The sequence below is a fragment of the Pararge aegeria genome, chromosome 10 (assembly GCF_905163445.1).
Source record: "Pararge aegeria chromosome 10, ilParAegt1.1, whole genome shotgun sequence".
Classification (NCBI taxonomy): domain Eukaryota; kingdom Metazoa; phylum Arthropoda; class Insecta; order Lepidoptera; family Nymphalidae; genus Pararge; species Pararge aegeria.
In genome coordinates this window covers 2,966,097-3,088,526 of record NC_053189.1, presented here as the reverse complement: position 1 = coordinate 3,088,526, position 122,430 = coordinate 2,966,097, and the positions used below count along the sequence as shown (strand labels likewise).

Sequence of the window (122,430 nt, the reverse complement as noted above, 5' to 3'; positions counted from 1 at the left end):
TTTGATTGTATAGATTAATTAGTTACTAGAACTACTTTGCCCATTTTTTCTCCAATATTTAGATAATATTATAAGTGCGAAATAATGTTTGTTGGTTTGTTCTTCCTTCACGCCGTAACTAAGCAACCAATAAACTTGATATTTTGCATAGAGTTCGTTTAAAGTACGAAGCGTTAGATAGACTACTTTTTTTCTCAAAAAAAAAAGTCCCCACGGGATCTGTAAAAAACTATGAGAATCGCGGACGATGAACGCGGGCAACAGCTAATAATACGTATTATAAATGCGTAAGCGTGTGCTACGCGTATGGAATGGTGAAGATTTCCGTTTAGCTCTTATTCCTTAGGAACTGAAGTTTAATCCGGGATAAAGATTAGTCTATGACACTTGCCGGTCAATGCGTTATTAAAGGACAAACCACAACCAATTTTCACATACCTTTCTATTGATCAATCATCATCTATGGCACAGAATTAAGAATAAACAGAACCCCCCCCATTCAGTCATTACATGACGTTCCGCGCACGTCTCACTTTACACCCACGAAATTTTGCTATCTCACAAATATTTCCCTTTTTACAAATCATCAAAATCATCATTTCAACCAATGGACGTCCACTGCTGGACATAGGTATTTTGTAGGGAGTTCCAAAATCCACGGTCCTGGCCGCTTGCCTCCAGCGGTTCCCAGCGAATCGCCTGATGTCATCTGTCCGCCGCGTTGGGGGCCGACCTACGCTGTGTCTACCGGTGCGGGGTCGCCATTCCAGCACCTTAAGACCCCAACGTCCATCGATGCCAGTTATGAGTTACGGATCTGAGACGTGGTCACTAACTATGGGCATCATAAGAAAGCTTAGAGTTACTCAGCGGGCGATAGAGAGAACAATGCTACGGGTATCTCTACGTGATCAAATTAGAAATGAGGAGATCCGTAGTAGAACTAGATTTACCGATGTAGCTGAGCGAGTCACGAAGCTGAAGTGGCAATGGGCAGGGCACATAGCTCGGAGAACCATTTTTCCCATTTTATAGTAAATGCACACAAAGCATTAGAAGCAAAACAATTACTGTCAACTGCTATACGTTATGAAGTGACTAACCACCTGTTTGAAAAACACTACTAAAGTGGATTGGTTTTTGATTTAATATTAGTTGTGTACACGGTTTCTGTATGTTCTTAATTCTGTGATCTAAGCGTAATGTAAAGATTTACAGACGCTACAGTTTTGAACCACTTTTAAGTTTTACCTATCCAAAGACACGGCTAGCGACAGGAGACATTTTTCTCGCTGGAAAAGGACAAAACTTTATCTTCTCCTACAGTTTTACCGACTCTCCGAGCATTGTACTGGTGGAAATAAAATCCAGTGTAATAATAAACGAAGCGGTTCAAAATTGTTAGGATTTCGGCTTCACATTCGTGGGACGAGCTCGAACTCCATGCACCTGACTTTTCTAAGTAATGTACCACTTACCAGCAGGTAGATTGCAATCAGAGGGCTAACTGGTAGTGGAATAAAAAATTAAAAAAATGTTATCTCTATAACACTGGTTCTTCTACGGATCTCCTTATTTCTGATTTGTTCACGTAGAGATATTTCGACCATAGCTAATACCACCCGCTTAGTGACTTTGAGCCTTGTTACAAGGCCGCATAGTTCGACCAATCTCTTCTCATAGCAATTACAAAACCTATCAGTTTGAATCAAATCGATACAATAACTAAATTGTGATTATATTAAAATTGTTCTTCTAAAAACCATCGTAAAATACGACATAGGAATATGAGCCTGCGCTTTTATTTTTTACGTATTCTACAAGGTTCCTAAATTTATATGCTTTTGCACTTCTTAGTGAAGTGAACATACAAGAGTAAATTAAAATGACCATTGCTACTGTACTGCGTTCACTTAAAACTTAAAAGAAATGATAAAACTTATGATAAAATTTCGAAAAAAGCGCCAAAAAATAATCTTAGTGCTGCTAGTTTAAAGAATAGGTACTATGAGGATACCAACTAAATTTTTTAATTTTCCCCACAATTTTCAAAACTATTAGCATAAATTTTCAATTTAATAGTTTATTTATTTATTTATTTAATTTCAATTTTTATTTAGTTTTTAAATAGTTTATTTTAGGTTATAGTTATGTATTAATAAAAATTATATTTTAGAGATAATCAAATAAATATTACAAATATCTTTTCTTTATTTAATAGTGAATAAAGAATTTTTTAAGGAATATTACATTTTTCTATGCCAAGCGCCGAAAGAACAATAGTAGTGTTACTAGTTGTGAAAAATCTGTGTCTACTTCTAAGTTCTACTTCTCTATCTGTGGTGTTTCATTTAAGTCAATTTGGGAAATGGGGGTACTGTCACATACTTTTAAGCCCAATTTTTTGGGTTTACTTAAATTTATAAACAACATGAACTGGTTTATTGTGTTTTTTAGTTTAATTAATCTTTCAATGTGCATTTACGAGGATCAAATTGGAAAATTCGACTGGTAATTGTAACTTTAAGGTTATAGCAGTTGTACGTTTTCACACAACTCGAACTGTAATGAATATTTGAAGAACCTTCTTTCAGGCGACAAACTTACGTAGGGCGAATAAAGTTTGCTCAGTTCGACACCGTTTCAACGGCGAAAAGAATTATTGTGGCCACCGAAGAGAACGTATTAGCTGCACTTAACTTGAAGACAGGTAAGCTCAACTTTATTTATTATTTCCGGCTGTAAATTAATATAGGACAGCAATTCATTTCTTTTCAGAAGCCTTTTCTTATCATCTCGCTAAGCGATTAAGCATTACAGTAAGATTCCCTTTTTTATGTTGCGTTTATTTAAAGTTATTTACCCTGTCACATTATTTAGATCTATTATTATCTATTTTATAATCAGGGCATCTTGTATGGCATAGATATTTTATGTCTTCACTAGCTGTTGGCTACCTTTACAATTATGGTTTGTTAAAAATTCCAATGGTGTGTTCTACTGGGATAAAAAGTATCCTAAGACCATCTATTCAACACTGCCCTCCTCAAGCTATAATGTTGTTAACCAACATTTGGCCAAATCTGATCTTAGATTTTTTTTCTCTAATCAATCTAAACCGACTTTTTCTATTTGCTGTAGTAATTGATATAGCGATTTAAACATATTTAACTATTATTGCCAGTCTAAAATGCCTTAAAGCTTAAATAAAATAAAATAAAAATGACCCCCTATATTTTAACATTAATGAGTTGAATTTGTAATGTAATCATTAATGTTACTCACTGTATTGTACATTTTATGTATAGCTAAAAGATATGTAAGTTCTTTTATATGTTATCAAATAAAAACTATTTTGGAAAATTTAAGAAACAACAATTTTTTTACAAGACATAATAAAGTTTTGAAGTCAGGCATAATAAACATGCTGTTTTTAGTGGCAACCAGTATTGGTAGATAAGTAATAGTGCTGTTAATAAATCAGTAAACATTGAGGCAGCTTGGTTTTTACAGTAGGGATGCAAAATTATGCAAAGTTCTGCTCCTAAAGAGAGTGTTGGTAACGTTAAATATTAAAATCAATATAATATACTAGTTGTTGCCACTAACAAATCCCATGGGAACCATTTCTTTTGCAGGGATAACAAACCTTTCAACTAACTATGCCAAAAATCAAGTAGATTGATTGATTAGTTAGAGTGTGAAATAAGGACTAATAATTTATAATATTAGTAAGGATTAATCAGTTTTTGTTAAATTTTTAATAGGTCAAGTTGTATGGCGCCATGTATTTGAAAGTGCATCATCGGGAAATATACAACTCCTCCATGTTGGTGAAAAAATCACTACTGTCACTGGATCCAACCCTTACTTGGTACGAGGGTGGGACTCTGCCTCAGGTACTGGTTTTTGTTGCAATTTGTATTTTAAATTTGAACTTCCACCTGCAACAAATTCAAATTCAAAATTGTTTCATTCATGTAGACCTTTCAACATTGTACCACTAATGTTAGGCGATGGTGATAAATACATTCTTCAACTAAAAACTAAAGCTAGGAGGACCCCAAATGCACCCTGGTCTAAGAAGAGCCCACAGCAAACTTAGCCAGGTTATTTTTGTTATCACCATCTCACAGTTGAATCAATATTTAGCTATGAAGTTAACAACTTCATTATTTTAAATTGTAGTGTGATGTTTTGATTTTTAATGGGCCAACATGTATTCTTTGGTGGGTTAAAACAAAAAAATATTTAAAAATGAAAACCAAATAAAATTATTTTACTTAGTCTCCTCTATTTTTAATAGAGAGGAAACCTTTCAAAATAACTGTATTTTATATAATTTCCTCAGGAGTCCTTATGTGGGAGTGGACCCTTGCCCTCCAAAATGATCAGCAAGCTGTCTACTCGGAGTGGTGGGTGCAAAATAACAAGCTAGTACACTTGCTGCCTGTAATCGGATCACATTTAGAAGTTACAATGTACAACCTACTCACTGGTAGTAATCGTGGTGCTACGTCTAAGCTACCTGCTGTTTGGAATAATGATGGGTAAGACATATTAGTTTTAGACCAAATAAAACATTTTTATTTTATAGTAATGATTGAAAGGACCAAGTAGATGGCATGACTGATGGTAAGTAGAAAACGATTGTATATAAACACTTTTCAGACAAGGAAAACATTCTGCATCACCATTTAGCCCGAAAGTAAGCGTAGCTTGTGTTATGGGTGCTAAGATGACTGATGAATATTTTTATGAATAATATACATAAATACTTAGAATAAACATATAAACAGCCAGACATTGACAAACATTCATGCTCATCACACAAACATTTTCCAGTTGTGGGAATCGAACCCACGGCCTTGGACTCAGAAAACAGGGTCGCTGCAAACTGCGCCAATCGGCCGTCAAATGCCTGTAACTACTCGTACATCAGCACTCACTCAGTTCAGACCAGAACTCAGCATTGCCACAATGCTGATTATAAACATGGTGGTAGCACTTTCCTGGACGAGCGCTGTCACAAGAAGCTTTACTACATGTAGTAGTAGTAGAATTTTTTGTGCACCTAAGATATGTAAAAACAACGACTTAGTGTAAGTTAGACTCCCACAGAGAGGAGTACCATACCAAATTCAAATTTCAAATTCAAAATTCCTTTATACTATAGTGCAATATCTACCATGGTGTAATATGAAACACTACACAATATTGGCATTATTCAGATTGAACAAAAAACATATATCTGCTACGGGAACACCCCTTCATGTTTTTAAGTTTATTTTATTTTTATTATTGGTTTTTAATCTACTATGTATTGAATTAATGTAATTGGTGTTAACTGTACTGATTGAATTAAAATAAATAAATAATAAATGAATGAGATACAGCCTGCTCCGACAGACTGATGCCTGGCAGACAGACAGCATTGGCTTTGTAATAGAATCCCGTAAGCATCCTTTGGACACAGCACTTAAAATTAACCATATTAAAATTACACACCCAATTAAAATTAACCATAATAATCGGTTTGGTGTAGGTTGTACATGAATAAAGGGCAACCGGTCGCCCTTTTAGGAAAGTGACCTCTACTGGCAATATCTCCTGAAATCAGCAGTGTATATAGTTGACCGGTTATAAAAATGGTGATGTGATTTTTATGTGTACGCTGAAATAAACAACACCAAACATGTTGACATCACATATTTCGTTGTGTTAGCTGAATGATATAACATGATGACGTCACAAAACAGTATATAACATACAGACAATATACAACATGTAACCGAATTACGAAATAATATTGAAGTATTCATAAGTATATTTCATAATCACCCTGTAAAAAAATTAAATCGAAAGAAGTATATTTATTTTTCCATACAAACGAATTTCAAACCTTTTAAGTGTTTACTTTTGACAACCCTATTGAAGATAAAAGACCGGCGCGCACATAGTACCTGCGCTTTGCAACGCGTACCTTATAAATTGACAGGAGTCTGAATTTTGTGTGTAGGCCTGTATCTGATTTCTTTTAGTAAAAACTACGGCAGTTGTTTACTCAAAAACTATTAGCTTTTCGGTTTCACAGATAAGTCTCCAAGACAGCACACAATGTACCTCTGAAGCCTGTGTAGTATTATTTTGGTTTTCATTTACACGTTGTATAACAATTTTTATTTATTTTATCATTAATTTCAGATGTGTCCTAACAGCTCCATATTACACTTGCGTATCAGGAAACATGGGGAGCCAAATTCTGCTGTCATTAGACGTCACATCCAACGTAATACAAATCATAAGCAAACCTTTATCCAACTTTATCAACCTTAAAGAGTCTATAGGTGGAAATTTGAGGCCTTTGGACAATAGTGTAGTACCAGGATTCATAGTGGACGATAAAAAGGTTTTGTTGATAAAGGAGAACAGCTTTGAAGCGGTCGGAAAGGAGTTGGTCGATGAGATGGCAAGTGCTACTGTTATTGATGGCGGGAATGAACAAGTGCTGTTGCAGACTTGGCAAGACGATGAAAAGGTATTTTTTTTTATTAACGAAGGGCTAACGCTTGACGACAATCATGCCCGTTAGAAAGCAATGTTCTAGATTAAGTTCTAGTTTAAGTATTAGTATGTATTTTTTTTTAATATGCACAACCTGCAGTATTTTATCCTTTTGTTTTCCTTATCCTAAGGTTGCCTGGAAGAGATCGCTACAAAGCGATAAGGCCGCCTTTTGTATACTTCTTCTGTCTGTGTTTTCTTTTATTCTTCTTCTGTATTTTTATTTGTGTGCAAATAAAGAGTAAAAATAAAATGTTGAGGTCTATGTTGGAGCACGCTTGCCTAGAAAAAGCCTATTCACTCTAGCCTTAAATTATACGTGGCAGGAAGCACAGTTGCCGGGAGGGCGTTCCAAATCTTAGCGGTACGTATCAGAAACGTGGATAAAAAACGTATTTAAAACCATAGCTGTATTTTATTCATTATCATCATCACATCAAACCATTACTCCTCCCACGATGAGAAGGGGCTAAGACCGTAGTCCAACACGCTAGCCCAGTGCGGACTGGTGGACACCTTTGAGAACATTATGTAGAACTCTCAGGCATGCAGGTTTCTTCACGATGTTTTCCTTCACCGTTAAAGCAAGTGATATTTTAAGTGCTTAAAACGCACATAACGAGTACATTGAGAGACAGAGAGTGTATTCAGGAGAGAGATTGCATGCCTGGGAGAGAGTTCTCCAAAATTTACTTAAAGACGTGTGGAGTCCAAACGGAATTATGAAGGATTTATGACCCTTATTTGCTTTGAGGGTTGAAAACGCCGATGTATTTTCCAGGGTTTCCAACTTACAGCATACAGTATATCCACGAATAGTGAGGTGACAGAGATCCAATGCTCGGATCCCACGACGAGCATTCCGGAAGCTGAATTCCTAGCAGTGATGTGTTCGCGCAAGGCAAAGGAACAGTACGCTTGCAGGCTTCTAGTAAATGCCGCAGATGATGCTTTACACCTGATGCAGCAAGGAGGTAGGATTGTATTTTATGCTTATAAGGGCCACCCATAAATTACGTCACACCACTTTCGTGCTTTCATGTTTTTTTGACCCCTCCCCCGTCCACAGCGGGCACATTTGCAAGACTCCCTAGTGTCCCTAGTGTGACGTCACATATTTTGCAATTTCACATTACGAAATTATTGATTTCAAACAGCAGTTCCGAAATACGTTTTGCGTATTTCTTTTATAGTGCAAAGTTCGTGTTAACTACACGTAGATTTGGAAATGTGACGTCACGAAATTAAGGCCCTCTCCCAGCTCCATCACACAATGTCACACTTCGTCGACCCTCTATCTCCTTAATGTGTGACGTAATTTAAAGATGCTCAATATACTCTTTGGGAGTAGTTATAGCTATTGGGTTCTTCGTGTGGAGCGTAAACTGCAGCGCCATGTTCTTCTAGTCTACCAAGTTCATGGTGGAAATAACACAACTGAGAAAATAACTGCTTTATTACTTTACGATTCTAACTATAGTCGTAAAAATGTAATATGCCCGTTTTGACATTTGTGCAAGACCATAGAATGTAACTTGGAACAAAACTGAAAGAAACAATAAAATAAAAATAAATTACATACAGTGTTTTAAAAAATACGCAAATTTTTTTGGGACGTTAAATAATATGAAAGAATATATTGCGAGTATTCTTTTTGCGCTTACTTTATAGTAGCATGCAATTTATAATTGTTGCGAAACGTTCCGAAAACAGTTACGTTCTCAGTCTTTTTTTTTTATACTAGAGCTGTAACCATTTTTTTACTGAATATCGAAATTAAATATTGTGTAGTTATCTTTACTGCAAAGAATAAGCTTGGTTCTCAAAATGGGTTCTAAATAATGAGTCTGAGTTGATGTATCTGACCAAGCGGCACATGACTGAAGCGTCCCCGCGCGCACTGCGCAGTTTTTCGTTCTTGTAAAGTTGACTGTGCGCCCGTTGACGCCCCCAAAATAGAAAAGCCATAGTTAACGTAATAGTAACGTTAACTATGGCTTTTCTATTTTGGACATTAATTTAAACATGGTGATTTGACTCGATTTTTGTGTTTGTTGTTATATAGTACTAACTCTGTTTCAACATGTTGAAAAGTCGACGTATAATCAACAGCCAGTCACGCGTATTGGTTGTGGAGTTAAAGGAATACTTTGAACGAACGAACACTTTACAATACATAATAATATCAACCAAGTACTGATACAAAGTTGAATTGATTTATCGTGAGTATCGAGTACAGAGTCTTATGGTTCCATAACTAGTTACGTCGCGATGACAAATGTCAAAACGGGCCTATTATATTTTTACGACTATAGACTAGCTGTCTCTCATGACTCTGTCCCTGTACAAGTCAACCTTAAACGATAGACATACGCTGTCGCGGACTTTTTTTTAGAACTTTTTAAGGGGAACAACTTTGTCGTACATAATTAAATCGAAACTTTAACTGTTCACGCAGCGTAGAAAAAAAACCCCGATTCTTCATTGGTGCTATGCTCCTATGATATCTAGCCTATAGGCTTCCTCGACAAAATTATGTTTACACAGACGTGACATCATAAATTTGAATTCGGCGTTTCCCCTGCCATGGCGGATTTCGCAGTTTTATCTATTAAAAATAAATACCAATCCATATAAAGATAAATATATGAATAAAAATACGTTTTTCATAATAAATTCATATTTTAGCGATTCTTTGTTACTGATATCATGCCTATTTTAAGCTTTTATTACAAGGCACTGTCAGTAGATGAGAGATGTTTTACTTTAACAGGTCGTTCGCTATGGACACGCGAGGAAGCCCTCGCGAACGTGGTGACAGCCGAGTTCGTTGACCTCCCCGTCTCCGATACCGAAGCGGCCATCGAGTCTGAGTTTGACCAGAAAGAAGGTGCGTATTAGAATAGAAATATATTTAAAAAAAGAACACTCGACCAAAACCTGCAGGGCTAGCAAAAGCGGGAGACAGAAATTGTATCCCCAGATTGTATCCCCGGACAAAGAATATAATTAACGTGTCCACCTGCTAAAGTACGGGAACAGTGAATATGAGAAGTTTACTTCCGTTTATTAGTATACATTTGGATATTATTTCCAAATTCCGACTTTTCTCTGGTCTGGTCTGGTAGGCTACAAAGTCTTGCCGATAAGCTATTTAGCGTTCCGGTACGGTGTCGCGTAAAACCAATTAGAGGTATGGGCTTAACATAACTGCAATACCTCTAAAAGGTTAGCCCGTTACATTCTTAGGTGCAGTATAATCCATCTTTACCCACGTTAATTGTTAAGATAACCAATTAATCATTGTAAAGTTAACATCTGAGGATGCTCCGATGTCGAAGCGAAACGTGCGTAGGGAGTACATTTCCGAAGATCTGTTTTGTGTTGAGTATAAGGATTGAAGAAATTATAAATTGCACTGAACAGATTCTCTTGCTTTTCGCCGAGTATAGCAAATTAAGCAATCCCTACAAATATTATAAATGTGAAAGTGTGGATGTTTGTTACTCAATCACACAAAAACGGCTGAACGGATTTGGATGAAATGCTACATTTTATCCCGATTCCTTAAGTAGTTCCTTAGGGAAAATTAAAAATTGTTTACCAGCCAAGCCGCAGGCAGACAGCTTTGAAATTTGGTATGCATGTAACCTATGCTATGGAACAGGACATGTACTTTCTATACCGATAAAAATTGTTAACGAGCGAAGTTTTAGACCCAATTCTGCAGTACACGCAGACGAAGTCGCGGGCAGAAGCTAGTAATTTCATAAAATATCATGGAACTCCGCAAAGTAATGTCTGCTTCTATTCAATATTTAAACATTCAGTAGAAAAAAAAATCTAACTTTTGTTGCATACAATATCTGATCACATATTATCTTGTTTTAGCTGCCAAGGTGTATAGTAAGTACAGTAGATATGGTTTTGCAGTGTGTTTTTTTAAATATGAACCAACGGGACGGTTTCCTTTCAGTAATAACTGCCATTTTTTACTTCTACTCCTTTGACTACCTTTGTGATAATATGTAACAGGGTATATGCATGTAATTTTTTAATATATGTTTATGTTCAAATAAAAAAAATCTTTATTCATGTAGACCTATCACAGGCACTTATGAAGCGTTCATACATATATGTTTACATAATTGTAAAGGGATGGTGAAAACTTCGTTCGCCAATTTAAATCTAAAGCTACGAGGGTCCAAATACGCCCTGGTTTAAGAAGATCCTACAACAAACTTAGCCAGGTTTTTTTTGTTATTACCATCTCACAGTTAATTAATATTAAGCTATGAAGTTAGAGCAATTCACACCCAAGCTTTTTTATCGTTTAAGCAATCCTTAACATTATAATAGGATTTTCCTGTTGATATTATACTTTGTTATATTTAAGTTTACTATTTTATCGCTGCCTGTGCCGTGTGGTGACGGCAGATCAGAATCTAGTTGTCACCAACCCTCCTCTTGTCCCCCGCGGGTGTCGTACGAGGCTATTAAGGGAATAAAACAGAGAACAAACCACATCGTCTTCTGTACTTCTATCAATAGCCTATAACAGTCCACTGGTGAACTAAAGGCCTCTCCCAACCCGTACCTCTCCCTATCGTGTGGTAACAGTGGATCAGAATACATACGTCACTTCCCCTACTCTTCCCGCGGGAGTCGTACGAGGCGATTAAGAGAATAAAACAGAGAACGGACAACAGCTTCTCGGTACTTCTATCAATAGCCTATAACTGTCCTCTGCTGGACAAAAGACCTCTCCCAATCCGTGTCTCTCCCAATGTCGTGTGGTGACGGTGGATCAGAATACAGTTGTCACTTCCCCTACTCTTCCCGCGGCTGTCGTACGAGGTGACTTAGGGAATAAAACAGAGAACGGAAGCGTTCTCTTTCACCAACCCAGACGGGGTGGGCATTGAGGGAGGCCTTGAATATTATCAGCTTTTAGCTATCATGTTATAGCACGTAACTAAAACTACACAGGTTCAGTATGGTCTGCGTTCTCGCGGCGTCTCCACACACAGTACACTCAACTGCAAAACCTGATCAGGAATCTGCAAGGGCAAAGCGCTCCAGAAGATTCCACCAACGCACTGGTCCGGGACTACTTTAACCTGCATAAGATCATGGTGCTTATCACTGAAGCTGGAAAGGTAATATACGTTTTTTATTTATTGGGTCTACCAGCGATTTTACATAAATAAAAATAACTTATCATATAATACATTACACAAATAATGCAAAACCATTTAAAGGTAAGCACTACATGCTAATTTCGCTTATGAACTAATCATTTTAAAAGATAATCAATAAAAACGAATAAAAAGAGCAACAACAAAAGCCGAAACAGAAATTAACGGAAAAAACTAAATAAAAGAAGTTATGATTAAAATTTTATTGATAACTATACTCCGGGGGCCTTACTACTTGTCATAACGTCGGGGTAGTTATGCAGTGTTCTGACCCGCGACAATTGACAAATATCAAACTATTCTAACTTTATGCCACGTTTATTAATGTGGTTTGTGCACCTTATCAATAAACATGGCGTGACGTCAGAATAGTTACCTAGTGTTTTGTCACGCCTCAACTCACAGCACCTTTCTAATACCAAACTATTCCAACGTTATACCACTTTTATTATTGAGGTGGTGTGTGCACCTTATTTATTAACATTGCGTAATGGCAGAACAGTTACGCAGTGTTTTGTTCCGCTTCAACTGACAGAACCTTTCAAATACCCAACTATTCCATCGTTATGCCACGCTTACTAGTCTGTGCATCTTTTTTATAAACCTGGCGTGACGTCGGAATAGTTGAGCACTGTTTTGCCAAGCTTCAACTGACAGCACCTTTTAAATGTCAGAGCGTGAAAAAACATTATTTCGACATTAATTATGATAAATAAATAAATATACTACGACAATAAACACAGCGCCATCTAGCCTCAAAGTAAGCCTAGTTTGTTTTATGGGTACTGATATAACTGATGAATAATTTTTATGAATAATATACATAAATACTTATAATAAATATAGATTGACACCCAGACACTGATGATTCATGTTCATCACAAAAATATTGTTCAGTTGTGGGAATCGAACCCACGGCCTTGGACTCAGAAAGCAGGGTCGCTGCCCACTGCGCCAGTCGGCCATCGAATGATGATGATGACGAAGCAGTCTTGAGATTTCTTTTTACGCTTGACGCAAAATAGTAAAGTGTAAACAGTCTTGACATTTCTTCTTAACCTTAACGCAAAAAGATATTTTGGGTCGGTATGTTTCTTAGCTAATTTATTAAGATTAGATAAATTAAATTTTCTGAGATTAGCGATTTTAACCAAACACTCTTCAGCTTTATAATATTAGTATAGAATATAGATTAGAAAGTCAACGGTACTAACTTATCATGCGCAATGCATGCCTCAAAGCGATATCGAAGATGTAAACTGCAATGCGCAAATGTTGTAATGTTTTTTGTAGATATTCGGTATGGACAATCTGTCTGGTGAAATCATCTGGCGGAGATACGAGCCCGGCCTCGATACTGAGGCAGTTGTGGTGTATACGAGAAGGTCGGCCAGGCATCCGCCTTATGACGCTTACGTTACTATTGTGGGCAAAAATGAGGTAAGGATATGTAGATAATGTTTAAGTTTTACTACCCTTCTTTGTGTTCTTTGGTGTGTTATATTAGTTATTTATGCAACTGTTGTATAATAACACACATCGCCATCTAGCCCTAAAGTAAGCGTAGCTTATGTTATAGGCACTAAGATGACTGGTGAATATTTTTATGAGAGAATATTTTTATACATAAATACTGACAATCATTGAAAGACACTGAAAAGACAAACATTTTCCAGTAGTGGGAATCGACTCGGAAAGCAGGGTTGCAAAATGTAAACTGCTCCAATCGGCTGAAAAACACGAGTACGGGTTAGAGGATTTAAAGCATGGGAGAAGAGAAACAATTGCATCTACTCCCATGCTTTAAATTCTCCATAAAAGATTCTGAAACAGTCAAGCTTTGTTGCCAACATGAAAACACCCGATGTCCTAAATCCAAATGGATCATATAATGTTGTACTGAATGTCATAATAACAATCCTTAGTTTATTTTTTGTTCCCTTCTGCGCAAAGGGTTTACTCAACAGACAGCAACATTCTTATGCATGGTATCTTTATGAATTTCAAAAATAAAAACAGTGTCATTAACGCGCGAAAAGGCCGTTAAAAAAAGTTATTCGAATTTCTGCCATTTTTCCTCGATATTTTAAATTTTTTTTAAACAGCATCGAGTCAATATTTTTATTTTTGTACGTAAATCATTACTTAACTTAACTTTTGTTTTATTACAGGAAACGGGAAATGGCTACGTCATAAGCCTCAACCCAATAACTGGGAACTTAGTGGGGGAGCAGACGTTGAAACTGGACGTTCGTATCCTCCAATGTACGTTGCTGCATGAACCTGACTCGGAGAAACTTCACGCCCTTGTGTTGTTAGATGAAGATGAGACCGTGCAAGTGAGTAGAAGGCAGACTGTATGTGTTAACAGTTACAAAATCGGCACACCAGAATCATCACCATCCATACTTATATTATACAACGTGTAAATGAAAACCGAAATAATACTTCACAGGCTTTAGAAGTACATTATGTACTATCTCTGAAACTTATCTGAGAAACCAAGAACCTAATAGTTATTAAGCATACCACTACAATAATTTTTACTGGAAGAAATCCGATACAGCCTTAATGCAAAATTAAAATCATGTGACTCCTGTCACTTTGTTAGGTACCTATCGCGTAGCGCGTACTATGCGCGTGTCGGTCTTTGATTTGCAAAAGGGTTGTCGTAAGTAAACACTTAGAATGTTTTGGATTCGTTCGTATGGAAAAATATGTCTTTGTCTTTGTATTTCTATTGTTTTTTTTCATAGTGGTGTACAAATAAAGAGTTAAATAATAATAAATAATAATATTATTTCGTAATTCTATTATACGTTGTATATGCAAAATTGTACCGATTTCGGAAATAATCTCCAGAGGGATATTACAGTGCACAAGTTGTGTTTTTTCTCACTCTCATAGTCCGATGGGACGGCAGCTCCGACACGACCGGAATTTGAGGTACTAAGAATTTCTGGGTAGAAAAAAAACCCAGTACTCACTGGGTCCTTGGGATCGAGCCCAGGACATCGTACACTGCAGTGGAACTTGCGTATCACTTGACAATCAAGGCAGTTTATTTCTTATTTGGTTACCCATGTTCGGCTCAGCTACTATATATATAGCCGGCGCACGTTCCCTTGGAATAACAAAAAAACTCTGTTACCTGTGTACCAGAAAAACTTATCTTGACATTTCTCATAGAAATCCTGGAGTTAGATAGAGAATACTTTTAGATCTGAAATTACGGCCGAGTGGCGCAGTGGGCAGCGACCCTGCTTTCTGAGTCGAAGGCCGTAGGTTCGATTCCCACAACTGGAGAGTGTTTGTGTGATGAACATGAATAATTTTCAGTGTCTGAGTGTTTATCTGTTATATTATAAGTATTTATGTGTATTATATTCATAAAAAAATATTCATCAGCTATCTCAGTACCCATAACTCAAGCTACGCTTACTTTGGGGCTAGATGGCGATGTGTGTATTGTCGTAGTATATTTAGTTATTTATTTATAAAAATGCTCTGGCACCTTCCGTTTTTCCCAACACCTTCTAGACTTAGTGAGTAAATCAACTTATCAGCCCTAGCTTAGGTAAGTATACTTAAAATAAAGAATATTATTTCAAGTAGTCTATGTATTTGATTATTTCGAATCGGATAATGAGTTTCTGTGTTCCGAAACGCTATGTATTTCTTTAGTTTTATCTGTAAAATAAGCCTTTATTTAAAGCTTAAAAACTTCGCAGGTATTCCCGATTTCTGCGGCGCCACTTGTTGAAAACCTATACATGTATGTGGCGGAAAAGGAGACGGGGAAAGTTCAAGGTTACGCGCTCAAATATAACGGAGTGGTAAGTAATATTAACACATTGATATAATTAAACTTGATGAACATCCTCTTCAATTGGAATACAAAGCACCTCGACGGAAAAATCATTTGCTATCATTATTTAAATCGCTACAGTTTTAAGGTACAGAAGCCAAATGGCAAACAAGATGGAGCCCAGAACTTCTCAATGGACAGTCACAGTATAAAGAAGAGATACAGTTTTATAGCGTCTATGATCTAGTGCTAAATGCCGACATCGTCTTGAAAGCGTCGCGACAGCGTATAGATAGCGCCAGTAAGGTTTTATTCTTCCATCACCTCCCTCTTACCCCTCGATTGCTGTCTACTGTCTGTCTGACACCTTCACCAGACTACCTTACACTGTTTAGTACGCTAACCACCTTGTGTCCCTTAGTATGGGACAGACTCGCTTCTACAATATTTCAGTAATCTAGTAGCAAGGTTTCAATTGGTTTTATTTGTGCAAGGTTTATTGAAAAGGGGATAGCCGAAATAATATTCTTCATAATAACGAAATACTTATTCCACTACATTTTTCACAATAATATGTTAATGTAATTGAAATTCATTAAAATTAGTTAGGGTTGTCACTTTTTGTATATGTTAATATAAACTGTAACTATACTTAAAATTATAATCATATCTCTACATCGAGTATTAGGTCTCATTTTTTATTGATGTTGCCCTAGTACCTCGTTTACAACAAGACTTTTATAGAAATTTTATTTTTAGTCAGTGGAAGCCCAACGCACCTGGTCAGTCCAGCTAGGCGGGCCCGGCCCGGCGCAGATAGTAGCAGTCGCGACGCGGTCCCGCCTGGAGCGGGTTCGGTCCCCGGGCAGGGCACTCGCCGACCGGAGCGTACTGTACAAATACTCCAACCCTAACCTCGTACTGTTTGTTGTTGAGAAACCGGATCCTACTCACAAAGGTATGCATTTTTTCGTTGTTGAACTTTTGAAGAAAAACTTCTTTTGACGTGACTATGGAGTAACTCCGATTTTTTTCTGACGGAAGTAACGCTTACGTCAGACGTCTGTGTAGTTTCCGCTATTCAAAAATATATTATTAATAATTTGGATTGGTCGTAAGTATATGTCACATACTCAACGCTTCTTGACTTATACGCCAGCTAGTAGCAAATACGATAATCAATTAGGATTATTTATTTTCAATATTTTCAAACGGATCAATTGTGAATAGCAAAGTGAATAAAAATTTCAAAATTTAAAAAAAAAAAAGTTAATTGTAATATTTTCTCTAAATATTCTAATTTAATTGGATAAACTGAACATTAACAAGTAAAGATGAGTATACTTGTTCGCAGAGGTGGTAACGGCAGTGGTATTGGACGCGGTGACTGGTGCACTGCTCGGGGCATCCTCGCATAGGAGAGCTCGCGCTTTGCCGTTGGCGGTACATGCGGACAACTGCTTCGCGTACCTTTACCGAAGCGAGAAGCATCGGCGACTGGAAATAGGTGAGACAATGAATTTAATAAAATATTTAAAAAGTACCTCATACAGCAATGCTTTTATTCCGTAAATGATTTTTTTGTGATTTTGAGCATCCCCAATGAAATCGGTTTCCTAACCATGTCTTACTTATGTTCTTAAAATTCATAAAACTATTTAATTTAAACACATTATGTACATTCGTTACATTATATTGCACGCCTCATAAGCGAAGCGTTGAGGTTGTGCTCTACTCTCGACATTGCAAAAAAAGCAGTTTTCTCGAAACTGAAATTGATTTTTTGTTATTTATATTGCACTTACAGGTTAATTTGAGTACACTAATATCAAGTCAAATAATTTGTCAGGCACATAATATACATTTCAATAACAATTTTTTTGTTTAACATAGTAAATAATAACATTAAACATAATCTTTTCTGGACGTCCGTGTATGGACGGGTGTATGTGGCATCAAAATTGGTCGAAAAAATGATCGTATCGGAATATTTTTTTTTTTAACTATCTAAAGTAACACACGACATAATTTCTTAGTTAATATGAGTGTTCAATTCACTGTCGTTAAATTTCCATGTAATTATTCTAGCTAATATTAATTGTAACTTTCAATGTGCAATCATTATGACATTCCCGTGTCTTGTTTACAAAAAATGAATAATATATAATATGAAAAAAAAAAATTGTAATGAGCATTGAAAGTTTCAGTTAAAAAAAAATCAATTTTATTGTGAAAAAAATGAGATTATGAGGCGTGCACTTTTGGATTTTCCAAATTTAATTTGATTTATTTTAAAGATTGTATTATAAATGTAACATTATGTTTTGTGCAGTAATATGTAACTTTGCGCTTATAAATAATTATTGGTTTGAATTATTTAGTAGATTCGGGCCTCACGTTTTACCTTTGCTTTATCTTCAAATATGTCTAGATAATTTAACCGCTCATTCTCATCTCTCTTTCCTTTTCTTTTCTTTTCCCTTTTCTCTTCCTTCATCTGCCTCTCCACTTTCCTCCTACTCCATTCTCACTCCCTCCCATTCTCTCCTTTTTTGTTGCTCTCTCTACCTGTCCCTCGCCTCCCACTCTCTTTAATTCCTACACCGTCATGCCATGCCTCTCATGATTGCAACTAATTGGACTCTAAATTATATAATCCTCAAATTCTGCGACGTGTCAACCAACGCTGCGAACTTTTGCACACCATCAAAAAAGTTGCATATCTAGAGATATGCAAGAGCTCCTGCAACTTATTATGATGGGAAAAGTTCCAGAACAAGAGGCGTTGGTCGCAGAAATAAGTCCTGGCTTCGTAACGTCACAGAGTGGCATGGAATCGCAGAAAGAATTATTTTGCGTCGCGAAAATATACAGGAATTTACGGAGCTCACTGCTACCCTTCGTTAGTCGGAAAGGCACCGCAAGAAAAAAAAGAAAACTCATTTAACTTACCATAATCTTAACGAAAAATAATTCAATTGTAGCCACCATGGAGCTGTACGAAGGCCAGGAGCGTTGGCTGGAGCCGGGCGTGGCGTTCAGCTCGTTCGCGTCGGACCGCGCGCCCGCCGTGGAGCGCCAGGCCTACATCCTGCCCGCCACCGCCGCCGCCGCCGCCTTCACCATCACCGAGCGCTCGCTGGCCGACCGACACGTGCTGCGTGAGTACAGCTGGCTCTGACCAGTGGCGTGCACTTCGTACAGGCACACAAGCACACCCTGCCCGCCACCGCACCTAGTGATTTTCTATGGGCGAAAAACTTATACCGAAGTGGCAATGGGCCGGGCACATAGTTCAGAGAAAGGATGGACGTTGGGTCTCAAGGTGCTGGAATGGCGGCCCCGAACTGGTAAGCGCAGCGTTGGTCGACCCCCAACGAGGTAGACAGACTACATTAAGCGCGTCGCAAGTAGCCGCTGGATCCATGCGGCACAGAACCGTGCAATTTGGAACTCCCTACAAAAGACCTATGTCCAGCAGTGGACGTCTATCGGTTGATACGATGATGATGTTAACCATAACATGCTTGTGTAAATTAATCAATTATACATTACATATACTCGACTTTAATTCAAAATTTCAAAATCAAGCACTGTTTAATTTCCAGTGGGTCTAACAACGGGGGCAGTAATAGAGATACCCTGGGCGTACCTAGAGGCGCGGCGCGGCCTCACTGGCGGCGACGAGGCCCTTCTCCCATACACCCCCGAGCTGCCGCTGCCGTCGGAGGCCTCGCTCAACTATAACCGGACGGTGGAACGCGTGCGGGGCGTGCTAACCGCGCCGGCAGGCCTCGAGTCCACCAGTCTTGTGCTAGTTACAGGCTTAGGTGAGGCCTTTAAATATTATCTTACTGTAATCGATAGCCTGTAACAGTTTTTTGCTGGACTGAAGGCCTCTACCTACTAGAAGGTTTGCCCATAATCACCACCCTGGGCAGGATTGATCCTCGTAAAAGATGGTAGTAGTAGCACAGAGTACGCTGCTACCCGCTCTCCGTTCAGTCCACTTGTTGCCTCGTGAGACTCCCGCGGGAAGCGGAGGGGTGTGGTGACGGCAGATCTTAATAGAATATCATTCGTAAATTACTGATAATTTTAATTAAGAGTTTGGAATGAATGAGCATAAATTCGATTTCTTTTTCGATACTTTTTTGCATTTTGGTTGAGTCTCCAGAACACAGCTACAGATAAAGCTAAAGTAAACAAAAGTCGTGAATCCCATTTCTGATACTTTAAATATTGAAATCTTCAAATTTTCAGATTTATTCTACACACGTGTCGCGCCCTCAAAAACGTTCGATCTCCTCAAGGACGACTTTGACTACTACCTCATTACGATAGTTCTGGGTGCTCTTATAGTGGCCACCTACAGCACAAAGTACTTCGCGTCGAGGAAAATGCTCAAACTGGCGTGGAAGTGATGCCTAAGTTGCTAGTGATGACGCAGTGACGTACCAGTTTGAACTGTGTTGCCAAGTGATAAAGTTGATAATTGCGTGTGATGTGATGTGATGTGTTTGTGATTGACGCTATTGTGAGTCGTCGGTGAGTTACCTCCACAAATATTCGTGCTTTCACATAAGTATTGTTTAAAATTTATAACCCGCACCATTAAGAATAGATTTATAAAGGAAATCAATGTTGTGCTTTCTCTTTTTTCAAAATGTACCGGTGTGCGAATGAGATTACACAAGTACTTTAAAATTGAGTAAAAAAAAGTTTTTTAATTATTACTTGAGGCAGTATGTGGAATAAACATGGTATATGTAAAAAAAAATTAGGGTTAAAATACTACATTTCACAATACAATACAAATCTCTCAAATAATTTGCCATGGTTCTATGAGCCTCATTCATCCCCGTTGAGTATCCTCATCAGGCATTAAAAAAAAGTCATTAAAATGATTGCCCTATTAAAAAAAGACTGTTAACATTGCCCTTGCCAAAAATGGACTTTAATCAAAACACAATGTGCTGGTACGAATATGTATGAAGGAACCCTGAGAATATTTTCACATTATCCAATCTGATACTTGACTCCATAAATGTGTTCGGATAACTTAGACATCCTCATCCTATCCTATTTAAAGAGGTTTATTTCATAAATTACGACATGCCTGAATATCGACTTTTGATGTCAATATTACACTGGTTAATGTGGAAATTCTGTAAGATAATATGGAACACATATGTTTTAATAGTTATTTATCTTACAAATGAAGTTAGTTGATAACAAAGATCACGCCGCTATTTCTTAATAGCGTCGCGTCTTTTTGTATCAAAGCACACGATTTCAATATATTTGTAAGTGAAAGCCTTGCGAAACTACTCCTTTACTGATTTTACTGAAGATTGAAAGGAAAAATATACTTAGAAGCTTTTGTAGGCATGTACTGCGGTTATATTTTTATTGCAGCTATAATATTTCTGTGTAAATTTTTCCTCTACTGTCAGATGCATTCTTCGTTCAGAGTAAGAAATTCTTAAGCACCATGGATAGAGTAATGCTGAAACGATTCTGCGAGATGTTATCTGCGATTTGGTTACTTCTTATCCAGCTATTGAAACAGCTTTAAAGCTATTACAACTGTGAAATAAGGCACCACTTGCAAATGTATTGAACGAATTAATATGTATAAATAATTTAGGCATTCATAGTGAAAGGTATTCTGTCTCATATTCTGCAAATATTTTGCCCATTCTAACATTGGTGCGACCCTTAAATGGCCATCTCAATAACTCACCTTTAGAAAGGCTATGTAAATCTTCCCTTATAAACTCAAAGATCGCAAGTTAAAAGCAAATATACATACATGTTACATTAATATTCATAATCAACGCACTGCCAAAGATCTACTATATTTAATGATATGTGAATTTTATTATTCTTCTCACTATAATTTATTCGGGTTAAGAAATAACCTATTGGAATGTATTTTATTGGACTTGTTAAGCAAATAAGGAGCAAAACAATATCAAATACTAGCGGTTAGCGGTTAGCTCCTTTGTCAGATCAATGCTTTTTAATCAGAATTTATGGTCAGATTTGTAGAACTTACTCGCTACAAACAAAAGTCTCATTCCTTACCCAAATAAATTACAAATTGCTAATTATATAACTCATTCACTATGGCTATTCAGTTAAAACTTAAATAGTTATCTATAAAATTGACTTTTAGGTAATTTATATATTATATATATTTATAAGTATATAAATAGGTATGTGATTGTGCATAGTGTGTTCAAATTAAACAGATAATGATGTTAACTTATTTGTAAACCAAGGCAGCCAATCAGAAAAGTATTGCTGTCAATGATTAACAGTTAGCTCATTGGCAGATTTATGATTTTTTGTCAGCTCATTTGTAAGATTTATGATTTTTTGTCAGCTCATTTGTAAGATTTATGATTTTTTGTCAGCTCATTGGTCACATTTATGATTTTTGTCAGCTCATTGGTCATATTTATGATTTTTTGTCAGCTCATTAGGCAGATTTATGATTGATGTGTCCGCTCTGGTCAATTTAGTAACAGTATAATAACAGACTAATGCCCGTTTTCACTACCGACAAGGCAATGCCTAAATAAGTAACGCCTAATCTAAGGAGATCCCTAGGCATACATCAACCGTTCCCCAATAGCTACCACCTATGAGTTGGTGAAACATATCATTTCTATAGACATAGCCTGAATCATTAGGCATTCGATCTAGGCGATGGCTAGGTTTAGCGTAAACGGACATAAAGCATTGTTGTTACCGGCATTTCTTGTTCATAATATATAAGACAGGCTTAATGGTCTGCATCCCCTTGAAAAGTATGGTACTATTTTTAGACATGTCAATTTAATTTAGAGTTTTATGTATAACAAAATTTTAAACCGTGTAAGTACCTACATAGTTTTGTATAAATTTGTGAACCTGATTGGTGGAATTTACAAATAAATTAGCATCATTGCGATTGTCTGTACAATATAGTTGTGAATTTATAGAAATGCTTGTCTAAACCCTAAGGCCCTTATTATTAAACGTTGCATAGAGTTGAAATAGTTATACAAGTACTGGTGGCAATTTTTCTGCATTCTTATGTCATTATTTGCGAAACGTTTGGTACAGGTTGATACTGACTCAACTACAGTCTGAGGGGCACTTGTCACAGTGACAGACCCTTTCAAATGCGTGACTTACCAAATGTTATGCCACGTTTATTAATCAGGCCCTAAATAAATTAATAATAGTATATTATAGTTTATTTAAATAATTATACAAGCTTTTTTGAACCGTAATGGACTTAATGAAATTTTCACTTATGGAATGTTCCTAGTAAGACACACGGTACTCTTTTTAAAAGTTATGCTGGGTCGCCATATACGTACATGCTCGTCGTTTTGAAATGAATTCAAGCGAATTCTGAAGTGTACGGTGGGTATTTTGTAGATAAATGAAAAATAATATGAACGTTCTTTTTATTATTCGGTTGGCGGTGTGGGCAGCGACCCAGCTTTCTGCGTCCGGCCGTGGGTTCAATTACCACAACTGGAAAATGTTTTTGTGATGAACATTAATGTTTTTCAGTGTCTGGGTGTTTATCTGAATATTATAAGTATTTTTATGTATTCAATTACATAATAATACCCTACCTAGCCTAGCCGTAGAAATAAAGCATATTACTGATCGGTTTTAACCCCTTATATTTTTTTCTGTCTTGCATTAAGTTCGTTAGGCATATGTGTGTGGAGACCCAGCTTAACGATGCTTGGAAAATCTTCCAATTACTCAATTCTTCTCTATTAATTTAACATCTGTGTCATTTTAAATTGCATTTCAAATAGTCAATTAAGTCGTGCTAATTTTGTTGTACATAAATCGTAAGCGGGCTGCGGGACACTTCCAAAACTTATGCCATCTTTGTCAACTAGGAGCAGTTGGAAAAGGACGGCATTACGTTCTAGCAGACTTTGAGAAGGTTATCAATTCGAAGTAAAATATCTACGCAATAGTAAACAGACAAATATTTTGATTCTGTTTATATCCTGTCGCTTTTAATATGATTTCAGTGTACAACCGAATTAGCTCTAATATAGCTATAAAATGAAAATAAACAATCTGGGAGAGCGTGATTTTTTTTGGGGATGTTAGATTAAAAGCTGAAACTTTGTTTAGGTGTTTTTCTTCTGAAACCTAAAAAAAGAAGACTTGCAATTTATGGAAAATAGATACTTTGGGTGGTTTTATGACGCTGCTAATTTAAAAGTCATCGTTGTTTTGCTTGCTTTTATTGTAACACAAGTACTGGTGTCCATTTTTCTGCATTCCTATGTCATTATTTGCGAAACGTTGGGTACAGGTTGATACTGACCAACTACACTCTGCGGGACTGTTGGTGTGCTGTTTTATAGAAAACCGTAGGGAAAAATTAAACACAGTATTAGAAAAATTCAAATTATTTGAACATAGTGCCTCTTTCCCCCTTCGTTTTTTAAATTCTACACACAAAAAACTCGATATGAATTAAAAACTGGTAGGTAAGCCGGGCACCATACTAAAATATTCAACTTTTGAAATATTTTATTGGTATTGTGTACTGCTGCTGACTAGGTTTTCTGAGATCTATACTAGAAGTATAAAAAAAAAAAAAAACTTTATTCCAAGAAAACTTAACAGAAAAACCTTACTGCGTAAAGTAACATTACACAGTGACGACCATAATATCAACTGCATGTAAGTTCAAATGAGGTGACATTACTTGGAACCCACCGAGTGCGTCATTAAGGTCTACTTTGCTTTATACCGAGGTAAGGTGCTTACAAACTATCACTTTATGACTTTTAACCTGAATAAAACACACCTTCCAAATTTTTACGCCCTCCCGGATCAAAACGTTCACTGCAATACAATACAATACAATACAATATAGGCGGAAACACACTTTTGAAACGTTGTTTTGTTTGTAGTGTAATGCTAGTTATAGAATATACTATTTATTTGATTTAACACAACGCGCGTCGCGTTTTAAAGAGTATGTTTCCACCAAAATAAACGTCAATGCCTTTATTATGCCTTAATAAGTGTTTCTAATAATAAACTGGTAAAACGATTCAGTTTGTAAGAATGGCAACTGATCATTCGTTTTAGATGAAGATTGTGAACATTTATTATTACGATGATCATAACTTTATACTATGTTGATGATTTTTATACTACAATGATCATCATAATATTGGACAAGTTGATGATTTTCATTCATTGATTTAATGACGATGATTACAGTGATCATGATATAATGATTTTAATCACGCGTTATTGGACGATTATTGTTTTTAATGGATCATAAAAGTTATAAATATGTATTACCAAGTAAAATAACATAAATAGTTAAGATTAAAGATGTTTATTGTTTAGCTAGTGCAATTTAGGTATATATCATTATTTATTGCGAAGATGGTTTGTTTATAATATTTATATCGATGTAATGACCATTCCAAAAAAGAACATCAATTAATGATAGCGAATTATAATGTAGGAACCTTGTATGTAACATTTAAAAAAATCCTATACAATTTTTTTCTGCACACGTTGAATTTAAACTAAAAAAGAGTTGTAACTGGATTCTGTTAAGGTATGCAAAAAAAACAGGTGCCTCTAAACGAGATTTTAGGGCTATTCTCTGAGTAGCATTGGTTCTCCAAGAATTTAGTGACTTTTCTATAGAAACCAATGTAGGTTTATTAGATAATATGCAGCTTCATCATAGAGTATCCGGTTTTTGTTCATACAAAATTCAAAATTCATTTATTTCAAGTAAGCCCAGTTTATAAGCACTTTTGACACGTCAAGTCAGTCTGTTAGTAGTGACTCTACCCACCACACCTTGTTATATATGTTTATGTGTATATAATAGGACTTTAAATAAGTCATTCTGTTACTTTACGGCTTCTTCGGTCGACATAGCAAACTTTAGTTTTCTTTCTCAATAGCAAACTATCGAGAAAAGCTTAAAAATTCGTAGGTGCATTAAAACTGCAACCTGTTCAGGAATTTTAAACTCATACAAACGTGGGATTATGCTGTTTACGCCTCTTTTTGCTGGGCGCATACTCGTAATACTCTTTCAGTCTCACTACACGAGTACTACTCGTGTAGTGAGAGAGTGAGTATTATGTGTCTGTAAGACGGCGGTACTCCCGAACTGATAAAGCGTCTTGAATGCAGTTTCCTTGTGTTTATAATATGTGCTACTTTTACTAATATAGGTATACTACAACTTTTGTAAGTTACAACGACGTGTACCTGCGAAGGTATAATTATAATTATTAAGGAATTTTAACTATCGTGAGTTAGATGCATTTTATTTTATTTTTATTTAAAAAAAAAATCGGCCAATCTCCGACAAAAAATATTTTAGACCCGCACCACGTGTACGCTCGAAATATCTTCATCCGCTTTTCACTGTTGCGTACACGTAAGTGATACATCCGAAGCTATGTTTATCGTTTAGGATGCATCATTTCAAACCTAAACATTTCATTGATATTTACAATCATTTGAATCAATGTTACATTACCCCTTTCGGCACTCACGAATATTTACCATGTAACTTGTGAAAGTTATAAAATTTGAGATGTTATCATTTGTTGCATTAAAATATCGTTTCTTGGTCGTTCTTATAAAAAAATATCAAATTCTGTTTTATAATTTTTGTCTTGCAGATTTTCCACCACTGGGCGAATTTGACCGATTTAAAACGAGGAGTATAAGTCTAAATTACTTTAACGTACAATTCTTATCCTTAGAGTACCTGATCATGTCGCAAATCGGAGTTAAGAGTAGGTACGGTACGATTTTAATGCATTTGTAATTCGGGGCCCTTTACACTCGGGCTAGAGAGACGTTCTGCATTAGAAAAGTTTTTCAGTTGGCGTGCACTTCTAATGTAGACTGTCTGTCGAGACCCTAGCAATGATTTTAAACTGTGGCATCAAAATAAAATGGAACTTATTCAACCAGTTCTTAAAGCTCGAATTCGCGCGAACTTAAACAACTTCGCTCTTGACGCAACGTTCAGTTAGAACAGAATTTAAAAGTTAAGCAATTTAGTAGTGTTTTCTACTTAGGTACCTACATATTATTCTTTATTGTTCTTTAAAAACAGCAGAAGTGTGTCTGAACAAAATGATAGGTCGAATGTTTCTTTATTTCTATCATTGTAGTTAAGTACTGAGTGTAATAAATACGCGAATTACACGAATTTAGTTCACCTATTCGAATAAATATTTTCTTTTGTAATAACAGATTAATCAATATTAAAATAAGTGGTTAGTTAATTCTTTCTTAAACAATAAAATATGGAACATTGTTATTTAGAAGTTAAGGTTAGGTACAGTATTAATGGCGTTTTTATTTTCACATCTACATCTTGATTACGTAATTGTTGATTACCATCCTTAATGATATTTTACATAAGTCTTTATCATAAGTTAGCTGTGTTTTTACGATAACGGATAACGACGTTTTGGATTCGATTCCAAAAATGGCTAAGTTTTAATGTATGAAAAAACAGTGCTCTACTCTAAAATCCAGAAAGCACGTTATACCCGTCTCACCGTATTGGACCAGAGCAGCATTGAGCTAAAACCCTTTCTCCAATGAGAGAACCGTATTATGACGAAGCAGACCCGGATCTTTAATTTTTCCGCAATGCACTAAATACATTTTACGTCCAGCTTTTTGTGTTTTTTTATATCTCTTAAAATAGTAGGCACCTATTTATTACTGCATTTTTTTTAGTTTGTCTTTAAGAGAAAAATTATTGCAACAAAGTTACGTAATCAACACTCAGGACTATAATTTCGTTTTATTTTATATTGTAAGTATATGGTTTATGTTTAATAATACTATATTTAAGGTATTACGTAAACATTTAAAAACATGTAATATCCCATTTTTTCACTATATAATCAAAAAAAATGCAATAAGTATAATGAATGAAATATTAATAAAACTGCATTCAGGTATTTTATACTATCGGGGTGAAAGATGTGAGGTTTGGGATAAAACGGGTTTATTGGTTCTGGTAAAGAATTTGTTTTCAATAATAAATAAAAACAGTTAACTACTGCCTATGTTTGTTTTTATTTCACTACAATCCTATTTCTTATAGCCAGTGGCGTGCATAGCCCTTGGACCCAGGATATGCACAAGGTGTTCAGCACAAACAAAGTAAAATTACAATTTAGATTTTAGATAGGTATGTCGGTTTATAATCAAATTACTTTACGAAAGTTATATTTTTGATGGATTTAATACTATCGTCTATCTACTGCTAATTGAATAAAAGTACACATACCCTGATTTACGTCACAAAATTATGACACACCATTCGGCAGCATTTTCTAAGCACACTGATGATGATAATATTTTTCCAACATACCTATCATGTTTTTAGCGTATTTATGAAAATTATTAAGATCACAATATCCTTTATCATTCCACACTTTACGTATATTGGACAATAAAACAAAAGGAAAGCAAAATAATCGATTGGTATGTACAAAGCCGCTTAGTCAAGAAAAGTTTTCGTAACATTTATTATTAAACATACGTGTTACTTTATCACCTTTTTTTGGGATATTTGTAACATTGGTACACTCCTTCCTTTGCGAATGATTTCTAATTTTACGATATAGGGATAGAAATTAAAGTTATCTCTTAAGTCCTTTTTCCAGGCACATTGAACCCAAACAAAGACCGCACGAATATGCTTTCATTATAAAATGAATGAATAAACTATAAATTAACCTTAACACATTAAACTATCACTACTCAAACTTTTATAAGTTACTGAATTTATGCACTTGAACCGTTTATTTATCACCAACGCCATACAGCTTGTTCGAAGGTAAACAATAATGGCGATTGAATATGCTAATGATAATATTGCAATCGAAATTAGTCAAAATATGTCTTTAATTTTTTGTAAGTATGGGTACGAACGCTATTTTATTTTGATATGTAAACAATAAATAGAAACCATATTTATTGTTAACTCTTTCACTTTCCAATGATTCCTGGAAAACCTAAATTATTCATTTTTCAAAATTTAGACAGCGTTTGGTTTCATAGATTATTTTCAAAACGAAAGACTAATTCGATAATATTAGTTCCTTAATTTTCTTAAAAAAATACACTAAAAGGTATTTACATTTGTGAATAATGTTTTTAATTCTAAAAAAAGAATAATGACCGTTAACAACAATAACAAACCAAGCAAATCATTTTATTCATAAAAAAATCAAACAAGTAATTGATTATTACTTCCGTAAGCAGTGCTTATAGACACCCATACTTAAAGAATTTATGAATGAAACTGTTCACACAAGACCGATGCTAATCTTGTAAGTACAAGCGCACGATTATAACATTACACGACACACACTACTAACTTGCACGCACACATCTAGCAGAACGTTTCTTTCTTTGGGCGTGCTTATTTTATTTGATATTTCTATGCAACAGAATAGAGGGCGTCATATGTCGAGTGATTCATAATAATTGATTTACCCTGCAATCGATAACATGAGATTTAAATAATAATATAGGTACTTTTAAGTGTTTTAAAAGGTAAATGTTTAGCGTTTACGGTTAAAAATTAAAATACGAAGTAGATGATTTTATTTTGTACGCTATGCGCCTCGCGCGCGCTGGTTGCGCCGATACGAGACGTCGGTACTTAACTTATATAAACGACATTTGGGACCTGTATACGAAACGTACAAAACTTGCATCAACGACACTTTGGACCTGTATACAAGATGTACTAAACTTGCATAAAAGACACTTGCGACCTGAATTGTTTATTGTTATTAGGTACATAAAACAAGTAATAACTAAAAGTAGATCTAAATATAAGTAATAACAAGTTTTGTTCTAAGCTACAACCCAAAGTATGTGAACATAACTTGGAATTAAATTAAACAAAAGTAAAGATAAAATTAAAGTTCAAACAAAAACTATTATATATATATAATTTCCCTAAAGTTATGTGGAATAGTGCTTTACAATTAGATTTTTAAAAATATTTATCCTTTTGTTTTACTTGTGACCTTTATACACGACGTATAAAACTTGCATAAACGTCACTTGTACCCTGTAGACGAGACTTACTAAACTTGCATAAACGACACTTACGACCTGTATACGAAACGTACTAAACTTGCATAAACACAGAAATGATTGTTTCAGAAACTAGTAGTCCGAGCACTGAAGAAAGGAAAATATAATAAAAAAAATGTAATCTTTATTAATTTATTCAGATTTCATGTCAACATTTACATTTTGAATGAATGGCTTAATGCTACATTTACATTAATATACAAAGAAGTATCATGTTTATTTAGACATATAATTTACATTTAAAACATAAATGGAACATCTACGTAAAAGAACACTACAGTATATTATGAGCCTTATAGTTTTAAACAAAGTATCATCAATTAAAAGGAATACTTTGTACTTTAAAAAATGCCTATATTTTATACATCTAGGCCATATCGAGGAGACTTATGTCCACTTTCACTAAACCTAGGAAACGCTTAAATCGGAGGTGAGGTGAGAGGTGTTGGGTGATGCGTAGATAAAAAAAAACGTACCACCAACTCTCAGATGATGACTAACGACGATAGGCGCTATCTAAAGTTACGACACGGATTTGGCGGTGCATAATGTTTATGGAACTCGCAAACTGACACTTGACAGTAGAAAAAACTAATTTTTTTTTTTTAATAACCTTAAAGCACACCTTGTGGCAAGAATTATAAAAAAGTTAGGTTATGGATTGGTGCAAGGTTTATTTATGTATGCCCAGGAATCTTGTTTGATAAGGCTCACTTTCCAAAAAAGATTCCTAGGCATTGCCTTGTTCGTCTTTAGTGAAAACGGGCACAAGTCACATATAAATGTACTATCGAAACTTGCGATTTCAATTCTGGATATTTTAGGGGTTTCCTCATTTCTACTCGGAGCATAGTTTTATCGCCCGTCGGGTGGCTCTGAGCTTTCTCCCGAGTCTCATAATCAGGGACTCATAATGAGGGGTTAAGCAAAGCGAATTGCGAAACTGAAATGGTAGTTTGGTGACGAAAGGTACTGTTGTCAACGCCCCACCAAAAAACATTGGTATACTCCAAAAGCCCAGACGAATTAAACGGGTTTTTGAATACAGTAAGCATAAAGCCGTAGCGTGTGGAAATCTCTACAAAAGAGCTACGTCTGGTCATTTTCATATTATGATAATCGATAATTCGGGGTAGAAGAATAATATAGTTTCATTTTCAGACTGTTAAGGCCAAAGAGAATACAAACACCAAGTAATTAAGACGCTCTGTTATATTTAGAAGCACCTACAATTACACTTATAAGAGATTATAAAACATCAACACCTTATAAAATATCATAAACACCTAAAGTAGACAAGTAAATAATATTATTGACTGAGAGCATGCGTGATTGTGGAGCGCATGCGCGCGTTTGCAATCAAACGCATAAGCGTAATTTAAAAATGATTTGAATTAGTTTATATAAGAAGTTTTACTTCTCTTTTCACTCTTTTTAGGTATTGCTTAATAAGTTATTGGGTATTTTGGTTAAGAAAATTTCAGTACCATTCCGAAGAAAATGACGTTGTCAATCCTGAAAGCACGCTTAGCAACATTAAAGGTAAAGTCCATTCGCTTAGATACAGTCGCCGTTGTGCCGTGCTGTCTTGGCCCGTGCCACATTTCGACAAAAGCGCCGCTGCTAACAAAGGACGCACTTTAGCAGAAAATAATTGAACGGACTATAGACTGTTGCCAACCTTCTTAACACATTACCCGCAAATCTTAATACTCTAATGTAATACAACCTAATTAGCATTTGGACCTTGCCGTTTTTCGATAGTACAATATTTATATATTAATTTACCATTATATTCGCTTATTGCGTTAAATTCATATCCGTAACAAGTGCTAGAAATTTTCGACCCTATTGCTATATACGAGCGAGCGGGCAATAAGACCGTTATTGCAATTTCACCTCAGCGGACTTACTTAAATACAGCAAACTTAAATTTCGCGTAATTTACTAGACCAAATGAAGCAAAAAAAAAATCTTCGATCAATAACTTGCTTAAATGCTGTCAGGCAAAGAGTCAAAATAAGTGTTCACTGACTAAAAGGAACGTACTCAACGTCCAAAAAGCATGTAATATGATCTTTTATGTAAGGGCTTAGTACTTATTTTATGTTATATTCAATATTTTATAATACTAAATTAAAAACTGATTTTTCTGCTACATATTGTTTGAGACTGCGTTATCTAGTACATCAATAAACGAAGACTTTATTGTCCACAAATAAAAAAATTGAGTTTTAAGATAACCGAAGTACCCAAGTCCCAAAGTACTTATAATACAAATCTACGTTTCTAAGTACCTACTAATAATACAAGTTGACATGGCAATCGGCGTATGAAGTAAGGAGTCGTGTGCTCTACGAAGATATCATTTCACAAAAATAGAAAATAAAGTACATTTTGTTTATAAATCATAAAAATAAATTTTTTTTGAACCAATTTTAGGTGTCGTATTAACCAATCAAAAGCGTTTGTGAACTCTTTTTATTGCTTTTGATTGGTATTGTGTGGTGCTATTGTTAGAAAAACTTTATTACTAGGAAGTAGTAGGAAGTCTCGGAATCTCGGAACGTACTTCAAACATTTTTAATTTCATTCCTCATATATTCAAAATAGTTATAAAACCATTGTTTACCTAAATACGTCTTTAAAACTTTAAACTAGATTTGAATAGGAGACACTATTGTTTACTATCAGTTTAAATATTTTGGTACACTTGTGACGTCATAGAGTCAGGTGACCCAAAGCGAGCGTTTTGGCGCCATTGTTATTTACTTGAATTTATTTAAAATACTGAAAATGAGACGAAAAAACATTGTTAGCTTTAAAATAGCATTGTGGTTCATTTTAGGCTATGAATACCTTATTCACGTTGGACTTGATGGACGTTAGGTATTATTGTTAAAATTGCCATGTCTACTTGCAGTTTCACTATACGTTAATATCAATTAAATATTAAGTATGTATTTAGAAAAAAAAATCTAATACGTACATATTTTGGTATCATTTGAATAGGCACAGTATATACACGTAGAATATAATTAATTGAATACAAGCTACCTTTGAATATTTATTTTTTACACAAAAATAACCTATATCTGTGCAGACGTAGACACTGTTGATGTCTAGAAACTAAACGGACGTTAACGAACACCGTTGTGTTGCCGTATTGGTAACTAAAACAGGCTAAGTGAGACTTGCACCCAACCGCATACAAAGGGTTCCGTGCCACATTGCAATATGAAACGATACACGAACGATTACAAAATACTATAATTATTAAGACCTAGCAAAAACAAAGTTTCAATTAAATTAAATGTAATAAATTAAAGTAAAATTTGGTCCGGTATGTTGTGACCCGAATCACTGTATGTTCCGCGATTTTTTATAGTTTTGGAGTTATGATTTTTCTTTTCGATTTCTGGAGGAATTTCAACATGACCATCTTAAAAAATTTCAAAAAAAAGCAAAATACTTTTTTAAGAGTTTTTTTTTGCAACTGGCTGACTTCTAGGCATAAAATTCAGCTTCGTAGCATTGATGAAAGTTATGAAAATGTTGGTCTAAAGTTAAAAATCTAAGTAATAATTCACGGAGCTTATCAAAATTGGGCATTCGAATACGTTACCCCATAGTTACGTTTGCACAGATTACAGAACAATAGACAAAGAGGTTTAAAAGTGACGTGTTTGAACACTTCACTTGTGCACGTAGAATATGAGCTTGATGTTGCCGTCAAAATCCTCGTTGTCGGTTTCGTAGGGGGTGCCCAGCACCGTGACCAGCGGCACGATGTTGGCGTAGGGCGGCGGGTAGTGCACCTCGTTGTTGCAGAGGTGGCGCAGGTGGAACCACGCCACGCAGTAGTTGTACGACAGCAGCTCCTTGAAGAACTTCACCGCTAGCATCTGCGGACGGTGAAGACAACTCTTGAGTGCCATGTACTAAGTACTTTGTGACCATCAATATCAGTTAACGACCCGCTACATGGCACGGATCGCCTCTCAGATGTTAGGCCCTAGTCTGTAGGCTTTCAGAACATTATGGACGACTTGGGCTTCTTATTGGACGGATATCACTGAGCGGTATGCCGAGCTGATCTTGGGCCGGCTCTCCGATGCAGTGAGCGAGAGAAACATTATTATGAAACGATACTAAAAGCAGTTGAGTCTCACCTGCTAAGGCTTGCTTTTCTGAACAGAAATCGCTGCGCGGTATCCGTGCTGTCCTCGAGCTGGCTCTCTGACGCTGTGTGTGTGTCTCACGAGTGGAATTTGTACATATAAAAGCAAAACTCTTGCTTGGTATATCTGCAGGGGTTTGAGCATTTTACTGGACAGCGACCACTGAGCGATATGCAGAGATGTCCTTGAGCTGGCTCACCAACAAAATGCACGTGGAGAAATTTGGGGAACTTGTACAAGTGAAGGCGCTATATGCAGCCGGGCTTACCTGCAGCGGCTTGGGCTGCTGAATACATACTGTTGCATGGGACCCGAGCTGTCCTTGAGCCGGCTCGCTGGCGGAGCAGGGAACTCGCGCAAGTGAAAGCGCTAAATGCAGTTTGGGCTCACCTGCAAGGTTTTGGGCTGCTGAATACATACTGTTGCATGGGACCCGAGCTGTCCTTGAGCCGGCTCGCTGGCGGAGCAGGGAACTCGCGCAAGTGAAAGCGCTAAATGCAGTTTGGGCTCACCTGCAAGGTTTTGGGCTGCTGAATACATACTGTTGCGTGGTACCCGAGCTTTTCTTTAGCCAAGTGAAGGCGCTAGATGTAGTTTGGGCTCACCTGCAGCAGCTAGGGCTGCTTGTTGGACAGGTAACGCTGCGCGATGCGCCGAACTGTCCTTGAGCCGGCTCGCTGGCGGAGCGGGAAACTCGCGCAAGTGAAAGCGCTATATGCAGTTTGGGCTCACCTGCAAGGTTTTGGGCTGTTGAATACATACTGTTGCGTGGTACTCGAGCTGTCCTTGAGCCGGCTCGCTGGCGGAGCGGGGAACTCGCGCAAGTGAAAGCGCTATATGCAGTTTGGGCTCACCTGCAAGGTTTTGGGCTGCTGAATACATACTGTTGCGTGGTACCCGAGCTGTCCTTGAGCCGGCTCGCTAGGGAAGGCGCTACACGCAGCCGGACTCACCTGCAGCGGCTTGGGCTGCTTGTTGGACAGGTAGCGCTGCGCGCACGTCATGGCCTCCATGAGGCGCTCGTCGTCCAGCGCGAGGTCGGCCAGCAGCGCGGGCAGCGCGCTCAGCACCACCAGCTGCAGCGTGTAGGCGGTGGACAGGCGGTACGCGGAGCCCGTGTCCTTGAGCTGGCTCTGCAGCGCCGTGCACGCCAGGAACTTGTACATCGGGTGCAGGACGTCCCTGCGGAGACGTGGCGCGCGTTTATGCCCGCTTACACTCAACCTAGCTAACGCTTACATCGGATGCCTAGTCATAAAATTATTTTGTATATATATAAATATATATTTTTTATACTGAAATTGCTGCACCAACCCGTTCCTTCGTTTTTTTTTCCCTAACGTCAAAGGTTGTCTGGAAGAGATCGCTTTAGTAATAAGACCGCCTTTGCACGCTCTTTTTTCTGTATTTGTGTTTAATTTATATAAAATGTGTGTGTGCAATAAAGACTTAAAACAAACAAACAAACATGAATGAATGAATGAATGAATTTGACTGCCGATTGGCGCAGTTTGCAGCGACCCTGCTTTCTGAGTCCAAGGCCGTGGGTTCGATTGCCACAACTGGAAAATGTTTGTGTGCTGAGCATGAATGTTTTTCAGTGTCTGGGTGTTTATATGTATATTATAAGTACTTACGTATATTATTCATAAAAAATATTCATCAGACATCACAGTACTCATAACGCAAGCAACGCTTACTTTGGGGCTAGATGGCGATGTGTGCGTTGCCGTAGTATATAAATAAAATATTTAAATTAAATAATATACTTTTATTGCGCATCACTAGAAGTACACCCAGTGGCGTGCATAGAGGGTATGCACAGGGTATGCAGTTGATGTAAAATGAACAAAATCTCCAGTACGAGTTATAAAAAACTTAAGGATAGGCATTGCAAGAGTTATAAAAAGCCTACCCTTAAGTTTTACTTAGACACAGATGATTTCTTAAAAACTTTGATTTAAATTTACCTGATTGTCATTATTACTTGAACCCTACCCCAAAAAAATTAAAACACACATATACGCACCCATACACTCACACACTCCCCCACCCACATACACGCACACACACTTTACACACACAACATATATGTATGAACGCTTCTTAAGTGCCTGTGAGTAAATAAATAATTTTGAATTTGAATTTCATATATTTGATTCATGTCCAAACTTAGTTAACCAGGTTCGTTACTAGTAAATTAGTCAACTGCTATCCGTAGTGATCGTCATATAGTGTAATTTTGTGTTTGAGTTAATTAATAAATATTCCCCAGCTGTGGGACACATATATGAAAAAAAAAATTATGTAGACCTAGGCATTCTTAAAACATTCATACATAGAATATGTTACCATTAATGTTAGTAATATTTACATTAATTAACTTAAAACTAAAACTAGTAGGGTACCAAACGCGCCCTGATCTAAGAAGACCCCATAACAACCTTAGACGGTTTTTTCGATCACTATCTCACAATATCAATATTTAGCGTTTTGTCCAAGCGGCCATGGTGTCCTATGGCTATGGGGCCATCCTAGTGTTCAATTAGCTATTTTTAAAAGTGTATTCACGCTATTAAAAAAAATCAAAGACCGATGATAATGACGACTGCTAAGAGCGTTGTATAAATGAAAAAACCTTACCTAACAGCACGACTCCTCAAGAAGTCCTTCGCCAGGGAAGCCAAAACCACAAACAGTTCGAAAGCCCCTTTCAGGACCGAGGGTTCAGTGGACGTAAACTTTGCCACCAAGGGTGCCCACGCTAGGTGAGCCAGTGGTAGTAGTTCATTCTCATATTCCTCCAGTATTGGTAAGCCCAAAGTCAGGGTCCTTATAGCCATTAAACTTTCTTCTCGCGTCGAACCACCAATGAAATTGACGCATCTTTTGAGTATTGCCACTGTCACTCTTATGTGTTGAGGCGTTGGTGGGGATTCTGTTAAAGTCATAATATTTACTATTAACTTATTATAATATTCAACTTATTATAATATTATAATTGCGAAAGTGTTTGTTTGGTTGTTTGTTTTTCCTTCCTTTACGCCCTAACTAAGCAGCCAAACATCTTGGTTTTAATCGTAGAGTTATTTGAAAGGGTCGAGAGTAACCATAGCCTACTTTTTATCCCAGGAAAACTAAAGGTCGAAGAACGCGGACAACAGCTAGATTATTATAATTACAAAATAACGCTTCAAATCCTAGTTACTAAACAAAAAAAATGTTCGCCACCCCTGTCCTATACGATTAGGCCCTCATTATAGTACGCAGAGTTTCGTCACACCTGACATTTGAAAGGAGCTGTCAGTTGAAGTTATGCCACTTTTATTAGTAAAGCTCTAATTATATAGCTCAGGGTTGGCGAACCTTTTTATTAAGCGCCGCTATTTGTTTATAGAAACTAAGCCTTAGTGGTTTAATATATTAAGAAATACCATTTATTTTACTTGTACTTGATCCACTGCATTACAATTAATATGATATGTATAATTGAGGCCTTAGAATGCCTAGTTATTGAGCAAAACTTTTGTAAATAACGAATTTTCTTATATATGGGTGTTGGTTTCACACAGATCATAACAAATTAGTCTTCATGAACAATATAATTTTGGACTACCAAAAAATAACGAATTTTAACCGACCGTTAGATTTATCTACATACTTTGTACAAAGTGTTCCACTCACCCGCAGCTACTGTGTCATCGTAATCCAGAATATCTTCTTCTTTTCTCTTGATATCCTCTTTATACATCTCCTCTGCTGTCATTTTGCTCTCTTTTTCATCTTCCGCGTTTAGTAACCTTAAGGGTGAAATTACATTTGTCAGCATAAATTTATATTTAGTTAGGTGGCTAGGCTCCGGCACTAATTTAATGGTCCTGAATTTTCTTTGATCTGATGGCCTCTGACCTAATTAGCGACTAAGAGTTGCCGTCAAAAAATTTAGCGTTATTTAGATACGGTGGAAAAAATAATACGATCAGAGGTATAGGTTTAATGACAGCTTGTGTCGATGGTACCGAATATACAGGTTAGATTAGGTTATTTTAGCATATAAAAAATTTCGGAACCGACAGGATTTGAACCTGCGACTCTCTGGCAATCGCAGCCTGAGCGCTTTTTCCACCATAAATGCCGAAATTAGTTTATGCCTTTGTACATCAGTCTTATAGCGACTGTAGCGTCATCTAGTAGGAAACGTTGCAGTTTCGATCTACGTTATCTAAGGTCCATATTACAATGAGACACGTTTGAAACAAGAGATGACACATTTTTTTTTCAAAATTTTATAATTTTTTCTAGTGTTTTTACCTACACTTGGAGGAATTATCAATTTTATAAATTTAATGTTGCTCTCTTTATAGGCGATGGTTTCCCATTGACCATGGTCCATCAATTATTAATTATAAAAAAAAAACACTATTACGGTTAGCATAGGTAGGAGACAAAAATCATATCCCCTGCCCAGGGATAAAATTAACGTGTCCACCTGCCAAAGTACGGAAACAGGAATAAGGGGAATTCTTTTTACCGCACCATATTTAGGTATTATTTCCACTTGTGCGCCAATCTCAAAACTCAAGTAAAAATTATGTATATTTAACTAGGCCCATAGATGGCACTTATTATGCGTACATCACATAAGAAATGTGTACATAGTAGTAAGAAAATGGAGATAACCATATTCGTAAACTTAAAACCAAAGCTATGTAGGTTTCAAAGCCCAACTAACCTAGCCGGGAGTTCATTTTTTGGTATCAGACTGGTTAGAGCAATAATTCACACCCAAGCTTTTTATCGATTTTTATTAGCTAGTGGCATGCAGGTCATATATGCATAAAAGCAATGCCTAATGTAATGTTTAATTATTGCAGCTGCCGTTCAACATTATCGTTAATAACAAAGTAAATAAGAATTCTCTAAGTCAACTAGTTTAAGCTGTGTATAGTATAGTGTATTTGTCCTGTAGTAAATTAGCCTCGGTTATACACGTTTTATAAGTATACGTAGAACTAAACTACGGTTTAACCTTGAATTTATTTGCGTCTAGGCGTGAAACATAATAATCCTTTAGACCAAAATAAGACTTTTCTATAAGCTTACGTTTAATACGAACTTTGATATGCTGTGGGTATACTGTTTTGAATACTTTTCTAGGCCTTGCCAACTGCCTTTCTATATGTGTAAACAGGAAACAATAAAATTATATTCTATTCTATTCTATTCTTGAACCTTTTAAGTGTGGAGTGGCCATCGCCATGTGGAGTGTTGAGTCAGTTATTGTTCCGATAGTTGTTTCAGCCTTAGTTACTGGTCTTCTCGCGTAAAGCTTTGACCAACATCTTAAGAAGCTTTCGCTTTATTGTTGGATCAAGAGTCGTATAAAGAAGGTCTTGAAACGGCGCGTATTGTGAAGAGGTTCCTCAGTCTGGAGCCCTGACCGCCGGTTGCTTGGGCACTCAAGAGTCCCGCAAGGAGGAGTGGATTATTTTTTTATAAATTCTTAAGTGATTTTTTCATTGTGTAAATTGATCTTAAATGAGTACTTTATTGGAATTGAATGTACGGAGACTTGATAAAGCTGTAGGAGGAGATAATATTTTATCCTTTCCCCGGGAAGGGTAATGTCCCCTGCTAGCAGGTAAGATTCAATGGCCACTTATAGTAAAAATAAAACTTACCTCGTAGCCTCTTCAGTATTTTTAATAAAGTCCATGACGTCTTTCATTATATCAATCTCCGGAGCTTGTGTTTGCTTCTGGGGCTTATTTGGCTCTATCAAGAACCATTTGCGTATGCAATTGACGAACGTCAGGAATACTTGCAGGTACGCGTATAGATGCCTCTGGTAGTATTGGTCGCAACATTGTATTAGGACCTGCAAATCGTAATACGCGTGATGACTAATTTTGAAAAACTGCCAAGTGAAACTTACAAACAACAGTACGGAGAAATCTCAGGCATACAGGTTTCCTGACACCGGCAACCGTACTTAAGACGACGGCCGATCGGTGTAGTGGCCAGCGACCTTGCTTTCTGAGTCCAAGGCTGTTGGTTCGATACCCACAACTGGAAAATGTTTGTGTGATGAATGTGAATGTTTTCCAGTGGCTGGGTGTTTTTGTGTATATTATAGGTATTTATGTGTATTATATTTATATTAGTACCCGTAACACAAGGTACGCTTACTTTGGGGCTAGATAGCGATGTGTGTTTTGCCATAATATATTTAAAAAAAAAAGACCAGAACACAGCAATACTGCCCAGCGTCAGAGCTAAGCAGCCAAGCTCTGTCGAAAAAACATGTGATCTTGTTTTCAACCAACCAGCGTTTAGAAACCTCTGAATCTTAAGTTTTAAGTTTACAAACTTAGCCGCATAATTACCATCATTTTACTACCACACAAGTGTTATCAATCAGACTTCGCCGGAACTTGCACATCCTTTCCATTCTGTACTGCGTTTTGTTTTTCCTACAACTGCTGTTTATTTAAAAGAAAAGTTTGTTTACATCCTGTAACCGGAAGCTTGCTTCGAGGAGGTTAATCTTAAAGGCAGGTCATAAATCTTTTACGGTTCAGCCCATAAAACTCAGTAACGCTCAGACGCTAGATATTCGTGGGGCAAAGACTACCGGCACCTTTAAGAAACAAGTGAAGGATCAATATTTGTCTATTTCGGTCGAGCATTGAAGGGATTTAACACTATTATGTTTTCTATCGTACACCTTTTATGTTTGAGGATATTCGTCTATGTATGTATTTATTTATGTAGTTTAGTAGTGTATTTGTATGTTTTAGTATATTTATTTATTGTACCACCTGCCACGCATCTACAGCTTTTTCTTATTACGTCTTTAGTTGACTGGAAGAGATCGCTATGAAACGTTAAGGCCGACAAATTGTACCTTCCTTCTATTTTTATTTTTGTTTTATGTCATGTGTTCAGTAAAAGTATATTCATTCATTCATTCATTCATTCATCACGTTAAAAATGAAAATAAATAAAATTGCATTAGTCTTCGACTACAAACTTACATCTTCGACGATTCCATATAGATAGTCCAGTATGTTTGACTCACTGTACTCCATCACAACTGATAGTATATGAAGCGCCGACTGTGTGTTCCACGCCTAGATGCAAAGAAATTCAAGGTTAAACCATAGTTTAGTTCTATGTATAATAAAACGTGAATAAGCGGTGAATAACCGAGACTAATTTACTAAAGGACAAGACTATACACAGCCTAAACTAGTTGTTCTAGAGAACTCTTATTTACGATAATGTTAAATAGCAGCTGCAATAAAACATTACATTAGGCAATGCTTTATGCATATATGACCTGCATGCCACTGTCTACAATCGAGAGTTATTCTGCATGTAAAACAACGTAATAAAAAAAACACATTAGGAGAATCGGACGGAATTTCAAAAAAATCTAAAATATATGTATATAAAATGTTCGTGTTACGACATTCCAATTCATATTTTTTATAACTTTAAATCAACAAATAAAACTTAAAAATTATCATATTTTAATCTGCGGTTCACTCACAACGAAATACGCGTGTTACATGCACGTGACGTCATCTGTGTGTAAGCAAACATTACTGACGGCGTTCTTTCAACGATTAATTAATTTTTATCTAAATTAAACTGGAAAAGAGTTGATACGTAAAAGACTAGTTAAATGATCCTAACAAGAGTTAATCAGAGAGGTTGCAGTCATTTCGTCTTGCCAAGCTCAAACATTTATTTGCCCAACCTTAAAAGATAGACATATGCTGTCGCGGACTTTTATTAAGAACTTTTAAAGGGGAACCACCTTGTCATACATGATTGTATCGAAACTTTAACCATTTACGTAGCGCACGCAGCGGAATCTCTCTAAAGGAATAAAAACCCGATTTTAAAACATTCTTCATTGGTACTGTGCTCCTTTTGGTCTTAGCGTAATGATATATAGCCTTTAGTCTTCCTCGATAAATGGGCTATCCAATACGGAAATAGTTTCTCAAATCGGACCGGTAGTTCCTGAGATCATCGCGAACAAGCAAACCAACAAACAAACAAGCTCTATATATTAGTATAAGTAAATAGAATACCGTAGACTCAAGAGCATACTTGCCTTCTTCAAGCGCGAAGTGACTTGACTAGTGAAGTAATCAGCGTTTTCTGCGATCAGTTCTGCGACGTTGCTGTGGTCGAAGGCAAATGCTACGTCATTTAAAGCCTTAACACCGGTTAAGTGTAGGTTCTCGTATTTACTGCCTGTAACAAAAAAAATGGGTGGTGACGGCAAAAAAAAAATAAACAAAATTCATTTATTTCAAGTAGGCCTAATATAAGCACTTTTGAAACGTCAAGTCTGTCTGTGTGTGACTCTACCACCGGTTCGGAAGGCAGATTCTACCGAGAAGAAGCCGGCAAGAAACTCAGCAGTTGCTCTTTTCCAATATTAACATTTTACATTTTAAAATTCATTTTTCTATCTTGTGAGAGATGAAAGCGGAGCCGGATGCTTCCAAGCAACCTTTTCATTAAGAAATTCATCAATTGTATAATAACCTCGCTGTAATAAATGTGTTTTAACACATTCTTTAAACTTATGCATTGGTAGGTCCAAAATTACCTTAGGAATCATATTATAAAAGCGTATACTCAATCCCACAAATGATTTCTGCACCTTTCGCAGACGATATTCAGATGTCACTAATTTATGACCATTTCTAGTAAGTTGACTGTGTATATCCACTTTTTGTTTATAAAGACTAATATGTTGTCTTACAAATAATATATTGTTATAAATATATTGTGAGGCTACAGTAAGTTTACATATTTCTTTAAATTTTTCACGGAGGGATTCAGCAGATTACACACCACCATGACACCTCTTCCCGAGGATGTCATACGAGAAGACTTTGGGAATCACTTTGGGAATCATTAGCGTTCTCTGTGCTACTACTACAATGTACTGCTATTACCAACACCAGCCCAGCGTACTGATAACACTTTGATGGTCGATTGGCGCAGTGGGCAGCGACCTAACTTTCTGAGTAGAAGGCCGTGGGTTCGATTCCCACAACCGGAAAATGTTTATGTGATTAACGCGAATGTTTTTCAGTGTCTGGGTGTTTACCTGTATTTTATAAGTATTTATGTATATTATTCATAAAATTATTTATAGGATGTTTACTCTGTATAACTGCATTATTAGATTGATAGATTTCATGAATGCCCCATCCTATAAAATAAGAAAACCTTTTTACTATATTTGTTTAGACTTAAGATTTTTTGGAAATAAACATTATTATTATTATTATTTAAAAAAAACTAAAGGACCACTTCCTATCGCAATACTGTGGTATTGTTAAAACTTTTTTTTCTTTGCTCTTTTTTGTATTGCTTTAGCTAGTTTTGTTCTTTAGTATATATTGTTAGCATTTAATATATTTTTTGTATTTAAGTATTTATTTTTTTGTAATTAATTCTAAAATGTATGTTTTTGTTCTCGGCACTGTATACGGCTAGTTTATGTCACAGCTTGATGGATCTTACAGCTTATACTCTCATGTCTCTCGTCTTAATCGTTTTTTCACTTTCTAACTGACATTCTAGTTTTTTTATTCGCTAGTTGTGGCAGTCTCTACAATATAACATTAATATGTTTTTCATTTTTTGTTTAGTTTTATAAGAATTATTGTAACCTGTTGATTATCCATTAAATATGTAAATAAATATTCATCAGTCATCTTAGTACCCATAACACAAGCTACGCTTACTTTGGGACTAGATGGCGATGTGTGTATTGTCGTAGTATATTTATTTATAACACTCCCGTTGGGACTCTTCTTAACTAGATGATGGTGATTATGAGGCTAACTAGATTCGTAAACTTAAAACTTGAACTTATGAGGATTCTAAACGCGCTCTAGTTGAAAACAAGCCCACCAGTAGTGGAAGAGCTTTTTGTGACAGAGCTCTACTGGGGAAGTACTAACGATTGCTTAGCTCTGTCGCTAGACAGCATTTCTGTCTTCCAGTCTTTTTTATTTTTAATAACTAAGACCTCTGTTTTAGTCCAGCAGTGGACTGTTATAGTAAACTATTTATGAATGAAAAAAAACAATAGATTTAATTTTATACATTTAAAATGCATATAAAAATTTTCGGAACCGACAGGATTTGAACCTGCTACTCTCTGGCAATCGCGGCCTGAGGGCTTTCTTCCTCCAAGTTCTGGTTGCAATACATAATAACAATAGATTTTCTCGCAAAATATTCCTTCAAGTTTAACAATCCAATTAAAGGCATAAACTGCTGTCAAAAACTCTGTGACCTTCAGGTCAAATGGTCCTTTCAAGCTGGAACAAATTCTTCGCCCTCGTTTATTGCGTTTTTTTTTAACAAATCCCGTGGGAACCGTCTGTTTTAATTGGATAAAAAGTTGCCTATGTTACTTCTCGTCTTTTCAGCTAACACTATGCCAAAAATCAAGTTGATTGCTTAGTAAGGCCGTAAAGGAAGGACAAACAAACAGGTGTGTTACCTGGCGTTTGTAATATCAGTAGAGATTTTAAATGGAGCCGCCATTTATGGGATAGAGATAGATAAGAAACCTTTATGCATTGCATTCGGTGGATTATAAGAAATAAATTAAGGTTGTTATGTGATTTGGACTAAAAAAAAAAAAACGATATTCGAATATTGCTAACTCACTTCGATAAGGGATGGTGTTCTTCTCCCTCGCCAGAGCCCTTGAAATGTGTACCATAGATTATTGAATATTCTCTCCAAAATGTATCCCCAAATCGTTTTATTGCTTTTTATTCTAATATTATTATCTTGAATAGGGAGGTATTAAAAGTATAGTATTCAATGAAATTAATACTGTCATCGTCGTCGGCGCCCTAAGCCCTTCGATACTCAGGAATATCTCGGGAATCCTTACTCAATGATCCCTAGTACGCTTGGGATTTATTTTGATGATTGATTAATTAACGTACATAAGAACAAATAACATGATAAATAATTATATTTATTTAATAAATAAATTGTAACAAATAAAACAAGATTCATAAAAATTAAACAGTGTAAGAATTTAAGACTCTGAATTGAGAAACTAATTTCTTATTCTTTCTTCTGTGAATGAATGAATTATAGATGAATATTTGCCTTAACCCCTTCCCATTGTGGGAGAAGACCCGTGCCGTAGTGGGCCGGTAATGGGTCGATATGATGATGATGATAAATACACTATAACTACAAGGAAAATTGTACAAGAATGCAAAAACAAAAGAGCGATAAGGCAATCTTCAACAACCAAACTATTGATGGTGATATATATTTGAGAAAACTCACCAACTCTTTCCAACAGCAGGCATAAAGTTTTCAGCAAGAAGGGCTGATAGTCTGTCTTAAGCCGTCTCGCCATCATCCCGAGGCCTTCGGTGACTAGGCAACTGAACGCCATGTTTCTCTGAGCCTCAGCTATCGTTTTGCAAGTGTTGGGCTCTATGTACCGTAGCCGAGGTTGCGCGTAACTTATGCCAGTGTATCGAGTTTCTACGGTTCCTTCGTAAAGACCTGTGTTGAGTTTATTATGAAAATTAAGCTTAATTTGCTATACTCCGCGAACAGCAGCAGAATCTGTATGGTGTAATTTATAATTACTTCAATCCGTTCAATGACGTTACTGTAATGACGTTAATGAATAATTGTTAACAATTATTCATTGTTACAATGAATAATTGTTAACAATTATTCATTGTAAAGTCAACATCTCCTGAGGATGCTCCGGTTTCGGAGCGAAACGTGCGTAGAGGGTGTATTGCCGAGGATCTGTTTGGTGTGGAGTATACGGATTGAAGTAATTATTAATTAAAACAATACAGATTCTGCTGCTGTTCGCGGAGTATAGCAAATTAAGCTTAATTTTCATAATATATTATGGATTTCCGTAAAGTAACGCCTGCTTCTATCCAATACTGTGTTGAATTTTTTTCAGATTGCATGATATGTTTATGAATCAAATTTCACCTGATTGCCTCAGAAGGAAAAATTAAAAACACCAAACCACGTACATACACCCGCTGTGTATTTTGGTGTTTTTAATTCATTCTCCCGTCCCTAAATATTCAGATAAATATTTCCTTAAAGTTAATTATTGAACCCCAATGTAAGTATTGATAAAAAAGTCACTTCCCTATTTTGCAACCATAATGCATGCATTGTGGCTTCCAGCAGGCTAACACATTCAGCACGGTTAGCATGGGCAGGAGACAATTATATCCCCGGGGAAAGGATATAAGTAGATCTTCTCCCACAGTTTTATCAACTCACAGAGCATTGGCGCACAAGCGGAAATAATATCCATATAACATATGTTAAGTGTATTAATAAACGGGGGCAAACTTCTCCCGTTCCATGTTCCAGTGATTTAGCAGGTGGGCACGTTCATTATATCCCCTGTCAGGAGATATAATTGGGGGATATAATTTTTGTTTCCTGCCTGTGCTAGCCTTGCAGGGGACAAAAAATATATCCCCTGACAAGGGATATAACTACCATGTCTACCTGGTGAAATACGGGAACAGAAAATAGAAGAACTTTACCCCCCTTTCCCTCGACGAGAAAACTGTCTCCTGCCCAGGCTATCCGTGCAGAGTTATTTAAAACGAGCTGTGATAGTGGTTGGACTTTGGCTTCATTTTCCGGGGGCCGAGGTCGTCTCCCAGCCTTATACTTTTCTAAGTTATGTGCGTTTTAATCAATTAAAATATCACATAATTCAACGGTGAAGGAAAACATCGTGAGGCAACCTGCATGCCTGAGAGTTCTCGTCAGAGTTTGCGTGATGAGCTACGTCTAAAACCCTTCTCATTGTGGAAGGAGACCCGTGCCCTGTACTGGGCCGGTAATGGGTTGACATGATAATGAGGATGATTTTTTAGAAGCCGCTTCCATAATTTCTAAGCCTTCTTTTAACGTGTCTTTGTGGCCATTATTTGCATTATTTTTTTCAATTATTATTAAAAATGTCGGAAGGGAGACTACAGGTCGTGTGCAGCTACCAAATTTATTGTAATGTGAGATATATATTTACTTAAATAAGGAATTGGAAGAAAACGCTATTGGGTATCGGGAAATTTTCAAGAAAAAAAAGAACGCAACCCAATGCGAGCAAATGTGCTTGCGTAATTGAGGCTCGCGCAAGAAATGCTACCGGCGTGTAACGCCTTCTGAGAGTACGTACTACGTATAATAGAGTTAACCAATTTGAGGAAGAATCAATCTAGATAATATTTACCTGGCACGCTATCCTTGCTCCAGGCGCGAGGGTTGTACACAGACGTGTCCAGAGTGTCGACTTTGGTGACAGGGGTTTCGCCGCTGGCAACCTCGAGAGGCAAGTACCAGATGTCTTCCTCTATGTATTTACTTATTATCCTCTTTGCCAGGCTAGGTGATGAATTTGGCGCTGAAAGTACAGATGATTTCATTTAAAAACATATTCCCATATTATTTACTGTGGAGTATTTACATTGGAGTAGTTACGCAGTATTCTTAAACTTTGGTTGATATACAACGTTTAATCGAAAACCGAAATAATGCTTCAAGGGCTTCGGAGGTACATTATAATTTTTACTAAAATAAATCAGATTCAGCCCTAACGCCAAAGGTGAGTCCTGTCACTTTATTAGGTATCGCGTCGCGTAGCGTAGGTACTATACACGTGTAAGGTTAGGGTTATCATAAGTAAGCATGAGAATGTTTTGAATTAGTTTGTTTTGAAAAATAAATATGCTTCATTTGATTTCAAATTTTCACACGGTGATTCCTTATGAAATATACTTATGCATCCTTCAAAAGTTTTTCGTGATTCCGTAACACGTTTATATATTTGACACCCTATACAAGATATACCTTTAAAATTACAGAGTAGTAATAAGTGAGTGTTGATCCGGAACAGTCGTATCAATAAAAGCCAAGTTCCCTTCAAGGTCACATAGTTCAGTCTCAGAGATCTTCGAAATGTGTAAGCCAAAAAAATGGTACAGGATTAAACGGTACCTGAGCCAACCCAGTTGATGATATACACTAGCTCACAGCTCCGCTTCTCGTGGAACAACTCCATCAGCCTGTCGAGGAACAGTTCCGCGCATTCCGCAGCGCCCAGCTTCTGGCAAACCTCTTGCAGCCTCTTCTCAGACTGATTCGTGTCCAGATGTCGAAGGCGACACCAGGGTGTATCGGTTGAAGGTTTTGAAGTCACATCTAAGGAAGACAATAGAATCTGTTGACATCTCACTTGTGTGGAAATTGAAAGTATCTGTTATGAGATCCATGAGATTGAAAGAAAAAGTGTTCCCCCCCGGCTATTAAAAGAAAATAATATATTAATCATCATCAATAATACATTCTGTTACTTCTCAAACTTATGCCCGTTTTCACTAACAACGAACGAGGCAATGCCCTAAATAAGTAACGCCTAATCTAAGGAGATTCCTAGGCATACGTCAACCGTTTACCAATAGTTATCACCTAAGAGTCGGCGAAGCGTTTTTGTTCCATAGACATTGCCTAAATTATTTGGTTCGGTTTTGTGAAAATGGGCAAAAAAGTTCTATGAATGAGAAAATCGGTTAACGCTCATTGTGCGTCGCCATGCCAAGTCAACCCGACCCGCAATTAGATATTTGAGATAAAAACAAGTTACAAGCATGTGTCAAAAGTATTGGTAACCCTGTGTTCTACTTACAACTCGATGGCATTACGATAAGGTTGATATTTTATCGTATGGAGGTAGCGCATAATGCTTGCTCGTTAAGTGTAGATTTCTACCAGTTAACTTCTACTACCTACTTTAACTTGGCAGGGACTAATTAGGTGGTAGGCTACCTCTGCCAGAATGCCGGGTGAGCAACGCCAGGTCTGTCTGCAGGTCTGCAGCTGTCAGTAATGCGTCACAGAGCCGATCGAACCCGTCGCTGGCACTCAGCGCGCTTGTTAGACGTTGCGGGCGACTGTCGTCGCACAGTATCTTCAAATATCCGTACAGGAGAGTTAGGACGGACAATTTTCGACTTGAATCTGTAAAAAATGTGGGATTAAGACAATTAAAGCTAGTATGTACGCACTAAACTGGTTTTACTCATTTTTATTATACACTGCCGTGTACGCCATTACGAAAATACGCATACGCTGTTTAATCTAGCTTGTGGTAGCCCGGTTGGAAAATCTGTCATTCCTTCCAGTTTAGGTTCCGTTCCTTTGATAACAATCATCTATTAGAGCCTAAACATTTGTTGAATGTCATACTCTCTGTGTTATGCAATCCTGCGTTGCAGAGCGTAGTTCCTTTCAGAGATTAAACTACAAATTAGCTTAGTGATTAACTTATTTATTATATTATCAAGAAAATAAAACAAACATTTGACTATTAAATAAATAAATATACTAGGATAATAAACACATCGCCATCTAGCCCCAAAGTAAGAGTAGCTTGTGTTATGGGTACTAAGATAGCTAATGAATATTTTTTAATGAATTTAATACACATAAATACTTATAATATACAGATCACCCGACACTGAAAAACATTCATGTTCATCACACAAACATTTCAGCAGGGTCGCTGCCCGCTGGCCAATCGGCTGTCAATTATTATTATGTATTGCGATTGTGTCAGTGTGTGTATATGCAAGGGTAATTGCGTTTGTGTGTACGTACATGTGGGCGCTCGGGCGTGTGTAATTGATATGAGTTTGCATGCGTGCGTGCGTGTTATTTACTTAGAAGTTTCAAAATGCACTAAAGATAAAAAATTCTAACTTTCATTACGTACGTAGTTATTAAATTTTCTGTACCTACTAAGTCTTTGTCTGCATAAAACAACACACCGCAAAAATTCTAACAAAAATCCAGCCGGATAAGATCGATTTATTGTTAGAGTACAGTAAATGCATGCATATATTTGAGTACCGCAATAACATACCAATGTTAATTAATATCCTTGGCAAGCAATTAAGCGTAGTGAAGAAGTTTTCGCACAAACTGTCGATGGCTTGGATCTTTCTCTCTTTGGAAGCGCTGGCGAAGTGACTCTCCACACCTTTCGAGCAGTAATCGGATACCTCCTTGTATGGATCGGTTGAGAGTGTGATTAGAACGTCCAAGGTCATTGCTAATGATGGCTCCATTGTTCTAATGGAATAAGATAAAAATAAATATAAATCAATTTTCCCAGTAGAGTTAAGGCTGCACTTTGCATCCCATTTCTTTCTTAATTTAGTTTAGGTGTACAAATAAAGATAATACGTAAATATACTTGTCCGGACATGGTCTATGTCTCGGTTGGCTAAAGGTGACATATATCTCTGTACTTTTATGATCACGCAAATCGTAAATAGCCATCGACCTTGAACGAAAACATTATCATAGTTTTCTTTAGTTTACGCGTCAAGTGGGAAAACTCCCGTGTCACTTCAGAAGTGGGAAATTGTGTTTACGTTTTCCCACTTCTGATGGTTTATAGGTAAGAAATAGAAGCTTCTATGAGTAATCATCTCGTTCGTCGTTAGAAAGACAGATTAAGTGGGAATAAAAGTTCACTTACGCACTACACTCAGAGAGTATCCTATAGCAAAGTACGGCAAGCTCCAACCGCACTTTATAATTTTCATGCGTGACTAATGGAATTAAGTACTTTACGACGTACGAAAGTTTGTCACTCGCCATTGCGTACCATTGCGGTGAGCGTTTCGGTTTAGCTTCTACCCCTAGAATATAATAAAGCTCGTTATAATACACATAATAAAATAAAGAGAAAAAACACTCATGTGTGTACGCTGGTAAGAAGATAAACTTCTTTAGCTTTAATCACAAATGAATTTTAGGAATATAAATAGGCTAAACAATACACAGCATAAAATAATACGAATTGAAACCAAAATTAAATAGAAAAATTGCATCTGGCACGGGATTCTTATCCCAAAAAATACCTCTGATCTGATGCTCATAACGCGATAAAAGAAGTATACATTTAAAAAGGTATTTAATCTAAGATAGGGAGTAAATATGCGTTGATATAACTGCAAGTGATCTCTTCTGGAACAGTAAAGAATTGAGTTGAGAGCTGAAAAGTTGCGTAAAGAGATTTAAAACTAAAGGTTGTTGGTGCACAAACTAAAAGTTGCATTAACAATTACCTCACCTATAATTACAAATACTAAATATTAATGATAAACTAAGTAATATAATATATTTTTCTACTGTTCAGTTGATTGTAAGGTATGTTAATTGATTTATTTGGTTTCGTTGGTTTGCTATACATAGACATCATTTAATGCCCCGAAACATTTTGCTCCTGTGTAACGATTAGACCTGACTTTAGGAAAAAGCTACAATTGATTTCTAGGAATTGCTCTAACTAAACCAAAAATAATTACCCATTGGGAATTATTCGGTTTGCTATTAGACCACTCACAACCTTAATCCTTATTCTAGGCACGACAAAAGGTAAGTCTTAAAATACTATTGTATTAAAATTATACCGTCCTATATGTGGGAAGCAAGCTCCCAGGACGCATTTGAAACTCTCGCAGTATTTCTTTACTTTAAACGATTCATAGGCGCTTTTTATGGCTCCTTAAGTTTTAAGATCCGCAGACTGTATATTGTTAAGTGGCCGTTTAGTAGTAAAGATTGCAGTCAAAATCGGTCTACAAAAATAATGAAACGGGTTTTTAAATTATTTTATCAGAATTTAAAACATTTTATTATTATTTTTAAAACCGAAAATGAGAAAAAATATATTCATGTAATCGTTTGACATTATTCCATAGAAAAAATTAGAGCTTCTCGTCGAATCACGTAAAGTTTTGGTCGGTGTATGCCCGACTTGCAAGACCAGCTAGCGGCAAGTCGGGCATACACCGAAACTCAGTCTGGAACATAATAACTTGACGATTTACGGCAGTAAAAATTTTAAAAGTTTAATTTAACAACGTAAATACAAGATCCAAAGCAATACGCAAAAATGTGCACGTAAGCCAATAACAATAAGAAGCCTACGGCAAATAAAATATCATGCGTGAATATGCAAATTAACAAAACGAAAGGCATATAAAAATCCATTACAATTTATTAAAACAGCGCTTTCTAAAGGACGATAGTATGTTAATGATGATAGTGTAAAAAATTTGTTTCATGTTATATTTATTATGGCCAATCTTTGTATGTAAACCCAACTAATTGGAAATTGTCTACACGCACGCCTTTATCTCCTTTATTTTTATAACGCCCTAGTATCATTATCTATTTATCCTGGTTAGTTCTATTTTTTTTGTATTCCACTACAAGTTACCCCTTGAATTCAATCTCACTAAGTGATGACGCAGTCTAAGATGGTAGCGGGCATGTTAGGGTATGGCAGTTATATTAAACTCTATATACTTCTACGTGGGAATTTATACGCGGCATAGTACCTTAAAGCTTAAAGCTTGGCTTGAGGAAACTTTGAGGATTTAATGGACATCCATTGCTGGATTATTTTTTCCGGGGTTACGAACTAGTGGAGCTTAGTCTCCTGAGGCTACCCAACGCTGTGCATTCTGGCAAGTGTTTCCGTTCTAACACCTTGGGATCCACATATTAATAAATTCTTGAGAATGCGAGCTTTGCCGTTTTATCAGGTTCTACTACAGATCACCCCAATTCTAATCGCGCAGAGTTACTACGAGCCTTCTATCGATCACCCGGTGTTCAGTCTCTAAGCTTTTTTATAATTCTGGCAGCCAAAAGTAAGCGACCACGTTTAACTAATATGTCATCACTAGAAAAAGAGCTCAGAACCGGTATTAATTTACCGGTAAACTTTGGTTAATAGGATACATTTATGCTTTGTTTTTCGGTTTCCGGTAGAATGATCGGCCAAGATAAAGAACCAAGACTTTAATTAACTCATAGTTTTTTCAAAACGTGATGCTTTACTTTCGGTAAACCGGTTAGTATCTGTCGATTTATCAAAATAGAATTAGAAAAGGTTTCTCCTCTGAATCGGTTGAATAATAATAATAATATAATAACAGAAATTGAAGGGCGGCAAATAAGGAAGTTTCAGTTTACCCACAGAAAACATTTTCCTTCTAAAAAGTTGGTTATTCTTATAGATTTATCCCATTAACAAATAAAAAAAAAAGGTTTGACTGTTGTGTTTGCCTATAAATGTGTCCTAAGTGTTTATACTAACATCGAAGAAGACATATTTAACATAATTTTCGTTCACAACATTTAATACATCCATGCTACGTAAATTATATAACAACTACATACGTCATTCCCTCCTTTACCTGTCAAAATGGAATCACATTTCTCCTGAAACCTACTTCCTACATCTTTAACACAACTTTTCCTTTTAACGTTCTTAGGTCTAGTAACACTTCCTCTCGGTTTGAGCATACCGATAAACTTTGTGTTCTTTCGCTTAGTACGCAAATACTCGGCTAGCGAACGATTATCTTTGCTGCGGAGATTTGGGTTAAGATTTGCATCTCGTATGCTTTCTGAAATCGAAAACCACAACAAAAATCCAAATGACCAAGAGGAACAATTTCAGTACTAATTATAGATATTTCTACATTAATCAACTTAAATCATTTGGCTGTCAAGTTTCCAGCCTGCCAATCCTAAATCATTACTGCAAACGTGCACATGTGTGTCAGCAATATTGTCATGTGAAATTTGGCTTATTTACACAATTATAAACCATCAACACAACAGATTAGGTACGGTTAAAGTTTTTATACAATTAAGTAGATTTTAAGAATAACAACACATTTACAATTAAAAATTCATTAATTTCCTGTGCTCATCAAGTTTTGTCTAAAACTTGTAATCAGAAGAATCTACGATGTCTTCAGACCTTTTTTTTTCTTATGATTATATAAACGTGAAATTCAAAGCTCGTTAAAAAAATCTTTTTTGAATACGTCTTGATTTTAGATCTAGTCGCTAGGTCATACATACATAATGTTAAGAATATCGTCTTCAGTTTAGATGATTTATTAATTTATAATAACGTTTGGACATTTGGGTGTGGTTGTTTTAGTTCACGCTTGACGGCGTAAGAGCTTTCGATGGGCATATGGCTCAAATTTCGGATTATTTATTGCGGCGAAATATTTAATACCTAATCTGGCCAGAAACTATAAGATTCAGCATCCCGAACAAATGTCAATTATATTTATATTTTTATACAAAAAAAAAATGTATGAAAATGTAAATACACTTTTGCGGATTCTAAGAAACTATTTTGTCATGGTTTATAACTTTCTTAAATAATTCGCAAAGGGTTGATATTTTCATAATTGCATTTTATTTAAGAAAAATGGAATGAAAATGGATTGCAATAATTAGCATTATTTTTTGGTATATTCAAGAAGACTGCGGCCCGACCATTGTTTGAATTTGCTTCTTTTAGCTATAGCAGCGCTCATGCGCGATGCATTCGATTTTGACACCAGTAATTTATAATTTAGAAACAGTTTTTAGTTCGTTGATTGTTTTATATCTTGAGATAAAATAGACACATCACTAGGATTCAAAACATTAGTAATAATATAAAACACCACTTTTTAACAATATTCGAATAAAATTTATGACACCCGTAGCCAATCCTTTTGAAATTTTTCATTTACAAGATATTAGATAACAGTTACTACCAACCATATATTTTTTCGTAGGGATCTTATTATTTATATCTTAAAGCTCTGAATTTGTCAATGGACAACAACTAGTTAGTGCAATAGTTTAATAAAAGTGTTTTTTTCACTATTACGTTACTATAACACTGTACACATATTCAGTATATTTAGGTGGCTTGCCAATTCACGTACTATTAAATAAGTGTACGGTCAATGACGCTTTAAACACGGTCGAATTAACTGTACACCTCGCGATAATGCGTACCCCTCTCGATTCCCCTCCCATAAGCCAGCTAGTGAAGGAAAAGTACGTAAATTATTACAGACAAAAGCAGCTGTCTACTACTGTCATAATATTAATTATATTAATTTAAATAAGTTCAATTTACACAAAAAACTAATTATTTTAAATTATTGATAACTTATAAATAAAATTATTTATATGAATTCATATTAAAATTTTGCATGTTGATGTAACAGCAGAATTATTCAATCTGAAAACGTAAAAGTCTAACCCGTTTTTAGCAAAATAAATATATAAATATAATTTAATAAATAATAACATAAATTTGTATATACACATATACCTGCGATGAAGAGGCCTACGCTTGGGTGATCAAATTAGGAATGAGAAGATCGTTAGAAGAACCAGAGTTACCGACACAGCTCAACGAGTTGCCTAACTAAAGTAGCAATGGTCACGTAGCTGGAAGGAATTATACAACGTGTAAATGAAAACCGAAATAATACTTCACAGGCTTCAGAGGTACATTATATAATCTCTGATACTTTTCTGTGTAACCGAAAACTTAATAGTTTTTGAGTAAACCACTGCCATAGTTTTTACTAAAAGAAATCAGATACAGCCCTAACATCCAATGCAAAATTAAAATCAAGTGACTTGCATTTTATTAGGTAGGCGTCACGTAGCTTAATCACTATGCACGTGTCGGTCTTTTATCTTCAATAGGGTTGTCATAAGTTAGTACTTAGAATGTTTTGAATCAGTTATTTAGTAATTCAGTTACACGTATACTTTGGGACCCCAAGGTGCTGGAGTGGCGACTCCCTTCTCCTCCTTTGGAAAACGTAGACCGCCCACAAGGTGATCAGAAGACGAAAGAGTAGCAGGAAGTCTGTCACTTGCGGCACAATACCGAGGAATATACCTAGGTTACCTATGTTCAGCAATAGATGGCCATTGTTTAATTGAATATATATATTCTGATCATTAGTTTATATGATATAGTATGTCATATGTTAGTATATAATGTATCTATACCATAAAAAGCTTTTCGGAGTTATGTGCGTTATAAGCAATTAAATATCACTTGCTAAGTGAAAGAAAACACATCGTAAAGAAAACCTGAATGCATGAGAGTTCTCTAAAATATGTTTAAGGGCGTGTTAAATCTACCGTAGTCCGTAGAACTGCGTGGTGCACTACGGCCTTAACCCTTCTAATTCTGAGAGACCCGAGTCATGGGCCAGTCATATGTTGATAATGGTGAGCAAGATACTATAGCCTTAGAAATATTCGTAATCTTTTAATAATAAAGTAATGTTATTGTATCACCATTTTCTAGTAATAGGTACGTTAAAATGTTACTTTTCATAGTTTTCTGGAACTTCACCTAATCATTAAAACTACGTGTAAAAGTTAGCTTAAAATAAACTTTAACTAATGCTAATCAAAAAGAAATATTACAACTAACCTTCGGATATTTCGCAGATTGGTAAGATTTGATTTGATTTTTTTTAATCAATCCTTACTTAATACTACGAATGCGTATGTTTGTTTGTTTGTCCTTTCTCCACGCCCTAAGCAACCGAACAACGTGAATTTTGGCATAAAGTTAGTTGAAAAGACAGAGAGTAACATTGGCTACTTTACTTATCCCAGAAAAACGAACGGGATTTGTAAAACCCTTAATAAGTGTGGACGAAGGGCGCTGGCAACAGCTTCCAAGCAGATACTTTTATTGTAATAATGAATTAAATATTGTAAGTAAGTGTTTTACATATCTTATGTCTTTAAACGGGCAATTCTTGTATACATATAATTGGAATCTCGGAATCGGCTCCAAAGATTTTCATAAAATTTAGTATACAGGGGGTTTCGGGGCGATAAATCGATCTAGCTAGGATTCATTTTTAGAAAATGTAATTTTATTCGTGTTTTATCGGTAAATATATATCTTATATGTATTTGGAATCTCGGAATCGGCTCCAACGATTTTCATGAAATTTAGTATAGCCCCTGGGTTTCAAGGGCGATAAATCGATCTAACTAGGATTCATTTATATAGGAATCGCGGGCAAAAACTGCAAAAAAAAATTCCTTTTTGAGAGATTCTGATGCGTGCGATGCGTGAACGGCAGGTAAACGTTACGCCAAACGTGTAAGTATATCGGAATTGTCGGAACTGTTGTTTCTTTAAAGTTCTATAAAACAGTCCGCGACAAAATATGAATATTTTTTTAAGTCGCGGACGAAGTCGAGCTGGTCCGCTAGTTAAAGTAAGAATATGTAAATATTTAGATATACGAAAACACTTCACATCATTCAGTAAGAAAATACATAAAGTTTATTTTATGATTGTAAAGCACCTAGCCCCCCATGGCTTTATAATTTCTAGTATTTACGTAAGTACTACAGTGTAAAAATATAAAGAAAATTATGAGCACCATAATTTTAAAATGATTAAATTTATATCATTTTGGATTAATAACGTCTGTAGATAATTTTTTTGTTGGTAAATATTCCATAAATATAATTTGGTTATAGTATAAATACACATATATAATTTAATGTCAGTTTACGATATACATATATATTTAATTTTTAATTTACAGGACTAGCACAATACGTTCTACTTTTAAATATTGTTGTATTTTTCTTTGTCTCTTCGTATCTCAACTGTTAAGAATGAGATTTATTTAGAAATACGTTATTCTTTATCACTCACTGTGATATGTTATCATTTTATCCATCATTAGTCTTAGCCTACAAATGTCCCACTGCAGGCAAAGGACTCCTCTCTAATAGGAGTTAATTCCAACACACTTCTCAATTACAGTTTGGTGGGCTTTAACGATGAATATCAAATGTTAGTGATTAAAACGGAACCTGGTGTTGCATTTGCTATTTAAACTGTTCTTGTATTAAAAAACATAAAATCGAATTATTAAGGCAAACAGTGAGAATAAGTTTTAAAAAGGCCAGTAAGCTCCTAAACATTAACTTTTTTTTTCCAATGAAATAACGTCATGGCATATAGGTGCCCAGTTAATTCGACCGTGTATACTTATTCAAGACAACATCTACTAATTTATATAATAAAATGCTCTAAGATCATTTACCCTTTGTGCTTACATCATTGTCCACTTCGCCCTTTTGTGAAACCATATTGAGAAAGTCTGTTGCGGTGACATTGTCTTTGGTGGGCAGGTTTTTGTTGTGCATTATTATACATATAATGCGATGGGTCGAACTCAAGGCTGCCTGGAATTTAAAGCTTGATTTTAGTAATTCAGGGATTGTGTTGGCATCCTCTTTGACGTGAATGCCGCAGATAACCCAAGCTGTATGTGTAATGTTTATTTTTAATTATTCAATTATGGCGCCAATTTGGTAGCTTATATTTCTTCGCTTAGATAATACTTATTTCGACTGTAATGTTTTGAGATATAAAAAGTGTTTATAATATTTTTCTCTGTGGCAGAATTTTAAAGTTACGTTGTAAGAAGGCGACTAGTGAAAACGCAGCACAAATAGCAGCGTCCTCTTTGCTACTTCTACCATCTGCGATCACCCACCCGTCTGCCCAGCATGGTGATTACTGTAAACCCCGTTGGGAGACGTCTTTAGTCCAAGTGGATTGTTTTAGGCTATTGATGATGATGATGAAAGTGTCAATATTGTATTAGTCTATGGTATTTGTCATTATTGTGTTCCATGGAGACTGTAGACTGGAGTTGGTATATTTGTAACATGAATGGTATAATCTGCGACATGACCGCGTGTCCTATGCAAGATTGGTGTATGGTGGAATAAAAGAACGATGGCTTCAGATTATTGAGAGCGTGCAATGACCAGATTCGATTTCAGAACTTTGAAAATGACATGTTGTACTCTTCTCTGTACAAGGGGTGCAGAGCAACCAACATACCATTTTCCACTTCTGTTTTGCGATTTTAAGTTGCATAAATAAAATCAAACATAACCAAGATAATCAGTTTCTACTATAGCTACATATTCATACATGTTTTGAGAAAAAAAAAGTGTTTATACTATTTTTCTTTCCACAACCACATCCTCTGGTTGTCTAAGCTCATCATTACCACCCACCATTTCTTGCAAGTATAAATGTTAAAGAACCTAACTAGACCTAAAATCAGTCATGTCTTAAGGGATCCTGTTGGATTATGTTACATATAATCACAAAAACTAAACTTATTTATAAAAAAAACCGTTTAATAAAATCATAAATTTACAAAAAATATTATTAGCAAGAAACAGAACAAGGCAATTCTCAATTGTAAACTACTTGGACAAGACGTTTTACCTTTCTTTTACAATTATTTACATATATACCCATCTGGGGAGACAAGTGATCAAATCAATAATTTTTTAAATTCTTCCACACCTATTTCCATAGCAATTGCATATCCCGGATTGACTAGCCAGGAATCTCTAAGTGGGGGTTAATTATATTATATTATAATACAAATAGTAATAACTTACCGCAATAACCGCGTGCCCTGGGTTATCGGGGCATGTCGCTACGTCCTGTAAGGCTGCTAGCACTCCGGGTAAAATACCGGCCATCATGTTTAATACTGCTTCCTCCAGAATGGGGTCAGCTATGTAATTGTTACTGTCTGTGATCTGCGGATGGATCATCATGAGCACATCTAGGCAGTTCAATGCTGCTAATCTGGAAAAGTAATGAACAAGTAAATTAGTATTACTTAAAAAAACTGACATGTTTATAGTAGTTTATATCTTACAGCATTAAATGATGCATTTCTCTCTTTTACAGTTAATTGCGTCAGACTCTGGAATTCCTTCGCTTCCGACAGACAAAATGCTTCAGACTTTCACAAGTCATTTGTCGAAAACTAATTTTTTATCTATTTACATAGATAAAAAATTATAGTTTGTAGTATATTATGGAAATATGGATACAACGTGTAACAGAATTACGAAATAATGTTGAAGGATGCATAGGAATATTTCGTATGGAATTATTCTTTAAAAATATTAAATCAAAGCGAAATTATTTTTTAAAAAAAAAACGAGTTCAAAACAATCAAAGTGTTATTAAAAAAACTTATAAACTAATAATATATTGAAGACAAAAGACTGACACGCACATAGTACCTACGCTACTCGACGTGTACCGAATAAAGTGACAGGATTCACATGATTTTCATTTTGCATGTGATGCTAGGGCTAGGTAATTTCTTTTAGTAAAAACTATGGCAGTGGTTTACTCAAAAACTATTAGGTTTTCGGTTTCACAGATAACTCTCAGAGACAGCACATAATGTACCTACCTCTAAAGCCTGTGAATTTCGGTTTTCATTTACACGTTGAATACTCATGTGTAATATAAATAAAGGGTTGCAATGCTTAGTTTCGTGTTATGTTAATATTAAGGTGACGTTAATTGACATCATTTACTTGGATTATAGTTAATAAGGCATGAATGATAACATTGATGGTCCTCTGCTGTGGAAACTAGTCAAGCCTCTATCCAATTCAGTTACAAAATAAAGTTATTTAAGCTTTTAAATGTTACTTCTACAGTATATTGTTAGAAAGGCAACCTTGTGACAAAGATCCAAAATCTGAAGCTTCTTTGTTGTACTGCAATCCACAGAATCAAATGCATTTATGAACATACCTTAACGTCCTTAGTTTCTCAAGCTTAGCCAAATGTACCGAAACAAATATTGACTGTGCCAACAGAGAGAGCTGGGATTCCAATATCCTGATCCTGGTAGCCTGATCTATATTGAGCATGAGGGTTGTAAGGCATTGCACCACAGACAGTTTGAGCTCCTCTGGTACCTCAGAAACTGCAAATAAAAGAAATCACTATATGATAAAAATAGTTCCATCTCTTGCCACACAGAAAAGGTAGTCAAAAGTACTTTTAGACCCCTTGATTTAGTTTTGTTTAGAGATTTGTATACTGCCTATGTAATGAAACTTCACACATATATATATATAGCATTATTAGAGTAGGACATAGGATATGTTTCATCTCGAAATAGAATCAGGAAAATGTTCCTCCTGTTACCTACGCAAGGCTTGCAGCAAAACAGATTGTGGCAAAATTTCACAAAGTGATAGCTTGCATCATATTACATACAACAGACAGTTTTGGACCAACCAAGTGCGGAAACGGCCCAGGAACAGACAGAAGAGCTTGCATACTCAGGGACATAGGATACTTGTTATCCCAGGAAAACTGACAGTTCCAACAGGCTACAGCTACACATAACTTATGAATTAATAACTTACTTATGACAAGCTTGCTTTTGTTAAATACAACTTTGACCAGCAAGCCCAAAATCTTCATGCATATCTGGAAGTTGCAAACTTTCACCCGCGTCAGCACTTCCTTCATTGGCTCCAGTATGCGTATTTGCAAGTCATACTTTGTTCTGCAATACAAAAAGATATTAATCTCAGTTGCAATGGTCATATCAATAAACATCAAGCATAATTTAATTATGTTAATACATATAAATCTCTTGTCACGATGTTTGTCCGCGATGGACTCCTAAACTACTTAACCGATTTTAAATTATATTGGCACACCGTGAGCAGTCTGTTCCAAATTAAGAGATAGGATAGTTTAGATTTTTAATTATAGTCGCAATTTTATTTTATTGCAAATTATTTTTCTATAATTAATTGACAGTCACATGTTATATATATATAATACTACTATACTAATTTAAGGCTTAGCGATACTGAATGCTTTAAAAACAAAATCAAACGCAGACGTAGTCGCTGGCAACAGCTAGTATCTATATAAATAATGATTATAGTACATCATGAACTCTTGCAAAGTAATACCTACATCTACCCAATAAGGTAATTATCATACAGAAAGTGTCTAGTTACAGATAATAGCCATCTGGTATAGCCAAAATAAATCAAAATAATCAGTAATCCCCACTTACACTTATTATCCCCACATTTGTAATTTTATCCAAAAATTTAAATTAAGTAATAACTAAAACAAAAACAACACTTCTTTATACAATGCTGTGTACACTGTCTACTGTACAAGTAGTAACCTCATGCAATCTTGCCATCTTTAATCATAAATCTGTTTCTTTCATTAAATCTCTGCATAGTTGTACTTGTAACACTCAAACACAAACACAAATGTAAAACATAATTTTTCATAATTTAACTCAACACTAGGCATATTCATTTACACTGTATTCTTTTATATTATATGTAAATTGTGTTTTAGGAAAATATTGTAGAAGGTAAGTCTGTCACATCTATTGGCTGCATTTATACATGCATGTGGCTAGTTTTATTCATATTGGTTGTTGTTCCTATATTTATGTTATGTCAGGATCTGTTTTGTGTGTTAAATAAATTTAAAAAAAAAACTTATAATTATTACTGCAGATTTGACTTTGGTATTCTATCAAAATTATGATCAAGAATAACTATCCATTTGATGGGGTGAAGAACTTTGTAAATCATTTCGTAATATGCTATATTGTACTGTAGATAACAAAGGGGTTTGAATATTTAAGTAAAGAGCCTGGCTTACAAAATAATGATTACATATTTAATCTTGTTATAATCAATATCTGCTTTTCATCCATCATAATATTATATAAGAGACAAAATCTCTTTAAGTGTTGGTTATCCAGACAGATATTTTTTCAGTTTTAATATTAGTATTCTGTGAATAAACTTAAACATGTATGCAATGAAGTGTAGCTATTGTTAGTGATGATAGCTTAGTGATTAGTGCTTCTGTGTCACCTTCAGGAGACCTAGTTTGATCCCTGACACAGACTTCTAACTTTTCTGAGTAATGTGTAAGTTAAGCAATTAAAATATCAATTTCTCTAACTGTGGAGGAAAACATTGTGGAAAAACCTGCATGCCTGAAAGTTTTCTATACCTAGTGTTCACAAAGACATGTGTTGTCAACCAATGTACACTTGGCCAGCGTGTAGTGGCGTATGGAAAAAGCCCATCTCATTTTGGGAAAGGACCTGTGCCCTATAGTGGACCTGTCAAAAGTTGACAATGATGATCATAATGATAATAGGTAATTATGGTTGTTAGAGATTGATATTGCATCACACCACACCTACTTGAACTTATAGTGACTAACTACTGCATAATGTTTGTTACATGCCCTGTTGGTCTAGTGGTTAGGATAAAATTCAAAATTCAAAAATGTTTTATACATGTAGACCTTATCACAGGCACTTATGAAGCGTTCATACAATTAACATCTTACACTACTGTTAGTGATGGTGATAACTGCATTCCTTAACATAAAACTAAAGCTAGGAGGGTTCCAAACCGCCCTGGTCTAAGAATAGCCCACAAAAAACTTAGCCAGATTTTGTTTTTTAATATCACCATCTCACGGTCTAGTTAATGATGAGCTATGAAGTTAAAAATATGAGTTGATAATAAAGTACAGATCACAAGGTCCTGGGATGGAATTCCGAATGCCAATTATTGTTAGGTATTGGGATTTTTGTTAAGGAATTATGGGTACCAGTTGTAATAGAATAGAATAGAAAAACTTGGCACTGGAAATTGGCACTGTGAACCACTGGACGTTACCGAATATGTTAAGCCATCTGTCCTGTATCTCTAAACTTATGATAAAAGCCTTCCCAAACTGCATTGGAACATTGATTATTAAAACTAGTTTAAAATATAATCATCAGGACAGACGGCAGTATGGGGTAGCTTTGGAAAACTCCTATTTTTTTACTCCAAACTGTGAATTCATAAACAGAAAAACCCAATACCTATTTTTTATTGGCCAATCCAAGAATAAAAACCCAGAGCCACATGATCCATAGTAAAACTTGCTACTACAAGTTAAAGATAGAAAACGACAATATTGGAGGTGAAAAAATCAAATCAAATCCAAACAATTGAAAAATCAATAAATTTTACACACCTATTTTCCTCACACTGCAGGTGATGTATGAAGGGTAATAACAAGTATTGCTGTAATTCTTGCAACATATCCAGCTTCAAATCATCCACTACCGCACTAAACATAGTTATATGCTCAGCAGAGGGGTCCTGGATTACCAGTTCGCACAGTGGTTTTATTCGATAAAATGTTTCCCTTGTAACAGGGTTCATGTTCATTATCGTTAACATGGTGTTATGGCACTACAGTTCAACCAGCTGAACATTATTTTATCTTAAGTCTGGAACCCATACTGAAATTGAAGTGAAGCGACTACCCATCGACTTTTTATTAAAATAATATAATATTACAAAGTTCACAACCAATTTTCATCACTGAAATAGAAACACTATCACTTTTACTGAGCTTTTTCTTCAATCTAATTTTATAGGTCTGTTCACAATTTGAAAGTGTTAAAAAGTTATAATTGTAATTTGTAATTCGGCTTGACTTCTTGATTTTTGATTTTTAGTCAACATTAGGGTTGTAGTGTTTGCTACATCACGAACTTGACAAATTAATCGAACTTAAACCTGGAGGTTGGGTAGATTATATCCATCGATTGCATAATCGACTTTGAAAAATAATAAAGCGGCAGGTTTCCTCATGCTTCAGACTCAAGCAGCTTACTTAACTAAATATTTCGATAAAGTTACTTTTCTATACTGTACTTGTCCTAGACACCACATACAAACATTGAAAACTTAGATGAATTTTTTTTAGGTAAAACAGTACGATAGAATTATATCACATGCAACACGATTTCGGTGTCGTGAACTTAAAAATTGAATAAATTGAATATTTGTTTTGGCCTGCAGTCCTAATATCAAGCAGATGTTGCATTTAGTTAACGGCGATGATATACCTACATACGGTAGGGCTAACAATTAATACGGCTTCATCTTAAAGCTTGTTTTTAAAATGCCGCGTGAAGGGGCTGGGTGTAAAATTCGGCCTACTTTATTAAATTATTAAGCGAAAAGTCAGGCTCCAGCAGCTATCCTTTTCTGGCATTGTTTTAAGTAACTCTGTTTTCTGGTACTTATCTTAATTATTTCTTCTTGTACATAATACTCTGTCTGTCATGTTTGGGCTTAAAAATGTATCAGTCTGTGGTCAGTTATAAATGTCATTCAAGTCTATTACCGAGTAGCTACAATACATACTATAAAATTGATTATTTACTTTTAACTACTGCATTAAGTAACAATTGAATTAAACTCAAGCAATGTTTTAGTAAACTGCTTCTTTATTTGGAGCGTCAAGATGTTCACGTTCGGGAGGCAGCGGGTCTTACATAAGTGTCTCAAGATTTTGAGGTTAACAATCGTAGATTTCAGTAGTCTTCCCGATATAAAGAAATTGAATCTGGTGAGAACAGTCGAAAAGTCCATCGATAACAACACGAGTATATTCATCGAAAGTCCCATTCATGTAAAAGTGCAGCCAATTGATGTAAACGATTTGAAGGCGCACAACAAATTGACTATGACATTATACAGTCAAGGTAAAGACACTAATGATTTCCAATTAAAGCAAACATCCAAACGTCTGGAATTACTCAACAAAAACACATCGCCAGACCGTAATGACGTATGTTTAATACAGGTCCCTTATAAGTTAAAAGTTCAAGTCACAACATCGGACGAGGCCTCAGTGCATTTAAGTAATCTAGAAGCAGAGGAATTCGTCATAAAAACTCAGAAGGGGGCTGTCAATGTTGGTAATTTGAAGGCAGATAATATCAAAGTGGAAACAGCTTCGGGCGATGTAGAAACAGTGGGAAGGCTCCAGGCAACTAACATTGAACTTAAAACAGGCCTGAATGGAGGTATTAAGTGCAATAACATAATGGCAATAAACTTTAATGTTGTCTCACACGGTGGACATATTACTGTCAAGTCCTGCTATAGTGACAAATCTCATTTCACAACATTAATGGGAAATATTAAATTGGATCACATGCATCGGTCTGTCAAAATTGATGTCATACAGAAAGGTCATCTACGTATGACAGGATTCACCGGTAACTTGGAAGCTTCACTCAAAAGTGGTGATGTCTTTATGCATGCTTCACAGTTGACCGACAAAAGCAGTATTTTTATTCATGAAAAGGGGACAGTGGAATTACTTATGCCTAATATAGTACAGAATTTGCCAACAATTAACTTGATTGCAGAAAAAATTAAAGTTGAGGAGAGTATATTGAAACTTGGGAGGTTTATGGATGATTCTACTTCAAAAAGGTTTCGTTATGAAAAGGACCCACAGCATGAGCTGAATGTAGTTTGCAAGAATGGCTCAATTGATATCAAAGAAACAGACTTACCTTTTTTTGTCTAAATAGTTTGATAAATTGAGTCAATTGGGAATTTAGATGCTTGTTACCTCAATGTACATCCCTTTTTAGAGAGCAAAACGCTACACTAGAAATATATGTGCCAGCACAGTGGAGTTGTTGGAGGAGCATAAAACTGATAACTCTAGTAGTTTGAAAGCAAATGCCTCTAATCATGGATAACCAGAAGATGAGAAAGTTACTGTGCCATCAACCTTAACACTACAATCAAGCTTATAGGTATTTGAGGTTATTTTGGGAAAGGTTATAATAATAGATCCTATAGGAGTGAACCAATTCAGCCACATGATAGTTTAAGTCCATTTGGTCGTACTTGTCTTATAATTCAAATAATCATTTTGTTACTTTTTAGTGTAAAGTTTAAAAAATAATAAAAACCTAGAGAAAATCTCTTAAGTATTTCATGTATTTTTTAACACTTTTATTTCCAAATTTTAAAAGTAATGTACACAAATAGTATTGTATTTATTATAAGACAGGTAAGAAAAAGAGGAGTATAGACATGTGCCTTTTTTTTTTTTTTTTTTTTTTTTTTTATACAGAGAAAATGCCTGACGCATACCACTCCATTGGGGAAACGGAGTAGTTATGTGGGACTTGCACCCACTAAAAACTCTGTGTGTCCCTCGATAGCCCTATAAGTGAGAGCACGGGGTTCACTTGCGTATTCACCGCACTCTCGCCAAGGTTTTGACCCCCCAGTGCGTGGCGGGTCCTATCATCACTAGCCTGATCGCTGCCAAATCCTCCAGAGAGGCGTACACTACACGGCACGCCTCCTTCTTAGGCCTGTCATTATTTGGGTGGCAAACTTCCCCTTTAATTCGCCACCCGCGCGCCTACAACTCATGGAGGCCGGAGGTCATTGGTTGCTCTCCGGCGCCCGGTTCGTCTCCTGCGAGAGGGGAGTGTTGATGTTCTTTCTCTGTCTCGCTCCGCCGCCTCCTTTGCGGACATCACCTCCTCGCAAAAAGAGGCAGCAATAGACATGTGCCTGCTCAATTACCTATTATATTACCCTGGCATGTAAAAACACTTAACTTCACATCTGGTAGTGGTAATTTTCTTCATTATTTTATAATAATTAAATATTGCATTCTTATATACATTTGAACTATGTATTTAAATTATGTCAAACTCTAAATCATAGTGGTATGTGTAATACTAGAATACTATTCAAATATTCAAGACAAAAGTCTCAGAAACTTTTGTTATACTAAAATATTTTGATGTAACTTTATTAATTAAAATGGCATTTATAACTTTACAATAAATTATTATATTTTAATGTAAATTAATCAAATATGTGTATATACAAGTTACACATTTATCTAAAATAGTTTGATGTATCCACTACTTTGGATTATTTTGCTGTCTGATAAACTTTAGTGCAAGTCAATTATGTGTATTGCAATTAAAAAGAAAGACAAAATCAGTAGGTTTGTTGGCCTTAACTAGCAGCAATGTAATGTTCTCAATGTTCTCTGATTGGCTGACTGGTGGTGTACTTCATAAACAGTTTCAAATATCTAATATGGTGAGAGACTACAATATTATTGTCAAGTGGTGTTAGGCCTAGGGCATGGTAACCGGTTTAAATTTCGAATCGTTTCTGGTCATTTACTCAGTTTTTTTTACCGATTTAAATGGAGAAACCGTTTTTAATATAATTTTGCTTAATTCACTAATTTAACTAGTTTACAGAGGTGTATCAATCTTTTAAATCATTGCATGTGTTAATTAATGCTTTTTACATTGAGTTAATTGAATATTATAAAATCACTTCAGTTCCTTAAAAATTGTTCTATCAGAAACTGGCAACAAACAATGATATTTAAACTGGTTGATTAACAAAATTTTACAGGTAAATTGAGCCTCCATTACAAACTACATACAATTTATGAAAATCTAAAGCATAATATTTTTTTGCAAGAAATTGTCTTTCTTAGAACTGCCAAAACTAGGCTATTGCAGCTATGTTTATTTAAATATTGTATTATATACTTATGTTTAAATAATTTTACTATTTTAAGCTCTATAGTTCCTTATATAATTTAATGTGTTTATATTTCTTACATTTTCAACAAACAAAATTGATTTTGTATGTCCTATTGATGTGTCTTCCAAGAATCGAAACCTAAAAACCATTTTTAAATTTAATTGAAAATATCAATGTCTACAAATATTGTACAACATGCCACCTCACTCATGGTAGAGTGTGGTGGAATGTTTTACAATATTCGTGCTTGACAAGTAAGTTTTTTGAGCTTACCTATCAAACTTTTAGTAGTAGAAGAGCTTTTTTCAAATATCTTGTCTGGGAATTTTATTTCTGCCGTCAAGGTCAGGCAGCATTGCTGTGTTCCGGTCAGAAGGGCTCGCGGCTCATCTTCGGAACGATCCAGTTTCCCAGCATTCTAAATAGATGGCACTCTTTTCATTCCGTACAAATTGTACTTTACTTTCACGCTTGGTAGTCGAATTGGTAGAAATCTCACACTAGGCATTCGGTCCAAATTCGTCATAAAATTACGCCATAATTAACCATAACATCAGCTGTGTTTACATTGAAGCACGGCGGGGGCCTGCGCCAGTTTCCTAACTCCTTAGTGGTACTGAGAATCTCTTACTAATCCAAAATGCTAGTGGTGTAATACCAATACTTAAAGAGTCCCAAAAAAATTTAAATCCAATTTGAAAATCCTTTTAAATTCGCATCTTCAGAACTAAAGTGACCTAATACATGTATTTTTATTTTAGGTCTAACGGTCTAATCTGTTATAATAATTCGTAGCTTCGACTACTATTTTTAAATGGTGTGATATTAATTTTTTAAGGTACTATTTTAATGTTTTCAAAAATATTTCAAGTTTCCATACACTTTGAGGAAATTTCTAGTAATTTCAAAAATGTAACCTTTTATAAGTTTCGATTAATTGTAATAGGTTGTTATCGTAGGTAATTGACATATTTTTGGTGTAAGGCAAACAACTAGAAGAATAAAAATGATGTATAATAGTAAGTAGACTAATTAAATTTAAATTATATTTTCGATAAAATGAAAACTCATTGCCAATTTAATTTAGTTGTGAGTTACCTACGCTATGTAGGTACTCGTATGTTGAAGTAGTTTGCTTCAATATGTACACCTAGTCTTGTACTCGTCTTCACAAAAATGATATAATGTGTTTGAAGATAAATAGAAAAGTATTAATTAATATTGTTAATAGAATTACTATTTTTAATGTTACAAAATATTCGTGTAATTTGCATTTAGTAAACATTTAATATTCCTATGATACTTAGTTTTCCAAGCTAAAATATCTTGTAGAATGAGGTTATGACTCAATAATTTCTTATGGAGTAGTTACTTACTGGTCAAATGTTTAAAATGCCTAATTCCTTTATTTAGAATGTTTTGGATAATTTTAAAGCTATTATGAATGTTCGAAGAACTTATTTTCTTTTTGTGCATAGTTTATTTTTTGATATTTTCATTTATTAGTCGTTATCTATCCATATTAATTTCTCCATACACGTTAACTAAAATCCTAAAAACTTCGTGTTTTGATCAATTACCTCAGTGTTCTGCAAAATGAATTTTTCATTTTATATAACACTCAACATGAATTAAATGTTAAATTGGATTGGAGTTTAAATTTAAAGGATGCATGTAAAAGCACTTACCAAATATAATTTTGACTTCGAAACTTGCATTACAATAAGAAATACAAATAAAAATCATATATAGATATATATGTATTTATGTTTTATCTGTTTAGAACCACGCCAAGAAAGTACCTCTTGATGGAAGAATGGTCTCTTTTATTTTAATAAACAATTAAATGAATGTAATTGTAACCAAATATAGAATATTTCAGAAGTTCCGAACAGCCGGCACCTAGTCACGTCTATGGACGTTTAAAATTAAATGAATACAATGGTATTGACTGTATAATTTACTTATTTTTTTTTAAGTCTACGGTCACTGGTTTATATATAAACGCAGAATGGTACCAATTCTTATGTACCTAATACTTTTAAACTGCGCGAAATCTCAGTCGCATGGAAATAGTAAATACAACTAGTGATGGTAACTAATGCTATTTTTCGTTATTTTAAACTTCTAATTTTTTCAGTCTATATTACTATTGCTATTCCTATGCTATTTGCTAAATACATAAAACACATATGCGACATACTGCTGCACTAGTTAACTTGGGGAATGATTAATAATTGCATTCACATTTCGTATAACTTACAAACATAAAATGGTAAAAATAATATGCTATCGGAAGCTAAGAACACGATTGCTAATATATAGTCAATCCATCACTAGATATAACTACTCCTATGCGACTTTTTGATGTTTCATATCTTTGAAGTAAATTTTCAAAACTTCTAATCAAGCCATGGTTCTATTTCAGAACATTATCAATGGCTTTTGAATGAGTTCAGTTGAAGCTTTTTGTGTTAAGAATTGTTTACGGCCTTAAAGGTTGGTTAACCTATTAGGTGATATTGTTATCGTTTATGATATTCCTAAATATGATGATTGTTATTATATAATGTGAAAATCATATTACTCCATGCGTTGAAATAAAATAAACAGTTTTTGAATTTGAATTTTTCCGTTATTGAAAAACCTTAACTATAACCCCTGAGCTCTTAGAAAACCGCCTTTAGTGACTTATTATTGCTAACTAAAAATATACGTGTAATTGAAATTTAGTTTTTTTTAGTTATGTCACTTCGCCTATAAATCAGCATTACCTTTTCTTCTATTTTTCTACTTAACATTCTACAGTATCTTTAAACAATAAAATAGTTTCATAAAACAGTTCTTGAATGCACTCTACTGTTTACAGGAGGGAAATTATTTACAGATACATGATATCACTAATAAGAATTTCACGTTTGGAACCCTAAGCATTTAGTAATGTTAAAGCTGACTAAGTAATTACTCGCCATAATACACGTATTATTGGTGTATTTTTTTTACTTTAAACCCAGTTAATTGGGTGCAAAGATGATTTGAAGAGTACGCGCGGGCGACAGAGATAAGGCCGGTTTATATGCCGGGGAAAGATGCGCGCGCGTCAGTACGCCGAACGATGCCGGCCTGCGCGCCTGAGTACCGCCTGTTGCGCTCCGCCACTGAGCTGGCGCTCGCGCCGCGCGCTAAACGCTGCTCCCACCAGCCGCCCTTCACCGCGCTGCGTCGATCCTTCTCCTCTACCTTCTCGCTCATCCCCGAAGAGCGAGCAGTGCCGCCCGAGTACACGCCGCCGCTGCAGCGACTTCTGCAGATCGCTACCTGGCTCCCCCGCCAGTGCCTGCGACCCGCCTTCGCGCTCTTCAGCCTCATCGCACACCCCGCATGGAAACAAATACTGGTAGTCCTGCCCACGCTATGGATCGCTGCGACACTATTCATTTTCTGGAAGTGTGTACAGTGTCCAATCGGATTTCTGAAGATGATCGGAAGCGCAATCTCCAGGAGCACTGACAAACGACGCACGGTCCTCATCAGCGGAGGCAGCTCCGTTCAAGCGTTGCACTTAGCTCGAAACTTTCACTCTGCCGGTGCCAGAGTGATCGCTTTCGAGATTGAGGGGCAATTCGCCTTGTTGAAATATTCTGCTGCTGTGAACAAGTTCTATACAGTTCCTCGACCGAATCCAGCGGATCCATTAGCCTACGCCCGGGCTTTAAAAGAAATTGCAGAAAGGGAGTCTGCGGTGTTCTACATTCCAGTAAGCTCGACGACGCCAGCGTATTATGACGCATTAGCAAAACCTCATTTAGAAGTGCTCGGATGCCAATGTTTTGTGCCATGTGCTCGTGATGTCGTCACGTTAGATGACCCGTTGGAGTTGATGCGCGTGTGCCGAGTCGCCGGATTACCTACACCCCAGTTCTGGGTGGTGACCAGTGAGGAGGACGTTCGAGCTTGGTACGAAAGCGGGGCATCTAAGGAAGGGTACCGTCACTTTATTGCCAGCGCGGGGGCGCGTGGTGCCAGGGATCGTCTACGGTTTGTTATGCCTGAAGACAGAACACACTTCAGATTTCCGAGAGAGATAAGCGCAGAGAAACCGTGGGTGATCGTGAGGGAGCCTAAGGGAGAAAAGATGGTAACTTGTACGACATTGAAAGAATCGCGTGCAGTGAATAATGTGACCTGTCGTGTTGATCCTACGAGGAAAGGCTTGGTGCCGCAAAGAGACGAGGAAGCGGATATTTGGGTGCAAAGATTTATTTCCTGCCTCACACCGTCGCGGCCTATGACGGGGCATATATCGTTCAGATTAGTGCGCGAGGAAAGCACGACGAACGGGCATGTTAGCCGAATGATAGCGATAGGAGCGCGTGTTGGTGTGTCGTTACCGTATTTGTGCCAAGGGTCGAAACGATGCGGCCATACTGCGACCGTTGGGAAGTTACTGAACACGGTGCTCGATACACGTGAAGCGCTATTTGCTTACTGGGATCCTCTGCCCTACTGTGCCTATTACCAGTCTCGATTGCCTGAGGACAGGAGGCCGCCCCCGCCGGAGCCTTGTAAGACTCCTCCAAACGTGCCCCTCTGAGCCTCTGCGGCTGATATGCAGAAGGCATATAGTGGCTAAGATGATTATTTATTTAGACGCTCGAGTACCTGAAGAGTGCGTGGAAGTTTTCTGATGCTGTCCTCGGAGTCACGCTCTCTACCCGTTCTCTCTCTCGGACGAATATAGTGAAGGTCGTGGGGTCGGAGGACGATATAAGTTGTATCTACTAAGTAGGCATTACATGAGTACATCCAGATGAATGATATTATATTAAAGACTCTTTATTAATTTTATGGATTAATATTAAGTGGTCTAGGATTTTATTTTTAAGAAAGAAAATATTATGGTAATAAATAATTTATTCCAGTTATAAATTGTGGTATTATTTCTGCATCAATATCATGTTTTTCAACTTGTCTTATTATATAAATAATCCTTTCATTACTTTTTGACTTGTTACTTATGTTACTTAAAATGAACACATTGTTTACAATAAGGACAAGTAATAAAAATGGGCTGTGCATATTTTCACCTATATAATCCAATTTAATGAGCATTAAATAGGTGTTACTTACTCTGATCGAAATATTAATTAGTAGCCACTAGGAACCACTGTACATTTTTGGTTGCTGGAAGAAATCTTTCGTCCATAAGTTATAAGTACTTGCGTTAATATGTGTTCCTGAAGGTCCTAAAAAAAAAAAAAATACTAATTTATTTGCATTAGTGCTTGCAAGGCAGGGTAAATAATAGAGCAAAATATAACAATACAGAGCTACGCGGAGGCGTAGAACTTTCCTGAAGTTTAATTCAATGCAATATGTATCATGCACTGGTTATATGCATATTTATCAATTAAGTCGTGTAGGGTGTCAAGAGTTCAAAACAATATGCAGTGAGTTCCGTACCTAACTCATTATCTTGCAAAATGCGTCTTGATTCAAGTTGTGTTATGTATTCGCAAAATGGGTCCCTGAGTGTAAACTGATTTCTACAAAAGTTTGTAAACTACAGACGACGATAGTTTATTTTTAAGTGAAATTGGTGACCATTCACCGATTTCACTTAAAAATAAACTATTGTCGTTTGCTTGCATTGTGGTGCATAGAGGGTATGCAGATGATATAAACTGAAGGAACTTTTATAACTCTTACAATGTCTTACCTTAAGCTTTTTAGAACTCGTACTGGGGATTTGTACTGATCTATGCACGCCACTAGGGGCATGCCAGAGCCTATAGACGGATTTTGTTAATTTTACAAAGTAGTCAAACGGTGCTATTAAATAAACCTGCCTACTTATTATAAGCACATGGCGTCTCGCAACTGAATTTGAGTAAGTAGTAGAGCTTTTTGTAGCAGGGCTCGTCTGGGAAAGGAACCTACTACCGTCAAGCTCACTTCTGCCGCCAAGCAGCATTGTTGCATGCTGTGTTCCGATCGAAAAGGACTGGTTGCCGGAGTAATTACAGGCACATAAGGCAATCTGCGCCTCTGGTTATAGACGATTGGTTTCCACTTACCATCAGGTGACCCATCTGCTTTGTCCGTTGATAATTACTACAAACCAATGAATGAATGATGATGAAGATAGGTTCTTCAAGCCACTTCTGATAGTTGAGTCGCTCTCTAATTCTTCTATTGGTATCCTCATTACACCAACGTTATACCATATTTATTAATAAAAATTCGTTTAAGTTTATGTTTAGGTACACGGTAATAAACCTAATTTAGTTTAATCGGATAAGTACATTTACTTAGGTACTTAAGTATATTTAGATATGTTTTCTAAACGCCAGAAACAAACTTGCAGTGATACTCACTATGTATTTGTGCATCGTGCGTGATAAGGCCGGAATAGGGTTGCCAGATGTCTATATTATTTGGTTTCTCCCATTTTTCAGGGTATATTTAAATATCTAGGGGGGACTATTGTTTTTATTATTTTTATTAAAGTTATGGTACGCATATGTATAGCGTATATTAGTCAATAGCGGAATGTTTCCAATTACATAGTCCACAAATCTCAATACTAAACTAAATTCACCGATCTGTAGTATAAATATATAGGGTAAAGATTTTTCATTTTATAATAACTGTCTGATTTGACACTGTAGGTATGCCACATCAACATCGACCCATTGCCTATTGCAGGTCGCCTTTGAGACCACGATGGAGAACTTGTAGGCCTACTGGTTTCGTTTTCGTTCACCGTTCACTTAAATTAAAAACACTCATAGCTACAAAAACTTAGCGTCAGCGCAGCCACCACACATACATACTTTATCGTCATATTAACCTAAGACGTCCACTGCAAAAATAGTGCTGTCCTTTTCTACAGGTAACTTTGTGAAAATGATAGCATTACATTTAGACGTGTAAATTTCATTTAGAGGTTTGTGTATAACAGCATTGCCACCAGTGTCTCATAAATTAGAGAGCATTGCGAACGTACCATGTCAAGTCTTCGAGTTAGTCACATAGATGGCACTTTTGTTGTGTTGATTATATACAAAATGTGTACATAGCAGTGAGTAGTGATGGCGATAACTACATTCGTAAACTTAAAACTAAAGCAACGGGTTCCAAACGCGCCCTGGTCTAAAAAGAAGCCCACAAGTGTTCTTTTTGTTATCACCATCTCACATTGTCATTTGAAAATATTTAAGAAGCAACCTGGTTAGAGCAATTGTTCACACACAAGCTTTTTATCGTGTACGTAATCCTTTATACTATAATAGGATTTTTCTATAAACTTTCGTTTAATACAAACTTTGAACTTTTTTAGAGACATCCCCAATATTTATTGTAAAATTGTATAGAATTTCCTTTAACTTAACTTAACTACCTTATCTTACTTACCTTCACTTTATGATTGAATCAATGTTTGGGAAGGCACTGGCCCCTAAGATACGGGATTTCCTAGTTTAGGGGTCAGGATTCCAAAGATTTATTGTACTGAGTTTTTCTAATAAATATTTTCTATTTCTATTTCTATTATATTTAAATGAATTGCTTATTTTGTGTAGTCTAGTGTTCTGTTAGTAACTAGTGACTCTACCACTGGTTCGGAAAACAGACGCAGCAGCGGCTGTTTTACCCAAGTTCCCAAGAGTACTAGGAGAATAGACGTATTGGAGTAGACGTCCAGCAAGATCACGACCCTTAACCAAGAAGTGGTAGATGGCAACCCTAGGTCTGAAACGTTGTTATGAATTCCACTGCACTTGGCGCGATAATGGCTATCGCCGCCCGGGTCAGACGGCCGGGCAAAGATCGCACCTTGCTGATCGCACTGTGGAAAAATAGATGACCGTTGAGAGAAGTAGACGCCGTTAAGCTACCAGACAGTGACCGCGGCTCCAATCTGTGTCTACGAAATAAGATTCGCCGATAATACAGCATTGAGAGTTTACAAGGGCGTCGCTAGCCGAAGGCTCATCAGGGTCAATCGTCAAGATGAAAATAGCAGCGCGGAAATAGCATTTAGCTATATATATTTTAATCTCTTAACCAGTAACCTAATAACGAAAGAACGAAATAAAGAAACAACGAAAAACACACCGAATTACGCGTGATGTACTGAAACAGTAGGTTTTAGAGTGGTTACTAAAACAAATAACCAATGCGCCTTCTACCCGAATTACCTTGGTTGGTTATACATACTATGATTATCACCAGTTATCGATGATATCCGGGACCGGTGGTTTAACGTGCACTCTTCGTTGACACCACCTTTTTTCGGCAGAACCATAACTCGGTACTGAAAATTCTTTAACACAATACCTAAACATTTTCGGTCCGGCGCGGCCCGGGATACGGTCTCAGGACCGCGTGATCCGTAGTTGAACATGTTTCCCTAGACCAACTCGGCAGTTGACAGATCTATAGTATGAATAATATAGTAGGCTTGTTTCTTTTTATGTCATCGGCCTGCTTACGCCACTGCGTCAAATTAATTTTTACTTGTTAATGTTAATACCCGGGACCGGTGGCTAAACGTGCTATTTCTAGGTTTACACGGCCATTTTCCGACACAGCCTAACATTGATTATTTTAATTACAATGGGAATTTCTTGAAAGAATGTACTTTTACTTTCGTACAATTGTATTTCTTATTGATTTGTGTATGGTATACAATAAAGTGTATTTTGTTTTGATTCCTATAACACATTTAATATAATACATCTGTTATAGCGAGGTTCCTATAAAATTGGTGCATTTCTCAATTAGGTAAGGTAGGTAGCTTTTTTTTGATTCTACTACAAGTTAGCCCTTGACTGCAATCTCACCTGGTGGTAAGTGATGTTGCAGTCTAAAATGGTATTGGGCTAACTGTTTAGGAACTATAGTAGTCATACCCCTGATAGGTTTCTACGCGACACCGCACCGGAACAGTAAATCGCTTAGATGCACGTCTTTGTCTGTAGGTGGTAACTAGCCACGGCCAAAACCTCCCACCAGACCAGACCAGAGAGAGAGAGAAAATTCAGAAATTATAAATTCCCACACTGCCCCCAGTGGCGTGCACTTCATACACACACACAACACTACATACCCAAATTATTTTATATACCTAACCCGTATTAGAGGGCAATTTTTCCATTTAATGCCATGTACCTGCTTTATTCATAACCTGGTCACAAACCCTGTGCACGCACTGACTGCCCCTACCGGGAATCGAACCAAGAACCTCCATCAACCTCCACAGCGCTCACCGCTGCGCCAGAGAGGTCGTCATAAGTGCTTATAAAGTAGGCCTACTTAAAATATACGAGGTTTTTTAAACTAAGTATCTAAGTAGGTAATTAAAGCTTTAATGTCTTCATATAACTATAATTTTATATAAATATAGTTAGTTAAAAACTGGTTGTTTGGTGTCGTGATCGGGGGCCATAACCCGTGTGCGTGCGCGATACGTGAGCGGCGGGCGAGATGCGAGCTTCAAAGTTGATAGGGGAGAACTAGGGTGACCAAGTAGAGCTATTATGTTTAGTATCTATATTTATTTTCGTAACTTTTTCTTTATTGATTAAAAAGTTAGAGTGTTCGATATCGAATCAGGACGTCCAGGTTTCGAATAACTGTTCGGACTAAAAATTGTTAGGTTTTCAGTTATTCTTTAAAGGTAATCAAAACAAAATACACTTTATTGTAAACCATACACAAACAACTAAAAAATAAGATTGTAAGAGAGTAAAAGTACAATAGGCGGTATTCTTTCAAGAAATTCCCAGTGGAATTAAAATAATCACCGTTTTCTGACAGGGCCTGGGAGAGCATAAAAATTTTGTATTATTCTTATTGTTTGAGATACTTTCATAATTTATTCCAGTCGGTATTTTTTTATATTTGACTACATATTTGTGCATCTGATATTTTACGCATATTCATAACGCAAAATAATCATAACCTACCCTCTATTATGTATTCATTAATTCATCAGATCCTTTCAGATTTCTCTGAGATTATTATTAAGTCACCAGTGGAGGCATCTTCAGCAAATTTACGTCAACTTCGTGTGTGACATCCAACGTGATGTCCCACAACTCCACAGTCCATACAACTAGGGGACATATCACCAAATTTTCCAACATTTCCAATTATTATGGTAAAGTCGGCTACGTACCATGTTTTTCATTAAAATGTATTATTTATCATTAAAATCGGTTGAAACTGTATAAAACGTGGTCGCTCTACCACGTCAATATACGCTTTGAATGATTTGCATTAGAATATTTTGTATGGCGGTATAGCTTGGTTGCAACTTTCGCCGAAGTGGCCCAGTTCTTTATAGATCGAAAGCATTCATATTTGATTGTCCTCTGATACAATAAAAGCAAACATTTTCTTTGTGTCTATCTACTGGCAATAATAATTATTATAATAGAGCTAGCAAGAAGCACAAAATGTCGTGTCTGCTCATAGCCGTTGAGGAATCCTCGTCGGAAGCCAGCTGTGAGTTCAGCAGCCATTTTATGGTGGTACTTAAAATGGATTATCTCCATTAAATTATTACAGAATTCATATACTTATTTATACTTTGGATGAAAATAATGTATATTTTATAGAATCGAAAGAACACAGAAATAAGAGAAGAAGACTATATTATAGTCTTCTTAAGAATACATCGTAACTCAATAATTATAAAAACTGCTAAGTAAGTAGGTATTTTCTTGTGCTAGGATTCTGGTTAAATAACGACTTAGGTAAACCAGAATCTAATCATTCTTCATCGCAACAATGTAAAAACAATAAGTTCAGTAAATATACAAAATCGCTTAAATTTCTCTTTATATTTTAATAAAGGAATGAAATTACTTTAAATATAGGAAGGTAACAGTTTTGTTTCGTCGTAAAAGTGAAACGCGGAGCGCATAAAATGGCATGAAGCCCGTTTGTCCTCGACTTAAATTTATTATCTTACCCTCGTCTTTGGCTCAAATGGATTAACATTGCGGATAAAATGGCTTATTTCATGCACTTGTGATGATTATGTACATATATATCTGCTTATTGTTTTTCTTTGTAATGTATTTTGTACTTTACTTTACTTCATCATCATTATCATAACATCAATCCATTACCGGCCCACAACAGAGCACGGGCTCCTCCCATACTGAGAGTAAGTTATAAAGCCCGTAGCTTTACCACGCTGGCCCAGTGCGGATTGGTGGAGTCCACACACCTTTGGGAACATTATGTAGATGACTCAGGCCTGCAGGTTTCCTTCACCGTTGAAGCAAGTGATATTTTAATTACTTAAAAAGCACATAACTTAGAAAAGTTAGAGGTGCATGCCAGGATTCGAACTCGGCCCCGAAAGTGAAGTCGAGGTCTTACACAATAAGCTATTACAGCTTGCTGCGTACTTTTTGACGTTTACTTACGATTCCAAAAATACTTTTTACTTTCTTTTCATGGAAGTTGGAAGTCTAGATTAATTCATGAAGTAAGGTTGGAACCTACATAATTTAGAGCTTCCCCTAGTTACCGAATGGAAAAAACTAGGACCTTTTAATATACCTGACGTTCTTGTTTTGGTGCTTCTACTCTATCTGTATCTCTATCTCATCTTTCTATACGTACAAAATGAAGTCGCTTTCAGCGGCCAGATGGTCGACTTTATCCGCTCACTCCTCTTGAAAACCATGCAACGGATTTTGATGCGGTTTTCACTATCGTCTAGATAATTTTTCAGAGCTAAGCTAAGTTATAAAGCTGAAGTAAATTTTCTATAAATAGTAAAAAAATACATATCTTTAGCAAAGTAAGAATTGACGAATCAAGCAAATGGCCCACTCGATGGTTACTGAAAAATCATCGCCTATAAACAGAGCAAGACTTTTGTAGGTGTTATTCCTCATGTGCCTGTAATAACACTAGCACCCACGTCCTTCAGACCGGAACACAGCATTGCAACAATGCCGACGGCCGACTGGCGCAGTGGGCAGCGACCCTGCTTTCTGAGTCCAAGGCCGTGGGTTCGATTCCCACAACTGGAAAATGTTTGTGTGATGAGCATAAGTGTTTTTCAGTGTCTGGGTGTTTATATGTATTTTCTAAGTATTTATGTATTTATAATTCATAAAAATATTCATCAGTCATCTTAGTACCCATAACACAAGCTACGCTTACTTTGGGGCTAGGTGGCGATGTGTGTATTGTCGTAGTAGGTATATTTATTTAATGCTGCTTGGCTGCAGAAATAAGCATGGACTGATAGACTAGTCACAAAAAGCTCTTCTACTACCAAAACTCTTCTCATTCTGAGAGGAAATCCGTGCTTTGTAGTGGACATGTAATGATGATGATGACTACAAAAATGTATTTTGCAGCCAAGTCACTGAATTTTTTCGAGACGACCCCGGTGGTTGGTTGGTTGGTTGGTCGTTGGTTGGCTGGGGCGACTCGATGTATAAGCAACAGGAGTCGTGTTGCGCTATGCATGTGTCCCTACAACCACATTCAACATTTACGTAAATCATAACACACACAAGTTAATTCAGTGTTAAATCCTAACTAATATAATAAATGCTAGAATGTGTTTTTTTTCCTTGTAACTTTAAATTTGGCTGCTAGCCAATCAACTTGATTTTTGGTATAGAGTTAGGTAAAAAGACGCAAAGTAACAGAGGCTACTTTTTGTTCCAGGAAAACAAACGGTTCGCACAGGATTTGTAAAAAAAAAAAGTGTGTTTATTTATGTACACGCGTTGGAAGTTATACTTAGTTCGTTGTTGGCGTAACAAGATAAAATATTTTCAAAAATTTTATCTTGTTACGCCTTATCTTTAGCTTTACTTCTAGCGTTTGTAGAAAAAACGACAAAAAACAAAAAGATATTTAATCCTTTGAAAGTTTTATTATAACGCATTCTAGTTAAATAAAGTTTATTTAAATATCGCAAATAAATACATATCGTGAATACAGTTGTCAGTTCTCACGCAAACATACGTCCTTACTTTTGCTTTGTTGGTATTTTTTTTGAAAAACTAAAATTTTGACTGTAGCTAACTTCAGGGTGTATGTTCTTTGTGACGGTGTGCGCGCGCATCGTAAAGATTTACTCTCATCATTTTTCCCTAACACGCCAAAAGAAGTAAAACTTCAAAAACAGTGCAGGCAACAGCTAGTGTGAATCCAAAAAACCAGGACTGTCTATTCAATAAAAAAAACTCACTATCAATCCACGGTTCCTAATTGTCAATTAAGAAAAATTGATAAGTGAATAAAGCGTGACTTACTTGTGTTAGATGATACTTGTAATTTAAATTAACGTGATTGCCCCTTATCAACGGCTGCTTAATTAATAAGTGCAAGAGTCAGGCAAAGACTAACCTACTCAGATTGTTACGTAATACATTAATAAGGTGCCATGTTAAGCCAGGTTAGTAACATTGCTTGGAAAACGCAAAAATTCAAAGCAACCGTAATCACCCAAACTAACTTGAATTTTACTACTGCTAGTTACTTTAGTGGTTAACAATTACATTAGTTTTACGAGGTCCGGGATTCTATGAAATAGGGCCGAAATTAAATCCCTACTTAATATTGTAAATGTCAATGTAAGTTTGTTTGTTTCGCTTTCGCGCAAAAACTACTAAGCCGATCATCATGAAACATTGTACATATGTTTTTCAAGGTATTAGAATTACCTAATATAGGATGATTTTTATCCCGAAATTAAGCTCAGTTCTTTTGGGAGAGGGGACGTAAGTGTTTGACGATTTTAAACCATAACGCCGTCAAATGATAACCGATTTAAATAATAACTTTTATACTTTTACGGTTATAATGTCTGTTTAATTTTGCCCAAATTTCGTGTATATCTGATGAATGTGTTTGGAGATAGAGGACACAACTCCTCAGCGGACGGTTAGGTTAGTATTAGGTTAGTAAATTCATATTAGGTCAGTGACTATTACAATAAAAAAATATTTACCTGCCCGTTGTCAGAAAATTCATCGTGTCCACCCTTGTGCCTTAGCATGTTAAGCTCAAGTTTCAAGCGTTAACGATCATTATGATCGTTAACGCCACCAACTCGCATTGGAGAAACGTGGTGTGTCTATGCTCTAAAATGTTCTCTAACATGAGGGAGTGGGCTTGTGCTCAACTAGGCTGAGGATGATGAGGGTGACGATGGCTACGTTTGTTTAATCGGTTAAAGTGAAACACCGATTCTTATATGATTTCGGTCAGTTAACAGAAATTAACAGTTTTACTTAAACAAGATCTACCTAAAACTAAATAAAATATACAGCAACGTATAACGGCTAAGACACGGCGGCCATTTTGAAAATCGTGGCCAAATGAAAGAAATGGGAATTTAAAATAGGTAATGTTTGTGACTTCGTTATTTTACTAGAAATATCTTCTCCTCGCAAATAATTGGGACGTTAGACGAAATAATTCCAATTTACTTAAACTCATTCAAAATTGACGTCTTTAATAAGTAACGTGTCCGGTTCTATAAATAAACAGGCCACGTGAACATCAGTGCACCAGAAATAATTATACCAGCCAACATCATAGGTAGAACTTTCTAGGAGAAGACATAGTTAACGCGCTAAAACATGCCGAAAGGCGAGCCTCGGTTACTCTTAGACCATGGCACGTTTGGAACCCTCGTAGCTTTAGGTTTAAGTAGGCGAATGAAGTTATCTCGATCCCCTTGCGATTAAACATATATGTATGAACGCTTCATAAGTGCCTGTGATCGGACTATATGAATAAAGAAATTTTAAATTTGAATTTGAATTCTATGATTCGGCACGTACTACACCAATGTACACTGCATCTCAATGTCACACTTATCAATGTACATCATGTACATTGGTGCATCGCAATTAGGAGGATTTAGAAAACTAGGGCACTAGGGTATAAAATAAACACTATGCCATTTGAAACGTACTGTTAAATACATTATACATCATACACATACAAAAACGTAACATCAATATTTATGTATTTTGATTACAGATCATTGACTGTTAGCAACTATTAATACAATATGGTACCGAATTATTCAGGTACTTATGCCGAGTTTGACATATTTGCAGATTTTTATGAGAAGATGATTTTTTTATTTTACTACAAGTTAGCCCTTGATTGCAATCGGTACATTAGTTATATGTGCGTAATGAATTGTTTATAAAAATAAATTCGTAGTTGAGACTCTTTAAACGGTGTTCATTCTGAGCCATTATTTTATTGGACCCAGTGGTCTGTAACATTGGCGGAGGGCAACGTATAGCTTCTCTCCATAAGCGGAAGGGGCAGTATCACTTTCCGCTTATCAGCGAGTGTGTTCCACGCATTTGGCGGTCAGGCGTCTGCCTCGTGTCTGCCAAAGTCTACATTTGTTCATCAGTCAGGCCATTCCCGCATTAGGCCAGTTCCGGCTCGATAAGCTATACCCATTGCTCATAAATTACGTAGTATTTGAGTGTCAGTAGGTATATCTATTTGTCATACTTAATTACTGATGATAAATTTATTTCGGCAAACTTAATTAACCTTTGACCCTTGAAAAAATTACCACAATTTTAAATTTACGCCGTCTTTAGTGAATTATATTAATGCCTTTAGGTTTATCCCCGTGTTCCAAGACGCAGATACGTGTAAGTAACGATTGAAGAATTTTTGAAGAACGAAAGAAGATTGAAGATCTTTCATCATCATCCATTCATCATCATACATCCATCCAAACCATTACCGGCCAACTAAAGGGTACGGGTCTCCCCTCAGAATATGAGCAGAGTTATTAATAATCAGCGTATGATACTTATTGTATTCTTGGATAGTTTTTGCTGATTGAGTTTGTTGATGGCCTGACTTTTTTTTTTTAACTGATAATAATAGACTAGTGCTTGACCCCAATCTCACCTGATGGAAAGTGTACATGTGGCCTAAGATGGGACGCGCTTGCCTAGAAGATGCCTATTCACTCTTGTTTTACAGATACCCGGGTTAAAGGAATTAAGAAACACAGAACTCGGAAGGGTGTTCCAAACCCCAGCCATGCGTATAAGAAAGGAAGATGCAAATCGCTTCGTGCGAGTTTTTGGGATATTAAGAACACAGGGATGAAAACCCGCCCGGCGCCTTGCAGTGCGATAGTAGAATGGTGAGGAGGGGAGGAGACTCGCGAATCAAAACCAGGAACTTATGATCTGTAGGTCAACAAACTAGCTGTAAGAATATCGAGTCTAGCATCAATTTATTAAAGGCTGTTTGTCTTATAGGCCATAGAGGTAGATACCTCACCAACGCTGCCCCAACGTGTGGGTCGCCCGTCTAGACATAGTTCCGGATCGTAATATTTCCGTGCACAAATACGTGTACAATACTGAAACTAAGTATATCAGTACAATCCAGGATGTCAACTGATAAAAGTCCAGACAGTTTCATAACAGATGTGCGGGTTTGAGTGAGCGAACTAATTTCTGACTGATACCTGTTCAACCCGCCGTATTTACCATTATAATGCTCTGTAGCCTTAGGTAAGTTTTCATGTAAACTAACGTCGCACGCGTTAGCGTAAATCTGAAATTGACATTTGAAAGATTTTTGTTTCTCCTGTTGAATTGAAGTTACATTACACTAGGATTTACAAATTTATGTTCTTTTCATAATTTTGAAGAACTTCAACTACAGATATATAATTCTTATTTTAGGGACGTCATTGTAAAATGTAATTTAAAAGATAATAAGTAAGCTCTGTACAGACTTACCCCTTACATGAGTGTACTAGAAAGGCAGCCAGAGAGGAGTGGCGACGAAAAAGTATTCAAGCGATCCAAAACAATTAAGTGACGACCACGACCGCTCTGACAAGAGCGAACCGACTAAAAACAAGAAGAATACAGACTTACGAGTAATTTACCTTCGCCACAATAAGCATTTTTAGCATAAGACAGATTTAATTGCATTTTTGGCCCTTTGGACTGGGCCTGTTGTATACTTTAACTATCTTGCCAGTTTTGAAACAAATATGTGAGTAACTAAAACGGTTTAAAGACGTAGTGTTTCCTTATTTACATTAACACTATAGTTATCAGTGGTTAATTAATACGAATCGAAGAAATCAAAGTTCAATTTAGAAGAATATAATGGTTGGTATTTTCTAATTCGTAATAAAAACAAGTAGAAAACAATATAACTTGCCTTCTCATCCGAAATAAGGACTTTAAACGCTTACGGTATATTTTAGGAATGTTATTGCTTTAACCTTCAAGGGTTGTGTAAATTCAAATTTTCGACGAAATTCCGTAATTGCGCTGTCCCGCCATTTTTAAATTAGGGAGGAATTTTTTTGCCGAATAACTCAGTAATTTTGTTTTCGCGTCGAACCCTATATAGATTATTCTAATAACCAACCAGTCATTGTTTAAGTAGGTACAATTATTATCACATTGAGCGATAATAATGAGGTTTCACTAACATGTGATAATCATGAATCTAAGTCGAATTGGGGCAGCGTAGGACCTTCTCTACCAAGCGAGTAAGTCCTGCATCCAGTCATCATCATCATCGTACCAACCCATACACGCCCACTGAAGGACCTTCATAGAGACTCATCTTTCGTAGGGACTTCCAAATTGTCGACGCGCTTGATGTCGTCTGACCTCGTAGCGGCTCCACTGCGGGTTCAGCATTCCAGCACCTTGGGACCTCAACGTTCATACGTTCTCTGAGATATACGCCCCGCCTATTGATATTGCCACTTCAGCTTCGCGACACGTTGAGCTTATTTCGATAAACTGTGTCCAGTAGTGGAACATTATTAGGGTAATGAAGATAACTAAACATTTCACTTTATTTATTAATTCATAATCAACAGCGATAGAAAAAATATTATTATTTATTTGTAGTTCTGTTGCAATTTGTAGCCAGTATTTCAAAAGCGCTGAGTTCGATGCGTTAACGCATTGTTTACTACCATAAATATCATAATCTTAATTTAGGTGCGCTAAGGTATATTGTACAAACCTGTGATTTAAGATAATACCTAAATTACCCTTCACAATATTACTATTATTATATTACCTTTAGCTGTAAGGTTGGCGTTATTTATTTAATGTTATTTAACTAAATAGGGTAAGCCCAATTATACTAATTAAATTAATTGATTGCAACACTATATGAAATGATATAAATTGTAATGCTTGACTAATTACATTATTGTTATTAAACTAATGTCCGACGTAAAATAACTGTGAACGGAGTGCACTGGTTGGAAGATTTAAATAGAAGCCCTAAATTTGAAATTAGTGACATGAGTCTCCCTAAGTAAACAACGTTCAAATAGGTTCAAACATTGTTTTTTTAGAGAACCAAAATATATTGTTATCACTGATACAGTGGTTTTTGTATCTGTCCATCGTCCAAGGCTGTGCAGTGTAGGTCAGACGAGCTGTAGACGCAGATTAAATTCCTTATCGCCACTAATGTTCACAAACAATACGGGAACGCAGTTTAGTAGCTGTGCCACAGAAACAGTCAACCGCAAGTGGTGTGATTGTAGTTATCTAATTGATTAGAACATGCTTTATTGATACATATAGTGTTTCGTATTTGTATAATATTTTTTTTGCATAGGCTGACGATTAAATGCCCTTACCTGGTTATATTTTTTAGAGTAATAATTGTCGTACTCAGCGTATGGCCAGCCAGAGTTTGAACAGAGCAACACTTCGGAGGTCGTGCGTGGAACTCGCCTTTTGTACATGACCTTATGCGTAGGTGTTAAGCCTCATGTTTCTGTAGTTAGCCAGGCAACTATTCCTGAATCCAGGCCTGAATGCTGCTTGGCGGCAGAAATAAGCATGGCGGTACTTACCCCGGACGAGCTCTGTCACAAAATGCTCTACTACTATTAAATATTATGTATTTTGTAGGGATCCCAAGATCTAGTGCCGTCCGTTTATTTGCGACACGTTCGATGCCGGCAGTCCCTTTAGTTGATAACGTTACTTGGGAGTATATCTACGCTATGTATTCCGTTTTGGAAAGACACAATAATGTGTAAAGATATAGCCTTTACACATATGATAAAATGACACAAAAACGATCTTAAAGAGACGAGCAAATGAAGAAAAGCGCGGGCGGGCAATGCAACGCGGTGAGTCTTAATATAGTGGACAACAGAAATAGAAATAGAAAATATTTATTAGAAATCCTGTGTTGTGTGGAATCCTGACACCTAAACTAGGAAATCCCGTATCTTAGGGGCCAGGACAATATTTAGATGATTTAAATTTGTATGGAAAAAAAAGAAACTTGTCAAAAGTTAGTTAGCTAGTTAAAGTACCTTCTCTTTCGTTTAGGTTGCTTAAAAAGTGGCCTACGTGGCCAGAGTATCACCAGTCAGAGCATCGCTCACCGGATGAAAGTACGATAGTCAATATCCATATACTCGTATATATATATTGTATACCAGTACAATAAACTACATTTCCAGATACGCTTTGATAAATTAATCAACATTATTAGATAAGGTATGCACATACGAAGTTTACAGCTTAAAATAATTAAAAAATTGAGTTAGTTGAGAGACTATTGTACAGTATATTGGACAGGAGTTGAGGAAAGGTGCGAAATGTAAGCTGTTATATCAACTGATAGACGTCCACTGCTGGACAGAGGTATTTTGTAGGGAGCTCCAAATTCCTGTCGATCTCTGATGTGGTATTATAAGCTGGGGAGGTCCTAGATTTGATCTCTGACAGGTTCAATATGGGATTTAATAATTTTAGTTGTTTTTCTGGTCCGGTCCGTTGGAAGGCATTCGTTAGTTTCCACTCTATCGACGAAAATGAGCCGCAAGCGTTCTGCCATACCCCTCAAAATTAAGCCAGTTCCCATTTTAGACTGCATCATCTTCAGTCAGGTTTAAATTAACATTTAAATTAACATTACTTACTGCTGGAAGAATATAAATAAAAGCTTAAATAAACTTATAATCGTTTCATTCCTTACCCTGTCTGTTACTCTACTTTAAGCCTTTTTACAATAGGCTCCGAAACATTCCATATTATTGACTTTATTGAGGAAATTTTTCGGTAGGCTCATTAGTGGTACCTAGATGGACGGCCGATTGGCGCAGTGGGCCAGGGACCTTGCTTTTTAAGGCCGAAGCTGAGGGTTCGACAACTGGTCAATGTTTGAGTGATGAACATTAATGTTTTTCAGTGGCTGGGTGTTTATCTGTATATTATAAGTTAAATACCTATAATATATGTTATTCATTAGTTATCTTATATACACAACACAAGCTACGCTTTTTTTTGGACAAGATGGCGATGTATGTATTGTCGTAGTATATTTTTTATTATTATTTATTTATAGATATACCAATTAACTTTTAACTTTAAAACATAGATCATTAGGATCATTTTAACATTTATTTAGATTCGTCTTTAGGTTAACGAAACAAATTCCAGGGGTGGTCCGGTCTAGAATCAAGGAAACCATATTTAACCACCCTATAATAGGTATTTAAAATATCCAAATAATGGAGTTAGTTGCAAGGGGTGCATTTTGTAATATAAATTACCTTCATATTCACAAACATGATTTTAAAGGAACCTAAAAGTTTGGTTTGCACAGTGTTAGTTCAACCAATTAAATTATATTTAGGGCACAAATAACAATAGATTTAACCATTAACATACACAGGTAACACAGGCACTATATAACCTGAAAATGTATACCTATAGATAAAAAAAATTACAAATAAAAACCGACTTTGTGATAAAACTAAAAAGCAAGAAATAAATATATCTATCTTGGCACCGACTTAAAAATGTTGTAAAAAATATACAACCTAAATAAGTTCTATAATCTTGAAGGCAGACTCTACAGAAAAGAAGCCAGTAAGAAACTCAGGAGGCGCTCTTTTCCAACGATAAAATAAAGAATGTTTTTTATACCGGGATATCTCTTTCTTTTAGGAAAAACCAAAATTAACAAAAAAAACATATGTTTTTTAAATGGACAGCTAGTCTGATTAGGTACCTTACTAGGTTACCTACACTAATAAATGTATTGTTATTTATCTATAACTGTTGTCTCGCGTAGAGATGTGTCAGGTTCGAACCGCCCGCTCGTGGAAAGTTCTTGGGTCAATGCATCGCCGTGGATGCTACCAGACGGGCGAAGTCCAAGCGGACAGACGACGCGACCCACATCTCACTCTTGTAGTGTAGTGATATCTCTTTCTTTTATAAAAAACCAAAATTAACAAAAAAAACATATGTTTTTTAAATGGACAGCTAATCTGATTAGGTACATTACTAGGTTACCTACACTAATAAATGTATTGTTATTTATCTATAACTGTTGTCTCGCGTAGAGATGTGTCAGGTTCGAACCGCCCGCTCGTGGAAAGTTCTTGGGTCAATGCATCGCCGTGGATGCTAACAGACGGGCGAAGTCCAAGCGGACAGACGACGCGACCCACATCTCACTCTTGTAGTGTAGTGATATATAGTGATTACCACAATATATCACTACAAGAGCTAACTACTAACAAATACTTTTTTATAACAAATCAGTGACATTGTACTTCGGACTTGGACCTCAGTCTCGGGGAACGAGTTTGATCATCAGTAAGCACCTCTAAGTTTTCGTAGTAACGTTAAAGTACAACATCGTATGGAAACCTTGTTTACCGAGAGTTCTCCACAATATTCTCAAAGGCCATTTTTACCAAGCCGCGCTTCTTTTCCGAACTGATGATCCGATCGTGATTTTGTTTTCTAACAAAATCACGATCAGTTAAATTAGTCGGGACTGTTTTAGCTACGTTTAATTAAAATCGGTCCAAGAGGTCGCAGTTAGAGCTACAGTTATACCACAGATTCATTTGACATACGAGTATACATTATATTAATAATCTGTGAAAATTAGATGAGTGGTTTGGATGAATGAATGAACAGATCTAGATGATAATAATCTCACAGGTAGTTCATAGTTTGAAGTAGTACATAGGCTAGATATTATTTTATCCGGAAAAAATGTTTCAGAATAAAAAACTATGTAGGAATTTGTAAAAAATGTTGATAAATCTGGTCTGGAATTTGGGCATTTGGATAAATTCAGAAGTATTCACAAACAGCAGATATACCTATATAGAAATTTATATAGACTAGTTTTAGTTTGCGTCTTCTTTTGTGTGGTCTGCTAAATTGTGTTCAAAGAGAAATCAGAAAATGGGAGTGTCATAAAAAAAAAATCATCCGTAGTACTCAAAAATGTAGATATAGTTCATCAACGTCAGTTTCGTTTATAGATATATTCGGCTAAAAGTGTTTGTATCATCACAAGGTACTATGCCTATTCAAAGATCTGCTACGACGTAGCAACCGGTGTAGCAGCATGGTAGCTACGTGAAGCTGCAGGTTAAAAGGGCTGTGTCTACAAAAACATTTTTTTTTGGATTAAAGTTTATGAGGATATTCGTTTCATTTGCTACTATTTTTAAGCACACTCTATGAGAATACTCTACGTTTATGCCAATATTATTTTAAATATAAATGTGTCTATATTGATAGTTGACATTTCACATGTAGTAAAGATCTTGAATGTTCTTCGGGGTTCTGTTTTCCCCGTCGTTGTATATTAAAGATACTGTTCAACGTGAACATGTGCTCTACTATATAGGCTGAATTTACGTACATCAGTAGTGTATGGGCTCGTTTTTTTTTTTAATTCTTTATTTATTCGGGACTTTTCTTAACAATAAGAATGTCAGCCCCATCGTTCCCTTTACGAAAGTTAATACTTCCTACTTCTCTTATCTTAGCTTAAAATCTAATAGCATTCTGGCTACCTCTGAATAAGGTGCCGCCAGGATAATTAAAGATTACTAATAAAGATTAAAGGCTCGATTTAAAATCATCTACTAGAAGTATCATATCGTTTACTATGTTTAATTAACCTACTCATTAGAATGAAATGGAGCTAAATAGTTATCTGCAAACATTGACCTGTCGACCCAAGTATATAGGGAAATTTTTTTACGGGCGTAACAATTTTTAAAAGAAAAACAAAAAACATAAATTGTACCGTTTTTATACTAAATCATTATTTATACCTTGAAGAACGTAAAATATTCTATATTAATTATAATTAATCAATAAGAACTGATAAACGGTGTACAGATGGCCTCTGATGTCTGGAAACTGACTGTTCAGCGAATTCATTGAACCCAATAAAATATTTGCTTATACTAGGTCGGTAGCCACCTAAGCAACAGCTACAATATTATAATCAAGACCACTAAGATGTAATACCTATAGATATTTAGTAAGGACTAGCTTTTGCCCGCGACTTCATCTGTGTGGACTTCAGAATTGTTTCTAAAGCTACGTTTGTTAAAAAATTTTAATCCTACCACCGGAACTATTTGAGAGAATGGTGTAGAAAGTAGGTGCATGCCCTTTTCAATAGCATAGGTGACATGCATACTAAATTTCAAAGCTGTCTGCACGCGGCTCAGCTCGTAATCAATTTTCAATTTTCCCTCGGGGCCTACTTAAGGAATCGGGATCAAAGGTAGCTTATGTTCTAAATTTGTAGCTTATGTTTTAAATTTCATCCCAATCCGTTCAGCCGTTATTGCGTGATTGAGTAACAAACATCCACACTTTTTCGTTTATAATATAAGTAGGAAGTAGGATGTTTTCATTTCCTTTTTGTTAAAGAAACGCTTATTCTACGAGATTTATATGTATATGTGAATTGTATGACTCTTTAAAAATCAATCTAACAGTATTTTATTAAAAAAGTAAGTAGAACAACTTAGATTGAATAGTCTAGGCTGAGTTTTTATGCTCCACCGCGACTGTATTTAACAAACAAATAAATAAAAAAGTATACTACGACAGTACACACATCGCTTTCTAGCTCCAAAGTAAGCGTAGCTTGTGTTATGGGCATTAAGATAGCCGATGAATATTTTTATGAATAGTGTATTAACACATAAATACGTATAATACTTATACAGATAAACACCCAGCCACTGAAAAACATTCATGTTCATCACACAAGCATTTTTCCACTTGTGGGAATCGAACCAACGGTCTTGGATGCGGAAAGCAGGGTCACTGTCAAAGAAGAAAGCTAGCAAGAAACGTCGGTTTTAAAAAATTACCGCAAAACCGTGTTTAGATAATCAAAAAATTTAAACTGCTGTAAGCATTATAAATTTTTTCATATATAAAAAAATACAAAACAATAAATTATTAGATTTTGATAAAAGAAACAAAAATGCATATCAAGAATTATATAGGTAAGTAGGTACATTTATGCATTATGCTCGCCTACTTCTTTATCAACACACTGACCTACTAAAAGAAAGTAGATTATGATTAATCCAAGGTACAAAGGTATTTGTTGAACGACAACAATAATAGCGTTTAACAAAATGCATGAATGTACCATTTCATACTACGTATTAAAAACTATTTGTATAGTACATGGTGAAGTTAATTAGGTTACTGACTTGCAGTTTCACGGAACTAAATACTTTAATACCTTCAGTGTAGCTTAAAAAATTGTGGAACTCACACCTACGCCTCATCAATACAAACTTTCTCGACGTAAATTTTACCTGTTTATTATGAGATAGTTTTGAAAAAAATATGGAACTTTATTCCATATTTTTTATTCCGTTCATTAAAAATTAGTTTATAGGCTTTTGTAGCCATAAAGAGTTTTTGAAGTGTTCATGTATTTTTTAACTATTTTAAAACCCATTAAAAGTCCGTAAATTTTACTGAAAAATTCGAAGGTAACAAAGCAAAAGTATAAAGTATGTTAAGTAGCTGAAAACTTTAAAATGTCCCAAAGTGTTAACTCTATAAATTCACCAAGATCTAGAGCACCGATAGATGAAAATGGCGTTATGTTGTGGAACCTTTTGACTGGCTACAGTTACGAAATTTATCAACAAAATATCGCAGATGTAAACGGCAAAGATATAAATGTAATAAAAGCTGAAACAAAAGATAAATCAACAAGCACAAAAAATAAAGAAAGTGAATTCCGGTTGACGAACACCAATCGTAAATTAAAACGCGAAAAATATTCAAAAGACATAATACTTAGGAAATGGAGGGAAAGGCAGTTGAAAGCTAAGTATGAATTGGCAAGGAAGGCCATTATTAATTCGATAAAGGAAAAATTTGGTAATGCCGGAACTTATCACAACATTAACAAATCGGAGTCTTGTGGTTATGGTGGTAGAGTCGCTAGTCATGGAGATGTCCCAGCGATTGTAATAACTAATGCGGATGTCGAAGACACATCAAATTCGAATGTAAATCGTGGTGTTGCCTGCCAAACAGATTTGGACTTTAAACATGAAAATGGTAGGGTTGAAGACGGTTTTATGAAGAGGGTTGGTGGAAGTCACGCAAATAGGCTTCAGATGGGGCCAGGTGGTGAGCTGGCACAGTGGAGGCTCGCTGCTCACGGCAGTAGGGCGGGCGCGGCGGGCGGACTACGCGGGTTTTTGGACGAAATGCCGGTAAGTTAATTTTCAGGACTATTTCTTAATTGTAAACTGCGTTTAGTAAATCCAGGACTACGGACACTTTATGCTCAGATTCAGAATATTTTATGAACCATTGTGTAATGAATTTTATGTAAATATTGTTAGTTGGCGGAATATTGAATGACACGTTTCCCAATTCTGTTGAAACGTTTGGTTACATTAAAATTACAACACTGATCTTTAAACCAAAATATAATGTACTACTAAGAATTCATACTAGCGAAATTTTGACTCCACTATTATAATGCCAAAAAGCACGTTCAATCATAGTTTTGGTTTATAGGGTAATTTATATTGACTTCATAACAGCTTTAAATTCGATATTAAAGTTTCGCTATAAGGCTACCAAAACACACCTACATACGTAGTACATACTTATGTGTAATGACGAATACCTGTATCCATGCAAACACTTAAAACGTTACGGAATGTGCTTATAATATGGTTATACCATAACTTTTCCAATGCGTAGAATAATTTGATTATTTTCATTGATATCAGATAGATAGTCATCAGGTTTTAATTTTAGAATCTGATCAAGTCTTCCAAAAATGGAGGACATAAATCCTCAATGCCAATAGCACATTACTTGCAATCGCTATAATAGTACACAAATGCTTAACAGGTACAGTTTACGTATTGGAAATATATCGCAGTTGCTGCAGTTATGTTCTTTTAGAACCATAGATAGGTACTCTTGGTATCGTGTCTGACTTTTCGATTTTAAACGTTATTTTCGTATATTTGATAAACTCAGAACTTTTTACAAAATAAATATACATAAACCTACTTGTTTAATAGTTTTTAGCTGTAAAATAGTTCTGTATGTAATTAAAGAAACTACCAGTTTTAGGTTAAAATATGATTAGAAAAACGGAATTGCGGAATAGATCTATCTCTAGATCTAAGTGATTTTTAATTGCTTAAAACGCACTTTACTTCGAAATGATAGAGGTGCGTGCTGGGGATCAAACTCGGACCCCTGGCGAGTGAAGCGGAAGTCCTAACCTAATTTACTCGTAAACTATCTAATAGTTATCAACTATATATATCTAACACTTAACATGAGATTTTTAACAAAATGTGAATGAGATCGCGGACGAACCGATATCTTCTAGAAGTACATATAATAAAATCTCAGATTAGCTGCGTCTTTACATTAAAGATTTTTGCAAAATATAACTGAGAGACGTAACAAATAATAAATAGAATGCACAAATGCCAGTTTTTTAACTATTGTCTGTTTGCCTGTATATCTGTGTGTCTGTATGTCTGTTGGTTTGTACGAGCATCACGCAAAAACTACTGAACGTATTTGATTGCAATTTGGTAATGTTCAAAATTAATTCAATTTTATTTCAAGTAGGCACAGTTTATAAGCACTTTTGAAACGTGAAGTCAATCTGTTTGTAGTGCCTAGACTACCGGTTCGGAAGGCAGATTCCACCAAGAAGAGCCGGCAAGAAACTCAGCACATTGCTCATTTTCTACATCATTTTACAGTTCACAATCTTTTCACTAAATTTTCTATCTTGTGTGAGATAGGAGCCTGCTTCCAAGCAGCCTTGTCGTTAAGGAAGGCTTATAAAATATACTTTACATCCCTAAAAACAATCGGGTTCGTTTGCGATTTCACTCCATAACTCCACCATTCCTTAACCGATCTTAATAATATTACTTTAACAGAGAAACTTTTATTATTAGTTTTTTTTTAGCCAAATTAAGATTCATGTCTGGAACTCTCAGTCCGAATCTATGTTTTGAAGGCTATACTTATTGAGGAAAATGTGGTCTTTATAGCACTACACTGCGATCTGTCGTTGTCGCGGGTGGAATCGCAGGGCAAAACTAGTTTTGCAATATGAATAATAGAAGGATGCCGTATTTTAATTTTAAAACTCGCCGCTATCGCTATTATCTACATTTCGGCAATCCTACCGAATAAGTTAGCAGACGGCAATCTATATCGCGTCTAATCATGTCATAAAGTTGCGAAGTTATTACGTTGTCAGAACTTCCACCCGTCTATGTGCAAAAGGGGTTTCGTCGATGAACTTTTGAACGGAATAGAAATGTCTATCAAAACACTTTACGTTTGGTAAATCGCAAATATTACCTAAAGTACAATCGCAAATATTAACGATTCTTAAATAAAGTTCAACGGGTACGGTTGTCGGTATTTCGACCCAGTTGCATGGATCGTGGTCACGACGGGAACTGTATTTAAGAAATGTTGATTAACCACGAAAATCTTAGTTTAAAATTGCAAAGAATCGTTTAAATAGTGTATTTATCTTATTGCTTATATCTTATTTAAAACGCGCATAACTCCATAAGGTTAGAGGCGTGTGCCGGGGATTGAACTCTGTCCTCCGAAAGAAAAACGGATGTCTTACCGCTAGGCTTACACCGCTCATACATAGTAAGAGCAACATAAATATAGCAACTAATTGGACATGAGAATTGAATAACTCATGAGCAATTAATCGACCAAGATAACGTGTAGTCGGAACAAACGTATGTACCTACAGAAAAGAGAAAAGATAATGTTAAAACAATTGTTTCCTAATAAATTCTGTAAGTGTACTTATCTGACAGGAAGTTTACTGTTTCTGAATATATATTATATCTTTTAAAAAGAAATTAAGAGAATATCTTTTCCAACAACAAAATATTTGAACAAGGGTGCCTAAGTGTGTTTATTATTTTTATTTTTATTTTTTATTATTATTATTAATTCTAGTGTGTGTATATCCAAATAAAGTTTTTCTATTTAATAATATTTATATATTTTTTGAATATATACACAACGTAGGAACGGAATTACGAAATATTGTTGACGGGTGCATATGTATATTTCCTAATCATCCTGTAAATATATAAAATCAAAAGAAGCATATTTATTTTTCCATACAAAATAATTCAAAACATTCCAAGTGTTTACTTATGACAACCCTATTGATGATAAAAGACCGACACTGTAGTAAGACGGTGGTAGAATCACTACAAACAGACAGACTTGACGTTTCAAAAGTGCTTATATTAGGCCTACTTGAAATAAATGAATTTTGAATTTGAATTTGAATTTGACACGCGCATAGTACCTACGCTACCCAACACGTACCTAATAAAGTGACAGGAGTCACTTGATTTTAATTTTGCATGTGATGTTAGGGCTGTATCTGATTTCTTACATTAAGCACGCCGGTTATTAGAAAACTTTTAGTTTTTTTGTTTCACAAATAAGTCTATTTCGGGTATCTAATAAGTACTATTTCGGTTTTAGCTTTTCGGTTTTACAAATAAGTCTATTTCGGGTATCTAATAAGTACCATTTCGGTTTTCATTTACACTTTGTTATAATAATAGGTACGTCTATTAAAACAAAAACCCTTTCTTAATTATTTATTCGAATTTTCCTTCTTTGTCGAAACACACTTTACACAAAAAATTCAAGAAAAAATTGTTTACATAATAAGACAAGCTAGCAACAAAATCGAAAGACAACGCCCACAAAATACTAGCAAGGGGTAGATATAATTATCTCGGGGCACGCATGCTTTACCCTGCTGGTCACATAAGTACCTATAGGCTACATTCATTTAACTTTTTTGCATATTGAAATGCATATGATTGACGGCCGACTGGCGCAGTTGGCAGCGACCTTGCTTTCTGAGTCCAAGGCCGTGGGTTCGATTCCCACAACTGGAAAATGTTTGTGTGATGAGCATAAGTGTTTTTCAGTGTCTGGGTGTTTATATGTATTTTCTAAGTATTTATGTATATATAATTCATAAAAATATTCATCAGTCATCTTAGTACCCATAACACAAGCTACGCTTACTTTGGGGCTAGATGGCGGTGTGTGTATTGTCGTAGTATATTTATTTATTTATTTATTTATTATTTATATGATAACAACGAATTATACGTATTTAATACCTAATGTATTAAAATTGCTAAAACAATTTATAATTTCACATAAAGATAAGACTCAGTATCTTGGCAGTGAAAGTAAAAAACACAATTATCTTTTATCAAGCAGGTAGATCGCAATGAAAGCCACAAAAACTCGTTCGATTTAGATTAGATTAAACAGGTACCTAACTTACTATTTGAGGAGTTGCTATGTGCTACTGTTTTACACTCGAAATAGGTACTTATCATAAAAAGTTTGTGTTTATCATCCATGCAAAAGTGAGTAGGGTCTTTCGTAAAAAAATACATGCAGGGCTGAAGAGATTGTTTTTATATTTGTGCTAATTTCAGGAAGAGCAACGTAAGGAGTGATAGCCTAGTCGGCTTTAATTTTCCTTATAGAGGGAACGAGTTCATTCTTCGGCATCCTAACTTTTCTGAGTTAAGTGCGTTTTAAGCAATTAGATTCAAAAATATGAAGTAGGTTTGCTTAGTTAGGACGTGAAAGAAGATAAAACAAACAAGCCAACTTTTAAATTTTTAATATTAGTCAGAGTTATACTTTAACTCTATCCCATTGGTACTTTGCATGTTTCCAAAAGTATTTTTATTCTCTTTTTTTTCTTTATAGAAAGGCCAAAAATCACGACAATCCGTAGCTCTGCTGACGAATTCGAATCAATATTAAAAGTAAGAATTGAATCCTTAAAAAGAATTACCCCTTTATCTGCGCAGTACAATATAAACATAATGTAATTATTATTGTTATATATAAACAAATGAAACCTATAATAGATGTCCGGCGAGACAATCTCAGTCCAAAGTCCGCCAGCGTCTCAAATGGCGAGCCTATCTGTTTTGCGATATGATGAAATAAATCATCGTTGTTAAGTATACACATACATAAGTCAACAATAATACATAATTTAAGTAATAAAAAACAATTAAAAAAGTTATAATAGGTCACTTCTGTGGGATGCAACTTGTGTTGATACCCTAGCTGCATCACACATCCAGGCCACTTCGTCAATGGTAGGTGCGGCTGCTACCAGTGCCGAGCAGGCCAAGAGGCGTAAATATGAAAACCTGGATAGCAGCTTCATTTTTGTGCCTTTTGGAGTAGAGACTTTGGGACCGTGGGGTCCGGAAGCAAGAGCCCTTTTCAAAGAATTATCGAAAAGGGTTATCGCGTCTACCGGTGATCCTAGAGCGGGCAGTTACCTTGGCCAACGAATTAGTTTGGCCATCCAAAGGGGCAATGCTGCCAGCATCTTAGGAACTGTGCCTCGCTGCGGTGGTTTCGAGGACGTTTTAGATTTTATTTAGTTTTTAAATAGTTTATTTTAGGTTATATTTATAATTTTATTTCAAACTGTTCTAAATAAATAAATACTTCTAAAGCGTGTTAAATAAAGTTAATAAGTAATAAAAAACAAATAAATAACATTTTCGTCGAAAATACTTTCATTTGATGTTCTTATTCAAGCTCATTAACTCCCAAATTGATTCTTCCGTGTTACTCTCGCTCATTACTATAAATACTCGCGTTAATACCAGATTAAAATATTTTAAAACCCTTTGTCCTAAGTGTCTACAAGAACAATACTTCCTTTTACAATCCCATCGTTCGCATGTGCCGCCTTTATAATGATTTAGTATCAAGTAGTCGTAATATTGACATTTTTAACGAAAGGATAAATATTTTTAAAAATCAAATTATTAAGCACTATTTAACATAATCTTTAGGGAAATCATATATATATTATTTTATAGTTGTTTCTTTTTTGTTTCAAATTTAATTTTATCTTTACTTTTTGTTTAATTTAATTCCAAGTTGTGTACACATACTTTGGGTTGTAGCTTAGAACAAAACTTGTTATTACTTATATTTGGATCTAATTTTAGTTATTACCTGTTTTGTGTACCTAATAACAATAAACAATAATGATTCCGGCATTGGTTACTAGTAGTAGAGCTTTTAGTGACACAGCTTCTTGTCCGGGGAAGTATTTATTTATTTATTTTATTTATACACTTTATTTGTACACCACAAATAGGAAAAAAAAACAATGGACACAACAAAAATAAACTTAAAAAGTGGGATACAAAGGGCGGCCTTATCGCTTAGTAGCGATCTCTTCCAGGCAACCTTAGGATTAGGAAAACCAAGGGAAACCGGAAGTACTACCGCCATGCAAATTTCTGCCGCCCAGCAGCATTGTAGGCTCTTCATGCCTTAAGGCCGTGGTTGCTGATGTAATTACAGGCACATTAGGCTTCACTCTAACGCCTTAGGTAAATAAATATACTACGACAATACAAACAACGCCACCTAGCCCCAAAGTAAGCGTAGCTTGTGAATGAATGAATGAATGAATACACTTTTATTGTACACCAAAGAAAAAAAAAAGTAGTTACAAAGATATAAATACATATCAAGAGAGTACAATTTGGTGGCCTTATCGCTACATAGCGATATCTAGTGTTATGGGTACTATGATAACTGATGAATATTTTTGGGAAAATAAAACATAATATACAGATAAACAACCAGACACTGAAAAACATTCATTTTCAGTTTTGGGAATCGAATCCACAGCCTTGGACTCAGAATGTAGGGTCGCTGCCCACTGCGCCAAGCGTCCGTCGGTGGATAGCACTTTGTAGATCGTATAACTTGCGAAGTGTTCCTCTGTTCACAGTCTATAATTCTTAAATTACCATGAGGCCGGTCATCGGCTTGGCCCGTCAATTATAACTATTATACAAAACACACGAACCGGCCTACGAAGGATATGATCTATACAGAGTAACTTTCTATATATCACTTGGCACTAACTTAAAGATGCTGTAGAAAATATTTATTTCTTGCTTCTCAGTTGTATAAAACAAAGAACCGGCCATCGGTTATTTTTTTGTCTTGGAAAGACAAGGTTTAAAAAAAATTCCGTGTTGATTCCGGCCCACTGTACTGTGTGTATTTCGTAGCTTGGAACCTAATCGCCTTCCAACCCCTCCTTTTGATATTAACTTCCATATAACGAGGGTTCGAAGCAGGATGTACCAATCGTTTAGCAATAAATGGCCTTGGTATGAGATCTTACGCTGCCACGACGGTTCTAGCCAACTCGATTCTCAACTTCATTCTGGATTCAGATACCTTAGCCGGCCAACCTTAGTCAAACCTAAGAGTAGTTAATTGTCATTTATATATAAGATGATGAGCAGTGGCGTGCATAGAGGGTATGGTCAGGGTATGCAGATGATATAAAATGAAGAAAATCTCCAGTACGAGTTATAAAAAACTTAAGGATAGGCATTGTAAGAGTTATAAAAAGCCCACCCTTAAGTATTTATAACTCGTACTGGGGATTTTCTTCATTTTATATCATCTGCATACCCTGTGCATACTCTCTATGCACGCCACTGATGATGAGGCTATAACGACGAAAAACAAATCCGGGTCAAACATAAGCGACATCAGTCACGTATACAAACCACAAACATACGTTCACGGTCATAGATAAATAGCATAATTGAGCTACGATAACGGTAATTATTATTTCGCCTTTTATTTCTATTTTGTTCCACATACTAGCCACATTTGTTCTGGTCCGACACGGATACTCTATCTACCCTATAACCTCAAATCATTATATCAACTGATTACCGGCCCAATACAGGGCACGGGTCTCCTCCCACAATGAGAAGGGGTTAAGGGCGTAATGCCGTAGTTCACCACGCTGGCCAAGTGCGGATTGGTGGACTCCTAGAACATTATGAAAAACTCTTTAGGAATGCCGGTTTCCTCGCGATTTCCACACGGCACAGATCTTTATAAATCAACCTTTTGTAGTGAGGTACTTATGATAGCTAAGTCGATAACTTGAAACTAAAGCTCCGAGGGTACTTACGAACCCAGATCTAGGAAGCCGACAGCAAATTTGGCCGTGTATTATTTCTGTTATTACCATCTCACAGTGTGAATGACAGTTATAATTTCTTATCTAGCAATGACAAACCGATGCAATTCTTTCCATTTTAGTGTGGTGATTATGATAATTAAGTAAATAAGTTATGCTTTGAGGGTTCTACACGCGCCCAGGTCTAGCAATACCATAACAAACTCAGCCGGGTATTATTGTCGCTAGCACCGTCTCACAGTGTGAGAATCATAATAATTTTCATGCTAAATAGCTTTAAGGAAAGCGAAGCTTTTTTATCGTCAAGTGAAGCTTTTGAGAGATAATTTTATTGTACAGTATACTTTGTTGTAAACATATATAGAGCATTGCCCTAAAGTTATCAATGGAATATTTTCTAACATGTTCCTTATCTGAACATTAACGCGTAATAAATATTTAGATACAACGTCACTTTACAACGAAATTCTATAAAAAGCAGTCTATCATTTCGATTTGATTTATTTTAAGGTAATTTTATCAGTAAAATGTATATACGTGAAACATGACACATAAACAAAAGGTATATATAAACAATCGACTTACGATCGTAAACTATATATATACCAATAGAAGAAATGGTCATTAACTATGACTGCATATCGTTTCCGAAAGTTATAAAAGTCAGTACATTGTGGACATGGCCTAAACCCTTCTCAGTGGAGGAGGGGAGGAGACCCGTGCCCTGTAGAGGGACGGTAGTGTTGATATAATGATGATGATGAATATAGAAAAGTTAATTTTTTTAATAATATTCATCACTGGCAACACCCACTGTAACAAAAATTGTAGACGAAACGATGTCACGAAGCGCCTTATTCAACTATTAACTTTTGAAATAAGAACATACATAATCCTCATTGTGTCCAAAAACAGTGAAAATGCCCCGGGCACGTCTCACTTTACACCCGCGGAATGGTGCTAGCTCACAACAACACTTTTTCCCATTTTCCCATTTCACAGCGAACGCTTAGAAAATTAGAGGTAAAATAATTACTGTCATCGGCTAAATAGTATGAAGTGACTAACCCTTTGTTCGAGAAACCATTCTAAATCGGAGTGGTTTTTGATGCTTCAACATTATTGTACGCCTAAGCGAAGCGTTGAGGTGATGCTCTACTTTCGAAACTAAAAGTAACTGTATTTTCTCACATTGCACTTATAGGATAATATTATCATATATATATCAAGAAAAAAACATTCGTTTAGACGTATTTGATATTTAAAAAAAAAAAATTGTTTAAAGGACGTCCGGATGTCTGTCCCGTATGGATCTGGCACTCTCACGACCGTAAAAATTAACGTAACAAAGTTTTTTTTTAAAAGCTTCATAATCGCAGCGCACTGTTTGCTATTGAAAATCTTTGGGTAATTCGTAGTAGTTTAATTACAATTAATAAAAAACTTATAAATATTTGATTAGTCTTTAGTGTGTCTCTTATGAAAATTGGGTTCGTTCACAATGCTTGCGAGCTATTGTGTTGCTTTACGTCGAGAATGGCGCGAAATGTTGTAAGTATTTTTTATTCCATCTGTCATTGGCTGATAGTAGATGATAATAATAATAATAAAGAAAAAGATGACTTGGAGCGCCCGCTGCGATTAAAAGTTTTAGGTACTTTTTTTAGTGGAAAATGCGTGCACTCTTAGATTTGCAATTTTTATTATTATATTAATATAGTCTTACCTAAATTACCCACTAACACCGTGACAGCAAGTAAACAAGCGTAATCTTCGAGTGATAACATTTAATATTGTTTATTTAGCTTATTATATATTGCCGTGGCTAATTAGTGAGAAGCCGTCAATTACCTACCTACCATCGCCGCCACGTGCTGGAAGCGTGGTCTAATGTAGAGGCATATTAAAGTAGTCAATAAGTTTATTAATAAATACATCATAATTAAAGTAATAATAGATTATTTGTTTATTAATGATATGCGTCTCTAGTTTGATTCGCAAATAATCGAACGCGCGCCTGTAATTTTTTTTCACGCGCGTTTTGTGAGTTTTTTTTTGACAAATCTACAGAAATCTTGGCATTGCGACTAAAAAAATATTGACTCCTTGAAATGGTGCAGGGCCTGCAATTAAGAAGTCTGTACTCGTACAGATAAAACCGTTATTATAACTGGGTAAAGAACATGGCGAATAGCGGTGATAGCTCAGTGGGTAGGACTTCGAAGCACCTGTAACTTTTGATAAACTACTAAAGACACCGGAAGGTATCTTTGCATCGTTCGAGTCCATGTAGATCTGTCGTGTATTTGTAAAATCAATTTAATAAAATATCTGGCAAATATGAATTTATAGTTATCAAAAGTTTGGTTATTTACCCACTTTATAAAATTACTGTAACACTTTTCTAAGTTATGTGCGTTTTAAGCAATTTAAATATCAATTGCAATTCCTTTTTCATTTAATGAGAATCAATATGCCTATTATAAAGCACTCACTCACGTGTAATTTTTTTTATATTTTCTTAAAACTTGATAATTCTCCGATGAATATACCTAATATACTTATTAAGATTACTGACGGCCGATTGGCGGACTCCACACACCTTTAAGAACATTATGTAGAACTCTCAGGCATGCAGGTTTACTCACGACGTATTCCTTCACCTTCACCAGCATGTGATATTTTAATTACTTAAAACGCACATAACTTAGAAAAGTTAGAGGTGCAAGCTGGGATCCGTACTCGGCCACCCGAAAGTGAAATCGAGCCTACCCAATGCGCTACCACTGCTTCGCGCGCATTAATGAATAATATCTATACATAAATTCTTATAATATCCAGATAAGCACCCAGACACTGGATTTTTTATTTTTTTATTTATTAGGTTTACTTACAAACACTTACACTAATACAACCGTTTTTAAAATTTTAACTATTCTATTCAAGTGTAATGTTTTCTTAAAAGTAAACACAGCATATGAAAATATACAATAACACCATAACATGAAAAGAAAAGGTATCGTGAATATAATAACAAAATATCTCACACACTAAAAAATAAATCAAGGTAACAGCAAATAAGGGTCAATTGGTCCATGATTAAAATATCTTATCTCTGAACTTATACAACGAGTCAGAGTAAATATCAACTCCAGTGCTAATGTGGTTTAGGGTCTTACATAATCTTGGAACAGGGGAATTGGCACCAAGAACAGTTCTACGCAACGGAGGACAGAGTGGAGTTATAGGTTTACGGGGATAATTAACAGGTACCCTAAATCCAAAACTGGATAGTATTTGAGGACAGTCAATTTTAACGTTTAGAATCTTATAAACAAACTGCAGGTCTAGAAGTTCCATGCGTTTTTCTAAGGAGTGTATTTTAAAGTATGCTAGCCTTTCCTTGTATGAAAATTGTCTGTCACCGTTTCCAATACTTGCAGTCAAATGCCACAAGAAACCTCTTTTGGATACGTTCTATTCTTAATATGTGCGTTGCGTAATGCGGCCGCCATACCACACAACAATATTTTATAACACTTCTTACCAAACTGTTATAAAGAAGCTTTTTGGTTTTAATATTAAAAAAAAAAATTCATGTTCATCACACAAACATTTGATTCAGAAAGCAGGGTCGCTGCCTTCTGCGCAAATCGGCCGTCAAAACACCCTCCTGCCTGTGTTTCTGTCTAGTATAACTGGACTATCTGAAGATATGAAATGCCTATGGTGAAATGCCTATTCACTCTTGCCTTTCAAGGCAAGAGGGAATAGGACCTAGGGAATAGGACATTTCACCGACGGCGTGGCGCACTGGCCAGTGACCCTTTGTGGACCCCAGTGCTTACTTTGTCCAAAGCTGTGGGTTCGATTTCCACAACTGGAAAGATGTTCGTGTATTTATGCATATTATTTATAAAAAAATATTCATCAGATATCCATATCCTAGTACCCATAACACAAGCTACGAATACTTGCTAGATGGCGTTGTGTCTATTGCCGTAATATATTTATATCTTTATTTATTTTCTTGGCAAGCGTGCTCCAACCTAGATCTCATCAATGCTTTCTAAAAGGCATGATTGCCGCCAAGCTCTGACCTATCGTTAGTATAAAAATAAAAATAACCTACCTACTTAATACTTACATATAACTAGTTAGAGTTTATATAGGTTTGGAAGTTATATTTAGTGTACCTACATTCCGTCTATAAATCTCCGTTTAATGTTGTGCGTGCCTCGTAAAAATCAAATTGATCGGAATATAGCGAAACCATTATGAAAGCGATGCCATTTTTTGTTCGGTTTTCAAATTGAACATTAGGACGGTATGTTAATGGGACCAATCAAAATGTTTTTTTTTTTAAAGAAAAACAGAAACCAGAGGATGAATATTGCGGCCTCAAATTCTAGTCAAGTCACTAATGTTACCGAAGCCCACCAAACCATATTGGAGTGGCGTGGCATGCTTAATACACTCCTCCATAAGAGTGCATGTTTCAATAAGTAAAACATACGTAATTTTTGGTATACGAAGATGTCTTCCAAGAATTGAGATAGGTATATAAATTTAGAAAATCTTTAATTAAAAGAAACTCTTTAATAGTTTGTAACAGTCCTTCTTTCTCTACTTTTTAACAGAAAATTTTAGCTAAATGAGCATTCAAAGTAAAAGTCAATAATAACATTTCTTAATTCAAATAGGCACATAGGTTGCACCTTTGATGCGTGCATAACCTAATATGTACACTGTAGTGAGGTGATGGCGATAACTAAATTAGACAAGGGTGTAGCCGGTTAGCTCTTTATTATCAGCATCTCACATTTTCATTGAGGTTTAACTATTTAAAAGCAACCTTGCTCGAGCAATATTTTACAACCACGCTTTTTTATCATTTAGGTAATCCTTTAGCTTACGTTTAATACACACTTTGAACTTTTCTAGAGACATATCCAAGATATCTATATTAGATATATGTATATTATAAGAACTTATGTATATTATTCATAAAAATATACATCAGTCATCTCAGTGCCCATAACACAAACTACGCTGACTTTGGGGCTAGATGTCAATGTGTGTATTGTCGTATTATATTTATTTTATTTATTTATTATTCTATATAGGTAAGGTGTTTGCTGTAAGTTGGTGAAAGTTAGATTACCTTACACCACTTTATACAAGCCAGCATGTAGCTCAAGTATCGTCATTTCCTTGTGACAATCCGGGTGACTAATGTTTCATACATTCGTAAAAAGAAAATAATTGCGGTAAGATGAAATTATTATTTTTATTATAGTAGTGGTGATAACCTAGTGGTCTTACTGAAAGATCCCGGGGCTCCCTTGCAAACATTTAGGAATTAATAACCTCTTTATTTTCTCTGGTCTGGTATGGAAGGCTTTGCAAGGTTAGTTACCCTATGGATATTGTTAGGTGCACAAAATAAACAGGTAGGTTTCAGGGGGAAATGCTGCTAGGACACCAGTTAAACCTGTGTCTCAAACATCCCTAGGAAATAGGGTGGAAATGTCCTTACATAGGACAGATCACCCGTCTGGCAATGGCAGGCATCCCCTCAATAAATAAAAGATGTGTTGCCATTAGATTTTGCGTTACGGTCAGATACGATTAAACCCGATTCGGGGGTATATCGGTTTAAAATAACTGCCAAACCTACCACTAACATGTTAGCCCTCTACCATTTTAGACTGTATCATACCTTACCACCCGATGAGATTGCAGTCAAGGGTCAACTTGTAGTGGAATTAAAAAAAACATGATATTGTCTTTTAGCCATTTCCAACTTATAGAGAAGAGTTTAATTATTTAACGTTAGCGGTAGGTACCTAACTACTGTTAGCTTTGCAAAATTAATTTGAAATTTTAGGAATTCGACGATAATTCGTTCTTAATTCTGTGACTCGAATCTCTTCCTGAGAGATTCAGCAACCAGTCAACGATTAACCTCTGTATTCAGGTTGTAAATTTGATGATGGCAATCGCGCCCAATCAAATAAATATCATTATGTCTCTGTCACTACTTTTTTTCTTTGGTGTACAATACAAGTGTGTTCATTCATTCATTATTAAAAATCTTTAAGGTTAATTAATGTTTGTTGATGTGGCGGAAGCCGCCTATCTTGAATATATAAATATAGCAATTCGCTGTCATTTTTGGATTTCATGATTGAATACCTACTTAGTTTATAATTTAACTGCGCTAGTAACATTTGGTTCAGTTAAATTAAATGATATTAGGATGATGTGTATTATGCATTATTAAATACACAACAATTTATGTTTAAAATGTGTTTTGAGAGAAGGTGATTCAATTAATATATTAACTGAATAACTTCAGTTTTTATAAATTGTTATATAATGGCCAATAAAAGTTGATACAGTTAACTATAAACCCCTAATATCTCCTTCTTCTGATGTATCTTGACTGTCTAGTGTTTACACTACAAATGAGGGCGGATGTCATTGAACAAGTACTTATATTAATTTGCTAAAGTACCTACAACTTAAGTCAATGTAGCTATTTACGTAAATACCTACGTGGTACTAGATACAAAATAAACAAACTTAAGCAAATGTAACCTATCACTACAGACACTACGTTACTAGTAAAGTAATCGAGAGAACTATTAACAAGCCAATTGAATAATCGAGATCGGCGGTAAGCACCAGTTGGCACAATCGATACAGACGACTCCGATTTTTTATAACTTAGCTACGTGGAATTCGCCAAACCAAAAAAATTTAGGGAACTTTAGACCTTATTCGGAGGGCACAACGCATATGAATTTTAAGGGTGTCACAGTTAGGGTATGCCTGGCTCGGTCGCCGAACAAAGATGGCGCCTCTGACACGTGACATAAAACGTTCTTTATGGGCGGGAAGTTTGCGAGGCAGGATGGGACATGCGAGACCGACATGAACCGCGGAAATACGGTTTTAACGAACAATTTCTATTCATGACAGTTTTATGTTGAGTATTTCGGCATGAGGAAATAGGAATTAGGATTGTTGTATCGAATTCGCCTGCATTTAATTTAGCAGCGGTACATTATTATCCACCTTCAGCGGCTTACTGCGAAGTGGCGAAATGTTTTGCTTTCGTTTCTGTATTTGTTATTGTAAATACGGCAATTATTTTTAAGTGATTAAAGATAATGACTTTTTAAAACAGTGTTATTAAGTTATTTGTTTGCTTTTTTGTTATCCATGCTTATTACGAAGCATAATATATGCGAGAGTATGTTTGTTGGTTGTGCCGTCTGAGGTGGTGGAGACAGCAGATCAGAATACAGTTGTCACCACCCCACCTCTTCCCGCGGGTGTCGTACGAGGCGACTAAGGGAATATAACGGAGAACGGGCAGCAGCGTCCGTGCTACTACTATCATGTAATGCGATCACTAACCCGCCTGCTTAGCGAAAAGGGTTTTCCGATATGGGAGAGCCCTTTAGCCCAGCAGTGGGCTGTTATAGGCTATTGATGGAAAGATGGTTTGTTGGTTTGTCGTGGTCCCGGTTTGTTGGCAGGAGCGTTACGTACATGTACTACAAAGTAGCACAGAAAGTGCACGTTTCTTAAAGAACTTAATATTATCTAAAGGGAATTTCCTTATTTACTTTTTAATGTCAAAACTAATTAGGGTATATCTGGTACAGAGCCGATTCTGTTGAAAACAAATCATTCATTTTAACTAAATTGACAAGTAGTCAAAGTGCTGTCCTTTTCTATCGCAAACGCTGTGAAAAGGACTGCACTACTTTAAACCTATCAATTAAATTTAACTTAAGAAATTTTTTGTGCAACAGAATTGGCACCAGTGTCGACCATTATTCTTGAGAAAATTTCTTAATCTCTAGATGAAGTCGTGGGCTACAGCTGTATGGATTTTTATATAATTTTATGATATCTTAATTTCATTGTCAAAAGTTCAATGGACGACTTAAAGCCCAATATTTTGGAATGACTCTTTGTCAAAAGTATTGTGCCATATTAACTTTCACTGATTGTTTGGGTAATTCTGATTCTGTCAGCAACCGCGTGATAAACAGATTATACTTATTATCATCATCATCTCAACCAATTGACGTCCACTGCTGGACATAGGTATTTTGTAGGGAGTTCCACAATGCACGGTCCTGGGCCGCTTGCCTCCAACGGCTCCCAGCTACTCGCCTGATGTCATCTGTCCACCTCGTTTGGGGCCGACCTACGCTGCGTTTACCGGTGCGGGGACGCCATTCCAGCACCTTAAGACCCCAACGTCCATCGGTTCTCCGAGCTATGTGCCCCGCCCATTGCCACTTCAGCTTCGCAACTCGCTGAGCTATGTCGGTAACTCTAGTTCTTCTACGGATCTCCTCATTTCTGATTTTATCACGTAGAGATACTCCTAACATAGCTCTCTCCATCGCCCGCTGAGTGACTCTGAGCCTTCTTATGAGGCCCATAGTTAGCGAACATGTCTCTGATCCGTAAGTCATCACTGGCAACACGCACTGTTCGAAGACTTTAGTCTTCAGGAACTGGGGGATTTATTATACTTTCTATTATTATAAATGTGTGAAAATACTTATTATACTTTCTATTCGATCGACTTATCGACTTATTGCATGATCGACTTATTGCCATACTACATAATATAGGCCTAGATGGGAAGGACATACGTATCATCCAGAATCTGTATTGGAATCAACGAGCTAAAGTTCGGGTTGGTAATGAAGAGACTAAGGATGTCGAAATTAAGAGAGGAGTTCGGCAGGGATGTATTTTGTCACCTACGCTATTTAATTTGTACTCTGAAACAATAATTGCAGAAGCTATCGAAGGCCTAGACTGCGGAGTCAAAATAAATGGGCGGAACATAAATAATATAAGATACGCCGATGATACAGTCCTAATAGCATCGTCTTTGGAAGATATTCAGAGAATTGTCACCCGAGTTAATATGTGTAGTGAGAACGCTGGTCTTAGGATGAACATCTCGAAGACCAAGTTCATGGTCATATCTAAAAATAAAGTTGATAACATTTACATCACGGTAGCAGGCCAAAAAGTTGAGAGAGTGCGAAATTATAAATATTTAGGTACGTGGCTTAATGATACCTGGAGCAGTGATCAGGAAATTAGGTCTCGGATTGAAATAGCTAGAAGTACCTTTACCAAGATGAAAAAAGTACTCTGCAACCGCAGATTTAAGATCCCTTTGCGCATTCGACTCCTGCATTGTTACATCTGGCCCATACTGCTATATGGATGCGAGGCTTGGACTATTAAAGAAGACCTCAGGAAACGCATAGAAGCATTTGAGATGTGGACATTCAGACGTATGTTAGCCATTAGTTGGACTCTCAAAGTATCCAATGAGGAAGTTCTGCGACGCGTCAACCAACGGCGTGAACTTTTGCACACCATCAAGATCAGAAAAGTTGCATATCTGGGGCACGTGCTAAGGCACGAGAGATATGAGCTCCTTCAACTTATTATGATGGGAAAGGTTGCAGGAAGAAGAGGCGTTGGTCGCAGAAAAAAGTCCTGGCTTCGTAATATCAGAGAGTGGACTGGAATCGCGAGTGCAGCAGAATTATTTCGCCTCGCGAAAGATAGACAAGAATTTACGAAGCTGACTGCCAACCTTCGCTAGTCGGAGAGGCACCGTAAGAAGAAGATACTTTCTATTATTATAAATGTGTGTTTGTTTGTCTTTCTTTCACGTCTATCTTCCTGATTTTAAAATAAGTTGAATGGACGGAAAGTAACATGGGCTACTCTTTATACCAGGCGGTTCCAAAGGGATTTGTAAAAAAACCGTAATAAACGCAGACGAAGAACGTGCCATTTTTTATTAAGCGCTAGATTTCCATGGACTTATTGCAGTATCTAATAAGTAGTTATCTGATTTTTTATGTAATAAAATAGACCTAGATGTTATAACATTTAATGATAAAACCAAAAAGGTTACGAATGCACTGCCTTTTTTTTGTAATGTATTTAGTTTGTCTATTATAAAAGATAACGAAGTTTTTTTTTTTTCTTTTTCTTTTTTTTTTTTTTCGGATTGTGTGTAGCTGATTAACCCTAATGATTTTAACAGCGTAACGCGGGCTTGTTGGCGAGCCTCGGAATGGGGCTCTGCCAGGAAGAGTTTGAACCCTAGGGCTCGAAGAAGCGAAGGGATCGTCGGCCTGAGGGCGCCTCATGTGAGGCCGAACCTCGGCTCAGGCGACGATTGGAGGGAAAGGGTTACGGACGGTGATTAATCCGCACGCTTCCGAGAACGTGGTGCGAGCCCACGTCCGGTTGACGTTAGAAGTCGGGGACCTCGTCTTCGCCGGCGAAGACGCTGTTCATAGGTTGATTGTGTGTTCTGATAGGGAGCATTGTCAGTAGTAATCTGATCGTCAGGGTCGTGAAGGATATTTTTTGGCCTCCTCTTGTTGAGAGTGGCGCTAAGGTTGGGTGAGTAAAAAGAAGCCGCAACTATGAGAGGGTTGGGATGTCGGATAGACTTCTCAAAGTAGATTTTCGAGAGTTTTTTAAAGTATTGAGCAATAGTGGGGAGTTTGAGATCTCTATGGAGATCGACGTTGCGTACGAACCAGGGGTACCCAGTAGCGTTGCGCATGAAGCGGTTTTGGAGAGTCTGGAATCTCTTATATGCGGAGGGAGGGCGAAACACGAAGGCGACGCTCGCATATGACATGATGGGGCGGACACAGGTTTTATAGAGTGTCACTTTATGACGAAGTGACAACTACTACCCAAGTACTTGGCTGTCTTTTGCCACGGTATAGGACGGTTGAATAAGTTAAGGTCCCTTTTGTCCCTGAGGTCAGGGCGGGCTCGTCCAGTGAAAAGCACTGCTGTGCTTTTATCCGGATTCACCTCTATCCTCCATTGGCGAAACCAAGCGCCTAAGCAGATAACGAAGTAGGAGTGGTACCCTGTTCTTATTTTAAAAACTTAAAACCGCGGGGCGGAAATGTAGTGTTTTTCACCATTCGTTTGTAGTTTGCAAAATAGGCGTCCCTTATCTAAGAACGGCTATTTTCGGAACGTGATTACCGAAAAATACTTAGCTACACTAATTACACTAATGGTGTTTATAAAATCTAATTGGTTGTTTATTAAAATATATCAGCTAGTTGCGGTAGGTCGGAAGTACGGGACAAAGTTAGTAAACAGATATTTACGTGCGTGCTCTAAGGGAGGTCGCCCACATCTACTTTTTATAGTGGGCATTTGATTTGGTGGTCACATTTGGTGCATTTATAACGACTTTTTGTAGCGATTCAATTGTGCGAATTGAATCACTGTTTTTTGTCTTTTTGCGCATTTGTAACGCGTGTTCTAAGGGTATTAGCCCATAGTGACGTTTTGTCGCAATTCAGTAGTGTTTGTAGTAACTCAATTCGTTTCGTTAACGCGAATCAATGATTTCGGCCGTTTGGCGCATTTATAACGCGCGATTTTATCGATACAATCAGCATCATATCTGCAGCCTATTAATATACCACTGCTGCAGGCCTCGTCTGTCATAGGGACACAGGGACAGGTTATACTTAGATCTGATACGGACTGCTTAAGTTTGGAACGCTCTTCCGGCTTCCGTGTTTCCCGATTCATACAACTTGAATGCCTTCAAGGCAAGAGTGAATAGGCGTTTTCTAGGCAATCGCGCCCCAATTTAAACCGCATCATTGCATTACATCAGGCATGATAGTTGTCAAGCGCAAGTCTATCTAGTATAGATCTAGACTATCGGTAGTAAAAAAAAAAAAACATTTCCTTGGACAGTCGTTGTGAGCAGCTAGAAATGTCGCCCACAGCGCAAGGCACACAATCGCGCAGCAGGGCAGCTTGCACGGGTTGGACGTGTCGGGCGCGTCGTCCGGTATTGCCTGGCCCCGCTTCTGCGCCGACATTGCGCGGATGAGTGTCAGGAATGCCTGCGGGGTCATGTGGAGAACGTATTAATACGACATACATAACAGTATGGTCGTATCATGTAAAATGAGCTCTGAGAATAAACCTGCGCAGTAGACAGCCTTCAAACTTCCGCTCACGCTTTACTGTAATCTGGATTCAGTAACAGCGCTAATCAATTGTAGACAACGACAATTAATCGCTGCCGCGGCGTTTTCGTCTCCGGGTAGAATCTATCTCTCTTTTATATTTGTATGGAATCCACAGAGCGCCATCTGCTCACTATAATAGGAAACAGTATGTAGGAAATCCCACAATAGGCATAGGCACTTAGGTTGGAAGTACACTGCCACCACGATTCGCCCATGCAGTAGTCCTGGATAAAGGAACTTCAAGGCCACGGGAGTTCTGGCTTCCAACATTTGGTCCCGGAAAGACGGTGCCTTGATGCGGCTCAAGCAATAGAGCAATTGGGGAACCTCCCAAATATTCATATCTCAAATCCATTTATCCAAATTTCTCCTTCCTAAGAATTCGGGTATCTACCTTTCTGGAGATTTCCCCATTGTAAAAAAAAATTGGTAGAAAATCTCGCACAAGGCACTTTGGTAACCGATCTAAGTTTTTCGAAAGAAGTTGTGAAATTGGGACATAACATCACGGCAATGCGTTCCCTAATTTCTTTTTCGTAAACGCTCCCTCATCATTTTAATAATTCGGCTGTTCTATCATTGTATCGCAAATGATATACTGTTTATACTGCGACCCAGTTCGTTTGTTTCCCGTGAGCCGTCACGCAACGCTGGGATACAAGTCAACAGTATTAGTGCAAATTTGGGCGAACTAATTCAAAAGTTCGCCGGTTGGAAATGCGGGCTTTGTATGAGCAATCTTGCTAATCTATGCAATCAGTTTTAGCTCTACGGATTTTGGAGTTGTGCTTTTATTAAGCACAATTCCTAAATCTGTCTATATTATATACCTATATATAAAAAAGGATATTAGTAAGGTATGATCGAATGAATGAATGAATTATTATACTTTTATTGCTCACCACAAAAAGTACATAAAAAAAAGAAAAGTATAACAAAACAACGTATACGATTTTGCGGCATTATCGCTTCACAGCGATTTCTTCCAGGCAACCAATGAGGATGATAAAAAACAGGTACAGAAAATAGTTAGGTGGTGCACAGATGTCCATAATATAAATATTTCATTACTTAAATATATACATAATATATAAAATATATAAAAAACAATATTTGCAAAAATAAATAAATAAGCAACTACAATTATATATATAATATATCTTTATATATATATTTCTTGTGTGCGTGTGTATGTCACTGAACTTTTACTAGATGGCTGGACCGATTTGAATGAATTTTTCGGTATGGGTTTGGGTGGCACCCTGGATGGTTTAGATTCACAAATCAGCCCGACAGATGGCGCTGGGATCCGCTAGTAAAAATTATATTTACTTAAAAATAATATAATAGATTAAATATGAAACGAAATAAATAAAATAAATAATTATCCTCAAATAAAAATAATAAAAAATTAAAAAAAGAGAAGAAGGGAGCAGTGAACTATTCCGGGTCATCAGTTGGTTGAGACAAAAATTGATCTTTCACAAGTTTTTTAAAGATTTTATTAAGATAATAAATCAAAGCTTCTTTTAAAAGTTATCTGTTCTGTAAAACACTATTATGAGTTGTGACCTTATTGGCTTATATATTCCAATAAATATGGCGTCACACTGATCGAGTAGGTAAACAAATTAGCAGGCCTCTCTTATAGACATTTGTGTCGTTTGCCATCGGATATGAGATAGGAGGGAGAGCAAGTCTTGCCTGAGAGGAGGGAGAGATATAGAGTTTTAGTATTAGTAGAGAGACAAAGCTTGTCGCATACTTGTTACTTCCGCCAAGCAGCTTGGCTGTGTGAGGATGTGGTTTTCCCGGTACAGGCACTTTATTAGGCTTAGCATCTACGCCTAAGGTTGATAGATACAGTGTGGCACTTTGTAGCGCGTGATCCTAGCTTGCAATGCTAAAGGTTTATACCTTTACTTCACATCCTTAGTTGGACCATCTGCTAGGTCCGACTAACGATAAAAAAAAGTTTTATTTAGACACAGAATTAAGAACGTACAGAACCCATTCAGTCATTATTTCATGCAGTGCATTGTGTCCAAACACAGTAAAAACGTAAACGTAAGTTATTTTTAAGTGTGAAATTAGAAGTGCGTCCCCACGCACTTCTAACTTCACACTCGCAGGATGTTGCTAGCGGACATACTTTTCCCATTTTCCCCATTTTGTGGTAAACGTTATTCTTAACGTTAGAGGTAAAATAATTAATGTTAACTGCTAAATTAAATGGAGTGACTAACCACCTGTTCGAGAAACACTACTAAAGTGGAGTGGTTTTCGATGCTTTAATATTAGTCGTGTAGGTACATGGTTTCTGTGTGTTCTTAATTCTGTGAAATTTAAGTTAATTATGTGTTCTAAGGTAATCTTATCAATTAATGGTATATATACTTATAACTTTACTATAATAATATTCAACCTCGTAACTGTTAACAGCTAAAATGATTTTTAAGCTACAACCGAGATCTATTATTTTCTATAATAAGTTATTTCGCTTATAATATCACATTATTAATAATTGTAATTAATACCAAAGATAAGATTGGACACTGTCAATGACCGCGAGAAGATTTTTAAGCAGGCTCGTGTTTACACGGAATCTGATTTGATAAGAAAAATATTATATGATACTGGAATCTTTTCTAGAAATTATTTTAAATAATAAGTTACAAATCTGTCGTAAATTCTTAATTTTACTGCGATTCCTAACATCATGTTCTTTTTTTTTTGTAATTTTCGATGATATAAATAAAATATTAACCCATTGTCGCCTACTACAGGGTAGGGTTTAGGCCGTCCACCACGCTGGCCTATTACTGATTGGTGGAGTTCACACTCCTTTGAAAACATTATGGAGAACTCTCAGGCATGCAGGTTTGCTCACGATGAGTGAATACATTCTATTGTACACCATAAAGAAAATTCACAGGGAAAGTTCTTTTTTCGGATGGTCACTAGCCGATAACCACCTGAGGGGTTGCTACGGCGTCACCGGGGGAGTGGGGCGAGCGCGAGAGATGAGAAGAGTCCCAGGGCTCGACGACATCGGGGGGAGACAGAGATATATACACAATAGCACAATAAAGTAGAACGTACCATTTGGATGCATTATCGCTATATAGCGATCTCTTCCAGCAACCAAAGGCATACGAGAAAATTTTATAGGAAATTGGTAGGTGGTACAACATGAGTAAAATACTATGATTTTAACTAAACAAATAAAATAAACATAGAACATAGTACGTTGTTTTCCTTCACCGTTAAAGAAAGTGATATTTAATTGCTCGAAACGTTAATAACATTAAAAAGTAAGAAGTGAGTGCCGGGATTCGAATTCGTCTTCCCGAAAGAGCCTTGGATTTTAAAACTACCTACAGAAGACCTATGCCCATCATAGACGTCAATGGGTTGAAGAGGTGATGATATTTTTCTTTTATTTCCACTACACGTTAGCACTTGACTGCAATATCATTGGTATTTAGTGATATTGCAGTCTAAGATGGTGGCGTGAGATGTTATTTTTTTGTAATCTGCAAGGTGGTTCCACCTAATAGAGAAGAGCTGATGACCTAACGAACAGCAGTCTTTACCTTCAATTCGTAAAATAAATATTTCATTACACAGTTTCTATGTAGTCTTCTTTGCTACAGTCGCTATGTAGCGATAACGCTGCCAAAAGTTTATTCATTCATTCGTATACTACTAAAAAGTCAATATTGCACCTTTTTAATCATTATTTTACCACTAAAAGTTAGCATTTGACTGCAATCTCACATGGTGGTAAGTGATGTTGCAATCTAGCGGGCAAACCTGTTAATCCCCCTAATCGGTTTCTACGCGACATCGTACCAGAACGCTATCGGTGGTAAAGCTCCACGGTCAGAACCTTCCACCAAACGAGTGACCAGAAATTTATAATATTCCGAACTGCCACCGGGGGTCGATCTCTCACTTAAAACCACAGCACTCACCACACGTCAAAGAGATCGTCAAAGCTCCCCAAAATAGACATATGTCCAGTGGCATATATAGAGGATATGAACAGGGTATGTAGATGATGTAAAACGAAGAAAATCTCCAGTACGAGTTATAAAAACTTACGGGTAGGCTTTTTATAATTTTTAAAATGCCTATCCTTATGTTTTTTTATAACTCGGACTGGAGATTTTGTGCGTTTTAGGTATATCATCTGTCCGCTTTATGCATACCCTGTGCACATCCTGTATGCACGCCACTTATGATGATAATATAGATCCAGCTAGCTGTAGCCCGCTTTCTTACTCCATGTTTATTACGTTTTTTTCAACAAATCCCGTGGGAGCCTTTTGTTTTCTTGGAATAAAAAGTAGCATATCTTACAACGACCTTTACACTAATTCCATGCCAAAAATCAGATTGACTGGGTGCTTAGTTAAGGCGTAAAGGAAGAACAAAAAATTCCAATTTCGCATTCAAAATATTAGTAAGGATTCATACGCAAATTTCGCAAATCGCAAATGCGAGCTCTTCACAATAACATTGCGTATGTCGTCAATACGCACTATCGACGCGTGAGTTCGATGGCCGATACGCGATCCGTGTGATAACTGCAAGTCTGATAGCGTTATAAGGCGCCAGCTTACGGAGTCTAGGATAATGAAGGCTAGCTAAATTGTTACGTGATATGATGCACATATGCGGTTATAAGTCGCTTTGTTATGACGTGAACGAAGGGCGATATTTTATTCAACAAGAAAATATTTATCTTTCATGGTGTGGATATTGAAACTAAATATTCGCAGCAGAAGAGCAGAGACACGGCTACTCAGCTCTTTTGATAGGATACAAGTTAATCAGGACTTATGTTAAGGAAGATCAGTGCAACGTATGCATTGATCTTCCTTGGGCCATCAAGATGTTAAGAACAGTTTCATGAACATGTGCAGAATAAGTACATGGCCCAAAGTCATATGCAGATAAACTTTAAACTATGTACTTTATTTTTTTTTAATTTTATCGTTCCTACCCTATCTATACTTATAATAAAACTGTAACTGGAAGATTTCTGTACATTTAATATATTTTGAAAATTTTAACCGGGCGGTTATAATCGATACTGAGTCCAAAACAGATTTTTATTTAATTTTTGTCTGTCTGTCTGTCTGTCTGTCCGGGCATCACGTGAAAACTACTGAACAGTATATAATTATGTATAGTAATTGAAATAAAATTTGGCACAGTGGTAGCTGGCATTTCGGGTCAACGTATAGGATACTTTTTATCCCGATAAACAATAAGTTTTCACCGGGAAAAGGGATGAAAATTTTTATTAATTTTACTTCATAGTTCCGTTAAATTTGAACCGATTTTAATAATTCTTTTTTTGTTTGAAAGTGTATACTATTAAGCATGTATTGTCTAGTTTTAATGGAGATCTGATAAACATTGCCGGAGATAAAGGACATACTCGTAACTCTTCACAAATAAAGGCATATGGGATAACGATCGAATGCATGCGTACCATCCTACTAATATTATAAATGCGAAAGAAATAAAATATTAAAAATATTAAGTTTAATTATATACCTGCAAATTCATTTTTTAACTGGAATGGCAGCCCCGCACTGATAATCGCAGCGTTGGTCGACCTCTGACGAGGTGGACGGACGACATTAGGCGCGTCGCAGGTAGCCGCTGGATTCAATCGGCACAGAATCGTGGAATTTGGAACTCCCTACAAAAGACCTATGTCCAGCAGTGGACGTCTATCGGTTGATATGATGACGATGATGATGATGGTTTATACCTACACTGGTTCATTTAAATCCGAAGTTCCGAACGTGCCCTGGTCTACGAACAGCCCACAGCATACTATCCATTTATTTTATACCAACTAAAAAGTTAATGTCATTTTTTAATATATCAAATTTGAATACTGTGTTAAAACTAGCTTTTTAGCTAATAATATACTAACTTTGATAGCAAATGTGGGTGTACCGTGTATCCCGATAAACTGAATTATGTCTTCGTAACCCTTTCGAGTGTAGACTGTGATACAGGCGATAAATGACTGAGTTACGCCCGAACATCTATAAGAAAATGATTTAATAACCTCCTTAATTTTGAAGACAGTCGGTTAAAAATAAAAATAAATCCTGTTAGTAGTTTACATGAATCTTGAATTTGATGTTTTTTTCGGAACGAAAGTAGCCGATTAGTATTTAGTAGTAGTATACGTAATCTTCGTCCTTACAAATGTATGCCAAACTTTAAATCGACTTAATGTTGAAGGGCGGAAGTTTAGTTTAAGTTAAGTTTTAGGGCTGAACTAACAAACAAGTAGACACACTAACGCATTTATATTATAAGAACTTATAAATAATATAGCGATGTGTAGGAGATCATTGACGATCTCCCTAGAACAATAATAATTAAATATTTATTTATTTATTTATATCCTTAGTATACTTAAAGTTAGCCAAAACGTATATTAAGTCAGTTACACATGTACATTATAAAAAATATTATTTGTATTATAATAATGAAAGCTATGGTCTTTAAAGTGGGAGGTCCCGGTTTCGATTACCCTGGCAGGGGTAATGAGAGAAAAAATTTGGAATCTGAATGCATCTGCTGCATGTAACTACTGCAATTGATTAAATTGATACCGCCTCCGCACCGCACCGCTTACACTGGATATAGGATTCTTCTTATGCACCAAACTCGAACGACGACCCTCATGGTTAGCGCTGTGGTTATGTGGGCAATTTGGGAACTTTCAGTTTCTGAATTTTCTCTGGTGTGGTCAGGTGCGAGGCTCCGGCCGTTGCTACCACTGTTCCGCCAAGTGACTTAGCGTTCCGGTACGATGTCACGAGAACTTTAACTTATATGAGCACAGCGCTCAACATTACGCTGGGTAAATTGATAAACACACGTGATTATATCGATCACTTTGCTGATGTAGACGTGCCGCTTAGCGTTTAAGCGTTCCGATACGATGCTGCGTGTGAACTAGCAGAGCGATTTGATCAGTGTAGGGATAAAGCAGAAAACTGTCATAAAATGACAAATAAAAAAAAAATTGACTTAACAATTTTTCATTGTAAAGTCAACATCTCCTGAGGATGCTCCGGTTTCGGAGCGAAACGTGCGCAGAGGGAAAATTGCCGAATATCTGTTTGGTGTGGAGTATAAGGATTGAAGAAATTATAAATTAAACCACACAGATTCTCCTGCTTTTCGCGGAGTATAGCAAATTAAGCTTAATTTTGATAATGTCATAAAATAATAAAATTCTCCTCGAATACGAGTTATGTTAAAATTTTAGTGTAGGCAGTGCTTTTGTGCATCTATGAAGTGCACGCCTCTGGTAGGGTAACTCACACATATGCCAGTGCACACACACCTCGTAAACGCACCTCACTTGATTACATCGATTGTAGTGCACGTCTATGACACATAGCTCTTATCAGACTGAAGCAAGGTGCGTGGGGTTGAGTTTGGACACTATGGGGTGCTAAGTGAAGCGGAACCCTTCTAAAAACACGGTAAAGAACGTAAAATATTAATCAGTATCAGAACCCCTCTCTGGGATATCGCACCACAAAAATGTTTCAATAATCATGCCACAATGAAGAATATAACGAGATATCGATTTAACTAATTGTTGCTACCTTTGATGTTTTAGACGCTTGAGTTTTAGTGTTCAGTTTTAGTGATGTGGCAACTGGAAGACTACCTGTTTAAAAGTTTAGCTTTTCAAAATAACAACGTATATAGACTATAGAGTATAAAACCTATGGTTGTCGACTCAGAATTTGGTAAGAAATATATTTGTTAACTTCAAATGAAATGATATCAATACCTAATCAAGCATATCGGTCGAAAAACTATAAAGGAATCGGTGAAATGGCAAAAAGTTATGATTATTATTTTTTTAATAGGTATATTGAATTTTTAAATATAAGTGCTTGACTGCAATCACACCTGATGGTAAGTGATGATGCAGCCTAAGATGAAGCGTGCTTGCCTAGAAGATTCCTATTCACTCTTGATTTGAAAGTACCCAGATTATAGGTATCAGGGAAGTCGGTAGATTGGTGGGCATTCCAGGCCTTTGCGGTGCGGATCAGAAAGGAAGAAGCAAAACGCTTCGTACGTGTTGATGGTATTTCAACAACGTAACGGTGCCGTTATGAAAAATCCCACCTCTAATTGAATTTTATATTATTCTGTTTAAGAAACAAAATAAAGGTCAAATGGGGTCATTCCTATGGCAACAGCAAACCTTATGAATCCTAGATAATAATATTAAAACAATTCACATATAATATGTTAACCAGATACATGTTTACTAAATGTAATACTAAACGAAATTACATTACATTACTTATATAAAAACTGAAACATAAGTTATTTAAAAATTATAATTAGGCATTTCTCTAAATCAAATATTAGTGATTCTTTCTGTGGATGATGTTCTAGTACCTACCACATTCTTTTTGAGCTGCGTTGAGCGATCTCTGTTTGAGAAAAAACTTTTCTGGACGCGTCACCGTCACCGATGACATGCTCGTGACGTATTGCACCACCCATCTATAGCGTTCGGTGTACATGTATATTGTATACGTATATACACTAATATATTGTGTTCATATTATGCATATAGCATATTGCTA

General features: G+C 36.2%; 4 protein-coding genes across 5 annotated transcripts; 3 read left to right on the top strand and 1 right to left on the bottom strand.

The window, feature by feature from the left end:
- The first annotated feature begins 2,368 nt into the window (after positions 1-2,368).
- LOC120626660 (ER membrane protein complex subunit 1) lies at positions 2,369-27,690 on the top strand. Of its 2 annotated transcripts, XM_039894265.1 has the most exons (17): positions 2,369-2,511; positions 2,595-2,710; positions 3,768-3,899; positions 4,352-4,550; positions 6,205-6,538; positions 7,346-7,538; positions 9,338-9,454; positions 10,456-10,470; positions 11,554-11,723; positions 13,056-13,202; positions 13,934-14,101; positions 15,494-15,598; positions 16,330-16,528; positions 16,925-17,077; positions 18,555-18,731; positions 19,179-19,400; positions 19,834-27,690. In XM_039894265.1, exons 1-17 carry the CDS (start codon positions 2,369-2,371, stop codon positions 19,992-19,994), a joined length of 2,751 nt encoding a protein of 916 aa, XP_039750199.1. In that variant the 3' UTR covers positions 19,995-27,690. The 2 variants fall into 2 exon arrangements, with proteins under 2 accessions (XP_039750199.1, XP_039750200.1); XM_039894266.1 differs by lacking the exon at positions 10,456-10,470.
- Positions 27,691-29,860: 2,170 nt separating this feature from the next.
- On the bottom strand, positions 29,861-64,333 carry LOC120626763 (TELO2-interacting protein 1 homolog). Its single transcript, XM_039894437.1, has 18 exons — positions 63,829-64,333; positions 61,164-61,306; positions 60,541-60,715; positions 59,376-59,568; positions 57,992-58,133; positions 50,542-50,704; positions 49,921-50,129; positions 48,825-49,016; positions 47,997-48,200; positions 47,233-47,403; positions 45,285-45,509; positions 42,052-42,194; positions 40,961-41,056; positions 39,605-39,801; positions 37,608-37,723; positions 36,567-36,861; positions 34,877-35,105; positions 29,861-33,647 (listed from the first exon to the last, which is right to left on the bottom strand). The coding sequence occupies exons 1-18, from the start codon at positions 64,035-64,037 to the stop codon at positions 33,438-33,440; spliced, it is 3,312 nt and encodes a 1,103-aa protein (XP_039750371.1). The 5' UTR covers positions 64,038-64,333; the 3' UTR covers positions 29,861-33,437.
- A 631-nt stretch (positions 64,334-64,964) lies between these two features.
- Positions 64,965-66,680, top strand: LOC120627144. The gene has a single exon (XM_039895013.1). It carries the CDS (start codon positions 65,113-65,115, stop codon positions 66,187-66,189), a length of 1,077 nt encoding a protein of 358 aa, XP_039750947.1. The 5' UTR covers positions 64,965-65,112; the 3' UTR covers positions 66,190-66,680.
- Positions 66,681-71,272: 4,592 nt separating this feature from the next.
- LOC120627095 lies at positions 71,273-73,127 on the top strand. Its single transcript, XM_039894942.1, has one exon. The coding sequence runs from the start codon at positions 71,281-71,283 to the stop codon at positions 72,796-72,798; it is 1,518 nt and encodes a 505-aa protein (XP_039750876.1). The 5' UTR covers positions 71,273-71,280; the 3' UTR covers positions 72,799-73,127.
- Positions 73,128-122,430: the final 49,303 nt, after the last annotated feature.

Bases quoted from the DNA above. Each gene is read 5' to 3' on its own strand.
- LOC120626660 (XM_039894265.1), top strand. From the start codon at position 2,369: ATGGGGGTACTGTCACATACTTTTAAGCCCAATTTTTTGGGTTTACTT. The intron at 3,900-4,351 runs GTACTGGTTTTT...TAATTTCCTCAG, and splicing joins AGGGTGGGACTCTGCCTCAG to GAGTCCTTATGTGGGAGTGG. The intron at 15,599-16,329 runs GTAAGTAATATT...TTTTATTTTTAG, and splicing joins CGCTCAAATATAACGGAGTG to TCAGTGGAAGCCCAACGCAC.
- LOC120626763 (XM_039894437.1), bottom strand. From the start codon at position 64,037: ATGTTAACGATAATGAACATGAACCCTGTTACAAGGGAAACATTTTAT. The intron at 50,130-50,541 runs GTAAGTGAACTT...TTATTCCATTAG, and splicing joins ATACTCTCTGAGTGTAGTGC to AACAATGGAGCCATCATTAG. The intron at 45,510-47,232 runs GTAAATATTATC...AACTCAACACAG, and splicing joins GAGCAAGGATAGCGTGCCAG to GTCTTTACGAAGGAACCGTA.
- LOC120627144 (XM_039895013.1), top strand. From the start codon at position 65,113: ATGTTCACGTTCGGGAGGCAGCGGGTCTTACATAAGTGTCTCAAGATT.
- LOC120627095 (XM_039894942.1), top strand. From the start codon at position 71,281: ATGCCGGGGAAAGATGCGCGCGCGTCAGTACGCCGAACGATGCCGGCC.